The 135274-nt window shown below is 42.8% G+C and overlaps 2 protein-coding genes across 3 annotated transcripts; both read left to right on the forward strand.

Annotated features, from left to right (window-relative positions):
- Window positions 1-4650: 4650 nt before the first annotated feature.
- Window positions 4651-6775, forward strand: LOC120028970 (somatostatin-1A-like). The gene is made up of 2 exons (XM_038974255.1): window positions 4651-4875; window positions 6259-6775. The coding sequence occupies exons 1-2, from the start codon at window positions 4738-4740 to the stop codon at window positions 6463-6465; spliced, it is 345 nt and encodes a 114-aa protein (XP_038830183.1). The 5' UTR covers window positions 4651-4737; the 3' UTR covers window positions 6466-6775.
- Window positions 6776-56618: 49843 nt separating this feature from the next.
- masp1 (mannan-binding lectin serine peptidase 1) lies at window positions 56619-115971 on the forward strand. Of its 2 annotated transcripts, XM_038974253.1 has the most exons (12): window positions 56619-56753; window positions 57132-57360; window positions 65332-65509; window positions 65873-66004; window positions 81933-82129; window positions 90129-90276; window positions 90711-90794; window positions 91094-91215; window positions 103542-103620; window positions 106323-106460; window positions 114649-114723; window positions 114963-115971. In XM_038974253.1, exons 1-12 carry the CDS (start codon window positions 56728-56730, stop codon window positions 115844-115846), a joined length of 2292 nt encoding a protein of 763 aa, XP_038830181.1. In that variant the 5' UTR covers window positions 56619-56727; the 3' UTR covers window positions 115847-115971. The 2 variants fall into 2 exon arrangements, with proteins under 2 accessions (XP_038830181.1, XP_038830182.1); XM_038974254.1 differs by lacking the exons at window positions 106323-106460; window positions 114649-114723; window positions 114963-115971 and adding an exon at window positions 103872-104152.
- Window positions 115972-135274: the final 19303 nt, after the last annotated feature.

Consider the following 135274-nt stretch of genomic DNA (forward strand, 5'->3'; position numbering starts at 1 on the left):
TAACCCTTTTACAGGCAGCTAGTTTCAATGTATGGAATCACTTGGGAGTTTCTGGATTTTGAGTGAACATCTCCTTTATTCACACATTTTCAGTACTAATTGTCCATAAAATGGGCAATTACAAGACTTGGAAAAATTCTATCAGTTGTTTAATAATTTTAGGAACTCTTAAAAAAAAAAAATGCTCTACCTGTCACGACTTCTGCCGAAGTCGGTCCCTCTCCTTGTTTGGGCGACGTTCGGCGGTCGGCGTCGCCGGCCTTCTAGCCATCGCCGATCCACCTTTCATTTTCCATTTGTTTTGTCTTGTCTTCCCACACACCTGGTTCCAATTCCATAATTCCATGTTGTGTATTCAACCCTCTGTTTCCCCCATGTCCTTGTCCGGAATTGTTTATTGTAAGTGTTTGTGCACGTTATGTCTGGCGTGCGAAGGGTTTTTGTCCCATTGTATATATTTATTGTTTTTGTTCACAGTGATTTTGTTATTAAACTGTGCCGTTGTAACACAGTCTTTGCTCTCCTGCGCCTGACTTCTCTGCCGCCAGTATGCACTCATTACACTACCAGGCAGTTGAGGTTCCCATTAAAGGAATGCAATTTAGCTAGTGAGTATTGACAATGGAGAAATATTGCTATGGAATTTCTTTGTCTGTGCAAATTGAAAAATATTTTCATTTTCGTATCAGTATTTATTGTCTGCCTGTTATCTTCAATATCTGTACTATATAATACAATTATTCAGTACATGTCATTTTACAGGTATTACGAGCATATAAACAGTAAAAACATTAATTTACATATATTTGAATATTCCTATTTTGACACACAAATGTAACATATTTTATTAATATTTGATATCAGTCCTCATTTAACTAGGTCCTCCATTACAAGTAACTGAGGCAGACATGATGATAATTAATGTATCATTTAATTGATGATTTAAAAAGTCTATGCAAGTTCCAATGCAAAATTAGTTTAGCCTAATTGGGCAACTCGACCGGCTGTTTGAGATGCTTGTGATGCGTTATCTATCACACTTTGAGTCATGCAAATACAATATTTAAATGTATGGCCTATATTAAGGTGAAAAACACACTTTTCAGAATGTTTTTTCTTCTAATATGTAATTGCATTTGTATTTATTATGGAGCCATGACAGCAGCTGCTATTCCTGGTGTCCAGCAAAATTAAGTCAGTTAATACAATTTTAAAAACATTACAATACATTCACAGATTTCACAACACACTGTGTGCCCTCAGCCCCCTACTCCACCACTACCACATATCTACAGTACTAAATCCATGTGTATGTGTGTGTATAGTGCATATGTTATCGTGTGTGTGTGTGTGTGTGTTTGTATGCATGTGTCTGTGCCTATGTTTGTGTTGCTTCACAGTCCCTGCTGTTCCATAAGGTGTTTTTTTACTGCTTGCATCAGTTTCTTGATGTGGAATAGAGTTCCATGTAAACATTGCTCTATGTAGTACTGTGCACCTCCCATAGTTTGTTCTGTACTGGGGACTTGTTGCATGGCTTGTGGGGAATGCACGGGTGTCCGAGCTGTGTGCCAGTAGTTCAAACAGACAGCTCGATGCATTCAACATGTCAATACCTCTCATAAATACAAGTAGTGATGAAGTCAATCTCTCCTCCACTTTGAGCCAGGAGAGATTGACATGCATATTATTAATGTTAGCTCTCTGTGTAGATCCAAGGGCCAGCCGTGCTGCTCTGTTCTGAGCCAATTGCAATTTTAATTCCTTTTTTGTGGCACCTGACCACACGACTGAACAGTAGTCAAGGTGTGACAAAACTAGGGCCTGTAGGACCTGCCTTGTTGATAATGTTGTTGAGAAGGTAGAGCAGTGCTTTATTATGGACATACTTCTCCCCATCTGTTCTATCAATATGTTTTGATCATGACAGTTTACAATCCAGGATTACGCCAAGCAGTTAAGTCATCTCAACTCGCTCAATTTCCACATTACTTATTACAAGATATAGTTGAGGTTTAGGTTTTAGTGAATGATTTGTCCCAAATACAACGCTTTTAGTTTTAGAAATATTTAGAGCTAAATTATTCCTTTCCACCCACTCTGAAACTAACTGCAGCTCTTTGTTAAGTGTTGCAGTCATTTCTGTCGCTGTAGTAGCTGATGTGTATAGTGTTGAGTCATCCGCATACATACACACTCTGTCTTTGCTCAAAATCAGTGGAATTAGTAAAGATTGAAAAAGGCAAGGGGCCTAAACAGCTACCTTGGGGAATTCCTGATTCTACCTTGAGTATGTTTGAGAGGCTTCCATTAAAGAACACCCTCTGTGTTCTGTTAGACAAGTAACTCTTTATCCACATTATAGCAGGGGGTGTAAAGCCATAACACATACGTTTTTCCAGCAGCAGACAATGATCGACTGCATCACTACTGCACTGAAGTCTATCAAGACAGCCCCCTCAATCATTGTTTCATCGATTTCTCTCAGCCAATCATCAGTAATTTGTGTCGGTGCTGTGCTTGTTGAGTGTCCTTCCCTATAAGCGTTGTGAAAGTCTTTTGTTAATTTGTTTACTGTGAAGTAGCATTGTATCTGGTCAAAAAAAAATGTTCAGCTATTTGTGCCAGTAAAGGAGACTTTACTCTTCTTGGGTAGCGGAACTACTTTAGCTACCCTTCAGTCCTGAGGGCACACACTTTTTAGTAGGCTTACATTGAAGATGTGGCAATATCGTCTGCTATTACCCTCAGTAATTTTTCATCCAGATTGTCAGACCCCGGTGGCTTGTCATTGTTGATAGACAACAACAAAAAATGTCACCTCTTCCACACTGACTTTACGGAATTCAAAAGTATAATTCTTGTCTTTCATAATTTGGTCCGATATACTTGGATGTGTAGTGTCAGTGTTTGTTGCTGGCATGTCATGCCTAAGATTGCTAATCTTGCCAATGAAAAAATCCTTAAAGTGGTCGGCAATATCAGTGGCTTTTGTGATGTATGAGCCATCTGATTCAATGAATGATGGAGCTGAGTTTGCCTTTTTCCCAAAATGTTAATTTGAGGTGCTCCAAAGCTTTTTACTATCATTCTTTATATCATTTATATTTGTTTCATAGTATAGTTGTGCAGGTATATGAGGTAATTGAGGTAGCTATGTACTGTGCATATAGGTAGTGGTAAAGTGATTAGTAGCAGCGTATGTGGTGAGTGTGAAATTGTGGTGTGTATGTGTGTGTGTGTGGTGTCAATATGTGTGTGTGTGTGTGTGTGTGTGTGTGTGTGTGTGTTGGGGTATCAGTGTAAGTATGTGTGAATGTGTGGGTAGAATCCAGTATTTGTGCATAAAGTCAATAGACTTAGTGTAAAAAAAGGGTAAATGTGGGTAGTCTGGGTATCCATTTGATTATCTATTTAGCAGTCTGTCTTCTTTAGAAGTCTTTTTACAATGGCTTAGAAGGTAAATGCTAAAAATAGAGCCCATTGCGTACCTATGACGCTTTACCCACGCAGGCAAGACATCGGGAAGCTCATGCGGCTGGCAAACAAATACTACACCAGGATTAGTGTTATATACAATGTCCATGAAATGTCAAACAGTGGAGACAGTATGTGACTATAAAAAGGTATATTTCGTTGGAGAGCAAGTGTGCTACAGTTTTAAATGCAGGAAGTGAGTGGGATAGCAGGTTATTCTGGGGATTCCACAGGTCTTCAGAAGAACTCGTCCACGAAACACACTCCACATCCATTGCACGTCAACATGAGTCTTTTCTTGTAAGTGTGTGCCCCAAAAAATTTATGAAATAAAGAATAATTAAATCCATATTTCAAATAAAAGTGCCCCTTTTATATAATATATGAAACTGCAGCCTTAAGTGAAATCCATTTGCTGCTTCACTAGTTTTATTCCAAATGTAGGCATATTTGTCTCATATGGAGATATACGTACTGATATTTTGCATGATAATAATTTAATTGTTGTAAATGCAAAAGGGTCATCACGACCATTGCAGGCATGCATAATGATGTGAATTAGTGAGTGAAAATAACTATATGAGAAGTGTTTTGAATTATGTTTAAGTGTCCTCTAAATTGGATACATATATGACCTATATGAAAAAACAATATGTTGAATATTTTCAACAACGGGTGTATTTATGAAGAACAATTACAGTTGAGGCATGAGTGACGTTCAGACACGTTGTTTTATAGTCTTTAAAGACGAGGCCAAGTTTGACACATTGTAGCCTATTCATGATTTATGTGTTGTTGATTTTCCATTTTCCAGAGCCTTGAGTTCATCTCATTTGCTGAACCCCCCCCCCCCCCCCCCTCTAAACGAAGTTGTTGAACTTTTATAAAACTGAACATTTTCTGAAATTCAATAAGATCCACATGAACCGATAGTCTCTACAAATGAAACCATTTTTCACTAATCTAACAATATTCAACAAATGAAAGGATCATGAATTCCCTTATCTCAAAGGATGCGCAACGACTCTCTAATCGGTGGAAACATTGTCACTTGGAATCATCACTCATACCCAAACGTTACCCACCAGAAGGAAACCCCCCTTACCACCTGACGTCAGATGAACTGTTTAAAAGACAGGTTCGGAGGGGGGACTAGAACAACAGGAGCAGCAGAACTCGAAGAGAAGCCAATCTCAACGATTTTCTGCCCAATTGAACCACCTTTATCCATCCTCCGCCTCCCCCGAGACCCAGAAGAAGATGCTCTCGACGCGTGTCCAGTGCGCCCTAGCGCTACTCTCCCTAGCCCTGGCCATCAGCAGCGTCTCTGCCGCTCCGTCCGATGCCAAACTCCGCCAGCTGCTCCAACGGTCACTCATGGCACCTGCAGGCAAACAGGTAAATACCTTCAATCAGACTTTCATTATTAGAATTTGTTCTTAAACAACATATATCTCTGGCTGCAGTGGCCATATTATATGTTTTTTTTTTTTGAGTTTGATGGCACAGCTGTAAACAAAAATTTAAGTAGATTTACCTCTAGAGTCTAGAGATTTAAGTTTAAGCACATGCGTTGCCATACAGTTAACTCTGGTTTTACTGGCAGGCAGAGGGAAATTAATCGATCAAATTAGCATGATGCAGGGAAGCAACCAAGAAATGAAGTATTTGTATTTATTAGGGATCCCCATTTAAATGCTGGCACTCTTCCTGGGGTCCAGCAAAATTAAGGGATTTATAAACAATAAAAAATAAATATTACATTACTTTTCACAACATATTAAGTGTGTGCACTCGGGCCACTACTCTACTACCACATATCTACAACACAAATCCATGTGTATGTGTGTGTATAGTGCGTAGGTTATCATATGTGTGTGTATGGATGTCTATGACTGCGTATGTGTCTCTTCACAGTTTACGCTGTTCCATGAGGTGCATTTTTATCCGTTTTTTCAATCTGATCTTTCTGCTTGCGTGAGCTACTTGATGTGGAATAGAGTTCTGTGTAGCCATGGCTCTATGTAGTACTGTGTGCCTCCAATAGTCTTTTCTAGATTTGGGGACTATGAAGACACCTCTGGTGGCATGTCATGTGGGGTTTGCATTGGTGTCTGACATGTGTGCAAGTTGTTTAAACAGACAGCTCGGTGCATTCAATATGTCAATACTTTCCACAAAGTAGTGATGAAGGCGATCTCTCCTCTACTTAGAGCCAGGACAGGTTGACATGCATATTATTAAGTGCGGAGGAATTTGGAAATACTGGTATCAGAGCTGCTAACGAAATATAAATGTATATTGTTATATATTTTAAATCAACCTTTAAAATGAAAAACGTAAAATGAGAACGAAAGAGGTCTCTGGAATTTGGGGTATGCTGTAGTTAGCTGTCAATTACGCAGCATAGTCAGAACATACGGTAGAATGGGTAAAAAATGTACCTAATGTTTATTAATGAAACGTGTTCTTCCCCAAAAAATGTGGGAAAATGGGAAAGTCGTTTTTACATCTCAGTTTAAGTGATCGATTCATGCGTAACAGCATTGGAAAGGTCATTTTAATAGATTTGAAGACAGCTTAAATGTATTGAAATAATGCAGATCGAATAGCCTACATCTACTTATTCTAGGTTTGTGAGGGAACAGAAAACATCCACTTTTTTTTTTAAAGCATGTTGATTTGTTTCTATTTCAGTGGATCTTGTTGCTAAAATGTGACATTTTCTGTCTCCACAAAACAGAAGAAATAACAATTTAATCTCATTTGATCTCTTTTCAGGAGCTTGCCAGGAATACACTCGTAGAGCTACTCTCAGAGCTCGCACACGTAGAGAACGAGGCGATTGAATTGGACGACATGTCTCGTGGCGTGGAGCAGGAGGATGTGGATCTCGAGCTGGAGCGTGCACCCGGCCCAGTACTGGCTCCACGTGAACGCAAGGCTGGATGCAAGAACTTCTTCTGGAAAACCTTTACATCGTGTTAATGAATCTACACCCGGGCCCTTTACTGTGTGTACTACATCTCATCTCTTTTGTTTCAATCACTCGTTGCTGAATCCAATGCACCATGGCCTAACCCACCTCTCCAAAAAATTTAAATAAACTCTGTTAAAACTTTAACAACAATCATTCTGATGTTTTTATCGCTCATTTAGATTTTTTTTCTGAAAAAACACATGAAAGAATCTTCTACAAATGTATGCAATTCTGCTTTTGACCGTGCTTTATGTATTTTGGCAGATAAACTATTTTGAATTGTTTGTTTGAATAAAATCTGTGTTTCAGAACCAATGAGTCGATTCATATATTGTTATTTTGCTCCTCCTTTAAAATTGGGTTGTTTTATTCAGGAATAGCCTATTCCTATGAGATGTTAGCACACTTCTCTCCAAGATAAGCATGCTTGTTTCCTCCATTTGGAATGATGTTACAGGGTATAGTTTTGGTTACAGGGTATCATTTTATTTTAGGAGGTAATCTGTTGTTGGATAAACTGACTTTGTTGTGTTGTGGTGTGCCATAAGAAGTTTACATTTATGAAGGGTAGGCATAGTGTAAACATTGACCTGACGAACCACCAGCAACAACACCTTCCTAATATTGAGTTGCACCCTTGCACTTTTGCCCTCAGAACAGCCTCAATTAGTTGGGGCATAGACTCTACAAAGTGTCAAAAGCTTCCCACAGGGATGCTGGCCCATGTTGACTCCAATGCTTTCCACAGTTGTGTCAAGTTGGCTGGATGTCCTTTGGGTGGTGGACCATTCTTGATACACACGGGACACTTTTGAGTGTGAAAAACCCAGCAGCGTTGCAGTTCTTGACACACTCAAACCGATGCGCCTAGTACCTAATAACATCAAATCAAATCAAATTGTATTTGTCACATGTGCCGAATACAACAGGTGTAGACCTTACAGTGAAATGCTTACTTACAAGCCCTTAACCAACAATGCAGTTTTAAGAAAAATACATAAAAATATTTTTAAATAAAGTAACAAATAATTAAAGAGCAGCAGTAAAATAACAATAGCGAGGCTATATACAGGGGGTACCGGTACAGAGTCAATGTGCAGGGGTACTGGTTAGTCAAGGTAATTGAGGTAATCTGTACATGTAGGTAGAGCTTTTAAAGTGACTTTGCATCGATAATAACAGAGAGTAGCAGCAGCGTAAAAGATGGGGGGGGGGGGGGGCAATGCAAATAGTCTGGGTAGCCATTTGATTAGATGTTCAGGAGTCTTATGGCTTGGAGGTAGAAGCTGTTTAGAAGCCTCATGGACCTAGACTTGGACCTAAAATTGTTCTACTTTTTTTTCAACAACAATGATAGGTAGTAAATGTTTACAAACAGCACAGAAGAGAGAGGGTCAAATCATAGCATGTTAACTAAAGAAGTTTCCAAAAAAATGCATTCCACAGTTCAGTATGGTCCATGTGACACACAAGTTAAACTTACCATGTTTCCAAATAGAAACAGTTGGTGCATATATTGTGACGACATTTTGTGACGTTTTTGTTAGTTTTGGTCTTGTTAGTTTTGGCAGGTTCTTCTCCGGATTTTGTGGACACACAAGTTCTGCTAGGAGCAGTAAGAACCTGGCGTGTGTGTGTGTGTGTGTGTGTGTGTGTGTGTGTGTGTGTGTGTGTGTGTGTGTGTGTGTGTGTGTGTGTGTGTGTGTGTGCGCGTGTGTGTGTGCGTGTTAAACGCCACCTCGGAAGTGTGTGTGCGTCTGCGTGTGTGTGAAAAACAAGTTACTAAAATGTAAAATGTGTGTGCACACATTTCTACATGCACATGTGTGCCCGTGTGTATGTCCCCTGCATGTGTGTACTCCACACTCCACACTGACTCTTCAGAATGTGCGGGAGGAGGAGAATCACCCGGATGCTTGGTGAGATTAGGAAACGATACCAAATGAGAAGTGCACTTAATAACCCCTGACTCATTAATGGGCTTTGGTGAAGAAATCTCTCAAACAATTAGTATTAAAGAGCAAGACACTGACAGTCTGGAACTGGAGGAAGGGGCTGCATGTGCACTGCAAAAATTGAAATCTAAGTAAGATTAAATATCTTAAATCAAGGCAATATATCCTGTCTGGGAACGGGGTTCCGCTACCCCTCGCCAACAGCCAATGAAAATGCAGGGTGCCAAATTCAAACAACAGACATCTCATAATTCAAATTTCTCAAACATACAAGTATTAGACACCATTTTAAAGATAACTTCTCGTTAATCCAACCAGTGTCCGATTTCAAAAAGGCTTTTCGGCGAAAGCACAACATAACATTATGTTAGGTCAGCACCTAGTCACAGAAAGCATACAGCCATTTTCCAACCAAAGAGAGGAGGCACAAAAAGCAGAAATAGAGATAAAATGAATCACTAACCTTTGATATTCTTCATCAGATGACACTCCCGGGACAACATGTTACACAATGTATGTTTTGTTCGATCAAGTTCATATTTATATCCAAAAACCTCAGTTTACATTTGGCTTTGCTTCCAAAACATCCTGTGAATTTGCACAGAGCCACATCAATTTCCAGAAATACTCAATAAACTTAGATAAAAGATACAAGTATTATGCACAGAATTAGAGATATACTTCTCCTTAATGCAACCGCTTTGTCTGTAACGATTCTCGTCCTCTTCATCTGAGGAGTATGAAGGATCGGACCAATATGCAGCGTGGTAAGTGTTCGTCATAATTTAATAGAAAAACTGAACACTACACAAAATAACAAACGATGAGAAAACGAAACAGATCTACGAGGTGAACAGACACTACACAGAAAATAAACACCCACAACCAAAATGGGGAAAACAGGCTACCTAAATATGATTCTCTATCAGAGACAACGATCGACAGCTGCCTCTGATTGAGAACCATACCAGGCCAGACATAGAAATACAACAACATAGAAAACAGAACATATACTACCCACCTCAACTCACACCCTGACCAACCTAACACAAAGACATAAAAAGAAACTAAGGTCAGAACGTGACATTGTCAGATTTCAAAAAAGCTATACGGAAAAAAGCAAACCATGCAATAATCTGAGTACGGCGCTCAGAGACCAAAACAAGCCAAACAAATACCCGCCATGTTGCGGAGTCAACAGAAGTCAGAAATAGCATTATAAATATTCACTTACCTTTGATGATCTTCATCAGAATGCACTCCCAGGAATCACAGTTCAACAATAAATGTTTGTTTAGTTCGATAAAGTCCATAATTTATGTCCAAATACCTCCTTGTTGTTCGCGCCTTGAGTTCACAAATCCAAATTCATGACGCGCGATCACTAGGTCCAGACGAAAAGTCAAAAAGTTCCGTTACAGTCTGTAGAAACATGTCAAACGATGTATAGAATCAATCTTTAGGATGTTTTTAACATAAATCTTCAATAATGTTCCAACCGGAGAATTCCTTTGTCTTTAGAATTGCAATGGAACGCAGGTCGCTCTCACGTGAGCCCACGTGATCAGCTCATGCCACTCTGGCAGACCTGTTACTCAATCAGCTCTCATTCACCCCCACTTCACAGTAGAAGCCTCAAACAGGGTTCTAAAGACTGTTGACATCTAGTGGAAGCCTTAGGAAGTGCAATATGACCCCATAGACACTGTGTATTCGATAGGCAATGAGTTGAAAAACTACAAACCGCAGATTTCCCACTTCCTGGTTGGATTTTTCTCCCAGTTTTCGCCTGCCATATGAGTTCTCTTATACTCACAGACATCATTCAAACAGTTTTAGAAACTTCAGAGTGTTTCCTATCCAAAACTACTAATAATATGCATATATTAGCATCTGGGCCTGAGTAGCAGGAACTTTACTCTGGGCACGCTTTTCATCTGAACATATTAAGAACAGATAATGACCAAATGGAATTCACTGTTTTATTGTCAATCTTACACACAGCACAGCAATCATGTAGACAAAATACAGTACAGAACAAAGACAGTACACTTTTCATATCTCGGGAACACACTATGAGTCATTTGAACTGTTGTACAATTCTATTACATCCCCAAGATGGTATTTGTCTTGTACATATGTTTGGCTCTTGTTGCTAATTGTGTAATAAGAGGTCAAATCAACCAGCTTTTCAGCACCCACTAACTCAGTCGCCTGTGCAAGGTGTGGGACCTCAACTTGATGAGCCATGACGTTTCTATCAAAGCTAGTTTGAAATGGTTGATATTCCAAACAATAAAGCCTAGAATCAACAACAAATATGTTTTTGACCAGTCCAAATTCTGGCATATTACCATTCAGTACTTTGGCAAAGATCATGGACTTCTGAGTTATGTATTTATTAGAATGTATTACAAGCCATTTGGTTTATTTCATTGAAACCTAGGAAGTCCCTCAATGTTCCACGTAAATATTGTAGATCTTTAACCTCTGATACAGGTCCCATCTCACTTTAATTTGAAAAAAATGGGTGCATTGAACTGTCAACATTTTGGCAACTTTCATATATTTGGTTCTGATTGATCAAAGACTTGCAAATATTTGTAAAATATTCAAACTCTCCAAAACAAATGGCAATATCCTTAGCAGGACAAGCATTTGCCCAGATGTCTATTTTAGTTTACCATCACTTGAAGTTAATGTACTAACAGAAATTGGTTATGGCCGATCTCTAACATCTAGAGGGAATAAGGGAAACCAAGAATAGCAGAATTGACTGAGTCCAGATCAATCTGTCCTGACACAACAAGATGATTCAAAACACATTTGATTTCCTATGGGGCTATGCCCTCCAGAATTACATGGATAATGTCTTGCGGAGTTTGTTGTATGATATCAAACGCTGGGAATTCCACGAGCTTGCTCCTTCTATTGATCCCATATGTTGTTCTCGGGCTGTTGCAAAGCAAGTCCGTCTGTGCCTTTTCTATTTCATCACACTGTCTGACATGCTTCTCCAATGTCCTTTTAGTATATGCATCCTCATTGAAGTGTGACTGCATGTCCTTAAAAGAGCACTCAGTGTCTGCACATACTGTAGGCAAAGCCCACACCCTCTCTGAACCCTGCTTGTTCATGTTGTGCCAGGGTGTCTCCACAGAGAGAGACCATGGCACCATATATCATTTTCTCTCCGTTAATAGTTAGCATTTTAACCCCACTGTACAATGCATCCATGTCTTCCTTGATTCTATTCAATATTACATCTACACCAGATTGACGGAGGTCTGCTGATCTAGCCATGGCAAGTATCCTGATAGCAGCCAGTTTAGACCTGTATTTTGGATTTATATTTCCTAGGGTGTAGTACACCATTAACAACTTGTTTTTTGATGCAAAGGATCCTAGTGGATTACAGATCTCCATTTCATCCGTGTACAGAACAATCTGCAATGCCTTTGGTGACTCTGAAAATAAGGGATGTGATTTTAGAAGAGCACCATCAACAATGTCATGAAAAAAACTTCCCCTGCACATCTGGGGTCCCTTTTCAACCATATACAAAATCCTTGGGTGTGATAAGAACTGTTCTAGACTTTTGACTAATGGTACATAATAAAATAATTTGTCTTTGATGAAAATGTCTTTTGATCCTCCACATTTCATCCTTCCTATGGTTCGAGCAACTGGAATTTCCTCTACGTCCAAACAGCTAAACTGCTTCTTAATAACACTGTCCTGTCTAAATGTTGTTGCAAGCAAAAGGGTCAATGAAATTGTCAAATATATCCATCGCATCTTTTTCAAGATGACCTGGTGTGCTTCCTGAATGCTTCTTTAGCACTGCCTCCATCTGCTTCCTGAAGTTGTCCAATAGTGATGATTGATACTGCTGTACCCCAGCGACAATGTCCATTTACGCCTTTCTGAAAATGAGAGAGAGAGAGAAAGACAGAGAGAGGTGGGGATGTCATCAATCATGGAGGTTGGAACACACTATCATGTATACCTATGATATTCAGATTTACTTATGACATATTCATTAACATAAGGACATAAGGGATCAACAATAGTAAGGTGGACAACCTAGCACTGAGAATGAACTCAACCATCACTGAATCACTGCAAAATGCTCTGCATAATGTAACAAACCAAATGCTGTGTCCTGCTCAGAAAAAGCATCTTACCTGAAAGAGACGATGCTTGACTCTGGCATTTATCACAAAAGCAGTGGCATGTGTTGTCAGATCCTAAAAATGTTTTGACTTTGAATGTAGTATCCTGAGGCTGGACATTACTAGTTCATGACAAGTATAATGTTTGTGACAAGAGAAGTGGTTGCAAAGACTGACTATGAATGCTATTAGTAAATCTAAGTACTGAGATAAATATGGTCAATTTCAGTAGATTGCCACCAACCGAGTAACTTACTTGTTGCACTGTGACAGCTCCATGTTGGTCAATGCCCCGTTGCCCTTCATCTGAGTCAGGTGTATGGAGTTGCTGATCAGTGATGCTGGAGTTAGCTAGAAGCTGATCGGGTTGAATGTTGTCCTGTGTACCACACATCAAAGAAACAGATTATTATTTGAAATTGTATTTAGTTTCACCAATAGAGCTATTTAAGTGTTTTGTTCCTATTTATCATTGATTATTTTCACATTAACCCAGCTTTAGCCACAAGAGTCATTATAGCTAAAATGATCGAATAGCCTATGGACAGTATGACTTTGGTCTGTGTATCGTCCGTTCATGAAATTATTTTTTTAAATCAAGAGATCAAAAGAAAAATGCTAGCTAGCTACTTACTTGTTCCGGTGGTACTTGGCTTTCCTCCGATGGCTGTTCATCTGGTCGGGTGAAATCAAGTAGGTGTTGAAGGTGGTTTCTCTTTACATGATGATAGAAGGAATAGTACACTCTATATTCCTCAGTGCATCCGTCAATACCACAGAGCAACCAGAAATCAGGGCTGCGACTGTGCAATCTATTGATATGGCTCAATAACAGATTCAATTAAAAAGTCATACAAACGCAGCAGATAACGCACCGCCAAAGCGTACCTAAAAGCAAACGCATGAAAAACGTTCCCACTGCTTTCGATGAAAAGGGCGGAAAGAACTGAAAATGTATTTATAATACGACCAAAGTAATTTGATTGGAGTAGAGTACAATAGCACTGGAGCTTTGAACTATACATGTATCACTCCGCTTTACAGGTGTTCTAATAACCGTTAATTACATTAATGATCGTTATCTATCTTAAATTGTAACAAACTTTGCACCACAAAGATGAACATATATCCACAAAAAACATTTGAGTTATTAAATTATGAGTGGTCGTCAGGAGAGGACGGTAACGTGTAGACCTACACAAAGTAGCAGTAGCAAGCTAGTGTGTAGGAAAATGTATATTTGGTGCTTGGCAACAGTCCAGTCCCAGACCAGTTAGGGAACTATGTGTCCCAGTTCAGTTGTGGAACTATGTGTGTTGGCGGAGCAAAATAAATTATTAAATAAATAAACAAATCATAATCTGTTGTCGCTTATTACTGTTAACTAATAAATTGCGCTTGTAGAACTGTTGTATAAAAGCAGCATCACACTCGAGGTCGTGCTGTTATACTGAATATTATTATTGCAACGGCTGTCCTCCTCATTTGAGGAGGAGAAGTTTGAAGGATTGGAGGACCAATGCGCAGCGTGGTAAGTGTCCATAACGTTTATTTTAAAACATAAACTGAACACTATGAAATACAAAACAATAAATGTGATCATGAACGAAACCGAAACAGTACCGTGTGGCAACAAACACTCACACGGAAACAAACACCCACAACCCCAACAGAAAACAGGCTACCTAAATATGGCTCCCAATCAGAGACAATGACAAACACCTGCCTCTGATTGAGAACCATATCAGGCCAAACGAAAAACCCACATAGAAACAGAAAACATAGAACCCACCCAACTCACGCCCTGACCAACACTAAAACAAAGAAAATACAAAAGAACTAGGGTCAGAACGTGACAGTACCCCCCCCCCCCCCCCCCCAAGGTGCGGACTCCGGCCGCAAAACCTGAACCTATAGGGGAGGGTCTGGGTGGGCATCTGTCCGCGGTGGCGGCTCTGGCACTGGACGTGGACCCCACTCCACCATAGTTTTAGTCCGCTTCTGTGACCTCCTAGGAACGGCGACCCTCGCCGCCAACCTAGGACTGGCAACCCTACTAAAGGGCCCCACTGAACTGATGGGCGCCTCTGGACTGAGGGGCAGCTGCGGACTGAGGGGAAGCTCAGGACTGAGGGGAAGCTCAGGACTGAAAGGCATCTCCGGACTGAAAGGAATCTCCGGACTGAAAGGCAGCTCCGGACTGAAAGGCAGCTCCGGACTGAGGGGCAGCTCCGGACTGAGAGGAAGCTCAGGACTGAGGGGCAGCTCAGGACTGAGGGGTAGCTCAGGACTGAGGGGCAGCTCAGGACTGAGGGGCAGCTCAGGACTGAAAGGCAGCTCAGGACTGAGGGGTAGCTCAGGACTGAGGGGTAGCTCAGGACTGAAAAGCAGCTCCTGACTGGCGGGCAGCTCTGGCAGCTCCTGACTGGAGGGCGGCTCTGGCAGCTCCTGACTGACGGACGGCTATAGCGGCTCAGGACAGACGGGCGGCTCTGACGGCTCAGGACAGACGGGCGGCTCAGATGGCGCTGGACAGACGGGTGGCTCAGGCGGCGCTGGACAGACGGGCAGCTCAGGCGGCGCTGGACAGATGGGCAGCTCAGGCGGCGCTGGACAGACGGGCAGCTCAGGCGGCGCTGGACAGACGGGCAGCTCTGGCCTGCTGAGGCGCACAGTAGGCCTGGTGCGTGGTGCCGGAACTGGTGGTACCGGACTGGGAACACGCACCTCAGGGCGAGTGCGGGGAGCAGGAACAGGGCATACTGGAGCCTGGAGGCGCACAGTAGGCCTGGTGCGTGGTGCCGGAACTGGTGGTACCGGACTGAGAACACGCACCTTTGGCGAGTGCGGGGAGCAGGAACAGGAGGCCTGGTACGTGGTGCCGGCACCGGAGGGCTGGTGCGAGGGGCTGCCACAGGAGAGCTGGTATGTGGGGCTGCAACAGGAGAGCTGGTCCGCTGAGCTGGCACAGGACGTGCAGGGCTAGGGAGGCGCACAGGAGGCTGGTGCGTGGGGCTGGCACAGTCTTCACCAGACGGCTAGCACGCACCTCAGGACGAGTATGGAGAGCTGACTCAGGTGACATCAAATCCCCGACACGCTCCGTCGGGCAGATGTCGTGCCTCATGCACCAACACAGCACCCTCCCTCATAACTCTCTCCTCCAATCTCCCCATTAACTCCTTCACTGTCTCTGCTTCGCTCACCTCCAATACCGCACTGACAGGCTCTGGTTCCATCCTTGGCTCCTTACAGTAAGCAGGGGGAGTTGGCTCAGGTCTGACTCCTGACTCTGCCACACTCCCCGTGTGCCCCCCCAAGAAATTTTTGGGGCTGCCTCTCGGGCTTCCAGCCGCGCTGCCGCGCTAGCTCCTCATAATGCCGCCTCTCGCTGCCTCCAGCTCTGCCTTGGGGCGGCGATATTCACCCGGCTGTTCCCATGCCGTCTAATATTTCCTCCCAAGTCCATCTCTCCATGTATCGCTGCCTCTAATGCTGCTGCTGCCTGTTACCACGCTGCTTGGTCCTTTGGTGGTGGGTGTTTCTGTAACGGCTGTCCTCCTCCTCATCTGAGGAGGAGAAGTTTGAAGGATCGGAAGTTTGAAGGATCGGAAGGACCAATGCGCAGCGTGGTAAGTGTCCATAACGTTTATTTTAAAACATAAACTGAACACTATGAAATATACCAGCCATACTGCTATATATCAGCATATATGCTGATTTTCATATGTTAAATAAAGAATATGGGCTACTGAGCCTGCAATAAAGGGAGCTGCACACTTAAGCAGACCAGGCTCCAAATGATCAGCCCCTGTGGATTCTTTTTGTCTCTGTTAGCGAAGCATACAGGACCTCTTTATCGGTGAATTTCCTAAAAGAAAACTCATGACCAGCATTTTCAGAATCATTCAATAGATTTTCACCATCAACATACAAACTACTCTTTTCAAGAGCTGGATTTGAAATACATTCAGATATATAGCCCGCAGAGATAAAATGGTGATTAAATGCATTAATGATATATATTTGGTCAGAAATAGGGCCTGAATCTAAATGAATGTAGGCTAAGTAGTTTTTGTTCTCAAAATTACCACGAGTAGGCCACATGGTTGAAAACAGAAGTCTTTTATTTTAACGTTTTTTTAAAGTGGATTTCTGTTTTCTCATTGAAAAGTGTGTCTTGTTCACTTGGCAATCGTCCGAGCTTTTAAACTAAGTACTGAACCATCGTTTGATTTCTGAATGTGTCGGCACCAGGGACTAGGGATCTGGCTGCATTATTGATGTCATGTTAATCAGGCTTTTTGATATTAACATATGGATTGTTTTAGTTTTGTAGGCTATTTATTTAGTTATTTAATTTATGGATCAAGCCTTAGCAGTCATTTTGAAGTCCTTCCCAATGATCAGTGCTTTACTTTATTATGTTGCTGTACAGTGGTTCTGAATTTGCTGTGTACCCGACTGTCCATGTTTTTTTGTTCAATAGCCTTTTGAATTGAACATTTGAAAAGTTTTAGTGTGTGTACTAGGCTATTTGATATAATTTATATATGTTACAGATAGCAAATTTTCTGCTTCTGTCTTCATTACTTGTTAAATAGGATATATGGGCTATATGGGCTGCGGTATATCAAATCAAGTTTTATTGGTCACATACACATATTTAGCAGATGTTATTGCGGGTGTAGCGAAATACTTGTGTTCCTAGCTCCAACAGTGCAGTAGTAACAATTCACATCAATACACACAAATCTCAAAGTAAACGAAGGGGAATTAATAAATAGATAAATAATAGGATGATGTCACGATCGTCTATGGGTGAGAGAGAGGACCAAGGCGCAGCGTGTGCAAAATACATTCTCTTTTATTTAGAGAAAGGAAAAACACGAAACGAACACTGAATACAAACTAAACAAAACAACAAACGACCGTGAAGCTAAATGACGTAAGTGCAACGACAAGCAACAAACGTTCAACATAGACAATCACCCACAAAACCCCAATGCCTATGACTGCCTTAAATATGGCTCTCAATCAGAGACAATGAACCACAGCTGCCTCTAATTGAGAACCAATCTAGGCAGCCATAGACATACAAACACCTAGACAAGACACTGACCCCTTTACCATACAAAACCCCTAGACAATACAAAAACACATACATTCCCCATGTCACACCCTGACCTAACTAAAAAACATAAAGAAAACAAAGAATACTAAGGCCAGGGCGTGACAGATGAGCAATGTCGGAGTGGCATTGATTAGAATATAGTATATACATATGAAATGGGTTAAACACTATGTAAACATTATTGAAATGATCAGTGCGCCATTATTAAAGTGACCAGTTGTTCAATGTCTATGTATATATGGCAGCAGCCTCTGAGGTGCAGAGTTGAGATACCTGGTGGTAGCCGGCTAGTGACAGTGACTAAGTTCAGGGCAGGGTACTGAGTGGAGGCCGGCTAGTGATGGCTATATAACAGTCTGATTGCCTTGAGATAAAAGTTGTTTTTCAGTCTCTCGTTCCCAGCATTGATTCACCTGTGCTGACCTCGCCTTCTGGATGATAGCGGGATGAACTGACCGTGGCTCGGCTGGTCCTTGATGATCTTTTTGGCCTTCCTGTGACATCGGGTGCTGTAGGTGTCCTGGAGGTCAGGCAGTGTGCCCCCAGTGATGCGTTGGGCAGACCGCTCCACCCTCTGGAAAGCGCTGTGGTTGCGGGCAGTGTAGTTGCCGTACCAAGCAGTGATACAGCCCGACAGGATGCTCTCAATGGTGCATCTGTAAAAGTTTGTGAGGGTCTTAGGGGCCAGGCCGAAGTTCTTCAGCCTCTTGAGGTTGAAGAGGAGTTGTTGTGCCTTCTTCACAACACTCTCTGTGTGGGTTGATCATTTCAGATTGTCAGTGATGTGTATGCCGAGGAACATGAAGCTTTTCACCTTCTCCACTGTGGTCCGGATGATGTGGAATGGGGCGTGCTCCCTCTGCTGTCTCCAGAAGTCCACGATCAGATCCTTCAGTTTGTTGACATTGAGGGAAAGGTTATTTTCCTGGCACCACTCCACCAGGGCCCTCACCTCCTCCCTGTAGGCTGTCTCTTCATTGTTGGTAATCAGGCCATCTGCAAACTTGATGATTGAGTTGGAGGCGTGCTTTGCCACGCAGTCATGAGTAAACAGGGAGTACAGGAGGGAGTACAGGAGGGGGCTCAGCATGCATCCTTGTGGGGCATCTGTGTTGAGTATCAGGATAGTGGAGGTGTTGTTTCCTACCTTCACCACATAGGGGCGGCCCATCTGGAAGTCCAGGACCCAGTTGCACAGGGTGGGGTTCTGAACCAGGGCCCCGAGCTTAATGATGAGATTGGAGGGTAATTTGGTGTTGAAGGCTAATCTGTAGTCAATGAACAGCATTCTTACCTAGGTATTCCTCTTGTCCAGATGGGATAGGGCTGTGTGCAGTGCGATGGCGATTGCATAGTCTGTGGATCTTTTGGGGCGGTATGCAAATTGAAGTGGGTCTAGGGTGTCAGGTAAGGTGGAGGTGATATGATCCTTAACTAGCCTCCAAAAGCACTTCATGATGACAGAAGGGCGACAGTCATTTAGTTCAGTTACCTTTGCTTTTCTTGGGTACAGGGACAATGGTGGACATCTTGAAGCAAGTGTGGACAGCAGACCGGGATAGAGAGATATTGAATATGTCCGTAAACACTCCCGCCAGCTAGTCTCCGCATGCTCCGAGGACGTGACTAGGGATGCCGTCTGGTCCAGCTGCCTTGCAAGGGTTAAGGCGCTTAAATGTCTTACTCACGTCGGCCATGGAGAACGAGAGCCCACAGTCCTCGGGAACGGGCAGTTTCGGTGGCACTGTGTCACCGTCAAAGAAGGCAAAGAATGTGTTTAGCTTGTCCGGGAGCAAGACCTCGGTGTCCGCTACATGGCTGGTTTCCCTTTGTAATCCATGATTGTCTGCAGTCCCTGCCACATACATCTCATGTCTGAGCCATTGAACTGCGACTACGCTTTGTCTCTGTAATGACGTTTTGCCTTTTTGATTGCCTTATTCTTAGTCAGCTTTCCGTGGTTAAATGCGGTGGGTCACGCTTTACGTTTTGTGCGAATGCTGGTGGCGATATACCCGGATTTTGGTTTGGGTAGGTTTTAATAATCACAGTGGGAACAACATCCTCTATACACTTCCTGATGAACTCAGTCACCGTGGCAGTGTATTCGTCAATGTTATTCTTAGAGCAACCCGGAACATATCCCAGTCCGCGTGATCAAAACAATCTTGAAGAATGGATTCCGATTGGTCAGACCAGCATTGAATAGACCTTAGCACGGGTACTTCCTGTTTGAGTTTCTGCCTATAGGAGGGGGGGGGGGGGGGGGCAGAATGGAGTCGTGATCTGATTTGCCAAAAGGCCTTGTAGCCATATCAGAAGAGGGTAACAGTGGTCGAGAGTTTTTGAAGCGCGAGTACTACAGGTAAAGTTTTACTCAAATTTGCTTTGTTTTCAAATCCCCAGCTACAATAAATGCGGCATGAGGATATGTGGTTTCCAGTTTGCACAAAGTACAGTGTAGTTTCTTGAGGGCTGTCGTGGTTTTTCGCTTGAGGGGGAATATACACAGCTTTGACTATTAACAAAAATAATTATCTTGGGAGGTAATACGGTCTGCATTTGATTGTGAGGTATACTAGGTCGGGTGAACAAAAGGACTGTACGTTTCTGTATGTTTCTGTGGTTAATCATAAAACATACACCACCGCCTTTCTTCTTCACAGACAGTTCTTCATTCCTGTCTGCACGATGTACTGAGAACCCAGCTGGTTGTATGGACGGGGACAGTATATCCGGAGAGAGCCATGATTCCGTGAGCTCGCCCTGAGCTTGTCTACTTTATTATCCAGAGACTGAACATTAGCGAGTAATATACTCAGAAGCGGTGGACGTTGTGCATGTCTCCTGAGTCAGACTAGAAGTCCACTCCGAATGCCATTCCCCACCGGCGGCGTCTTGGAGCAGCCTCTGGAATAAGTTCAGTGGGGGGTACGAACAAAGGATCCAATTCAGGAAAATTGTATTCCTGGTCATATTGCTGATGAGTTACCGTCGCTCTGATATCCAAAAGTTATTTACGGCTGTATGTATTAACAGAACGTAATAAATAACACAAAAAAATACTGCAAAGTTGCTTAGGAGCTAGAAGCAGAGCTGCCATGTCTTCTGCATCACTGGCAGCATCAGGGATACATCTCTAGTAGGTTGAACAGTGAAAGATAACTAACTCATTTTCACACTTGTTTGTAATTAGTACAGCCAGACACAGAACACCACACGGGCATGATGACAAACATTAGTGAAAAATGTAGTTTTCCAAAGAACCTTGCCTAGAGAAGTTCTGAGATTACTGTGTGTTGGCTTTTCCTAGCCACCGTGCTTCTACACCTGCATTGCTTGCTGTTTGAGGTTTTAGGCTGGGTTTCGGTACAGCACTTTGAGATATCAGCTGATGTAAGAAGGGCTACATAAATAAATTTGATTTGTTGGTCATTTAAAGTAAACATCGCCATCATCCAAGTTGGTTGGCATGCCCCATCTACCTAGCTTGAAGGTACAGTGCATTCGGAAAGTATTCAAACCCCTTGACTTTTTCCACATTTTGTTACATTACAGTCTTAATTCAAATGGATTAAATACATTTTTCCCCTCATCAAACAGGTTTTTAGAAATATTTGCAAATGTATTAAAAATAAAAATCATAAACATAACATTTATATACGTATTCAGACCCTTTACTCAGTACTTTGTTGAAGCACCTTTAGCAGAAATTACAGCCTCGAGACTTCTTGAGTACGACGCTACAAGCTTGGTACACCTGTATTTGGGGAGTTTCTCCCATTCTTCTCTTCACATCCTCTCAAGCTCTGTCAGGTTGGATGAGGAGCATTGCTGCACAGCTATTTTCAGGTCTCTCTAGAGTTGTTAGATCGGATTCAAGTCCGGGCTCTGGCTGGGCCCCTCAAGAACATTCAGACACTTGTCCCGAAGCCACTCCTGCATTGTCTTGGATGTGTGCTTAGGGTCATTGTCCTGTTGGAATGTGAACCTTCGCCACAGTCTGAGGTCCTGAGGGCTCTGTAGCAGGTTTTAATCAAGGATCTCTCTGTACTTTGCTCTGTTCGTCTTTCCCTCGATCCTGAAAAACATCCCCATAGCATGATGCTGCCACCACCATGCTTCACCGTAGTGATGGTGCTAGGTTTCCTCCAGATGTGACGCTTGTCATTCAGGCCAAAGAGTTCAACCTTGGATTGATCAGACCAGAGAATATTGTTTCTTTAGTCTTTAGTTGCCTTTTGGCAAACTCCAAGTGGGCTGTCATGTGCCTTTTACTGAGGGGCTTCTGTCTGGCACCTCTACCATACAGGCCTGATTGGTAGAGTGCTGCAGAGATGGTCGTCCTTCTATAAGATTCTCCCATCTCCATGGAGGAACTCTAGAGCTCTGTCAGAGTGACTATCGGGTTCTTGGTCACCTACCAGGAGGCCAGCTCTAGGAAAAGTCTCGGTGATTCCAAACTTCTTCCATTTAAGAATGATGGAGGCCACTGTGTTCTTGAGGACATTCAATACTGCAAAAATTGGTACCCTTCCCCAGATCTGTGCCTCAACACAATCCTGTCTCGGAGCTCTACTGTAAGAACCGACGCTGGAGATGAGAAGGAGGTACAGGGAGTCAAACATTTAATTAGGAACAGAAATGGAACAGCGTCAGCACACGGGTAACACAATGACATACTACAATTAATGTGGAAGTGGGGAACAGAGCTGCGGGACAGACAGATGTATGGAAGAAAATAACACAGGTGATTGAGTCTAGGTGAGTCCAAATGATCGCTGATGCGTGTGAGGAGGGAAGCAGGTGTGCATAATGATGTTGGCAGGAGTGCGTAATGCCGGGGAGCCTGGCGCCTTCTAATGCCAGGGAGGGGGAGCGGGAGCAGGCATGACAGTACCTCCCCCTCTAGGGGTGCCACCCGACGTCCCACCTGGGCGAGCCTAACGGGCCGGCCGAGGCCTGGGCACTGGACCAACCGGTTGGTGCATAAAAGCCTGACGAACCGACAGAGGGGTGGGAGCCTGGTGAACCGACTGAGGCGTGGGAGCCTAACGACCCGGTGGAGGCGTGACAGCCTGCTGATCTCGCCGGAACATAGGAGCCTGATAAGCTGGCTGAAGTGTAGACGCCTGATAAGCCGGCTGAGGCGTGAAACACTGGCAATCCGGCTAAGTCCTGACGTAGGATGGGCGCCTGCAGAGCCAACCGGGGCAAGGAAACCTCTCGAGCCAGCTATGGCGTGGAAGCCCGACGTCACCACCAACCAAAACACCAGCACTCCCCGATGCTTCATTAGATGGCTTCCGCATTTTGACCGATGCTGGAGATGAGAAGCAGGTACGGGGAATCAAACATTTAATGAGGAACAGACATGGAACAAGACAGGAACAGCGTCAGCAAACGGGTAACACAATTACATACAACAATTCATGCGGAAGCAGGGAACAGACCTGTGGGACAGACAGATATAGGGAAGGAAATAACACAGGTGATTGAGTCCAGGTGAGTCCAAATGATTGCTGATGTGCGAGACGAGGGAAGCAGGTGTGCGTAATGATGGTAGCAGGAGTGCGTAATGCTGGGGAGCCTGGCGCCTTCGAGTGTCACGGAGGGGGAGCGGGAGCAGGCGTGACATCTACGGACAATTCCTTAGACCTCATGGCTTGGTTTTTGCTCTGACATGCACTGTCAGCTGTGGGATCTTATATAGACAGGTGTGTGCCTTTTCAAATCATGTCCAATCAATTGAATTTACCACAGGTGTACTCCAATCAAGTTGTACAAACATCTCAAGGATGATCAATTGAAGCAGGATGCACCTGAGCTCAATTTTAAGTTTCATAGCAAAGGGTCTGAAAAAAACCAATTACAAATTCGCACACTCTATACTACTATATACAATCTCTATATGCACTATATTACTCCCAATAATTTACTACTGAACCAAGGCTTCAGCACCCAGTGCCATCTTCATGGTCACATCAGTGAGCATCATAGTCTCTGAGAGTATCTCTCAGATCAGGCATGTATGAGCACTATGAGAAACATAATCTGCTACGTCAACAGCCTGTAATTAATTTCACTACTGAAAACAGGATATAAGACAGACTGTTTCTTTAAAGGGAAGTTACTACAATCAGCATTTTCATCCACACCCGATGTTGATGCATAAAATTGAGCACAGAGCCATGCAATCTCCATAAACAAACATTAGCAGAAGAATGGCTTACCAAAGAGCTCAGTGACTTTCAACGTGGCACCGTCATAGGATGCCATCTTTCTAACAAGTCAGTTTGTCAAATGTCTGCCCTGCTAGTGCTTTTATTGTGAAGTGGGAACTTCTAGGAGCAACAACAGCTCAGCCGCAAAGTGATAGGCATCACAAGATTGCAGAATGGGACCGCCGAGTTCTGAAGCACGTAGCACGTAAAAATCGTCTGTCCTCGGTTGCAACACTCACTATCGAGTTCCAAACCGCCTCTGGAAGCAACTTCAGCACAATAACTGCTTGTCGGGAGCTTCATGAAATGGGTTTCCATGGCCGAGCAGCCGCACACAAGCTCACCATGTGCAATGCCAAGCGATGTCTGAGTTGGTGTAAAGCTCGCCACCATTGGACTCTGGAGCAGTGGAAACACGTTCCCTGGAGTGATAAATCATCACATGAATCTGGGTTTTGCGGAAGCCAGGAGAACGCTACCTGTCCAAATGCATAGTGCCAACTGTAAAGTTTGGTGGAGGAGGAATAATGGTCTGGATCTGTTTTTCATGGATCAGGCTAGGCCCCTTAGTTCAATCTTAAGGCTACAGCATACAATAATATTCTAGACGATTCTGCGTTTCCAACTTTGTGGCAACAGTTTGGGAAAGGCCCTTTCCTGTTTCAGCATGACAATGCCCTCCCACACAAAGCGAGGTCCATACAGAAATGGTTTGTCGAGATCGGTGTGGAAGAACTTGAATGGCCAGCACAGACCTCAACCCCATCAAACACCTTTGGGATGAATTGGAATGCCGACTGCGAGCCAGCCCTAATTGCCCTCCATCAGTGTCCGACTTCAATAATGCTCGTGGCTGAATTGAAGCAAGTCCCCGCAGCAATGTTCCAACATCTAGTGGAAAGCCTTCCCAGTAGAGTGGAGACTGTTATTGCAGCGAAGGGGGGTCCAAATCCATATTAATGCCCATTATTTTGGAATGAGATGTTCAACGAGCAGGTGTCCATTTACTTTTGGTCATGTAGTGTAGCTGGATCTACAAAACAGATAGTCTGGGGCGTGGATTTGTCTCCACAGAGCACTATTTTTACGAGAAAACATCTGACAAAGTTTGAATTTGAAGTGCAATATGCCAGACTGGCTGGATCTGAATCCCCGAGCTGAGATCTTTCTCTCAGATGGGGAAGCAGCTAGGAGATTAATTCTGTCCTACATCCGTCTCAGCAGTCCAGTTAGAGGAGGACAAACAATTTATCACTCTCCTGACATTAAAGACGGGAGAACGGGGGGAAGGACAGCGTTGGAGATGTCGCCGCTTGCTGTGAGCAGTCCTTCGGAGTGTTTTATCGGAACATTAGAAGTTAATGGCTTGACATCGCAGGGAATAAGAAATAACCACCTCCAGATTGGGTCTATAGCCTCCTCTGTCAAGTACAACCATTGAATAACGAGACCAGAAATAAAGGGCGTTCTCAAAATGGTCATGTGATGGCCGACTCTACAGTACATAATCTAATGATATTCATAACATAGGGCAAAATAAGGAGGATGATTTTTGGATTTATATGTATTTAAAAAAAAGAGGTAGTTAATTAAATACAGTTGGTTTTGCCAGAGATTATATTTACAAATACATTTAATTATTTAAGTTTTTCTGTTTTCATCCATTCAATTTTAAATGAAAGACTTGGATAGTTTCATCCATTTAACCCTCCAATTCAGAATGACAAGCTCCAGACGGGATCCAAGAAGTATTTATTTTCTTTCAACTGCCTTACAGTAGAACCTCAAAGACACGAACCTCAGAGTTAAGGACTTACCGGTCAACTGAATAGACATTATCAAACAGGGACATGTATTCAATAAAATAAAAGAACAGGTTACATGTGCTAAAACTGGAGAAGACAATACTCTCCTATAGATGGAAGGGCTGTGTCTGTGTGTGGGGACACAATCCTGGGGAAGGGGAAAGTCTAGAGCCCACACAATCATCTAACAGCCAGCTCCCTACAGGGAAAATATAGTACTCTCAATGGGCTAGTGCGGCGTTCCTCCAGAGAAACTCTACTGATAGAATGAAAGTAGAACAACTACCGTTAGGAAATCAGGACATACCGCAGATTTATATTTTGATGAAGAAAGAAAAGTTTCGAGAAAAAAAATAGAATTGAACACTTTTCTAGTGTTGTTACCTTCATGCCTCTGATTTGAAGTCATCGCTCTCAAACACACACACACACACACACACACACACACACACACACACACACACACACACACTGACCAACATGAATATGCATGTCCAGGCCTGTCATGGTAGCTGGTAATGAGGTTATTACTGCAGAGGGCTCGGAGCTCAATCAGAGGCCTGCATGTCTCAGTGATGTTTAGAAATGGCTAGCAGAGACGTCAGTCTCCGTTTATATCCATCATTATCTCGCCCCGGGCTGCAGCGGGCCGGGGCCACAGATGATGAACCCCCTCCGGTGAACTGCAGGGGGCGCAGCATCGGGCAGCCGGCCTCTCAGGGCCCGCGGCCACGATTCCCGTTCAGCTGATTAGGCCTGCCAGGAAACCAAGGGAGACTGTACTGTTGTACTGCCCACACGTACACACACAAACGTAATGCTTGTACACATGGATGACACACACGCACATATACACATATAGACATTGACGACACACACATACAGTGCATTCAGAAAGTATTACCCTTGACGCTTTCCACATTTTGTTATGTTGCAGCCTTATTCTAAAATGTCCCCTACCTAAGAATAGTAAAGCCCCCTTAACAGGATCAAATAGCCGACCAATCAGCTTGTTACAAACCCTTAGTAAACTTTTGGAGAAAATGGTGATTGACCAGATACAATTCTATTTTACAGTTAACAAACTGACAACAGACTTTCAACACGCTTATAGGGAAGGGCATTCTACAAAAACAGCATTTACACATATGACCGATGATTGGCTGAGAGAAATTTATTATAAAAAGATTGTGGTTTTGCTAGACTTCAGTGCGGCTTTTGACATTATTGATCATAGTCTGTTGCTGGGAAAATGTATGTGTTTTGGCTTTACACCCCCTGCTATATTGTGGATGAAGAGTTACCTGTCTTACAGAACACAGTTATTATTAATTATTTAGCATCTCCATCAAAATCACGGTAGAATCAGGAATTCCCCAGGGCAGCTGTCTAGGCCCATTACTTTTTTCAATCTTTACTAACAACATTGAGTAAAGCCAGTGTGTCTACTTATGTCGATGACTCAACACTATGCACATCAGCTACCACAGCGACTGAAATGACAGCAACACTTAACAAAGAGCTGTGTGGCTCAGTTGGTAGAGCATGGCGCTTGCAACGCCAGGGTTGTGGGTTCAATTCCCACGGGGGGACCAGGGTTCAATTCCCACGGGGGGACCAGGATGAATATGTATGAACTTTCCAATTTGTAAGTCACTCTGGATAAGAGCGTCTGCTAAATGACTTAAATGTAAATGTAAATGTTTCAGAATGGATGGCAAGGAATAAGTTAGTCTTAAATATTTCAAAAATTAAAAGTATTGTATTTGGGACAAATTATTCACTAAACCCTAAACCTCAATTAAACATTGTTATGAATAATGTAGAAATTGAGCAAGCTGAGGAGACTAAACTGCTTGGAGAAACCCTGGATTGTAAACTGTCATGGTCAAAACATATTGATTCAACAGTAGCTAGGATGGGGAAAATTCTGTTTATAATAAGGCACTGCTCTGCATTCTCAATAGCACTATCAACAAGGCAGGTCCTACAGATCCAAGTTTTGTCACACCTGTACTACTGTTCAGTCATGTGGTCAGGTCAGGTACCACAAAGAGGGACTTAGGAAAAATGCAATTGGCTCAGAACAAGGCCTCACGGCTGGCCCTTTTATTTTCTTAAAGAGCTAACATTAATAATATGCATGTCAATCTCTCCTGGCTCAAAGTGGCGGAGAGATTGACTTCATCACTACTTGTATTTGTGAGAGGTATTGACATGTTTAAACTACTAGCGCACAGCTCAGACACCCATGAATACCCCCACAAGACATGCCACCCGAGGTCTCTTCACAGTCCCCAAGTCCAGAACAGACTATGGGAGGTGCACAGTACTACATGGAGCCATGACTAAATGGAACTCTATTCCACATCAAGTAACTCATGCCAGCAGTAAAATTTGATTAAAAAAACAGATAAAAATGGAACAGAAGAGACTGTGAAGCAACACAAACATAGACACATGCATACAAACACACAATAGCAAACGCACTATAAAGACATGGATTTTGTGGCATAGATACAGTTGAAGTCGGAAGTTTACATACACCTTAGCCAAATACATTTAAACTCAGTTTTTCACAATTCCTGACATGTAATCCGAGCAAAAATGCCCTGTCTTAGGCCAGTTAGAATCACCACTTTATTTTAAGAATGTGAAATGTCAGAATAATAGTAGAGAGAATTATTTATTTTAGCTTTTATTTCTTTCATCACATTCCCAGTGGGTCAGAAGTTTACGTTCACTCAATTAGTATTTGGTAGCATTGTCTTTAAATTGTTTAACTTGGGTCAAACGTTTTGGGTAGCCTTCCACAAGCCTCCCACAATAAGTTGGGTGAATTTTGGCCCATTCCTCCTGACAGAGCTGGGGTAACTGAGTAATTTTTGTAGGCCTCCTTGCTCGCACACGCCTTTTCAGTTCTGCCCACACATTCCTTAGGGTTGAGGTCAGGGCTTTGTGATGGCCACTCCAATACCTTGACTTTGTTGTCCTTAAGCCATTTCCATTTGGAAGACCCATTTGCAACCAAGCTTTAACTTTCTGACTGATGTCTTGAGATGTTGCTTCAATATATCCACATAATTTTCCTGCCTCATGATGCCGTCTATTTTGTGAAGTGCACTAGTCCCTCCTGCAGCAAAGCACCCCCACAACATGATGCTGCCACCCCTGTGCTTCACGGTTGGGATGGGGTTCTTTGGCTTGCAAGCCTCCCCCTTTTTCCTCCTAACAAAACGATGGTCATTATGGCCAAACAAATCTATTTTTGTTTCATCAGACCAGAGGACATTTCTCCAAAAAGTAAGATCTTTGTCCCCATGTGCAATTGCAAACCGTAGTCTGGCTTTTTTTTATGGCGGTTTTGGAGCAGTGGCTTCCTCCTTGCTGAGTGGCCTTTCAGGTTATGTCGATATAGGACTCGTTTTACTGTGGATATAGATACTTTTGTACCTGTTTCCTCCAGCATCTTCACAAGGTCCTTTGCTGTTGTTCTGGGATTCATTTGCACTTTTCGCACCAAAGTACGTTCATCTCTAGGAGACAGAACGCGTCTCCTTCCTGAGCGGTATGACGGCTGCATGGTCCCATGGTGTTTATACTTGCGTACTATTGTTTGTACAGATGAACGTGGTACCTTCAGGCGTTTGGAAATTGTGCCCAAGAATGATCCAGACTTGAGGAGGTCTACAATGTTTTTCTGAGATCTTGGCTGATTTCTTTTGAATTTACCATGATGTCAAGCAAAGAGGCACTGAGTTTGAAGGTAGGCTCTGAAATACATCCAGAGGTACTCCTCCAATTGACTCAAATTATGTCAATTAGCCTTTCAGAAGCTTCTAAAGCCGTGACATAATTTTCTGGAATTTTCCAAGCTGTTTAAAGGCACAGTCAACTTAGTGTATGTAAACTTCTGACCAACTGGAATTGTGATACATTGAATTATAAGTGAAATAATCTGTCTGTCACAATTGTTGGAAACATTACTTAAGTAGATGTCCTAATCGACTTGCCGAAACAATAGTTTGTTAACAAGAAATTTGTGGAGTGGTTGAAAAACTAGTTTTAATGACTCCAACCTAAGTGTATGTAATCTTCTGACTTCAACTGTAAGTAAACTAACTTATGTAGCTCTAACTCCCCTGTATGTCTGTCAATCCTACAGCTACATTATACAGTATCATGTGCCTATGAACCAGAATTATACTGTTAGCACTGAGGCGGTGTGCCCTAGTAGGAAGTCACGTTCTGACCTTAGTTCCTTTTTTATGTCTTTATTTTAGTTGGTCAGGGCGTGAGTTGGGGCAATCTATGTTGTTTTTCTATGTTTTGTTCTGTTGTTATATTTCTATGTGTTTGGCCTAGTATGGTTCTCAATCAGAGGCAGGTGTCAGTCATTGTCTCTGATTGGGAGCCATATTTAGGTACCCTGTTTTCTATTGTGTTTTGTGGGTGGTTGTTTCCTGTGTTAGTGTTTGCACCATACGGGACTGTTTCGGTTGTTTGTTCGTGTTTTGTTATTCTTGTTCTGTGTTCATTTTGATTTATTAAAAATCTATTATGGACACTTACCACGCTGCACATTGGTCCGATCCTTGCTACTCCTCCTCAGACGAAGAGGAAATCCGTTACAGAACCACCAAACAAAAAAGGACCAAGCAGCATGGTAACCAGGAGCAGAGGGTTCTGGACTCCTGGACTTGGGAGGAAATTTTGGACGGCAAAGGACCCTGGGCACAGCCGGGGGAGTTTCGCCGTCCGAAAGAGGAATTGGAGGCAGCTAGAGTGGAGTGGCGCCACTACGAGGAATTGGCTCGAGGTAACGGGCACGAGGGGCAGCCCCAGAATGTTTTTGGGGGGGGCACACGGGTATATTGGCGGACTCAGGTAGGAGACCTGAGCCAACTCCCCGTGCTTACCATGGCGAGAGAGTGACTGGGCAGGCACCGTGTTATGCGGGGGAGTGCACGATGTCCCCAGTGCGCACGCATAGCCCGGTGCGTTACATCGCAGCTCCTCGAATCGGCCGGGCTAGAGTGGGCATCGAGACAGGAGGGATGATGCTGGCTCAGCGCATCTGGTCTCCAGTGCGTCTCCTCGACCCGGGGTATATTGCACCAGCCCTACGCACGGTGTCTCCAGTTCGCCAGCACAGCCCAGGGCGGCCTGTTCCAACTCCCCGTACTTGCCGGGCTACAGGGGGGATCCAGCCAGGACGAGTGGTGCAGGCTCTGCGCTCGAGACCGCCAGTGCGCCTCCACGGTCCAATGCATCCGGTTCCTCGGCCAAGGACAAGGCCTCCTGCATGTCTCCCCAGCCTGGTGAGTTCTGTGTCTGTGCTAAGCACTAACCCTCCTGCATGTCTCCCCAGCCTGGTGAGTCCTGTGCCTTCTCCCAGAGCCAGGCCTCCTGTGTGTCTCTCCACTCCTGTGGTGATCCATGGCACGAAGCCTCCAGTGATGATCCATGGTAAGAAGCCTCCAGTAGAGACATGCAGGAGGCCTTGTCCTTGGCCGAGGCACCGGATGCACTGGACCGTGGAGGCGCACTGGCGGTCTCGAGCGCAGAGCTAGCACAACTCGTCCTGGCTGGATCCCCCCTGTAGCCCGGCAAGTGCGGGGAGTTGGAACAGGCCGCACTTGGCTGTGCTGGCGAACCGGGGACACCGTGCGTAGGGCTGGGGCAGTATACCCCGGACCGAGGAGACGCACTGGAGACCAGATGCGCTGAGCTGGCATCATCCCTCCTGGCTCGATGCCTGCCCAGTCACTCTATCGCCACGGTAAGCACGGGGAGTTGGCTCAGGTCTCCTACCTGAGTCCGCCAATATACCCGTGTGCCCCTCAAAAAAATAATCTGGGGCTGCCTCTCGTGCACTTTTCCTCGAGCCAACTCCTCATAGCGTCGCCGCTCCGCTTTAGCTGCCTCCAGCTCCTCTTTCGGATGGCGATACTTTCCCGGCTGTGCCCAGGGTCCTTTGCCGTCCAAGATTTCCTCCCATGTCCAGGAGTCCATTCCACCACGCTGCTTGGTCCTTTGGTGGTGGGTAGTTCTGTAACGTTCATCTAATGGAGGAGACCAAAACGCAGCGTGGTAAGTGTTCATAATAATAATTTAATTCAAAACTGAACACTAAACAAAATAACAACGAGTGAACGAAAACGAAACAGTTCTGTTAGGTAATACACACAAAACAGAAAACAACTACCCACAAACACAGGTGGGAACAGGCTACCTAAGTATGGTTCTCAATCAGATACAACCATAGACAGCTGCCTCTGATTGGGAACCATACCAGGCCAAACACATAGAAATACAAAACAAGGACAACATAGAACACCAGACATAGAATGCCCACCCAAACTCACGCCCTGACCAACCAAAATAGAGACATGAAAAGGATCTCTAAGGTCAGGGCGTGACACAGATCACCATGACATTTGTAGTTCTTTATGATAGCCACATTAGCAGCTTATTAAAATTTCATTTTTTGCAGGTAAATACAGGCGAATATATTGATAAAAGTCACCACACCAGGGTAAGCCACACGAAAACAGCCCTTATTTTAAGTGTTTATAAAATCCCCTATGGGAAAAATGAAAGGTGGAAAAATGATTGGAACCATTTCCCAGTTTGACTGCTAGGTTTTATGGGTATTATGACTACAAACAATATGTGTGCACTCATATATGAATGCAACTAGGCAACATGTCATTCCATTTAAGTTTGCCGTGGAAGAAATAGAACGAAAGCATTGATTTTGAGATAATGTGGGGATGGTGCAGAGTTCACATCACCACACTTGGGCTCCATCTTATTTAAGAAGTTGCCCATGTGTGGTGATGTGATCACGTAAAGAAGAAGTAGAGGGGATGCAAGAAATTGAGGAGAAATTAATTGGAATCCACACACGCTCAAAATCCTCAGCCTGTCTAACCCCCTGAACTGAAATACATCCATTAACCACTATATACATTTCATTTACATAAACCATTATCCTAGATTACAAAGGCATTATGCAGCATTCAAAGAAATCAAAGATAATGTGGAGAAGTGAAAGGCTCATTTCTGCGCAGTGTGTGTTTAAGTGATAAGAATGACTATTATGGGGCTGTTGCTTGGGCTGTAATGAAGTCTCTGTTTGTTAACCTATCGTCTCTCAGAATTCCTAATGAGAACTCATTAAGATCTCATGGTCGACCTGAACTAGAACCACTTTCTCTCTCGCTCTCTCTCTTTCTCTTTCAGATTCACATTAGCTTTATTAGCATCAACGGCAAGGCCACTGTTGCTAAAGCAAAGTTAGGCAGATCATGATCTGAACAACAACAATAACAATAATAGTAATAATAATAATTATAGTGATTAAAGAAAGACAAATTGTAATAATGTTGTGACAATCTAAAGAGCATTTTGCTTTGATAAGTTAACAAAATAAAGATACAATGAGATCATGTAATCACTACGCTGCTGAGAATAATACATTTTCAAGTATGTGTTACATTTTCACAGCTCTTAACACAAACATCCAATCAGATCATCAGAATGACTCATGTTTCAAAACTCTAAGCCCATTTTCAGTACAACAAACAAAGTCACAATGTCACAGATCTCAAAATTTCAACAGGGAGTCCCATTGAGACCAAGGACTTAACTCAGCAAAAAAAGAAATGTCCCTTTCTCAGGAGCCTGTCTTTCAAAGATAATTCATAAAAATCCAAATAACTTCACAGATCTTCATTGTTAAGGGTTTAAACACTGTTTCCCATGCTTGTTCAATGAACCATATTTTATTTTACTAGGCAAGCCAGCTAAAACTTCTTACGGCTGAAATCCCGTTAACGGGATCGATTTGACAACAGCCAGTGAAAGTGCACGGCGCCAAATTCAAACAACAGAAATCTCATAAATAAAATTCCTCAAACATACAAGTATTATACACCATTTTAAAGATAAACTTGTTGTTAATCCCACCACATTGTCTGATTTCAAAAATGCTTTACGACGAAAGCATACCATGCGATTATGTTAGGTCAGCGCCAAGTCACGGAAAAACACAGCCGTTTTTCCAGCCAAAGAGAGGAGTCACAAAAATCTGAAATAGAGATAGAATTAATCACTAACCTTTGATGATCTTCATCAGATGACACTCATAGGACTTCATGTTACACAATACATGTATGTTTTGTTCGATAAAGTTCATATTTATATTCAAAAATCTCAGTTTACATTGGCGCGTTATGTTCAGTAATGTTTTGCTTCCAAAACATCCAGTGATTTTGCAGAAAGCCACATCCAATTACAGAAATACTCATCATAAATGTTGATGAAAATATACAGTGGGGCAAAAAAGTATTTAGTCAGCCACCAATTGTGCAAGTTCTCCCACTTAAAAAGATGAGAGAGGCCTGTAATTTCCATCATAGGTACACTTCAACTATGACAGACAAAATGAGAAAAAAAATCCAGAAAATCACATTGTAGGATTTTTAATGAATTTATTTGCAAATTATGGTGGAAAATAAGTATTTGGTCACCTACAAACAAGCAAGATTTCTGGCTCTCACAGACCTGTAACTTCTTCTTTAAGAGGCTCCTCTGTCCTCCACTCGTTACCTGTATTAATGGCACCTGTTTGAACTTGTTATCAGTATAAAGACACCTGTCCACAACCTCAAACAGTCACACTCCAAACTCCACTATGGCCAAGACCAAAGAGCTGTCAAAGGACACCAGAAACAAAATTGTAGACCTGCACCAGGCTGGGAAGACTGAATCTGCAATAGGTAAGCAGCTTGGTTTGAAGAAATCAACTGTGGGAGCAATTATTAGGAAATGGAAGACATACAAGACCACTGATAATCTCCTTCGATCTGGGGCTCCACGCAAGATCTCACCCCGTGGGGTCAAAATGATCACAAGAACGGTGAGCAAAAATCCCAGAACCACACGGGGGGACCTAGTGAATGACCTGCAGAGAGCTAGGACCAAAGTAACAAAGCCTACCATCAGTAACACACTACGCCGCCAGGGACTCAAATCCTGCAGTGCCAGACATGTCCCCCTGCTTAAGCCAGTACATGTCCAGGCCCGTCTGAAGTTTGCTAGAGAGCATTTGGATGATCCAGAAGAAGATTGGGAGAATGTCATATGGTCAGATGAAACCAAAATAGAACTTTTTGGTAAAAACTCAACTCGTCGTGTTTGGAGGACAAAGAATGCTGAGTTGCATCCAAAGAACACCATACCTACTGTGAAGCATGGGGGTGGAAACATCATGCTTTGGGGCTGTTTTTCTACAAAGGGACCAGGACGACTGATCCGTGTAAAGGACAGAATGAATGGGGCCATGTATCGTGAGATTTTGAGTGAAAACCTCCTTCCATCAGCAAGGGGATTGAAGATGAAACGTGGCTGGGTCTTTCAGCATGACAATGATCCCAAACACACCACCCGGGCAACGAAGGAGTGGCTTCGTAAGAAGCATTTCAAGGTCCTGGAGTGGCCTAGCCAGTCTCCAGATCTCAACCCCATAGAAAATCTTTGGAGGGAGTTGAAAGTCCGTGTTGCCCAGCAACAGCCCCAAAACATCACTGCTCTGCATGGAGGAATGGGCCAAAATACCAGCAACAGTGTGTGAAAACCTTGTGAAGACTTACAGAAAACGTTTGACCTCTGTCATTGCCAACAAAGGGTATATAACAAAGTATTGAGAGAAACTTTTGTTATTGACCAAATACTTATTTTCCACCATAATTTGCAAATTAATTAATTAAAAATCCTACAATATGAATCTCTGGATTTTTTTTCTCATTTTGTCTGTCATAGTTGAAGTGTACCTATGATGAAAATTACAGGCCTCTCTCATCTTTTTAAGTGGGAGAACTTGCACAATTGGTGGCTGACTAAATACTTTTTTGCCCCACTGGAAGTGTTATGCATGGAATTAAAGATATACTTCTCCTTAATGCAACCGCTTTGTCAGATTTCAAAAAAAGCTTTACGGAAAAAGCACACCATGCAATAATCTGAGTACAGTGCTCAGGCACCAAAACAAGCCATACAGATACCCGCCATGTTGTGGAGTCAACAGAAGTCAGAAATAGCATTATAAATATTCACTTACCTTTGATGATCTTCATCGGAATGCACTCCCAGGAATCCCAGTTCCACAATAAATGTTTGTTTTGTTCGATAAAGTCCATCATTTATGTCCAAATACCTCCTTTTTGTTTGTGCGTTTAGTTCACAAATCCAAGTTCAAGAGGCGCAGGCACTTAGTCCAAACAAAAAGTCAAAAAGTTCCATTACAGTTCGTAGAAACATGTCAAACGATGTATAGAATCAATCTTTAGGATGTTTTAATCATAAATCTTCAATAATATTCCAACCGGACAAATCCTTTGTCTTAACTTCTTATGGCTGCAAGGCAAAGTGTTGAGTAGCCAGTGAAATCGTGCCCATTTCAAACGGCCTCCTACTCAAATCTTGCTCGTACAATATGAATATTATTATTCTTTTTGGATAGAAAACACTTTCTAGTTTCTAAAAGAGTTGGAATTATTTCTCTGAGTGAAACAGAAGTCCTTCTGCAGCACTTTTCCTGACCAGGAAGTGAAATGTCAGAAATCGATGCTCTTTTCAACTTGATGCCTATACATGGTCTTAACACTTAGGAGTCTGCTGACACTCTATACGCCTTCCTATTGGTGTAAAGAGGATGTCAGAGAAGAAATTTTTGTGCTCCTCTTGGTCTGTGGTGGAAAAAAACCTATTTCTTTGACGTGACGGTCCACTTCCGGTACTCTGAAGGAAGTGGGATTCACTTCTGTTTTGCCTTGGTAACGAACGGCTAACGTCTCCGGCTCGAATTTTTTTTGATACATGTGACCATATCATCGTAATGTATGTTTTTTCAATATAGTTTAATCAGATTATTGAAACTTTATTCGGGAGTTTTGCCGTGTTCCGTCCTCTGACTGTGTTTACGTTGGAGAAATTTATGCCACTCGGCTAGTGCCAATGCTAATTGAAGAGGGAAATTTGCCATTCTGAATCGAAACAACGACTCATCTGGACAGAGGACACGTTCTTCAACATTCTGATGAAAGATCAGCAAAAGTAAGACCCATTTTATGATGTTATTTCATATATCTGTCGTGCATGTGAACTGGCCGTGGGCGCCCAATTATTTCTGTCTATTGTAGCTACGCTAATATAGCGATACATTTTGTTTTCGCTGTAAAACATTTAATAAATCGGAAATATTGTTTGGAATCACAAGATGCCTGTCTTTCAATTGCTGCAGACTATGTATTTTTCAGAAATGTTTTATGATGAGTAATTAGCTATTTGACGTTGGTGTCTGTAAATATTATGGCTGCTTTCGGTGCAATTTCGGATTGTAGCTGAAATGTAAACTATGGTTTATACATGAAATATGCAAATTTTTCGAACAAAACATATGCTATACAATAAATATGTTATCAGACTGTCATCTGATGAATTTCTCGATTACCACAACTGGGAGCAAGGTCATCATCAACATCGATGGACAGTCATAACAAATGTGTATGTGTGTGTGTGTGTTTTTCAGAGCATTAACAGAGTGAGAGAGTCGCCACCCTACTTTCAGGTGATGAGATGAATTGAAGGACCTCAATTTACATTATTTTACCATTCACCTCCCACAGCACATCCTCATTTATTATACTACACCGCCCGATGATGTCACTCATTCCCAACCCTTGATGAGAGAGGAGCCAATCGATACTCTGGCCTTATCCCTCCCCGTCTGAAGATGCTTCTCCGATTGTAACGACAGCGAAACCCTGGCGGTTAGGATATTTTAAAAAAAACTATTGAATCTTTAATTTAACTAGGCAAGTCAGTTAAGAACAAATTCTTATGTACAATGATGGCCTACACCGGCCAATTGTGCGCCACCCTATGGGACTCCCAATCACGGCCACTTGTGTTACAGCCTGGAATCGAAACAGGGTGTCTGTACACCTCCACCACAGAGATGTAGTGCCTTAGACCACTGCGCCACTCGGGAGCTCCAAATGATTGCCCGGCACTGGGCGTGAACTCATGATCCGTAGTCTCGAAGCGTGCTGCTCAGACCACTTCGCTACTTTAGTTCACAATGCTCTAAGGATGAAGTGAATGAAGAGAGTGTGATAGGCATCGCATTGGACGCCACGTCCCCCCCGAAGGATTTATTTGAAGATGCTCATGTGAGATTACCTGGCCCTTCTTTTCTCCCACCTCTGTTCTCGCTCAATCAACACTCGGAAGGTGCTAAAGGACATCAGGTCACACACACCGGCAGCTTTGGACTTTTGGTCTCCTGTTAAAATCCCAAAGAGATGTGAAGAGGCCGCAAGTGCAAGGGTTTAACTGCCTTGGGGGACATGGGCAGAAAGGAGGATGAGGAGCGAAGATGTAAGAGAGCTTGGGATAGAGGGAGTCCCTAATGTCCTGTAATATCTTGTGGTATACCCTGATGGAGAGAGCAGGCAGAAGAAGAAAGAATACAGGATGAATAAATTAAGGGAGAGATTGATAAATGACTTTCTGGTTTATTGTTGTCCGTATGAATGAGGCCATTACCAACACAAAGGACACAAAGTCTCTTAATTCTGTCATTCAGGAAAACAAAGCGGCAGAGGGAATATGGTCTGTGTAGATAGCGGACCCCCTTAACCCCCGGACTACGCAGTAACAACCCCCCCATCCCCGGCCTGACAATCACTCTACAATAACCCGCCAACAACTCCCCTGAGCCTTCAGCCTGCACGCACGCACGCACACACACACACACACACACACACACACACACACACACACACACACACACACACACACACACACACACACACACACACACACACACACACACACACACACACACACACACACACACACACACACACACACACACACACACACACACACACACACAGAGTCCCATACACAGGCCATACATCCACGATACAGCACAACAGTGAACGCCACAGCATAAATGCACAGCATTAACTTTCCTCTCAAACTGTGAGCCTCCAAAAACCTATGCCACTCAATGTGCACTGAGACAACACTGATCATTTCAACAAGGATTACATGTTAAAGGGCAGATCTGCAGTAGCTACATTCATTATCGATATGTACCCATTGGTTCAACTGTCATTCATAGGCTCAAAACATGATTCCTACTATACTTTTGATATCATGGACGGTCAGTCCCTGCATCCATAGCTTTGTCATTGAATTTGAGAGTGGTTACATTTCTCCAGGCCTATCCCTCAGCTTTTTAGCGAAACAGTGGCAGGCAAACGCTTTGTTATTGTTTCAACTGCTGATTGTCACTTTATGGGCAAGATGCTATGAGAATGCATAGAATGGGCCCATTATACAACCAGACACAGTGCTAAAAACTGACTAACCACATTGACCGTACACTTAACAGACAAGACTGAAGCACCTTCCTGTCAGAGTAAATACACAAACCCAAAACAAAAGCAGCTTATTTGATGTGTCTGCCAGAAGTTGATGTCACCGTAACATTTCAATATCAGACTGACAGATACTGTAGAGTCATGCAAAGTACTTGCATGAGTTGTAACAGACGGACAAAACTGATCGATGTTCATTTTGTGTATGATTTCATCAGAAGTTAATATCTGACTAATGCCGGATTCATTGTTTTGTTAATTTACTTAACAAATTCTCTCTCTCTCGCTCTCTCCCTTTCTCCCTCATTAGTGTTGAGGTTTGTTGTTGAGAAGCCGACCAAAGTAAATGGTCCATTGTGTTGCGAGGGGCGGCAGTGGTTCATATTAAGCATGTATTGATTAGTGGGGTAAGCTAATGAGAATGAGCCTACTCTTAATGTGCAAAAGAGAAATAGCTCTCCCATTGTTTTATAACAAAGTCATGCAAGATGGAACACAGTCCTTACTCACGGCGATGGCGTTGACAAGTGCGGGATTGGGAGGCACCCAGGTAGACCAGGGTGAGCAGAGAGAGACAGAGAGAGAGAATATCTTTTTTTTGTCCTTTTAGTACTTCAATCAAAGCATTTTAATTCCACCCTGGTCATAGGCCGAAGCCTCCCAGGATTCCTCAGAATTGACCACATAACAGCTGCTTTTATGTAAAGAAACTGCCTGTGGGGGACATGCTCCTTTACCGCTTGAGGGCCCCCTACAATTGGGATACAATTCAAGGTGAATGGTTGGGAATTAGGTTGTGCAGCCTAGCAGTGACGATAGGAACCTCAAGGCACAGAACGCTGCACAGAGGATGAACAGCACCCCCTAGTGATTCAAACACGGATGTACTCTGTCTACCAAGGTGCATGTTCTTTCTCTTTACTACAACAATCATGGGCCTTTTCCAAATGGAATGTACACAATCATTCATAGGGTAATATTTAATTCATAGGATCAACTTTTTAATCGCTAGTCCCAAGAGATCTATGCTGTTGACGCACACACACACACACACACACACACACACACACACACACACACACACACACACACACACACACACACACACACACACACACACTCACACTGAGCTCACACCTAACAGGAAGCTGTATCGTCAGACAGTCCTATTTAGTCATATTCCCAGAAATTCAAGAAAATGCTCTTTGAAAAAAAGTGTGTATATCCGCACGCACAAGAAAGCACATGCACACACACACACGGTATTATATTTTTAAATATATTATTTCTTACATTGTTAGCCCAGAAAATGTTGTGTTATTACGTACAGCCGGGAAGAACTAATAGATATCAGAGCAGCTGTAAAGCACCAGCACTACCAGCATTACGACCAGGAATACAACTTTCCAGAAGCGGATCCTTTGTTCACACCACCCAGGGCATTTGAACTGATTCCAGAGGCCGACCCAAAACAACGCCGGCGGAAATAAGGGAATCGGAGCAATCTTCTAGTCCGACTTAGGAGGCAAGCACACATGGAAGCACCGCTTCCAAGTATATTACTTGCCAATGTTCAGTTCCGGGATAACAAAGTTGACGAGATCAGGGCAAGGGTTTCTTTCCAGAGAGACATCGGGGATTGTAACATATTCTGTTTCACAAAAACATGGCTCTCTCGGGATATACTGTCGGAGTCGGTCCAGCTATCTGGATTCTCAGTTCATCACGCCGACAGGAATAAACATCTCTCTGGGAAGAAGAAGGGCGGGGGTGTATGTTTCATGATTAACAAATCATGGTGTAATTGTGATAACATACAGGAACTCAAGTCCTTCTGTTCACCCAACCTAGAATACCTCATTATCATATGCCGACTATATTATCTCCCAATATAATTCTCTTTGATTATAGTCACAGCCGTGTATATCCCCCCTCAAGCCAATACCACGACGGCCCTCAAGGAACTTCACTGAAATGTATGCAAACTGGAAACCATATATCCTGAGCCTGCATTTATTGTAGCTGGGGAATTTAACAAAGCAAATTTGAAGAAAAGGATGCCTAAATTCTAACAGTATATCGACTGTAGTACTCGCGCAGCTAAAACACTAGACCGCTGTTACTCCAACTTCCGGGATGCATACAAGGCCCTCCCCCTCCCTCATTTCGGCAAATCTGACCACGACTCAATTTTGCTCCTCCCTTCCTATAGGCAGATAGTCAAACAGGAAATACCCGTGGTAAGGACTATTCAACGCTGGTCTGACCAATCGGAATCCACGCTTAAAGATTATTTTGATCATGCGGACTGGGATATATTCCAGGTAGCTTCTGGGAATAACAATGACGAATATACTGAAACGGTAACTGCCTTTATCAGGAAGTGTATAGGAGATGTTATACGAGCTGTGACAATTTAAATTTACGCTAACCAGAAACCGTGGACAGATGGCAGCATTCGCACAAAACTGAAAGCGCGAACCACAGCATTTAAACATGGCAAGGTGGCTGGGAAAATGGCAGAATACAAACAAAGTAGTCATTCCCTCCGCAAGGCAATTAAACAGGCAAAATCTCAGTATAGAGACAAAGTGGTCGCAATTCAATGTCTCAGACACGAGACGTATGTGGCAGGGTCTACAGACATTCCACGGACTACAAAAGGAAAAATAGCCACGTCGCCGACACCGACGACACCGCTTCCAGACAAGCTAAACAACTTGTTTGCCCGCTTTGAGGATAACACAGTGCCAACGACGCGGCCCGCTACCAAGGACTGTGGGCTCTCCTTCTCCGTGGCCGACATGAGTAAGACATTTAACCATGTTAACCCTCGCAAGGCTGCCGGCCCAGACGCCATCCCTAGCCGTGTCCTCAGAGCATGCGCAGACCAGCTGGCAGGTGTGTATCCCAGTCTGCAGTCCCCACATGCTTCAATATGGCCACCATTGTTCCTGTACCCAAGAATGCAAAGGTAACTGAACTAAATGACTATTGCCCCATTGCACTCACCTCTGTCATCATGAAGACTAGTCAAGGATCATATCACCTCCATCTTACCTGTCACCATAGACCTAATTCAATTTGCTAACCGCCCCAATAGGTCCACAGACGATGCAATCGCCATCACACTGCACACTGCCCTATCCCATCTGGACAAGAGGAAAACCTGTTCATAGACTATAGCTCAGCATTCAACACCATAGTAACCTCAAAGCTCATCATTAAGCTTGAGGCCCTGGGTCTGAACCCCGCACTGTGCAATTGGGTCCTGGACTTCCTGACAGGCCGCCCCCAGGTGGTGAAGGTGGGAAAAAACACCTCCACTTTGCTGATCCTCAACACTGGGGCGTGGACTTCAGGAAACAGCAGAGGGAGCATCCCCCCATCCACGGGACAGTAGTGGAAAATGTAGAAAGTTAAGTTCCTCGGCGTACACATCACTGACAAATAGTGTGGTGAAGGCGCAACAGCGCCTCTTCAACCTCAGGAGGCTGAAGAAATGTGGCTTGTCACCTAAAACCCACAAACTTTTACAGATGCACAATTGAGAGCATCCTGTCGGGCTATATCACCGCATAGTACGGCAACTGCTCCGCCCATAACCGTAAGGCTCTCCAGAGGTTAGTGAGGTCTGCACAACGCATCACCGGGGGCAAACTACCTGTCCGCCAGGACACCTACACCACCCGATGTCACAGGAAGGCCAAAAAGATCAAGGACAACAACCACCCGAGCCACTGCCTGTTCACCCCGCTATCATCCAGAAGGCGATGTCAGTACAGGTGCATCAAAGCAGGGACCGAGAGACTGAAAAACAGCTTCTATCTCAATGCCATCACTGTTAAACAGCCATCACTAACATTGAGTGGCTGCTGCCAACATACTGACTCAACTCCAGCCACTTTAATAATGGAAAAATGTATATAATAAATGTATCACTAGCCACTTTAAACAATACCACTTCATATAATGTTTACATACCCTACATTACTCATCTCATATGTATATACTGTACTCTATACCATCTACTGCATCTTGCCATCTTGATGTAATACATGTATCACTAGCCACTTTAAACAATGCCACTTTCATATGTTTGCATACCCTACATTACTCATCTCATATGTATATACTGTACTCTATACCATCTACTGCATCTTGCCTATGCCGTTCTATACCATCACTCATTCATATATATTTTTTATGTACATATTCCTATTCATTCCTTTACTCTTGTGTGTATTAGGTAGTTGTTGTGAAATTGTTAGGTTAGATTACTCGTTGGATATTACTGCATTGTCGGAACTAGAAGCACAAGCATTTCGCTACACTCACATTAAAATCTGCTAACAATGTGTTTGTGACAAATAACATTTGATTTGATTTGATGCAGCCACCACTATGTTTGAACATTTGGAGAGTACTGTAGTACTCAATTGTGTTGTATTGGATTTGCCCCAAACTTAGCACTTTGTATTTAGAAGAAAATGTTAATTGCTTTGCCACATTTTTTGCAGTATTACTTTAGTGCCTTGTTGTAAAAAGGATGCATGTTCTGAAATATTTTTATTCTGTACAGGCTTCCTACTTTTCACTCTGTCAATTAGATTTAGTTGATCCATCCTCAGTTTTCTCTTATCAAAGCCATTACACTTCATAACTGTTTTAAAGTCACCATTGGCCTCATGGTGAAATCCCTGAGCGATTTCCATCCTCTCTGGCAACTGAGTTAGGAAGGACGCTTGTATCTTTGTATTGATACAACATCCAAAGTGTAATTAATAACTTAATGTTCAAATCAACAAAAACATGTTTTTATTGGTCACACACATATGTAGTAGATGTTATAGCGATGAACCAGGAACAGATATAGCCCTTAGTTCACTCCAGACCTGACTGCCCTTAACCAGCCCCCGCAATATGCAACTTTTCAGGGAAGTTAGGAACCAATATATACAGGCAGTTAGGAAAGCAACAGCTAGCTTTTTCAAACAGAAATTTGCATCCTGTAGCACAAACTCCTAAAAGTTCTGGGACACTGTAAAGTCCATGGAGAATAAGAGCACCTCCTCCCAGCTGCCCACTGCACTGAGGCTAGGAAACACTGTCAACACCGATAAATCTGCGATAATTGACCATTTCAATAAGCATTTTTCTACGTCTGGCCATGCTTTCCACCTGGCTATCCCTACCCCGGGCAACAGCCCTGCACCCCCCACAGAAACTTGCCCAAGCCTCCCCCATTTCTCCTTCACCCAAATCCAGATAGCTGATGTTCTGAAAGAGCTGCAAAATCTGGACCCCTACAAATCAGCCAGGCTAGACAATCTGGACCCTCTCTTTCTAAAATGATCTCCCGAAATTGTTGCAACCCCTATTACTAGCCTGTTCAACCTCTCTTTCGTATCGTCTAAGATCCCCAAAGATTGGAAAGCTGCCACGGTCATCCCCCTCTTCAAAGGGGGAGACACTCTAGACCCAAACTGCTACAGACCTATATCTATCCTACCCTGTCTTCCTAAGGTCTTCGAATGCTAAGTTAACAAACAGATCATCGACCATTTCAAATCCCACCGTACCTTCTCCGCTATGCGATCTGGTTTCCGAGCTGGTCACGGGTGCACCTCTGCCACGCTCAAGGTCCTAAATGATATCATAACCGCCATCGATAAAAGACAATAGTGTGCAGCTGTATTCATTGACCTGGCCAAGCCTCTCGACTCTGTCAATCACCGTATTCTTATCGGCAGACTCAACAGCCTTGGTTTCTTAAATGACCTGTCTCGCCTGGTTCACCTACTTCTCAAACAGAGTTCAGTGTGTCAAATCGGAGGGCCTGTTGTCCGGACTTCTGGCAGTCTCTATGGGGGTGCCACAGGGTTCAATCCTCCTTTTCTCTGTATACATCAATGATGTCGCTCTTGCTGCTGGTGATTCTCTGATACACCTCAACGTAGACGACACCATTCTGTATACTTCTGGCCATTCTTTGGACACTTCTTCTTAATAGGGGGGCGCTGTTTTCACTTTGGAAAAAATCGTGCCCAAATTAAACGGCCTCGTACTCTGTTCTAGATCATACAATATGCATATTATTATGACTATTGGATAGAAAACACTCTGGAGTTTCTAAAACTGTTTGAATTATATCTGTGAGTAAAACAGAACTCATTTGGCAGCAAACTTCCATACAGGAAGTGAAAATTCTGAAAATGAGGCTCTGTGTCAGGGCCTGCCTATTCAACTGGCTTTTATTTATGGATCTGTATGCACTTCATACGCCTTCCACTAGATGTCAACAGGCAGTAGAAGGTTGAATGGGGTGTCTAGCTTGATGTGAGGTCGAATAAGAGCTTTTGGAGTGACAGGTCCGCTCTTTTGTCAGTTTTCAACTGCGCGCCGGGGAACCTCACATTGTCTTCTGAAAAGCGTTCGGTATACACGACGAATTGCTCCGGCTCTGATTTTATTGGATACATATGAGAAGAACATCATAAAGTAGGATTTTCAACCGAGTTTGACCAGTTTATTCTACGTTTATTGGGAATTTTGGAATTTTTCGTTCCAGGCGCCAAGAGTTGATGGGCATGTTCGCGCCACAATGCTAGCCAAAGTTGCTAATTCGACAGAAGAAATGGACATTCTAAAACAAAACAACGATTTATTCTGGAACTAGGACTCCTTGCACAACATTCTGATGGAAGATCAACAAAGGTAAGAGAATATTTATGATGTTATTTCGTATTTTTGTGGTAAATGTTGGCTCCAACAAGGCGGAGAATATGTGAGCGCTGTCTCACAATACTGCATGCTGTATGTTGTACTAAAGTTATTTTTAAAAATCTAACACAGCGGTTGCATTAAGAACCAGTGTATCTTTCATTTGCTGTACAACATGTATTTTTTAGTAAAGTTTATGATGAGTTCTTTGGTTAGATTAGGTGACTGTCCAAAATATCTCCGGACATTTTGGCGTATTGTGGCTACGTATTCACAATGTAAAACCAGGATTTGTACCTCTAAATATGCACATTTTCGAACAAAACATAAATGTATTGTATAACATGATGTTATAAGACTGTCATCTGATGAAGTTGTCCAAAGGTTAGTGATTAATTTTATCTCTATTTCTGGGTTTTGTGAAAGCTATTTTGGCGGTGAATAAATGGCGTTGTGTGTTTGGCTATTGTGGTGAGCTAATAGAAATATATATTGTGTTTTCGCTGTAAAACACTTAAAAAATCGGAAATATTGGCTGGATTCACAAGATGTTTATCTTTCATTTGCTGTACACCATGTATTTTTCATAAATGTTTTATGATGAGTATTTATGTATTTCACGTTGCTCTCTGTAATTATTCTGGCTGCTTTGGTGCTATTTGTGATGGTGGCTGCAATGTAAAACTACGATTTATACCTCAGAAATGCACATTTTCGAACAAAACATAAATGTATTGTATAACATGATGTTATAAGACTGTCATCTGATGAAGTTGTTCAAGGTTAGTGATTAATTTTATCTCTATTTGTGGGTTTTGTGAAAGCTACCTATGCGGTGGAAACATGGTGAAAACATGGCGTTGTGTGTTTGGCTATTGTGGTGAGCTAATATAAATACATATTGTGTTTTCGCTGTAAAACATTTTAAAAATCGGAAATGATGGCTGGATTCACAAGATGTTTATCTTTCATTTGCTGTATTGGACTTGTGATTTCATGAAATTATATTATATGATATCCCTGTCCTGTTAGGCTAGGCTATGCTAGTCAGCTTTTTTGATGAGGAGGATCCCGGATCCGGGAGGGAGACTCGTTAGAGGTAACTAACCTCCGGATGAGCTTCAATGCCATACAACTCTCCTTCCATGGCCTCCAACTGCTCTTAAATGCAAGCAAAACTAAATGCATGCTCTTCAACCGATCGCTGCCCACACCTACCCAGCCGTCCAGCATCACTACTCTGGACGGTTCTGACTTAGAATATGTGGACAACTACAAATACCTAGGTGTCTGGTTAGACTGTAAATTCTCCTTCCAGACTCACATTAAGCATCTCCAATCCAAAATTAAATCTAGAATCGGCTTCCTATTTCGCAACAAAGCCTCCTTCACTCATGCTGCCAAACATACCTTAGTAAAACTGACTATCCTACCGATCCTTGACTTCGGCGATGTCATTTACAAAATAGCCTCCAAAACTCTACTCAGCAAATTGGATGCCGTCCATCACAGTGCCATCCGTTTTGTCACCAAAGCCCCATATACTACCCACCACTGCGACGTGTATGCTCTTGTTGGCTGGCCCTCGCTTCATATTCGTCGCCAAACCCACTGGCTCCAGGTTATCTATAAGTCGTTGCTAGGTAAAGCCCCATCTTATCTCAGCTCACTGGTCACCATAGTTGCACCCACCCGCAGCACGCGCTCCAGCAGGTATATTTCACTGGTCACCCCCAAAGCCAATTCCTCCTTCGTCCGCCTTTCCTTCCAGTTCTCTGCTGCCACTGACTGGAACGAACTGCAAAAATCACTGAAGCTAGAGTCATATCTCCCTCACTAGCTTTAAGCACCAGCTGTCAGAGCAGCTAACAGATCACTGCAGCTTTATCTTGGCCGGGTCGCAGTTGTAAATGAGAACTTGTTCTCAACTAGCCTACCTGGTTAAATAACGGTGAAATAAAAAAATATTTTATAAATGTATTTAGAATCTAAGGCACACTTAACCAGCATGGCTACCACAGCATTCTGCAGCGATACGCCATTCCATCTGGTTTGTACTTAGTGGGACTATCATTTGTTTTTCAACAGGACAATGACCCAACACACCTTCAGGCTGTCTAAGGGCTATTTGACCAAGAAGGAGAGTGATGGAGTGCTGCATCAGATGACCTTGCCTCCACAATCACCCGACCTCAACCCAATTGAGATGGTTTGGAAGGAGGTGAGTGAAGGAAAAGCAGCCACCAAGTGCTCAGCATATGTGGGAACTCCTTCAAGACTGCTTGAAAAGCAGTCCAGGTGAAGCTGGTTGAGAGAATGCCAAGAGTGTGCACAGCTGTCATCAAGGCAAAGGGAAGCTACTTTGAATATTCTGAAATATATTTAGTTTTGTTTAACACTTTTTTGTATACTACATGATTCCATATGTGTTATTTCATGGTTTTGATGTCTTCACTATTATTCTACAACGTAGAAAATGAGTCGGTGTGTCCAAACTTTTAACTGCTACTGTAGTTCTGTATTATGCTTGTGTATGAATGTGGCTTACTTCCTAGAAGACATAGTCCATGTTACAGGCTTTGGTTTTTTCCATTTTTATTTTATAGTTGCACGTTAGCACAAGGGGTGCACTAATTGGTGTCACCTCATTAGTCAGTACTTGTGCTAGCTTGTCATCTCGTTAGTGGGAAATTGTTTCACCTGTGCTGGCCCAGGTGATATTTGAGAGTGGCTGGCCCAGTACTCCAGTTGTTTTGGGAGATGTGGCGGGTTAGCACCTTTGGTTGGTGCTCCATATTTGATTTCTAGACCAACAGTCCTTTATCTTATTTTCCCTGTTTTTATTTTGCTCCACCTGTTGGTTTACTTCTTGTCTTTAAGTGTGGTGTGTGGTTTACTTTTGTTTGCCTGTCCTTGGGCAAGTTTACTGGGCGACCATGGTGGGTGTCTTTTAGGTCCCAGTTGTTGTTGCTAGTAAATTTTCAGTGGGTGTCTTTCAGAACCCATCTTAAAACCACATGTTTCATTTTAGTTGTGGCTAGTGACTCTGGTTGTGGCCAGTGACTCGCACAAACTCTTCTGTTTGAGCGACATTATTTTGTCTTGCTGGCAAAGTAGTAAAATGGGGGCTCATCCGAGATATTGTTTCCCATGAGAATGGTATTTGTTCTGATCACCTACTCTGAAGCTCTGCTGTGCCCAGTTATTTGAGTGTTCCAAATACACTTTTGTGGTTGAGTTTCTGTCACTGACTTCCACCTTGAGGGGTTAAAAGTCATTTTGAAAGTTGCATAAACACACAGGCTTGTAAAAAAGCCATGGACTTTAATATGGAAGCATTTGTGGAAAACCCTACATGGGAAATGTTAGATAAATGTATGAAGGTGAATCTGCCCATCGTTGCAAAACATTATGACATTAAAGTTGCAAATGCTGACTCAAACTGCTTTGGTGGAGGAGGAAATGCTTCCGGAGAGGGAGGATGATTGAAAGTGGGCTACAGGTAGTGGGGTGAGTCCCATAGACATGCAAAATTGGAACAACAGAGATTAGTTGGAGCTATCCCTACGCAAAAGCAATAATGCGAACTCACCACCTACTGCAAGGTTTCAGTCCTTTTCTACAGTGCACAAACATAAAGATGGCAGAAGTCATATTTTTTTGTATCCGCTAGTTTGTCATTACTGCCATGAGAAAGGACACGTTATCTATGTCCTACATTGAAACAGAATATTTAGATAAAGAGATTTTTCTTGTGGGAGCACTCTAGCACATTAAGTCTCTGGTTGGGACTATGTGTATGTATAAAGGTTAAATAAAATATACACCACCGTTCAAAAGTTTGGGGTCACTTAGAAATGTCCTTGTTTTTGAAATCAAATAAAATTTTCAGCAACCATCACTCCTGTGTTCCAAGACAGAGTTGCCTTGGAAAAGAAAAAGCCATGCTTCAGACTGGCCAATAAAAGATTAAGATTGGCAAAAGAATAGACACTGGACAGAGGAACTCTGCCTAGAAGGCCAGCATATCGGAGTAGCCTCTTCGTTGAGACTGGTGTTTTGCGGGTACTAAACTCAGCAAAAAAAGAAATGTCCTCTCACTGTCAACTGTGTTAATTTTCAGCAAACTTAACATGTGTAAATACTTGTATGAACAGCAAGTACTACAGCAGTTGGGTGTAACCCACTGCCCCTCTAGTGCCTACCACCCAGAGTCTCAAGGTGCTCTTAAGAGATCATAAGACCTGAAGTCTGTTGAGAGCTTACTGCTTTGAGTTTGAGAAAGACTGGGATGAAGGGGTCCCTCTTGTGCTGTTTGTAGCGCAGGGGGAGGTTCAGGAATCTCGGTTTCAGTCCGAATGAGCTTGTGTTTGGACATCATGTCAGAGGTCCTTTGCGCTTGCTGAGAGAGAGGTTGTTGCAGGGCGACACCTTAACTTCTTGTGAATAGAGGGCGCTGTTTTCACTTTGGGAAAAAATCATGCCCAATTTAAACGGCCTCGTACTCCATTATAGATCGTACAAATGCATATTATTATTACTATTGGATAGAAAACACTCAAGTTTCTAAAACTGTTTGAATTATATCTGTGAGTAAAACAGAACTCATTTGGCAGCAAACTTCCAGACAGGAAGTGAAAAATCTGAAAACGATGCTCTGTTCCAGGGCCTGCTTATTCAATTGGCTTATATTTATGGATTTGCATGCACTGCATACGCCTTCCACTAGATGTCAACAGGCAGTGGAAGGTGGAATGGGGTGTCTAGCTTGATCTGAGGTCGAACAAGAGCTCTTGGAGTGGGAGGTCTGGAAATTCCTTTGTCTTCTCTGGCGCGCGAAGTACATCGACATTGGCTTCTGAAAAGCGTTCGGTATACACGGTGGATATCTCCGGCTCTGATTTTATTTGATAGATGTGATAACATCATAAAGTAGTTTTTTTCAACCGAGTTGTATCAGTTTATTCAACGTTTATTTCGACTTTTGGAATTTTCCTTTCTTTGCGTCAGGAGAAGATGGGCATGTTCGCGCCACATGGCTAGCTAAGGTTGCTAATTCGACAGGAGAAAAGGACATTCTAAAACCAAACAACGATTTATTCTGGACCTAGGACTCCTTGTACAAGATTCTGATGGAAGCTCAGCAAAAGTAAGAACAATTTGTGATGTTATTTTGTATTTCTGTGGAAAATGTTGAGTCCTATTTTCCGCCCTTTTTGCGGGCGCTGTCTCGCTATAACGTAAGCTGTTTGTTATGGTAAAGTTATTTTTAAAAATCTAACATGGCGGTTGCATTAAGAACTAGTGTATCTTTCATTTGCTGTCCAACATGTATTTTTTAGTAAAGTTTATGATTAGTTCTTTGGTCAGATTAGGTGAGTGTCCAAAATATCTCCGGACAATTTGGTGAATCGATGCTACATATTCACAATGTATAACCACGGTTTGCAGCTCAAAATATGCACATTTTCGAACAAAACATAAGTGTATTGTATAACCTGATGTTATAAGACTGTCATCTGATGAAGTTGGTCAAGGTTAGTGATTAATTTTATATCTTTTGCTGGTTTTTGCGATCGCTACCTTTTGCTGCTGATAAATGCATTTGTGTGTTTGGCTATTGTGGTAAGCTAATATAATGCTATCTTGTGTTTTCGCTGTAAAACACTTAAAAAATCTGAAATATTGGCTGGATTCACAAGATGTTTATCTTTCATTTGCTGTACACCATGTATTTTTCATAAATGTTTTATGATGAGTATTTGTCATTTCACGTTGCTCTCTGTAATTATTCTGGCTGCTTTGGTGATATTTTTGATGGTAGCTGCAATGTAAAACTATGATTTATACCTCAAATATGCACATTTTCGAACAAAACATACATTTTTTGTATAACATGTTATAAGACTGTCATCTGATAAAGTTGTTTCTTGGTTAGTGACTAGTTATATCTCTATTTGGTCGGTTTTGTGAAAGCTACCTATGCGGTAGAGAAATTGTGAAAATATGCAGTTGAGTCTTTTGCTATTGTGGTTAGCTAATAGAAATACATATTGTGTTTTCGCTGTAAAACATTTTAAAAATCGGGAAATGATGGCTGGATTCACAAGATGTTTATCTTTCATTTGCTGTATTGGACTTGTGATTTCATGAAAATTATATTATATGATATCCCTGTCGCGTTAGGCTAGGCTATGCTAGTCAGCTTTTTTGATACCTTTGCAAATAATTCTAAAAGCCTGTTTTTGCTTTGCCATTGTGGGTTAATGTGTGAAATGAAATGACATTTACATGGGGGTGCAGCAAAGCACCCCCATAACATGATGCTGCCACGCCCGTGCTTCACGGTTGGGATGGTGTTCTTCGGCTTGCAAGCATCTCCCTTTATTAGTCCTGTTGAAAAACAAATGATAGTGGGACTAAGCGCAAACCAGATGGGATGGTGTTTCACTGCAGAATGCTGTGATAGCCATGCTGGTTAAGTGTGCCTTGAATTCTAAATAAATCACTGACAGTGTCACCAGCAAAGCACCATCACACCTCCTCCATGCTTCACGATGGGAATCACCTAAAGGACTCTGACTATGAGAAACAGAGTAAAGGGTATGAATACTTATGTAAATGTCCCCCTTTTTTCCTCCAAAAATAACAGTGGTCATTATGGCCAAACAGACCGGAGGACATTTCTCCAAAAAGTATGATCTTTGTCCCCATGTGCAGTTGCAAACCGAAGTCTGGCTTTTTTATGGCAGTTTTGGAGCAGTGGCTTCTTCCTTGCTGAGCAGCCTTTCAGGTTATGTCGATATAGGACTCGTTTTACTGTGGATATAGATACTCTTGTACCTGTTTCCTCCAGAATCTCCACAAGGTCCTTTGCTGTTGTTCTGGGATTAATTTGCAATTTTCGCACCAAAGTACGTTCATCTCTAGGAGACAGAACGCGTCTCCTTCCTGAGCGGTATGACGGCTGCGTGGTCCCATGGTGTTTATACTTGCGTACTATTGTTTGTACAGATGAACGTGGCACCTTCAGGCGTTTGGAAATTGCTCCCAAGGATGAACCAAACTTGTGGAGGTCAACAATTTTCTTTCTGAGGTCTTGGCTGATTTCTTTTGATTTTCCCATGATGTCAAGCAAAGAGGCACAGAGTTTGAAGGTAGGCCTTGAAATACATCCACAGGTACACCTCCAATTGACTCAAATGATGCCAATTAGCCTATCAGAAGCTTCTAAAGCCATGTTTAAAGGTACAGTCAACTTAGTGTATGTAAACTTCTGACCCACTGGAATTGTGATACAGTGAATTAGAAGTGGAATAATCTCTGTAACAATTGTTGGAATGATGACTTGTGTCATGCACAAAGTAGATGCCGATTTGCCAAAACTATAGTTTGTTAACAAGAAATGTGTGGAGTGGTTGAAAAACGAGTTCTAATGACGCCAACCTAAGTGTATGTAAACTGCTGACTTCAACAGTATGTATTCGGGCTTCTCTCCATCTTCAACCTCCGGACAGTAGGCATAATTAAATCAAAACATTTGTCACGATCGTCGTAAGAAGCGGACCAAAGCGCAGCGTGGTTTGAATACATTCTTCTCTCTTTAATGAAGAACACTTAAACAAACTTACAAAAAACAAAATGAATAAGACGAACGTGACCGCTATATAAACAATGTGCTAACATGCAACATAACATAGACAATAACCCACAACCCACAATACAAAACAGGCTACCTAAATATGGTTCCCAATCAGAGACAACGCAAAACACCTGTCTCTGATTGAGAACCATATCAGGCCAAACACATAGAAATATACAAACCAGACATACAACATAGAATGCCCACACAGATCACACCCTGACCAACCAAAACATACAGAGCAAACTATGGTCAGGGCGTGACAACATTACATGCTAGCCAGCTAACATTAGCTAGCTGGATAGCCAAAAACCAACCGCCAACTTCAGTCTTAAACGTACTGGATTAGAAACTATTCAGCGGATAGTTCATTAATGAAATAAAGTTTGTAGGGAAAAATGCTATAAAAACAATTATGACAAATATTTACAAAATGTACAGGAAAGCTCTCTGCCTAGGTGACCTCACGGCGCCATGACAACGACGGAACCACTTGTTCACTTCCATTCATTGATTTGAAAGGAAATTACTGGTGCAGTACGAGCCCACTAAGCCCACTCTCTAGCCCCTGCCTCCACCAATCCAATGCTTTTAGATTTTTGGGAAGTATGGGAGAACCGGGACGAAGGTAACACTTTTAGTTTTTTTATTACTCAGAAATCGATAGAGCTTGAGACAACATTCTATGACAAACAACTGATGTCTTCTACCATTAGCAACTGTCATTTAATTTATAGGGTAAATGAGTTGAAATGAAATAGACCGAGAAAAGAACTACTGCAATTATACTTTTGTTCCTGCCGGTAGCACAGATGGACACACAGCCTTGGGATGGAAGTAACAGCTGGCAAGAAGTGCACAATATCTGTCTTATCTCCATATTTCTGGTTTTAGTACATTTGTTGAAAGTAACAAGTATTATCAGCCATAATTTCATGTTTTTGTCGATTTTGAGTAATGAATGCTATAGGGTCGAAATCTATGAAAATGAACCATGCATCAACATCGCAATGTTGCACAACCCCAATATGTTCCCTTACAATATTAATTGTACTAAAATGATCACAAAATAGCTATATTAACCATACATTTCTCATCTCACTTTAATGGGAATGTAGTAGGATATGTTTTCACCATTTTCAATTACTATTCATGTTTAGCCCTACCAATCAGGTGCCCTCCAGCTGTCCTTGTCATGCACACTTCTCATGTGTTGATAGAATAAAGGTTTTTATTCTCTTCACAAATAGCAAACTCATCATGCTTATCACATTTCCATAGCATGACACAAGGTAATTGACCCCCAGAATCATAGATGTATATTTTTAAGTCAGTCAATCTGGAACATTTCAAGAACTTTGAAAGTTCCTTCAAGTGCAGTCGCAAAAACAATCAAGTGCTATGATGAAACTGGCTCTCGTGAGGACTGCCACAGGAAAGGAAGACCCAGAGTTACCTCTGCTGCAGAGGATATGTTCATTAGCGTTACCAGCCTCAGATTGCTGCCCAAATAAATGCTTCACAGAGTTCAAGTAACAGACACATGTCAACATCAACTGTTCAGAGGAGACTGCGTGAATCAGGCCTTCATGGTCGAATTGCTGCAAAGAAACCACTACTATAGGACACCAAAAAAAAATTAAATGACTTGCTTGGTTCAAGAAAAACAAGCAACGGACATTAGACTGGTGGAAATCTGTCCTTTGGTCTGATGAGTCCTAATTTGAGATTTTTGGTTCCAACTGCTGTGTCTTTGTGAGACGCAGAGTAGATGAACGGATCTCCGCTTTTGTGTTGTTCCCACCATGAAGCATGGAGGAGTTGGTGTGATGGTGTGGGGGTGCTTGGCTGGTGACACTAAGTGATTTATTTCGAATTCAAGGCACACTTAACCAGCATGGCTACCACAGAATTCTGGCGTGATAGGCCATCCCATCTGGTTTGCGCTTAGTGGGACTATCATTTTTTTCCCCAACAGGACAGTGACCGAGCATTTGACTAAGAAGGAGAGTGATGGAGTGCTGCGTCGGATGACCTGGCATCCACAATCACCCAATCTCAAGCAGGCTGAGATGCTTTGGGTTGAGTTGGACCGCAGAGTTAAGGAAAAGAAGCCAACAAGGGCTCAGCATATGTGGGAACTCCTTCAAGACTGTTTGAGAGAATGCCAATAGTCTGCAAAGCTGTCAAGGCAAAAGGTTGCCACTTTGAAGAATCTAAAATATATTTTGATTTGTTTAACACTTTTTTGGTTACTTCATGATTCCATATGTGTTATTTCATAGTTCTGATGCCTTCACTATTATTCTACAATGTAGAAAACAGTAAAAATAAAGAACCTTTGAATGAGTAGGTGTCAAACTTTTGACTGGTACTGTATATACTTTATTACTTCACAAAAGTAGTGCACTGGGCCTTTACTAGTCCTGTATTAGCAGACAGATGTAGCCAGTAGGTATTTTTTATTTTTTTTATCCCCAGTTCAGAAAGTCTCTCCCTATTTCAGTCAGTTTTCCTCTGTTTGACGTCTATTGAATATGAATACGAAATAGATGTTTGCCTCACAAGTATGTTTGTGTGAGAGAGAAAAAGCGGGGTAGAGTGATAGGGTAAAGATGAAGGGAGGTGTCATCAAAAACACTCAAGAGGATACAATGCCTAGTCAACTGAGTCCTTGACAACTTTTGCAACGGAATCTACAGTTGAGCCTGAGACCTGCAGACTTGTGTTAGCTCCCCAAGGTAATGTCTAGGCTTTAGGTCAGCGGGCTAAAACAATGGCGCCTAAATCCCTGGATTAATCCAGTCATCACAAAGACATACTATCCAAACAAAACCAGTGCAAATACTAGACATCAAAGATAAAGCAAAACAAAAACAACGCATTTCCTTCCTCCCTGGAATCTTGTAAATGCAATCGTATTTGAAGGAAGATTTATAGGCTTATTTAAAGCATTTGACTACTGCCGCCTCTGCTAGAGGTGGAATATTGGTTACACAACTGCGGTGTTGTCCCAATTTCCAGCTGTTTCCATTCTGAATGTTGCGCATGCGGTTGGTAGAAGTGACGTGCACACTGGTTGGGAAAGTGTGTTCGTGTTTGTGCAGGGATGTCGTGTTCAAAGAAGCTCAGCTGTTTCGCGCAGTAAGCGGGACATGGCTGCAACTTCGGCAATGATGGGGTAGGTGTAGGCTAGTATATACTTTTCAAATTGTTCTCTAAAGTAACCCACAGTAGCAATAACCTAAAATGTTTATGGGATTGTTATAGTTTGTTTTAAATGAATAACTGTTTATTCTGTCGCTGCATGGGGGGTGAATAAAAAAAATTGCTGTATCGAACAAGCTTTGTGATTTAGCCTACTTTAGTCTTAAACTAGGATACACATTTTGTTGGGGGAAACGATCAGAAATAACCTTAAGAAAAATATACCCAAAAACGAAAGTTTTTCCATCTATGTCATAGTCAGTTGAGTTGCGATTTACTTTACTTTGTGACAATTCGTTTTTATTATAACATGTCGATAAAGATAGATTTATCATAATATCTCTCTCTCCAGAGTAATACCGTTCCTGTTAGACCTACTGTCCATGGTCCCCGCTGGAGCTCAGGTAATTTCTCTGAGTGACATGTATGGCACGATCAACTCTCCGAACTTTCCAGAACCCTACCCTAAAGAGTCCGAGGTGCGCTGGAACATAAGCGTTCCCGACGGGTTCCAAATCAGACTTTACTTTCTGCACTTCGACCTAGAACCCTCCTACCTCTGTGAGTACGACTATGTCAAGGTAAGTGAATAGTGACTGCGCGTGTGTGTGTGTGAGTAAACGGAGTAAATGCCTCAAAGGGACACATGTCATATGTTCCACCTGGATTTAGTTCAGTCAATTCAATTATGAATTTTTATTAATTTTCAACTCTCATGACAAACATTTTTATTCTTTGAAGAGCTTTTTTTTGTAATAGAAGATTTTCCTGCCTGGCACAATAGACGCTGGCATATTGCTGAACTATTTGGCATTAGTTTGTCTGTGAGAAGGTGTATGGGTTTAGCCAGCCAAAGATGTCAGTGTGCCAGCATGGGCCAGTGTAATAAGCTATGCCAGTGAAGAGAAGGATAATGTGGCACTGGCACAGGAGCCTGGTCGGAGCTGGTGCCAGTTCGGGTTGGTTTGCCAGGCTTTGGTGCCAGTTCGGGTTGGTTTGCCAGGATTTGGTGCCTGACCCATCTCTTGTTTTCTAGGAACCAGAGTTATGGCAGAATGGTTGGAATTCTGAACAGGGTTTAGCATGGCAACAGCATAAGCAGCATGGAACTGTAGTGTGGAGTGCTCTTACTGCAGCAAAGCATTCGGAGGAAATGCTCCTGTCCCATTTGTCTCTCTGCTGTGTCTGACACAGTATCTTCGGCCATGGTCCGATTCTACCCTTTTCCCAAAATCTGCTCATGAACACTCCCCGAAGTGTGCTCTTGTATACTTTATGATCTGTCGTAAAACTGTGCGCATTAACTCCACCTGGAAAATGCACTCCATTTGCCTTTTGTAGTCACTATAGCACCTTTTATTTCCTGTGTAATTTGGCAATATTGGAATTAGGCCACGGCAGTTTGTAAAAGAAAGAGCAATGGCATATTTGATCACATTTCTGTAGGTGTGGGCAGAATGTTTCGATATTTTGCAGTGACCTTTTCAAACTAAACATAGCAGGTGCCTGTCGAATCAAATTTTATGTCACATATGCCGAATTCATTGGGTGTAGACCTTACAGTTAAATGCTTACTTACAGCCCTTAACCAACAATTCAGTTTAAGAAAAGTAAGTGTTAAGTAAAAAAAGAACAAAATAATTAAAGAGCAGCAGTAAAATAACAGTAGCGAGGCTATATGCCAGTTGGTACCGGTACAGAGTTAATGTGCGGGGGCACAGGTTAGTCGAGGTAATTGAGGTAATATGTACATGTGGGTAGAAGTAAAATGACTATGCATAGATAATAAACAGAGTAGCAGCAGTGTAAAAGAAGGGGTTTGGGGGTACAATGCAAATAGTCTGAGTAGCCATTTGATTAGTTGTTCAGGAGTCTTATGGCTTAGGGGTATAAGCTTTTAAGAAGCCATGACTATGACTAGTGTGGCTGGAGCTTTTGACAATTTTTTAGGACCTTCTTCTGACACCGCCTGGTATTAAGGTCCTGGATGGCAGGAAGCTTGGCCCCAGTGATGTACTGGGCCATATGCACTACCCTCTGTAGTGCCTTGCTGTCGGACGCTAAGCAGTTACCATACCAGGCAGTTATGTAACCAGTCAGGATGCTCTCGATGGTGCAGCTGTATAACTTTTTGAGGATCTGAGGACCCATGGCAAATCTCTTCATTTTCCTGAGACTGAATAGGCTTTGTCGTGCCCTCTTCACGACTGTCTTGGTATGTTTGAACCATGATGGTTTGTTGATGTGGACACCAAGGAACTTGAATCTCAACGTGCTCCACTACAGCCCTGTCGATGAGAATGGGGGCGTGCTCGGTCCTCCTTTTTCCTGTAGTCCACAATCTCCTTTGTCTTGATCATGTTAAGGGAGAGGTTGTTATCCTGGCTCCACACGGCCAGTTCTCTGACCTCCTCCCTATAGGCTGTCTCTGTAACGGCTTTCCTCCTCCTCTTCATCCGAAGAGGAGGAGCAGGGATTGAACCAAAATGCAGCGTTGGAATATGACATACTGATTTATTGAACAAGACGAAAAAACACGAAAACACTTTAACAAACTACAAAACAACAAACGACGTAGACGCACCTGAACATAAGAACTTACATATAACCAAGAACGCATGAAACAGGAACAGACTACATAAACCGAACAAACGAACAAACAAACCGAAAACAGTCCCGTGTGGCGCAACGTACACAGACACAGGAGACAACCACCCACAAACAAACAGTGTGAAAACACCTACCTTAATATGGCTCTCAATCAGAGGAAATGAAAACCACCTGCCTCTAATTGAGAGCCATATCAGGTCACCCTTAACAAACATAGAAACACACAACATAGACTACCCACCCAAACTCACGCCCTGACCGTCAAACACATACAAAATAACAGAAAACCGGTCAGGAACGTGACAGTCTCATCGTTAATGATGGTGTTGGAGTCGTGCCTGGCCATGCAGTCATTGGTGAACAGGGAGTACAGGAGAGGACTGAGCACGCACCCCTGAGGGGGGCCCCCGTGTTGAGGATCAGCATGGCAGATGTGTTGTTACCTACCCTGTCCACACATTCTTCAAGATTGATTGTATATTGGAAACAATTTAAAAGTAGGCTACAGCCCACATGTATATGCAAACAATGAATTGTTGTTTTAATATTTTGTTTATCTATAGATTTTTGTGTTTCTATGTCCTGTCTTGGTATAGGCCCTGAGATTAAATGGGTTTATTATGTTGCGCTCCTATTGCACAGCAATACTGTAGCCTACATGTACTGTCAAATATTTTACATACTGTAAGCTACCAATCTATCTACTGTGTTGGCAGAATGTTTAAAAAAGTATTCAGTAATTTATGAACGGTGACAGTTCCTGAAAGAGAAACCAATGGCACATTCTGTCAGCACAACGTTTGACTGAAACCATGTTTTACATAGAGTTTTCCCCCAACCGCAATATGCTGGACTGACCACGAGTTCTGAAACATTGTCTAGGCTACTAAAAACAAATTGAAATTACAGTAGGCTACATAGAGTAGTAACATATATACATCTAAGTAAAATCATTCTCTTTCTTGATGCACTGCCTATGGGATCATTCACACCCCTTGACTTTTTCACATTTTGTTCTGTTACAGCCTGAATTTAAATGTAGAATTTTTTTGTCACTGGCCTACAGACAATAACCCATAATGTCAAAGTGGAATTGTTTAAAATGAGTGTTAAACCTCTTCGTTATGGCAATACTAAATGGGTTCAGGAGTAAAAATGGGCTTAACATGTCACATGATAAGTTGCATAGACTCACACTGTGTGCAATAATAGTGTTTAACATGATTTATGAATGACTACCTCATCTCTGTACCCTACAAATAGAATCATATGTAAGGTCCCTCGGTCAAGTAGTGAATTTCAAACACAGATTCAACCACAAAGACCGTGGAGTTTTTACAATCCCTTGCAAAGAAGGGCACCTATTAGTAGATGGGTGAAAAATACAAAAAGCAGACATTGAATATCTCTTTGAGCATGGTGAAGTTATTAATTACATATTGGATTGGTGTATCAATACACCAAGTCACTACAAATCTACAGACGTCCTTTCTAACTCTGTTGCCGGAGAGGAAGGAAACTGCTTAGGGATTTCACCATGAGGCCAATGGTGACTTTAAAACAGTTTAGAGTTTAATGGCTGTGATAGAAAACTGAGGATGGATCAACATTGAACAAAAATATAAATGCAAATTAACAATTTCAAAGATTTTACTAAGTTACAGTTCATATAAGGAAATCAGTCAATTGAAATAAATAAATTAGGCCCTAATCTATAGATTTCACATGACTGGGAATACAGATATTCCACTGTTGGTTAGATACCTTAAAAAATAGGTAGGGGCATGGATCAGAACATTTGTCAGTATCTGGTGTGACCACCATTTACCTCATGCAGCGGTACACGTCTCCTTCGCATAGAGTTGATCAAGATGTTGATTGTGACCTGTGGAATGTTGTCCCACTCCTCATCAATGGCTGTGTGAAGTTGCTAGATATTGGCGGGAAATGGAACACCCTTTCGTACACATCGATCCAGAGCATCCCAAACGTGCTCAATGGGTGACATGTCTGGTGAGTATGCAGGTCATGGAAGAACTGGGACATTTTCAGCTTCCAGGAATTGTGTACAGATCCTTGCGACACGAGCCTGTGCATTATCATACTGAAATATGAGGTGATGGCGGCAGATGAATGACACAATGGGCCTCAGCATCTCGTCACGGTATCTCTGTGCGTTCAAATTGCCATAGATCAATTGTGTTCGTTGTCCTTAGCTTATGCCTGCCCATACCATAACCACACCGCCACTATGGGGCACTCTGTTCACAATGTTGACATCAGCAAACCGCTCGCCGATACGACGCTATACACACTGTCTGCCATCTGCCGGGTACAGTTGAAACCGGGATACATCAGTGAAGAGCACACTTCTCCAACGTGCCAGTCATCATCGAAGATGAGCATTTTCCCACTGAAGTCAGTTAGGATGCCAAACTACAGTCAGGTCAAGACCCTGGTGAGGACGACGAGCACGCAGATGAGCTTCCCTGAGATGGTTTCTGACAGTTTGCATAAATTCTTTGGTTGTGAAAACCCACAATTTCATCAATTTCAAGAATCTGGATGTAGAGGTGTGTTTACACGTGGTCTGGGGTTGCGAGGTCGGTTGGACAAACTGTCAATTTCTCTAAAACGACGTTGGATGCGGCTTATGGTAGAGAAATTATCATTTAATTATCTGGAAACAGCTCTGGTGGACATTCGTGTAGTCAGAATACCAATTGCATGCTCCCTCGTCTTGAAACATCTATGACATTGTGTTGTGTGACAATTGCACATTTTAGTGGCCTTTTATTGTCCCCAGTAAAAGGTGCACCTGTGTAATGATCAGTCTGTTTAACCAGCTTCTTGATATGCCACACCTGCCAGGTGGATGGATTATCTTGGAAAAAGAGAAATGCACATTAACAGGGATGTAAACTTTTTTTCACAACATTTTAGAGAAATAAGCTTTTTGTGAGTATGGAACATTTCTGGGAAATTTTATTTCAGTTCATTAAACATGTTGCGCTTATATTTTTGTTGAGTGTTGTTACACCACCATACTAACCTAATTGACAGAGTGAAAAGGAAGCCAGTACAGAACAAAAAATATTCCAACAAGGCACTCAAGTAATACTGCAAAAAATGTGGCACAGCAATTAACGTTTTGTCCTGAAATAGAAAGTTATGTTTGGTGCAAATCCAATACAACACATTACTGAGTACCACTTTCCATATTTTCAAGCATAGTGGTGGCTGAATCATGTTATGGGTATGATTGCAATCGTTAAGGACTGTGGAGTTTTTCAGTATTAAAAAAATTTATGGAATGGAGCACTTAAATAGGAAAACCTATTTAAGTCTGTTTTCCACCAGACACTAGGAGATTAATTCACCTTCAGCAGGACAATAACCTAAATCACAATGCCAAATCTACAGTGGAGTTGCTTACCAAGAAGAATGTTCCCGAGTGGCCAAGTTACAGTTTTTACTTAAATCTGCTTGAAAATCCTGTGGCAATACTTTAAAATGGTTGTCTAGCAATGACCAACAATCAATTTGACAGAGATTGAATAATGCTGTAAAGAATGATGGGCAAATATTGTACAATCCAGGTGTGCAAAGCTCTTAGAGACTTACCCAGAAAGACTCACTGCTGTAATCGTTGCCAAAGGTGATTCGAACGTGTGAATACTTAAATTAGATTTCTGTATTTCATTTTCAATACATTTGCAAACATTTCTAAAAACATGATTTCACTTTGTCATTATGGGGTATTGTGTGTAAATAGGTGAGATTTGTTTTTATATTTAATCCATTTTGAGTTCAGGCTGTAACACATCACAATGTGGAATAAGTCAAGGGGTATCAATACTTTCTGAAGGCACTGTATTTATATAACCCCAATGAAATGAGAGATGCGTATGGTAATTTGTTGTATGGTTACCTCAGAAATAAGAACCCATCACTGCCAGAAAAGGTGAGGAATTTATTCCGCAATGGTTATAAAAAATAAAATGTATTGGAAATAAATTACTTGATTTTTGTTCCTCTCAGTAACGACAAATGGCTACATCTTGTGTTTTTATGAAGTGTGTCATATCCCCCATTTGCACAAAATACTTACCTGTTTGCAATACAGTACTTCAACCACTAGAAGATGTGCATACACATGGTCTAACGTTTTCTTGGAGGAAAGGACATTTTCAAGAAGCACCAATCAAATGCGTTTCAATGCATGAGGAAGTGAAGGGTAGAGAATTGGAACACAACCAGAGTGTCATTACATCCCCTATTAGAACCAAAAAATAGCTGAGAGAGAGTGGCAAATTGTATGGATAATTCTTCTGCAGAACCAATCTCCCGCTGGGGGTAATCAAGTTACACTAATGTTGAGGGGCTGTGTGTGTGTGAGAAAGACTGAGAGGGTGTATGTATGACAGACAGGCAGGTCAGCATGCTGGTGTCCTGCCCATGGTGTTATTAGCATTCATTCCACTGCGACTCTGAAGCATTCACTTCCCACCAAGCTCATATTCAAATAACTCTACAGGGCACCACCGCAATGCACCCAGCGCCACACCAGCAGCCAGACGCAAAAGGACAACAGAGGGACCAGATGACTGCTTTCCCACAATGCAATGCATTCTTGTCTGTGTTTTACAAGGGGGTGGTTTTGTGTCAGGGTGGGGGGTGATTGTGTGTGTGCGCTTGTTTCTATGTTTGTTGTGCGGCTTGATCATTACCGTCGCTGCCACGCCACACATTATTTATCTCTGAAATCACGTGTTCCAATGCCCCCCCCAAAAATGTAACCTTTTTTATGCATTGCCACTCGATGCTGATCTTGGGTCAGTTTGGCATTTTCCCCACTAATGGCTAAGGTTAGAATTGGATCTGTATCTAGTGGAAACTTTACCCCAGAGCGCGTCCAAACTCTAATAACGGCATAAGTTGCCTCCCAATTCCCACGGCCAAAATCACAGCTCATCAATGAGGCTCTTTTGGTTCCATTGTGAGGCGTCTGCCTGAATTCCACCACCTTGTCCAGACCCCCACCCCCTGGGGTGCAGCATGCATAGTGATCCTTGTGCATACACACACACACACACACACACACTCAGACGCTCACACACACAACACTACTCATCTACCCACAGTTCTCAGTCCTGCGACCGGTGACCGACACAGATAACATTGTATTGTCCTCTCCTTGAATGAAGATGTACTGTATATGTCTGATGCTGATCTGTGAGTGTGTGCGCCTGTGTGAATGTATGCTTGCACATTTACATCGGAGTGAATAAGCACACAATGGAAGTGTTTTATAATATCTGTGGTATAACTGTGATTGTTGCTTTGCTTGTAGTTGTAGAAATGTTCTAGTGTTGGGTGGTATTGTTGCTGTGGCCAGTGTGGCTATGCTTGCACAAAATTGTCTCAATCTCCCACATGCTGCTCTGCTGTAGCTGGGGTTAACCGACCGTTCACTGACACACTCAGTGTAAACATGCTATCAGAAACCCAGATAAGACTGGTGTTCTAAAAAGTGTTTGTGCGTACATCTGTTTCACCACACACACACACACACACACACACACACACACGCGCACACACACACACACACACACACACACACACACACACACACAGAGAGAGAGAGATGGTGAGAAACAGGGGGGAGATATTTGGAATGGATTAATTAGTGGACAAAAAGGCCACTTATCGGTAATCATTAGAAAACTTCAACAAAAATATTAATTAAAACATTCCAATATTCATCTGAAATGCGATTTATGAAAAACTTTACATGAGAAAATCAAGTCAATAGCTGATAAAGGTGGCAATTCATGTCAATGCCATGTACTGTAGGCCTACTTATTCTTGTGTGTGTGTCTGCAGTCGTGCAGCTGTATGTGACTTTGTGCTCACACGTCCATTCTACTCTTCCTCTGCAGGTGGAGGCTAATGGAGAGGAGCTGGCAGTGTTCTGTGGGCGCGAGGACAGTGACACAGAGCAGGTCCCAGGAGAGCAGGTCATCAGCTCCCCTAGGAGCTCCTTCAGTGTCTCCTTCCGGTCCGACTTCTCCAATGAGGAACGCTTCTTGGGCTTCGAGTCACACTACAGCGCTGTCGGTGTGTACTATCACTTCTATTCGTTGTTAGCTAATAGTCGCTAAAGTTAGCTGAAGTTTGTAGTGGCTGTTTAAAGGAAACCGGACCATGGATGATGTCTGTTATGGCCCATAGGCTACTTTTAGGGTGACGGAAACATCTAACATTGTTAATCAGTGTTCTTCAATACTGGGCCAGGCTAGACCCAAAGGTTGTTTAGGCTTTTGTTCTATCCCAGCACCAATAGGATATAATAGTTAATAAAAGTTCATTTGTATTCTATTTTAACACAGCTATTCAGCTAATCAAGGGTTAGGTGATTAGTTGAATCAGGTATGTTAGTGCAGTGTTGAGCAAAAAGTCTCTCTTTCTCTCTCTCTCTAGACGTGGATGAGTGTAGGGACAGGAACGATGAAGACCTGGCCTGTGACCATTTCTGCCACAACTACATCGGTGGCTACTACTGCTCCTGTCGCTATGGCTACCTGCTGCACTCTGACAACAGGACTTGTCGAGGTATTGTTTACCTTCTCCCCAAACTCATAGCCACAGGTTCTAGGCTTTTCGTCTTTGCAAAGTACAGTTGTGGACTCTAAAGAGTACATTTTTTTATGACACGCGCTCACTAGGAGACGATAGAGCGCTGTGTTACACACACACGACCTAGCTGTATTTGTGAATAACTGTAAATTATGATGCATTATATGTTGAAGATTCCCCATTCCAAGCCCTTTTTTGAGTGCATTCCAACCTCCTTCCCTACATGCCAACTGTTTTTGATGTTGAAGTTTGTATTGTGTGTCGACAATACATTTCGGGAGGGGGAAACAAAGTGTTTAGCAGCTAATGCTCTGCGAAATATGAATGTATTTACGAAGGCAGTACGATTCCAGTGCATTGGACTATCGGATCTTTCCCCCCAATGTGTTAACAGCAAAAACCACGTGGAATCTAATCTTTGTGTAACATTTATTGTACATTCATAAACTCTGCAAAGAAAGAAACAGCCCTTTTTCAGGACCCTGTCTTTCAAAGATAATTCGTAAAAATCCAAATAACTTCACAGATCTTCATTGTAAAGGGTTTAAACACTGTTTCCCATGCTTGTTCAATGAACCATAAACATTTAATGAACATGCACCTGTGGAACGGTCGTTAAGACACTAACAGCTTACAGATGGTAGGCAATTAAGGTCACATATGAAAACTTAGGACACTAAAGAGACCTTTCTACTGACTCTGAAAAACACCAAAAGAAAGATGCCCAGGGTCCCTGCTCATCTGCGTGAACATGCCTTAGGCATGCTGCAAGGAGGCATGAGGACTGCAGATGTGGCCAGGGCAATACATTGCAATGTCCGTACTGTGAGACGCCTAAGACAGCGCTATAGGACGGACAGCTGATCGTCCTCGCAGTGGTAGATCATGTGTAACAACACCTGCACAGGATCGGTACATCCGAACATCACACAGGTACAGGATGGCAACAACAACTGCCCGAGTTACACCAGGAACGCACAATCCCTCCATCAGTGCTCAGACTGTCCGCAATAGGCTGAGAGAGGCTGGACTGAGGGCTTGTAAGCATGTTGTAAGGCAGGTCCTCACCAGACATCAGCGGCAACAACGTCGCCTATGGGCACAAACCCACCGTCGCTGGACGGGTCACGGTTTTGTCTTACCAGGAGTGATGGTCGGATTTGCGTTTATCGTCGAAGGAATGAGCGTTACACCGAGGCCTGTACTCTGGAGCGGGATCGATTTGGAGGTGGAGGGCCTGTCATGGTCTGGGGTGGTGTGTCACAGCACCATCGGACTGAGCTTGTTGTCATTTCAGGCAATCTCAACGCTGTGCATTACAGGGAAGACATCCTCCTCCCTCATGTGGTACCCTTCCTGCAGGCTCATCCTGACATGACCCTCCAGCATTACCATGCCATCAGCCATACTGCTCGTTCTGTGCCTGATTTCCTGCATAACAGGAATGTCAGTGTTCTGCCATGGCCAGCGAAGAGCCTGGATTTCAATCCCATGGAGCACGTCTGGGACCTGTTGGATCGGAGGGTGAGGGCTAGGGCCATTCCCCCAGAAATGTCCGGGAACTTGCAGGTGCCTTGGAGGAAGAGTGGGGTAACATCTCACAGCAAGAACTGGCACATCTGGTGCAATCCATGAGGAGGAGATGCACTGCAGTACTTAATGCAGCTGGTGGCCACACCAGATACTGACTGTTACTTTTGATTTTGACCCACCCTTTGTTCAGGGAAATATTATTCAATTTATGTTAGTCACATGTCTGTGGAACTTGTTCAGTTTATGTCTGAGTTGTTGAATCTTGTTATGTTCATACAAATATTTACAAATCAAATCAAAGTTTATTTGTCACGTGCGCCGAATACAACAAGTGTAGGTAGACCTTAGAGTGAAATGCTTACTTACAGGCTCTAACCAATAGTGCAAAAAAGGTGAACAATAGGTAAGTAAAGAAATAAAACAACAGTACAAAGACAGGCTATATACAGTAACGAGGCTATAAAAGTAGCGAGGCTACATACAAACACCGGTTAGTCAGGCAGATTAAGGTAGTATGTACATGTAGATATGGTTAAAGTGACTATGCATATATGATGAACAGAGAGTAGCAGTAGCGTAAAAGAGGGGTTGGCGGGTGGTGGGTGGCGGGACACAATGCAGATAGCCCGGGTTAGCCAATGTGCGGGAGCACTGGTTGGTCGGCCCAATTGAGGTAGTATGTACATGAATGTATCGTTAGTGACTATGCATATATGATAAACAGAGAGTAGCAGCAGCGTAAAAAGAGGGTTTGGGGGGGTTTGGGGGGCGCACAATGCAAATAGTTCGGGTAGCCATTTGATTACCTGTTCAGGAGTCTTATGGCTTGGGGGTTAGAACTGTTGAGAAGCCTTTTTGTCCTCGACTTGTCACTCCGGTACCGCCAGTAGTAGTAGCGAGAACAGTCTATGACTGGGGTGGCTGGGGTCTTTGACAATTTTTAGGGCCTTCCTCTGACACCGCCTGGTGTAGAGGTCCTGGATGGCAGGCAGCTTAGCCCCAGTGATGTACTGGGCCATACACACTACCCTCTGTAGTGCCTTGCGGTCAGAGACCGAGCAATTGCCGTACCAGGCAGTGATGCAACCAGTCAGGATGCTCTCGATGTTGCAGCTGTAGAACCTTTTGAGGATCTCAGGACCCACACCAAATCTTTTTATTTTCCTGAGGGGAAATAGGCTTTGTCGTGCTCTCTTCACAACTGTCTTGGTGTGTTTGGACCATTCTAGTTTGTTGTTGATGTGGACACAGAGGAACCTGAAGATCTTAACCTGCTCCACTACAGCCCCGTCGATGAGAATGGGGGCGTGCTCGGTCCTCCTTTTCCTGTAGTCCACAATCATCTCCTTAGTCTTGGGTACGTTGAGGGATAGGTTGTTATTCTGGCACCAAACGGCCAGGTCTCTGACCTCCTTCCTATAGGCTGTCTCGTCGTTGTCGGTGATCAGGCCTACCACTGTTGTGTCGTCTGCAAACTTAATGATGGTGTTGGAGTCGTGCCTGGCCATGCAGTCGTGGGTGAACAGGGAGTACAGGAGGGGACTGAGCACGCACCCATGTGGAGCTGCAGTGTTGAGGATCAGTGTGGCAGATGTGTTGCTACCTACCCTCACCTCCTGGGGGAGGCCCGTCAGGAAGTCCAGGATCCAGTTGCAGAGGGAGGTGTTTAGTCCCAGGATCCTTAGCTTAGTGATGAACTTTGAGGGTACTATGGTGTTGAACGCTGAGCTGTAGTCAATGAATAGCATTCTCACATAAGTGTTCCTTTTGTCCAGGTGGGAAAGGGCAGTGTGGAGTGCAATAGAGATTGCATCATCTGTGGATCTGTTGGGGCGGTATGCAAATTGGAGTGGGTCTAGGGTTTCTTGGATAATGGTGTTGATGTGAGCCATTATCAACCTTTCAAAGCACTTCATGGCTACGGATGTGAGTGCTATGGGTCTGTAGTCATTTAGGCAGGTTGCCTTTGTGTTCTTGGGCACAGGGACAATGGTGGTCTGCTTGAAACATGTTGTTATTATAGACTCAATCAGGGACATAGTAGAAAGAGGAGGAAGGGAAGCGCTACTAAGGTACACAATAGTACATTTTGGTAGATAGAAGGTGCTCTTTGGTAAAAGGGGTAAATTGGTCATCAAAAAGAAAGGAGGACCAAGGCACTCTTCATATAATTAATTAAAATGCCTTTATTAGTATGGCATGTTCAATAGAAACAAAGTTTTAAAAACCGACGCGTTTCGGCTGCATGGCCTTCGTCAGGGAGTACATGTTGAAAATGTCAGTGAAAACACCTGCCAGTTGGTCAGCACATGCCCGGAGCACACGTCCTGGTAATCCAAATCAAAAATCAAATCAAATTTTATTTGTCACATACACATGGTTAGCAGATGTTAATGCGAGTGTAGCGAAATGCTTGTGCTTCTAGTTCCGACAATGCAGTAATAACCAACAAGTAATCTAACCTAACAATTCCACAACTACTACCTTATACACACAAGTGTAAAGGGATAAAGAATATGTACATAAAGATATATGAATGAGTGATGGTACAGAACGGCATAGGCAAGATGCAGTAGATGGTATAGAGTACAGTATATACATATGAGATGAGTAATGTAGGGTATGTAAACATAAAGTGGCATAGTTTAAAGTGGCTAGTGATACATGTATTACATAAAGATGGCAAGATGCAGTAGATGATATAGAGTACAGTATATACATATACATATGAGATGAGTAATGTAGGGTATGTAAACATTATATTAAGTGGCATTGTTTAAAGTGGCTAGTGGTACATTTTTACATAATTTCCATCAATTCCCATTATTAAAGTGGCTGGAGTTGAGTCAGTATGTTGGCAGCGGCCACTAAATGTTAGTGGTGGCTGTTTAACAGTCTGATGGCCTTGAGATAGAAGCTGTTTTTCAGTCTCTCGGTCCCTGCTTTGATGCACCTGTACTGACCTCGCCTTCTGGATGATAGCGGGGTGAACAGGCAGTGGCTCGGGTGGTTGTTGTCCTTGATGATCTTTATGGCCTTCCTGTGACATCGGGTGGTGTAGGTGTCCTGGAGGGCAGGTAGTTTGCCCCCGGTGATGCGTTGTGCAGACCTCACTACCCTCTGGAGAGCCTTACGGTTGTGGGCGGAGCAGTTGCCGTACCAGGCGGTGATACAGCCCGACAGGATGCTCTCGATTGTGCATCTGTAGAAGTTTGTGAGTGCTTTTGGTGACAAGCCGAATTTCTTCAGCCTCCTGAGGTTGAAGAGGCGCTGCTGCGCCTTCTTCACAACGCTGTCTGTGTGGGTGGACCAATTCAGTTTGTCCGTGATGTGTACACCGAGGAACTTAAAACTTTCCACCTTCTCCACTACTGTCCCGTCGATGTGGATAGGGGGGTGCTCCCTGTGCTGTTTCCTGAAGTCCACAATCATCTCCTTTGTTTTGTTGACGCTGAGTGTGAGGTTATTGTCCTGACACCACACTCCGAGGGCCCTCACCTCCTCCCTGTAGGCCGTCTCGTCGTTGTTGGTAATCAAGCCTACCACTGTAGTGTCGTCCGCAAACTTGATGATTGAGTTAGAGGCGTGCATGGCCACGCAGTCGTGGGTGAACAGGGAGTACAGGAGAGGGCTCAGAACGCACCCTTGTGGGGCCCCGGTGTTGAGGATCAGCGGGGTGGAGATGTTGTTACCTACCCTCACCACCTGGGGGCGGCCCGTCAGGAAGTCCAGGACCCAGTTGCACAGGGCGGGGTCGAGACCCAGGGTCTCGAGCTTGATGACGAGTTTGGAGGGTACTATGGTGTTAAATGCTTAGCTGTAGTCGATGAACAGCATTCTCACATAGGTATTCCTCTTGTCCAGATGGGTTATTGGTTGCGATTGCGTCGTCTGTGGACCTATTGGGTCGGTAAGCAAATTGGAGTGGGTCTAGGGTGTCAGGTAGGGTGGAGGTGATATGGTCCTTGACTAGTCTCTCAAAGCACTTCATGATGACGGAAGTGAGTGCTACGGGGCGGTAGTCGTTTAGCTCAGTTACCTTAGCTTTCTTGGGAACAGGAACAATGGTGGCCCTCTTGAAGCATGTGGGAACAGCAGACTGGGATAAGGATTGATTGAATATGTCCTTAAACACACCAGCCAGCTGGTCTGCGCATGCTCTGAGGACGCGGCTGGGAATGCCGTCTGGGCCTGCAGCCTTGCGAGGGTTAACACGTTTAAATGTTTTACTCACCTTGGCTGCAGTGAAGGAGAGCCCGCAGGTTTTGGTAGCGGGCCGTGTCAGTGGCACTGTATTGTCCTCAAAGCGAGCAAAAAAGTTATTTAGCCTGTCTGGGAGCAAGACATCCTGGTCCGCGACGGGGCTGGTTTTCTTTTTGTAATCCGTGATTGACTGTAGACCCTGCCACATACCTCTTGTGTCTGAGCTGTTGAATTGCGACTCTACTTTGTCTCTATACTGGGACTTAGCTTGTTTGATTGCCTTGCGGAGAGAATAGCTACACTGTTTGTATTCGGTCATGTTTCCGGTCACCTTGCCCTGGTTAAAAGCAGTGGTTCGCGCTTTCAGTTTCACGCGAATGCTGCCATCAATCCACGGTTTCTGGTTTGGGAATGTTTTAATCGTTGCTGTGGGTACGACATCGTCAATGCACTTTCTAATGAACTCGCTCACCGAATCAGCGTATTCGTCAATATTGTTGTTGGACGCAATGCGGAACATATCCCAATCCACGTGATCGAAGCAGTCTTGAAGCGTGGAATCAGATTGGTCGGACCAGCGTTGAACAGACCTGAGCGAGGGAGCTTGTTGTTTTAGTTTCTGTTTGTAGGCTGGAAGCAACAAAATGGAGTCGTGGTCAGCTTTTCCGAAAGGAGGGCGGGGGAGGGCCTTATATGCGTCGCGGAAGTTAGTATAACAATGATCCAAGGTTTTACCAGCCCTGGTAGCACAATCGATATGCTGATAGAATTTAGGGAGTTTTGTTTTCAGATTAGCCTTGTTAAAATCCCCAGCTACGATGAATGCAGCCTCAGGGTGTGTGGTTTCCAGTTTACAAAGAGTCAGATAAAGTTCGTTCAGGGCCATCGATGTGTCTGCTGGGGGGAGAATATATACGGCTGTGATTATAATCGAAGAGAATTCCCTTGGTAGATAATGCGGTCGACATTTGATTGTGAGGAATTCTAGATCAGGTGAACAGAATGACTTGAGTTCCTGTATGTTGTTATGATCACACCACGTCTCGTTAATCATAAGGCATACACCCCCGCCCCTCTTCTTACCAGAAAGATGTTTGTTTCTGTCGGCGCGATGCGTGAAGAAACCAGCTGGCTGCACCGACTCCGTTAGCGTCTCTTTCCGTGAAGCAGAGAACGTTACAATCTCTGATGTCTCTCTGAAATGTTACCCTTGCTCGGATTTCATCAACCTTATTGTCAAGAGACTGGACATTGGCGAGTAGTATGCTAGGGAGTGGAGCGCGATGTGCCCGTCTCCGAAGCCTGACCAGGAGACCGCCTCATTTGCCCCTTTTACGGCGTCGCTTAGGGTCGCCGGCTGGGATCAGATCCATTGTATTGGGTGGAAGGCAAAACACTGGATCCGCTTCGGGAAAGTCATATTCCTGGTTGTAACGATGGTGAGTTGACGTTGCTCTTATATTCAGTAGTTCCTCCCGACTGTATGTAATGAAACCTAAGATTACCTGGGGTACCAATGTAAGGGATAACACATAAAAAAACAAAATACTGCATATTTTCCTAGGAACGAGAAGCGAGGCGGCCATCTCGGTCGGCGCCGTGAGAGAGAGGATCCGTCTGGCCCCGCAGCCTTGTGTATGTTGACCTGTTTAAAGGTCTTCCTCACATTGGCTACGGAGAGCGTGATCACACAGTCGTCCGGAACAGCTGATGCTCTCATGCATGCCTCAGTGTTACTTGCCTCGAAGCGAGCATAGAAGTGATTTAGCTCATCTGGTATGCTTGTGTCACTGGGCAGCTTGCAGCTGTGCATCCCTTTGTAGTCTGTAATAGTTTGCAAGCCCTGCCACACAAGACGCCCGTCGGAGCCGGTGTAGTATGATTCAATCTTAGCCCTGTATTGACACTTTGCCTGTTTGATGGTTCGTCGCAGGGCATAGCAGGATTTCTTGTAAGCTTCCGGGTTAGAGTCCTGCACCTTGAAAGAGGCAGCTCTACCCTTTAGCTCAGTGCGAATGTTGCCTGTAATCCATGGCTTCTGGTTGGAGTATGTACATACAGTCACTGTGGGGATGACGTCCTCGATGCACTTATTGATAAAGCCAGTGACTGATGTGGTGTACTCCTCAATGCCATCGGAAGAATCCCGGAACATGTTCCAGTCTGTGATAGCAAAACAGTCCTGTAATTTAGCATCTGCTTCATCTGACCACTTTTTTATAGACCGAGTCACTGGTGCTTCCTGCTTTAATTTTGGCTTGTAAGCAGTAATCAGGAGGATAGAGTTGTGGTCGAATTTACCAAATGGAGGGCGAGGGAGAGCTTTGTACGCGTCCCTGTGTGTGGAGTACAGGTGATCTAGAAATGTTTTCCCTCTGGTTGCACATTTAACATGTTGATAGAGATTTGGTAGAACTGATTTAAGTTTCCCTGCATTAAAGTCTCTGACCACTAGGAGCGCCGCCTCTGGGTGAGTGGTTTCCTGTTTGCTTATTTCCTTATACAGCTGACTGAGTGCGGTCTTAGTGCCAGCATCTGTCTGTGGTGGTAAATAAACAGCCACGAAAAGTATAGCTGAAAACTCTCTAGGCAAGTAGTGTGGCCTGCAATTTATCACGATATACTCTACTTCAGGATGATTTCGTGCACCAGCTGTTCTTTACAAATATGCACAGACACAACCCACCCCCGTCTTACCGGAGTGTGCTGTTCTATCTTGCTGTTGCAGCGTATATCCCGCTAGCTGAATATCCATGTCGTCATTCAGCCACGATTCCATGAAACATAGGATATTAGTTTTTGATGTCCCGTTTGTAGGATATTCGCGATCGTACCTTGTCTAATTTATTGTCCAATGATGACACGTTTGCGAGTAGTATTGACGGTAACGGCAGCTTTCCCAATCGCCTTCGCCGGGTCCTGACCAGGCATCCGGCTCTTTGTCCCCTGTACCTGCGTCGCTTCCTCTTGCAAATAACGGGGATGTCGGTCCTGTGGGGTGTTTGGAGAATGTCTTGTGCGTCGTCTTTGTTGTAAAAAAAAATCTTTGTCTAATCCGAGGTGAGTGATCGATGTCCTGATATCCAGAAGCTCTTTTTTGCCGTAAGATACGGTTGCAGAAACATTATGTACAAAATAAGTTACAAATAACACGAAAAAAAACACATAGCACAATTGGTTGTGCGCCCGTAAAACTGCTGCCATTTCTTCCGCCACCATTTTATCATATGTTAAGTTTGCTGAAAATAAACGCAGTTGACAGTGAGAGGACGTTTCTTTTTTGCTGAGTTTACATGATTCCATTTGTGTTATTTCCAAGTGTTGTCTTCACTATTCTACAATGTAGAAAATAAAGGAAAAACCCTGGAATGAGTAGGTGTGTCCAAACTTTTGACTGGTACTGTAATATATCGTTTGGGTATATTGTGTTTGTTGTATTATTAAAAACAGTTGTGGGAAGCACAAAGGGTTAAGTGCCTTGCTCAAGGTCGCAGAGATTTTTTTCACCTAGTCAGCTTGGGGATACGAACCAGCAACCTTTCAATTAATGCCCCAACGCTCTTAACCGCTAGGCTACTGGCTACCTGCCACCTAGTAAGGATAACTTGGCTATATACACGGGGTACCAGTATTGAGTCGATGTGCAGGAGTACGAGATAATTGAGGTAGATATGTACATATACTGTAGGTAGGAATAAAGTGACTAAGCAACAGGATAGACAAACAGTAACAGCAGCGCATTTGATGAGTCAAAAGACTCATCAAATGCAGATATTCCGGGTAGCTATTGGTTAACTATTTAGGAGTCTTTTGGTTTGGGGTAGAAGCTGTTCAGGGTCCTGTTGGTTCCAGACTTGGTGCATCTGTACCGCTTGCCGTGCGGTGCCAGAAAGAACAGTATGACTTGGGTGGCTGGAGTCTTGGACACCGCCTGGTCTGGCTGGGACCACGACCCCAGTGGTGTAATGGGCCGTACGCACTAGCCTCTGTAGCACCTTGCTGTCGGATGCCAAGCATTTACAATACCAAGTGGTGATGCAGCCAATCAAGATGGTCTCAATGGTGCAGCTGTAGAAGTTTTTGATATGGATGTGGGCGTGCTCGGCCCTCCTTTTCCTGTAGTCCACGATCAGCTCCTTTGTCTTACTAGCATGTTGTGAGCCATGACCAGCCTTTCAAAGCATTTCATGGCTACAGATTTGAGTGCTGCAGGGCGATAGTCATTTAGACAGGTTACCTTGGTGTTCTTGGGCACAGGGACTATGGTGGTCTGCTTGAAACATTTAGGTATCACAGACTGGGTCAGGTAGAGGTTGAAAATGTCAGTGAAGACACTTGCCAGCTGGCCCTGCGGCCTTGTGAATGTTAACCTGTTTAATGGTCTTACATCGGCTACGGAGAGTGATCACACAATCGTCCGGAACAGCTGTTGCTCTAATGCATACTTCAGTGTTGCTAGCCTCAAAGCAAGCATACACGGTATTTAGTTTTAGATAGGTTTGCGTCACTGGCCAACTCACTGCTGGGTTTCCCTTTGTAATCCGTGATAGTTTGCAAGCCCTGCCACAACTGACGAGTGTCAGATCCGGTGTAGTAAGATTCAATCTTGGTCCTTTATTGACGCTTTGCCTGTCTGATGGTTCGTCATAGGGCATAGTGGGATTTCTTATAAGCGTCCGGATTAGTTCCAGTTCCTTGAAAGCGGTAGCTCTAGCCTTTAGGTGCATCGATGGCATCGTCTCACAGTGACTGTACGTATATACCCCAACCAGAAGCTATAGATTATAGGCAACATCCGCACTGAGCTAAAGGGTAGAGCTGCCACTTTCAAGGAGCGGGACTCTAACCCGGAAGCTTACAAGAAATCCCGCTATGCCCTCCGACGAACTAAGATTGAATCGTACTAGACCTGCTCCGACGCTCGTCGGATGTGGCAGGGCTTGCAAACTATTACAGACAACAAAGGGAAGCAAAGCCGCTAGCTGTCCAGTGACACGAGCATTCCAGACAAGCTAAATGTCTTCAATGCTCACTTCAAGGCAAGCAACAATGAAAAATGCATGAGAGCATCAGCTGTTCCGAACGACTGTGATCACGCTCTCCATAGCCGATGTGAGTAAGTATCACGTTTTAGGGAAGACCCAGATGCAGACAGTGTCGAAGTAACAACATTTTATAACTAGAACAGGGGGCACGCAAAATGACAGGTCAAGGGCAGGCAGAGGTCAGTAATCATGGGTGGTGGGGCAAGGTACAGGACTGCAGGCAGGCTCAGGGTCAGGGCAGGCAGAATGGTCAAAACCGGGAAAACTAGAAAACAGGAACTATAAAAAAGACAGGAGCAAGGAGAAAAACACTGGTAGGCTTGACGAACAAAACGAATTGGCAACAGACAGAGAACATAGGTATAAATACACAGGAGATAATGAGGGGAGATGGGAGACACCTGGTGGGGGTGGAGACAAGCACAAAGACAGGTGTAACAGATCAGGGTGTAACAGTAAGAGCTTTTAAACAGGTCAACATTCACAAGGCCGCAGGGCCAGACGGATTACCAGGACTTGTACTCCGAGCATGCGCTGACCAACTGGCAAGTGTTTTCACTGACATTTTCAACCTGTCCCTGACTGAGTCTGTAATACCAACATGTTTCAAGCAGACAACCATAGTCCCTGTGCACAAGAACATTGAGGTAACCTGCCTAAATTACTGCCGACCCGTAGCACTCACGTCTGCAGCCATGAAGTGCTTTGAAAGGCTGGTCATGGCTCACATCAACACCATTATCTCAAAAAACCTAGACCAACTCCAATTTGCATACTGCCCCAACAGATCCACAGATGATGCAATCTCTATTGCACTCCACACTGCCCTTTTCCCACCTGGACAAAAAGAATGCCTATGTGAGAATGATATTCATTTACTACAGCTCAGTGTTCAACACCATAGTGCCCTCAAAACTCAACACTAAGCTAAGGTACTGGGACGAAACACCTCCCTCTGCAACTGGATCCTGGACTTCCTGACAGGCCGCCCCCAGGTGGTAAGGGTAGGTAACAACACATCTGCCACGCTGATCCTCAACACGGAGGCCCTTCAAGGGTGCGTGCTCAGTCCCCTCCTGTACTCCCTGTACTTGCTGCATGGCCATGCAAGACTCCAACACCATCAAGTTTGCAGATGGCACAACAATGGTACGCCTGATCACCGACAACGATGAGACGGTATATAGGAAGGAGGTCAGAGACCTGGCTGTGTGGTGCCAGGATAACAACCTCTCCCTCAGCATGATCAAGACAATGGAGATGATTGTGGACTACAGGAAAAGAAGGACTGAGCATGCCCCCATTCTCATCAACAGAGCTGTAGTGGAGCAGGTTAAGAGCTTCAAGTTCCTTGGTGTCCACATCACCAACAAACTAACATGGTCCAAGCCTATTCCCACTCGGGAGACTGAAAAGATTTGTCATGGGTCCTCAGATCCTCAAAAAGTTATACAGCTGCACCATCGAGAGCATCCTGACTGGTTGCATCACTGCCTGGTATGGCAACTGCTCGGCTCTGAACGCAAGGCACTACAGAGGGCCGTGCGTACGGCCCAGTACATCACTGGGGCCAAGCTTCCTGCCAACCAGGACCTCTATACCAGGTGGTGTAAGAATAAGGCCCTAAAAATTGTCAGACTCTAACCACCATGATCATAGACTGTTGTCTCTGCTACCGCATGGCAAGCGGTACCGGAGCGCCAAGTTTAGTTCCAAAATGCTTCTTAAAAGCTTCTACCCCCAAGCCATAAGACTCCTGAATAGCTAATCAAATGGCTACCCAGACTATTGGCATCCACCCACCCCCTCGTTTACGCTGCTACTCTCTGTTTATTATCTATGCATAGTCACTTTAATTCTACCTACATGTACATATTACCTCGACTAACCAATTTGTTTTTATTTTTTACTTAACCAACAATGCAGTTAATAAAAATGTGTTAAGGGCTTGTAAGTAAGCATGTAAGGTCTACACCTGTTGTATTCGGCGCATTGATTTGATTAGGTCAGTGCGGATGTTGCCTGTAATCCAGGGCTTCTGGTTGGGATATGTACGTACTGTCACTGTGGGGACAATGTCGTTGATGCACTTATTAATGAAACCCGTGACTGATGTGGTAAACTCCTCAATGACTTGTATTAGGGTTAGGAACTCGAATTCCTACTTTAAGTAAGTTAGGGTCGCATTCCCTTTTTAGATTTTAAGGATTCGGAATTGTATGTAAAGCAGGCAATTGCCACACAATTGATTGGGCCTAATTCTGGCATTATAGGCCACTACACTAAGGCCTCTATGCTTAGCACTCAGCATTAAGGACATGGATTCGGGGTAAAGCCCTGCGTTAAACTAGCATTTTGTCCAGGCCGGGGGTGTACTTGTACATCAAGCTGCCTCACACTACAGAAACAGGAGATATATTCCTGCCCTATGGGCTGTTTTGGCTTGGACAAGGCTACTTCCACTAGGCTATTTGTTTATGACAGGTTGCCTATTTTGAATGCACTGGGTGAGGTAAGAGCTGATAGAGGTGCAGGTGTCCCAGACAAGGATAGAGAGAGAGACTTGAGGTTGCGTTTTAAGAGTTTTAGCTCCCATTTATTTTCTCCCATTAAAAATCATCCATTTAATTCCATTGACTTATGTGCTAAAAAAATAAACATTAAAACATTCGCTTCAGCACATTTTACAACATAAATCCTTCTCGTACACATAATGACACAATCTCAGAAAGCTGGTAGCCAAATGTCTCTATTGCCTCCTCACCATGATGTAGGATGGCTGACCGCTTAAAATCACTCGTGGTGAGCAGATTGGGCAGTCAAGGTAGAGAACCCCCATTTTGGGTTTGTCGGTGCTGACCATAAGGAGCCGGGTATGGCGCAGGGGAAAGTGGGGTTTGGGTGTGAAACCCATTAGTCTGTGGACGAGGAGGTGGTTTCAGGGCGGGTGTAGGAAGAGGCCGATAAGGTGATGGTGAAGGAGATCGTGACTGATACTGTGATCCGTCTGGATCTTGAACCTCCGTCTCTGACTCATCTTGAAATCCTCCTGATCCGGACCTGGATCTTGAACCTGTGACTCCCCCTCTATCTCCTCACTGGCAGAGGAGAATGACATGACAGGTTGTGATGCTCTGCCTGCTCCTGTAAGCCCCTCATCCCGCTGTTGAAGAGGGCCATGAGCTCTATGGTGGGGGTCAGGCACAACCCTTTGTGGTTGTTGCGCTGGATCAGGTTCACGGCTTTCCTGTTGCTTCCTTTCTATGAAGGCTGCTATCATCCGAGCATCCTCCAGATCCCTTTCAGCTTGCAGTAGACGTCGCTGTCTTTCTAGACGTTTGGCTATGGTTTCACGTGCTTCAAAGTCTTGTCATGTTTGAGTGTCCAAATGCCTACACTCTTCATCAGCTTGAGTGTCCTCTATGATATGACGTTTGACCTCCTAGTTCAAGGAGCGTCATACACTTCCTGAGAGCAGCAGCTTGAGTTACTCACGGCCTCTGATGGGACTCCACCCCATCCACTCCCACAGCTCTGAGATGACTGGTATGAAGAGCGGCCCTCCATACTCATTGAATGAGATGATTTAGTGGATCTTAGAGATTTAACAGAACATTTCTCTGATCCCCCATTGTGCCTCTTCCATGAGGTGTTTTCCAGAGACTGGTGAAATAGCAGGCCTTCATGTGTTGGGGCCTACATCGGCTCTAAGGAAGAGCGCTTGGATGGAGAGTGTTGAGCCAGATAGCTGCTGTGGTCGTTTGGATAATCTCTTCTGAGGTCGGGTTATGTGGGGGTAAACCTCATTGTCTCTCAAATGAGTCGAGGGCTGTTTCCCCATCCAGCTCTTTCCACCCAAAACCGGCTCCTCTTTAGGCATAGCTCTTGCTGGATGTGTGCATGATGCACTTGACTGTGAGACCGTGAAGGTTCCACTTGCTTGCAGCTCACATGTGCCTGGCCTAGCTATGGGAGAGTAAGGTTGAGGTTTGCCATTGAGGTCCCCATCCATAGGAACACCTGTATCCCACTCCATATCCTGCCAAAGGACCACTTGTTATGGCAGCTTGCCTATTTTGAATGCACTGGGTGAGGTAGGAGCTGATTCAGGTGCAGGTGTCCCAGTTACAGGACAAGGATAGGGGGAGAGAATTTAGGTTGTGTTTTAGAGAGTTTCAACTCCCATTTATTTAATCCCTTTAAATCATCCACAGGGTATTGGACACACAGATAACATAAATAAAATTGATAATGCTGGGGAGGTTCTTTACAACTGCCTGGATTGTTTGTCATTGAACTGAAAGGCAAAGGAACTCAGGTATTTAACAAGGGAAATTGGTTGAAGGTGTGCTCAGAGCATAGAGATGTATTGAGATGTCTAGTGCCCAAAAGCCTGTAAAACATGGGAAGCGCTATTTGAGGACTGATACGTAGTGATTTCTTCACATCTCTATGGCTTAGAGGCACCTGCATTCAAAGGGACAGTTAACAAAAAGTGTGAGAGAAATTAGAGCCTTTTCCACACTATTAGTACTAGATTCCTCGTTCTGTGCCACAAGACCAAGTGAACTGGTTGTATTGTGGACCGACACTGACCACATGTCATCACCCTTCTATTAAGCAACCTTCGACGCAGCCAAATTCTGTGTGTGTGTGTGCGCGCCCGCTCACATGCATTTGTGCATGGATGCGTGAGTGGATTGTGTGCTAGCTAGAAAGGTCTGTTTTGTATCCATTCACTCCCCTCTTTCTATCTCACTGATAGCTGTCACTGATTGATGACAAGTATTTACATTGAAGCAGCTGAAGATATGTGAAAAATGTCTGTTTACTTCAGAGAGTTACAGTATGTGTTGCAGATGCTATAATCTTCTCTTACTCCTCCAGTTGGTTCACTGTGCACGTTCAAAACTGTCACTGGAAATAAGACGTGTGTGTTCTATGCACTGTGTCTATAAATGGGTTATTACGGTGTGTTGTGTGTATGGTGGATTTTCATGAAACTTGTGGAGTATTTATCAAACATGATCATAAATCCTATTTTATTAGTGTGTGCATAGAATGTATTGATTGATTAATTGTGTGTGTGTGTGTGTGTGTGTGTGTGTGTGTGTGTGTTCCAGTGGAGTGCAGTGATAATGTGTTTACGGAGCGGTCGGGGGTGCTTTCCAGTTCCGACTTCCCCAACCCCTACCCCAAAAGCTCTGACTGCCTGTACCACATCAAGCTGGAAGATGGATTCCTGCTCAGCCTGGAGTTCGACGACACCTTTGACATCGAGGACCACCCTGATGTCACCTGTCCCTACGACTATGTCAAGGTTTTTCAATTTATTTTGATTTGTATTCAACCTTTATTTAAAGGGAGTCATATTGAGAGACATGTCTTTTTTCCAAATGAGCCCTGTAATACAAGAATACACATATTAAATATGAAATGTATCAATAAATAATAATAGTAATAACAATCAGACAGTTTCCCAATTTCCCACCCCAACAAGACAATAAAAGTTTTAAACACTCCTCTGTGAACAGGTCACTCACCAATGCCCTTAAGTGACCGGAAGGCACTAGGAAATCTAATCTGTGTCCTGAAATTCGTTCCATGTATGTGGTGGGTAAAAACTAAAGGGCATTTTACCTAGATCAGTAGCAACAAAAGGAATATCAAGAATTAGCCATTCCTGGGAGCGAGTGAGGTATTTTGTTCTTCTGTATGTTAGAAGCCGTGTAAATGAACAGAAGGAAACGGATGTCTCCAAGTGGCCACACACCTCTCCAAAGTGTGCACAGTTCCTCAGTAATTTCAATACACTTTTATGACTCAAGGAAAGCGCTTTCAACTATTAGGTGCTTTTTTTTTAGCTCTGTTGCTGTGCCGTTAAGGAACTGAAGCGAGCACACTTGTAGTGTGTTGTTTGGAACACGACCCTCCATCCCCACTGTTTTATTTTACACAATCCAAAAAACGTTCCATTATAAATCACAAACTGGCTCAGGTGGGCGTCATATGAAATCTAACTTTATTGGCAACATGATTAGCTAAGTCAGGGATGGGCAACTGGTTGCCTGTGGGCTGCCCCCAATGTGTAGGCCCGTGGATCAATTTCCCAAAATAAAAAACGATTAATATTGAAATAATGGAACTAAGTCGGGCTCTCAACCTTCTGTTGAGAGTTAGAATAGTAGTTTAAAAAAAAGAATGTGGTTGTGCATCAGATAGTCACTCAATTAGCCCATGTCAGGAAACATTTCTTAGACTACTAAGTTAGTCAACTGGCCAGCTATCTAAACTTGTATTAATCATGGTCAAATTACCCACCGGTGGGCCCCCATTGATTTTGTTTGTCACTCTCACTCAGATATCTTATTAAAAACTGCTAATATTTATCTCCACCCTATGGCAAAACGTGTAGAATTGCAGCAAGCTTGCTTTAAAACTGCAACATGTTCTCTACGCCTCATGGAAAAATGTGTAGAACTGTAGGAAATTAACTCTAAAACTTAATTAAAACTTTTTTTTTTATTGCATAGGGCCCCCAAAAGGCTAGGGCTCTGACTGGGTATGGATGTGGGTACACAGACCAGTGAGCCACTGCAGCCCCTCATAATAAGTTCTGAGTTTTGTTGGACCCACCCCCATCCAAATTGCCCATCCCTGCTCTAAAACGTATTTTGTTTATCTTTGTGGTCAAGAGGGGGGCCCTAGAAGGTTTTGCTGGCAAGGTGATTTTGCTTAGGGCCCCCAAAAGGCTAGGGCCGGCTCTGACTGCATGTGTGGGTATGGATGTGGGTACGCAGACCCGCAAGCCATTGAGGCACATAATAATTTTTTGTGGTCCCCACCCCCAATCAAAGTTGCCCATTCCTGAGCTAAATATAAAATACAATCTTACTTTCACAAGGCACTTCAGAGAGATACACTTTTGGTAGTGCTTTTGGTGTGCCAAGAATGGAGTCTTCCACTGTTAATTTACTTCACCATAGTGGCGAACATTCTGTTCAGAACAACCCGGGGTATGATGCAATGTCATCCATGTAACTGTGAAATAGTGATCATCAATGTCGATAGGCCTACTGTAAATTACATGCGTTTTGTTATATGGAAAAGTAAAGAGCGCTTTGGACTCCTTGACGTCTCATCTATCAGAACACGCTTGCCCCTCACAGGTTAGCGTTTTTCGTCATAAATCTTGTTCTGGAGGCAGCTCTGCCTCCAAAGGGAGAATTATGTGATTGGTTGACTTAATGGTGAGGGCTGAGCTTACATTTCAAACATGCTGCATGCTCTGAGAGGACATTTGACCAGTCTGCTATTACGGTGAGTGAGCATTTATTGCATGTGATTAGTGATTTATTGCATGATTATGGTTTAATAGATAATTGTATTTCTCATTTGAAAGTTGTTTCTTTTCTAATCTCACAAATAAAGTGAACATTTTATATCTTGTTCACTAACTGACCTACCTAGCTGGTGGTGGTAAGATTTGTTAGCTAGCAAACTGGCTAGGTGCTATTAGCAAAAGGTATTGTTGCTGTATTCTGATTATAGCAACCATTTTGCTAACATAGCCACATCATTAGCTAGCAATCTAGCAGGCTAATTGGGGAAACCACATTTAACAAAATTCTGTTTCGCAAGAAAAGGGTAACTACGTTTTTTTTATCAGACTATTAATTGCATTGTATAGATAGCATGAGCTAATAGCCCATGATGCCTTTCTGTCATAGTATCTTCCCTGGAAGCAGCACAGTTCATACCTTCTCTGTACATCTGCCCTTGGAGTAGCAAGAACATTGCTTACTCACCTCAGCCAACAGTATCACTCATTCTGCCATAACTTTCTCCAGTGCAGAAAAACAATTGCATTACTCCTCTCCAAATTAATCTTCCTCTGAGGCAACAAAACAAAAAGTATTGTCTATTCTATAACATCGCCTTCCTCAGAGGCAGCAGTGTTTTCAACGTAGCAATTCTACTCTAGTAACCTCAGCTGAGGTAGCAATAACTGTACTAGATTTCTTACATATTATTATATTACGAAACTGGAAAAAAACAACTTGTGTAAAAAGTAAACATCCGCACCTCAATGGTGTCAACTGTGCTTATGTCTGCGTAATGAAAAAGTAGGGGAAAAATAAAAACTTCGGACTATTTCTGGTCTAGCGATCTATGACAAACGAGCTCGCTGCCCAGACTTACATAATTACAAAGAGGAGATTCTCCTGATTTAAAATAGTGCCCGTGTAACAGTTTTGCTTCCGTCCCTCTACTCGCCCCTACCTGGGCTCGAACCAGGGACCCTCTACACACAGATAAAAGCCACCCTCAAAGTATCGTTACCCATCGCTCCACAAAAGCCACGGCCCTTGCAGAGCAAGGGGAACAACTACTTCCAGGTCTCAGAGCGAGTGACGTCACCGATTGAAACGCTATTAGCGCGCACCCCGCTAACAGGCTAGCCATTTCACACTGGTTACACCCGACTTGAAAAAAAATTTAATATATTCTTTGCGAGATATTTGGCGAAATAGACAGACATGCTGGGAAATATGGTTATATTATGAAACTGGGCTCCACGGCGGATGTAGAAAGTAAACATCTGCACCTCGATGGTGGTAACTGTGCTTATGTCTGCTTAATGAAAAAGTAGGGAAAAAATTGAAACTGACTTATATATATCTGACTATTTATGGTCTAGCGATCGATGAGCGAGTGACGTCCCCGATTGAAATGCTATAATATTAATAAAATTAATTAAGCCAAATTTCTTAATCAATCCCATATACTATGTTATTACAAAAAAGGTTTTAAATTCTCTGGTCATGCCAATACGGAATACTATCAAATGCTTCTCAGATGCCCTCTGGTGGTCAAACTAGCAATAACTTGCAGTAACAGAAGAAATGGCTGAGAATTAAATGATGTGCCACAGAATGCTGCAGCAGCACGCAGGGTGTGCCGCAGTATGACGCAACTTTTAAAGAAGGAACCACTGTAGGCGTACAGAGGCCCATTATCAGCAACAATCGCTCCTGTGTTCCAATGGCACGTTGTGTTAGCTAATCCAAGTTTATCACTTTAAAAGGCGAATTGATCATTATAAAACCCTTTTGCAATTATGTTAGCACAGCTGAAAAACTGTTGTTCTGATTAAAGAAGTAATAAAACTGTCCGCCTTTAGACTAGTTGAGTATCTGGAGCATCAGCATTTGTGGGTTTGATTACAGGCTCAAAATGGCCAGAAACAAAGGACTTTCTTCTGAAACTCTTCGTCTATTCTTGTTCTGAGAAAGGAAGGCTATTCCATGTAAGAAATCGCCAAGAAACTGAAGATCTGGTACACCGCTGTGTGCCACTCCCTTCACTGAACAGAGAAAACTGTCCCTAACCAGAATAGAAAGAGTGGGAGGCCCCCGTGCACAACTGAGCAAGAGGACAAGTACATTAGAGTGTCTTGTTTGAGAAACAGACGCCTCACAAGTCCTCAACTGGCAGCTTCATTAAATAGTACCCGCAAAACACCAGTCTCAACGTCAACAGTGATGAGGTGACTCCGGGATGCTGGCAAAGCAAAAGCCCTATCTCAAGTCACTCTGCATATTTTGAAAAGGACTTGTAAGTAAGCATTTCTCTGTTAGTCTATACCTGTTGTTTACGAATCATGTTTCAAGTACATTTTAATTTGTTTCTAACATAACAGTCTGATATGACAGACTTCAATTGAAAATATAAATCGAATTATTTCATGAGTTGGATGATCAATTATGCAAATACTATGCAAAGTTTGCAGAAACACCGATTTTGGTGTACTCGTTTCTACTGAAACTAGGGTTAGTTTAGTAAGCAGCTGATTTGTCATGCGTTTCATCCTAGTGCTTGAGAAGTGAACAGGATGGAGCTGTGTTGACTAATCATAAATGTCCTTTTAACAAAACAATCCTGTTAATGTGAGATGATTCAGTAAGTGGGGGGGTCTGACTTATTTGGTTAAAAAGTTTCTGTGGGAAGTAAGCAAGGAGAGCAAATTTTTCCGTTTTGGAGATTTCAAATAGAAAAGCTTCCATTCCCACTGAAAGGTGACTTCCGACCTATGTGGCTCAGAACACTTTTAAGTAATCTGACCTGATTACACTATCAACAAAGCAGGTCCTACAGGCCCTAGTTTTGCCGCACCTGGACTACTATTCAGTCGTGTGGTCAGGTGCCACAAAGGGGGACTTAGGAAAATTAAGAAGTCTTGACATACTGAATGCACCAAGCTGTCTGTTTAAACTACTAACGTATAGCTCGGACACCCATGCATACACCACAAGACATGCCACCAGAGGTCTCTTCACAATCCCCAAGTCCAAAACAGACTATGGGAGGTGCATAGTTCTACATCGAGCCATGACTACATGGAACTCTATTCCACATCAGGTAACCGGTGCAAGCAGTAGAATCAGATTTAAAAAACAGATAAAATTACACCTTATGGTACAGCGGGTTCTGTGAGGAGACACACACACAGGTACAGACACGTATACGCACACAAATGCTAGCACACGCAGTGGTGTAAAGTACTTAAGCAGTACTTTAAAGTATTTTTACTTAAGTTGTTTTTTGGGGGTAATCTGCACTTTACTATTTATATTTTTTGAGAACTTTTACTTTTACTTCACCACATTCCTAAGGAAAATAATGTACTTTTTACTCCATATATTTTCTCTGACACCCAAAAGTACTTGTGCTTCGCACGACAGGAAATTGGTTAAATTCATGCACTTATCAAGAGAATATCCCTGGTCATCCCTATTGCCTCTGATCTGGCAGACTCACTAAACACACATGCTTCGTTTGTAAATTATGTCTGAGTGTTGGAGTATGCACCTGACTAAAAAAACAAGAAAATATTGCAGTCTGGTTTGCTTTTTAGGTCATTTGAAATTATTTATACTTTTACTTTTGATACTTAAGTATATTTAAAACCAAATACTTGTAGACTTTTACTTAAGTAGTATTTTACTGGGTGACTTTCACTTTTACCCTGAGTCATTTTCTATTAAGGTATGTTTACTTTTACTCAATTATGACAATTGGGTACTTTATCCACCACTGCACACAAGTGCATTGCAATATTGTTGTATGGTGGTATTATACATTTTGTATTGTAGATATGTAGTGGTATAATAATGTTATATAATGTACTATTTTATGTTTTGTTTTGTGTGATGTAAATGCCTTCATGTGTTTGGACCCCAGGAAGGCAGCAGCTAATGGGGATCCCTAATACATACAAATACAAACACAAATTACTGTTACTACTTTTGTGTATTTGGATTACGTAATCTAAATAAAATGTAATCCAAGTTACATGTCATCTGTTACTACCCAACCCTTTGCCAAGATATGTTGATTCTCTAACCTTAACCTTAGATGCAAATCCAAGTTACTAAATATGGTCAAAATCTGCAGTAGGATCACAGCGGTGCCACAATTAGCCCTCGCTGAGCTATACAAGTAGCACGTCAGCCACAAGGCTTCCTCTCTTTTGGCTTATCAATCGTACCCTCAGTACTGTGAATTTGAACTGTTAGCTTCGTCCTTCGGGAGCCGGTACAGCGTACCCATGCTTAAGACTGCTAAAGCTCAAGCATCTTTGATCCCCAAGGCAATAGCTGCAGTGAATTCTAAAGTGTGATTAACCTTGCTTGATTGACTTTTGGCCTTTGTACATTTGCACTACTTGCATTTTGCACTTATCGTCAGTGGTGGAAAAAGTACCCAATTGTCATACTTGAGTAAAAGTAAAGATACCTTAATAGATAATGACTCGAGTGAAAGTCACCCAGTAAAGTACAACTTGACTAAAATTCTAAAAGTTTAGTTTTAAATATACTTAAGTATGAAAAGTAAAAGTATAAATCATTTCAAATTCCTTATATTAAGCAAATCTTTTTAATTTATGGATAGCCAGGTGCACACTCCAACACTCAGACACAGTTTACAAGCAAAGAATCTGTGTTTTGTGAGTCTGTTAGTTCGCCAGATCAGTGGCAATAGGGATTACCAGGGATGTTCTCTTGATTAGTGCGTGAATTGCACAATTTTCCTGTCCTGCTAAGCATTAAAAATGTAAAAAGTACTTTTGGGTGTCAGGAAAAATGTATGGAGTAAAAAGTACATCATTTTCTTTAGGAAACGAGTGAAGTAAAAATAAAAATGGTCAAAATCTAAATAGTAAAGTACCGATACCCCAAAAAATGACTTAAGTACTTTACACTACTGCTTATCGTACTTGCACCTTTCCAATGTTGTAGCATTATATGGTTTTATATTGTGTTATTTATACCTGCCTTTTTATATTTAACTCAAATTGCACTTCTGGGACAATGAAGATATACTGAACTGAACTGGTCATACCAAACATTCAAACTAAGATTTAGGTACATCATTTATCTGTAAACAACAGCCATTCACTACCACAGTTTGTTATCATTTAATTACTATGTGAAGGCAATTAACATACATTTGTTGACCCACTGATCTGTATACAGTATATGTGAGCCAATTTAGCCAAACCATTCAGAAAATGTAGGAGATAAAATCCCGGCCAATTTTACAGCATCAGTGGGCAGCACAGACAGACAGACAGACAGACAGGCAGGCAGGCAGGCAGGCAGGCAGGCAGGCAGGCAGGCTCTGCTCCTAAAAGCTGTTATACCATTCGCCAAGAATAACCAACCAGGCTGGGCCAGACCATGGCCAGTCAGACAGGGTCACATTGGGCTTTCCCACAATCACCCTCAGCCACAGCTTTGGAAAATCTGGAAAAATCTGGAAGATTTTACAACCAAGCCAGTCAATGTCGCCTCGCATCATGCACACAATTAATCAACTTAAACTGAAGGAGATTTGGGAGGGAGTGACCGCAAGACAACGCTGATTGAATTACTGTATGAGTGTTTCTTTGGAAGGGTTTGTGTAGGATATTTGGTCATGGAGTTGTGTAATAATGAGGATAATGAGATGAGGAGGAGGATCGATGACCATGACAGTAATGATTGTAGTCATGATGATGATTGTAGTGATGACGACTATGATGATGGTCATGATAAAAGTGAGACACCTTGATGAGACCACGCTTCCTGCCTTGCATCCGGACTTTCTCTCCCCGCTTGACCACCTCCCTCAGATGACCACTCAAGGCATGAACCTTCTAATAACTGTCCATCTCATGATGTCGTTTTTTGTGTGCTTTGAAGCGCTTTGAGATTCTTTGAAAAGCACTGTATAAATGATGATGATGATGAAGTGGTGGTGTGTTTGACCTGCAGATCCAGGCTGGAGAGAAGGAGTATGGTCCATTCTGTGGTGGCCGGTCACCAGGCAGGATCCAGACAGGGAGCAACAAGGTCCAGGTGTTCTTCCACAGTGATAACTCTGGAGAGAACATCGGCTGGAGGCTCTCCTACACCTCTTCAGGTCAGCCTCACTGTAAATATTCATATGTCCTTGTGTCCACTTTTCCAAAAATGCAACTTTTTTAACTCTGTTGAATGTCTTCATTTGTGTGAAGGAAGAAGGGGAAACATTAGTTGCGTACCAAATTGCACCCTAATCACTATTTAGTGCTCTATTTTTGACCAGTGCCCATGACTTCTCCCAACCAACCAGCAGCCCATACTTGTTATTTATGTAAATCTAAAAGGGTTGGGATAGGCATTACGTACACTCGAAGGGTTTTTCGGCTTGTCCCCATAGGGCAAGGCTGCCCAATTCCGATTCTGGAGGGCCGAAACCCTTCTGGTTTTCATCCTCTCCTTCTAATCAGGGACTGATTCAGACCTGGGACACCAGGTGAGTGCAATTACCTACCAGGTAGAAACAAAAACCAGAAGTATTTTTCTGCTCTCCAGGACCGGAATTGGGCAGCCCTGCCATAAGGGGAACCTTTTATCGTTCTAGCCTAGATGGAGCCCTCTGTGTTTTCTCAAATTCAGGTAACTTTCACAAAATTCCATGGTTTTCCAGAGCATTCCTAGAGTACTAGATAGGATAAGCAGAAAATTCGTCCAACCAGGATTTCTGAGAAAAAAATACCACTTCACTGATGGTTTTGGTCTAGCCACCCCAACAAAACATGTGAAAGTGAACACGCACGCAATACAAGTAGAATACAACAACGGAAATTATAAAACTCAATATCTTAAATAATCAATGAATTAATGAAGTCCGTTGTAAGCAAAAAAAAAATTGTTTCCTGGTCTGATTATCTAGCCTGTATCCTGTTTGTTTTCAGGAAAGAGTCAGTGTCCCGTCCCTGTGAAGCCCCTCTATGGCCAGCTGGATCCGGTCCAGATCCAGTACTCCTTCAAAGACCACGTCCTGGTATCCTGTGACCCAGGATACAGACTGATAAGGGTGAGACTGACAGACAGGTTGGGACCATACACTCTTGTTAAAGTCTTGTTCTCCACTGTAACAATACTCTTTATTTATATGAAGGGATGACCATCTGGCAACCACCCAGTCACCATGGTGAGAAAAACTATACTCTTAAAGATAGCAATCTGCATGTTTGACAGTACCAGTCAAAAGTTGGGTCACACCTACTCATTCAAGGGTTTTTCTTTATTTGTACTATTTTCTGCATTATAGAATAATAGTGAATACATCAAAACTATGAAATAACACATATGGAATCATGTAGTAACCAAAAAAGTGTAAAAGATTTTTGGTTAGATTCTTCAAAGTAGCCACCCTTTGCCTTGATGATAGCTTTGCACACTCTTGGCATTCTCTCAACCAGCTTCACCTGGAATGCTTTTCCAACAGTCTTGAAGCAGTTCCCACATATGCTGAGCACTTGTTGGCTGCTTTTCCTTCACTCTGTGGTCCAACTCATCCCAAACCATTACAGGACAATAAAATAGCATGAGCAACAGTATCAACAACTTTTGACAGGTCCAAAAACAAAGCAACACATTTGATTTTAGCGTCTAAAGCATTGACAAGATCACTAACAACTAAAGTTGTTGCTGTCATACTGCTATGCTAAAGCCTAAAACCTGATTGGTATTCATTCAAAATACATTTCTCAGATAAGAAAGAGCAATGTTGTACATTTACCAAGGATTCAAGAATCTTAGCTAGAAAAATCAAATCAAATTTTATTGGTCACATACACATGGCTAGCAGATGTTAATGTTTTATGGCTGCCCCCTACCGGTTTGATATGACTACAGCGAGTGAAAGTGCAGGGCGCCAAATTCAAAAAGCAGAAATCTCATAATTAAAATTCCTCAAACATAGATTTGTCTTATATCATTTTAAAGGTAATCTTGTTGTTAATCCCACCAAAGTGTCCGATTTCAAATATGTTTTTCAGGGAAAGCACTACAAACGATTGTTAGGTCACCACAAAACCACAATAAGCACAGCCATTTTCCCAGCGAAATATAGCTTTCACAAAAACCAGAAATAGAGAAAATTAATCACTAACCTTTGATTATTTTCATCAGATGACACTCATAGGACTTAATGTTACACAACACATGCATGTTTTGTTTGATTAAGTTCATATTTATATCAAAAACCTGAGTTTACATTGACGCGTTAGATTCACTAGTTGCAAAAACATCAAGTGACTGTGCATAGCCACATCGTTTCAACAAAGATACTCATCATAAATATAGATGATAATTCAAGTTATACACATGGAACTATAGATATACCTCTCCTTAATGCAACCGCTATGTCAGATTTCAAAAAAACTTTACGGATAAATAAACCATGCAATAATCTGAGACGGAGCTCAGAACAATAGCCAAATTAGCCGCCATGTTGGACTCAACAGAAACCAGAAAATACATGATAAATGTTTCCTTACCTTTGATGAGTTCATCAGAATGCAGTCCTAGGAATCCCAGGTCCACAATAAATGCTTGATTTGTTCGTTAATGTCCGTTATTTATGTCAAATTAGCTACTTTGGACATGTTTACCAAACGCCAAACCCAAAGCGCGTCCACTACCGTCCACTATAACGTGACGAAATGTCCAAACGTTCCGTTACAGTCAGTAGAAACATGTCAAACGATGTACTGAATCAATCTTTAGAATGTTGTTAACATACATCTTGAATAACGTTTCCAACCGGAGAATTTCATCGACTTCAGTTGACCGATGGAACGGAGCTGACTCTCACGTGAACGCGCGTGTTCAATGCGTGATCACCTCCTGCCAGAGCTCACTAATTCTTGTCTCCTTCGGCCCCCCTTTACATTAGATTCATCAGACAAAGTTCTATTGAGGAAGTGAAAACTCATCAATATCTCTCTGTGATTTCATTGAGAGCTTGGTTGAAAATTGGCACCCCCAGAAAAAATACAAACAGGAAGTGGAACTTCTCAGGTTTTTGCCTGCCATGTGAGTTCTGTTATACTCACAGAGATAATTCAAACAGTTTTAGAAACTTCAGAGTGTTTTCTATCCAATATGAATAATAATATGCATATATTAGCAACTGGGAATGAGGAGCAGGCCGTTTAATATGGGCACCTCTGTGCACCTTTCATCCAAGCTACTCAATACTGCCCCTTCAGCCATAAGAAGTTAATGCAAGTGTAGCGAAATGCTTGTGCTTCTAGTTCCGACAGTGCAGTAATATCTAACAAGTAATTTAACAATTCAACAACAACTACCTAATACACACAAATCTAAAGGGATGGAATGAGATATATGGATGAGCGATGACCGAGTGGCATAGGAAAGATGCAATAGATGGTATAAAATACAGTATACAGTCTTGGCCAAAAGTTTTGAGAAGGACACAAATATTAATTTTCACAAAGTCTGCTGCCTCAGTTTCTATGATGGCAATTTGCATATACTCCAGAATGTTTGAAGAGTGATAAGATGAATTGCAATTCATTCAAGTCCCTCTTTGCCGTGCAAATGAACTGAATCCCCCAAAAACATTTCCACTGCATTTCAGCCCTGCCACAAAAGGACCAGCTGACATCATGTCAGTGATTCTCTCGTTAACACAGGTGTGAGTGTTGACGAGGACAGGGCTGGAGATCACTCTGTCATGCTGATTGAGTTTGAATAACAGATTGGAAGCTTCAAAAGGAGGGTGGAGCGTGGAATCATTGTTCTTCCTCTGTCAACCATGGTTACCTGCAAGGAAACACGTGCCGTCATCATTGCTTTGCACAAAAAGGGCTAACATTTACATTTAAGTCATTTAGCAGACGCTCTTATCCAGAGCGACTTACAAATTGGAAAGTTCATACATATTCATCTTGGTCCCCCCGTGGGAAATGAACCCACAACCCTGGCGTTGCAAGCGCCATGCTCTACCAACTGAGCCACACGGGACCGTGGCTTCACAGGCAAGGATGTTGCTGCCAGTAAGAGTGCACTTAAATCAAGAACTATCAGATCATCAAGAACTTTAACCTCTTGAAGTTAGGGGGCAGAATTTTTATGTTTGGAAAAATAACGTTCCCAAGGTAAACGGACATTTTCTCAGGCCCAGATGCTAGAATATGCATATAATTGACAGATTGGGATAGAAAACACTGTAAAGTTTCCAAAACTGTCAAAATATTGTCTGAGTATAACAACTGATTTTGCAGGCGAAAACCTGAGGAACTCCAACCCGAAAGTGCCTTTTATTTGGAAAGATCCCTGTTCCATTGCCTGCCCCTCCTCCATTTAAAGGGGTATCAACCAGATTCCTTTTCCAATGGCTTCCTCAGGCTGTGACCAGGCTTTAGACATAGTTTCAAGCTTTTATTTTGAAAAATTAGCGAGATTTATCAAAACGCGTCAGGTGTCCTTTGATTAGTTCATGCGCCCGAGAGTTGTAGCTCAACATTTTCTTTCTCTGTAGTATTGAATAGTTTACCGTCCGGTTGAAATATTATCGATTATGTATGTTAAAAACAACCTGAGGATTGATTATAAAAAACGTTTGACATGTTTCTACGAACATTACGGATACTTTTTGGAATTTTTGTCTGCCCTTCAGGACCGGAACGAGCCTGTGGTTTTCTGAACATAATGCGCAAACCAAATGGCGGTTTTTGGTTATAAAACTCATCTTTATCGAACAAAAAGAACATTTATTGTGTAACTGGGAGTCTCGTGAGTGCAAACATCGGAAGATCATCAAAGGTAAGCGATTAATTTTATTGCTTTTCTGACTTTCGTGACCAAGCTAATTTGCGGCTAGCTGTTCTTACTGTTTTGTCTAGTGATTGATAAACTCACAAACGCTTGGATTGCTTTCGCTGTAAAGCATATTTTCAAAATCTGACACGATAGGTGGATTAACAACAAGCTACGCTGTGTTTTGGTATATTTCACTTGTGATTTCATGATTATAAATATTTTTTGTATTTCTTTTGAATTCAGCGGTTGTTTACGAAAATAATCCCGCTAAAGGGATCCGTGCGTCAAGAAGTTAACTATCTAACGTTAGCTGGCTGGCTCGTTAGCTAACGTTACATGACTTGTGTACATCACCTGTTGAATATGGCTGGTGTCAGTAAACGTCTGCAAAAAAGCATAATGAAATTGTTGCCAGCAGAGCTGGTTAGGCTGTTTTCATGTTGTCCAGAGGTAAACAAATCATCGGCCAGAGCATCAAGTGTGCGCTCCGAGAGCGCTCCGAGATGGGTGGGGCTAAAGCTTAAGAGGGTGTGAACAATGCTGAATGGGTGTAGACAAAGAAGATCTCTTCACTCGATAGCAAAACATTCAAAGGCGATTTTTTTCAAAAGTGAGTTTACAAGGTGATCAACTTTCAAAGCAGAATTACTTTCCCATTGTTCCTCAAATGCAGTGTATGTTTTACCATTTTGTAGCTCTGAGTCTCTACTTTTATCCAATGTCAAAAACACCACTTCACATTTTGCTACATGAGACCGAATCCAGGTTGTGAGTCACAAATCAGAAAGGCTGAATCTGATTACTATGTAACTGCTCTTTCGGATTGTAATGAGAACCCGGCTAAATTCTGGAAACTGTTAAATCCCTGAAGGGATTGACTTCCTCCTCTCTGCCACCAGAAATTAATTAAGACAATGGTCTCTTTACGGAAAAAAATGCCATCATTGATGCATTTAATCACCATTTTATTTCAGCGGGCTATCTCTTTGAAAGACCTTCTGAGCCTATTCACAATGATATTGGGCTGGATGCTGATAGGGGAAACCTGCTGAATGGTCAGAGAAATCACAGGCAAAGCTTTTCTTTAAGACTATTGTTGTGGAAATTCTACATAGGGACATTCGAAGTCAATCTTAAATGAATCATTCTTAAATATCAGCATGGTATTTCTCAAAACAAGGTTCTGGGCATACTGCCAAATTGCAGATACTGATAGTGAGGATTCGTCCAATCGGTCATTTGCATGAACACAGAAATTGGTTATTAGAAAAGCATATGAATATAACACAGATATGGGTTATTAGAAAGAAAAAAAACATAACAATTACCATCACACTATTGACAGAAAAAGAAGCACTGGATCCTTTGCTAGCAATAGACAGCAAAAAATCCACAGGGGGTAACCAATTGGATCCCGGTCTGCTTAAGTGTGTAGTGCCCATCAATGTTGGCTCAATAACCCATATTTTGTATTTAACAATGTTATAAAGAAATATTTCAAAAGTATGGAAATAAGCACTGTGCTGTCACTCCATAAGGGCAGGGATAGTATTGATCGTAATAATTATCGCCCCATTTCTAGGCTTCCTTCTCTTGCTAAGATTTTTGAATCCTAGGTAAATGTACAACTTTGCTCCTTAATTATCTGAGAAATGTATTTAGAATGTAAACCAATCCGGGTTTAGGCCTTAGCATAGCACTATTACAGCAACCACTTTAGGTCTTAATGATTTTCTCAATGCTTTAGACGCTAAAATGAAATGCGCTGCTTTGTTTGTGAACCTGTCAAAAGCTTTTGATACTGTTGATCATGCTATTTAATAGAAGAAGTTGTCCTCGATAGGCCTGAGTGCTGACGCCAGTTTGTAGTTTCACAATTATCTTAGTGTGACGTCTGCTCCCGCTCCCCCTCTCCCACGCTCGAGGCCACCAGTTCACTCATTACGCACACTTGCCACCATCGTTACGCTCATTCCCTAGTCAGCATTGATGCTGTTTCTCCTGTCCAGACGCTCTTCTTGTTTTGTTTAATGCCTATTTATTATTAAATCCACACCCTGTACTTGCTTCTCGTCTCCCAGCATCTGTCGTTACAGAACCGTTACAGTTAGTTACAGAACTAAGGCCATCGTGATTGATGGGGTTAGGTCTGAATTTCTTGAAGTACATAAAGGTGTACCACAGTGGTCGATTTTGGGACCTATTCTCTTCACTATTTATATAAACACCATTGGTCAATCTGAAAAAAATCGTAAACTTCATCTAAACTCAGCAAAAAAAGAAACGTCCTCACTGTCAACTGCGTTTATTTTCAGAAAACTTAACGTGTAAATACTTGTATGAACATAACAAGACTCAACAACTAAGACATAAACTGAAGAAGTTCCACAGACATGTGACTAACAGAAATGGAATAATGTGTCCCTGAACAAAGAGGGATCAAAATCAAAAGTAAGTCAATATCTAGTGTAGTAAGTACTGCAGTGCATCTCCTCCTTGTGGACTGCACCAGATTTGGCAGTTATTGCTATGAGATGTTACCCCACTCTTCCACCAAGGCACCTGCAAGTTCCCAGACATTTCTGGGGGGGGGGATGTCCCTAACCCTCACCCTCTGATCCAACAGGTCCCAGACGTGCTCAATGGGATTGAGATCTGGGCTCTTCACTGGCCATGGCAGAACACTGACATTCCTGTCTTGAAGGAAATCACGCACAGAACGAGCAGGTGGCATTGTCATGCTGGAGGGTCATGTCAGGATGAGCCTGCAGGAAGGGTATCACATGAGGGAGGAGGATGTCTTCCCTGTAACGCACAGCGTTGAGATTGCCTGAAATGACAACAAGCTCAGTCCGATAATGCTGTGACACACCACCCCAGACCATGACGGACCCTCCACCTCCAAATCGATCCCACTCCAGAGTGCAGGCCTCGGTGTAATGCTCATTCCTTCGACAATAAACGCTAATCCGACCATCACCCCTGGTGAGACAAAAACCGCGACTCGTCAGTGAAGAGCACTTTTTGCCAGTCCTGTCTGGTCCAGCGATGGTGGGTTTGTGCCCATAGGCGACGTTGTTGCCGGTGATGTCTGGTGAGGACCTGCCTTACAACAGGCCAACAAGCCCTCTCAGCCTATTGCGGACAGTCTGGGTACTGATGGAGGGATTGTGTGTTCCTGGTGTAACTCGGGCAGTTGTTGTTGACGTCCTGTACCTGTCCCTCAGGTGTGATGTTCGGATGTACCGATCCTGTGCAGGTGTTGTTACATGTGGTCTGCCACTGCGAGGATGATCAGCTGTCCATACTGTCTCCCTGTAGCACTGTCTTCGTGTTAGGAGAATTATGTTCCAGGTTCATAACCCAATTTAATTATATTACTCAGTCTGCAAACTAGAATTTGTAAGATCCTGGTCGAATGAAACAGACGGAGGGCCAGCTAAAATAGTTAAAAAGGTTTATTCATGGGAACGTTCGAAAGTACAAAACAATACATTTTATACTGACTTCTCATGCCCACACATTCACACACCCAACCATACGCACACACATATACACACACAACCATAATACGCACACCCATACACACAAACAGACGCACACAATGTCCTGCTACGCACACACTGTCTCACTACCCAGCCGACAGAGATTAGTGACCTTGTCCTTGACACGTACTCCCTGTTCTTTCCCAAATCTTTAGTCAGATCGGCACCAAGCTCAGACAGTCTGTGTTTAAAATACCAGAAAGACATATTGTCTTTACCCTAATTCTGACTAGACTACACATTTATTGATTATGATTTTATACATTCTAATCATTCAATTAACAGATCATTTTCACCTAACACTTAGGCGTCTCACAGTTACGACATTGCAATTTATTGCCCTGGCCACATCTGCAGTCCTCGTGCCTCCTTGCAGCATGCCGAAGGCATGTTCACGCAGATGAGCAGGGAAGCTGGGCATCTTTCTTTTGGTGTTTTTCAGAGTCAGTAGAAAGGCCTCTTTAATGTCCTAAGTTCTCAGCTGTTAGTGCTGTTAGTGTCTTAATGACCGTTCCACAGGTGCATGTTCATTAATTGTTTATGGTTCATTGAACAAGCATGGGAAACGGTGTTTAACCCTTTACAATGAAGATCTGTGAAGTTACTTGGATTTTTACAAATTATCTTTGAAAGACAGGGTCCTGAAAATTGGATGTTTCTTTTTTTGCTGAGTTTAAATGCGTATGATACTATTATACATGCTATTACCCCGACTGTTGATCTGGCTTTGTCAAAATTACAGTTAGATTTTATAGCTATACAGGAATCCCTTGCAGATTTTAAACTTTGTCTTTATACTGGCAAAACTAAATACATGTTTTTAATCTCTCGTAATAATGTTTCAGATGAACTACATGTTCACTCATTAGATGGTTCTCCAATCGAAACGTGTTCCCGCATTTAAATACTTTGTCATTTTGGATTGATATGGATTTGACGTTTAAAAATAGTAGTATCATCCACATATTGATTAAGTTTACAATTTTTTACAGAACACCTAGGTAACCTGCCTAAATGACTACCGACCCGTAGCACTCACGTCTGTAGCCATGAATTGCTTTGAAAGGCTGGTCATGGCTCACATCAACACCATTATCCCAGAAACCCTAGACCCACTCCAATTTCCAACCACACCAACAGATCCACAGATGATGCAATCGAGAGCATCACCACCTGGTATGGCAACTGCTCGGCCTCCGACCGCAAGGCACTACAGAGGGCAGTGCGTACGGCCCAGTACATCACTGGGGCCAAGCTTCCTGCCGTCCAGAAACTCTATACCAGGCGGTGTCAGAGGAAGGCCCAACAATTTGCCAAAGACTCCAGCCGCCCTAGTCATAGACTGTTCTCTCTGCTACTGCATGGCAAGCGGTAACGAGAGCACAAGTCTAGGTCCAAAAGGTTTCTTAACAGCTTCTACTCCCAAGCCATAAGACTACTGAACAACTAATCAAATGGCTACCTGGACTCTTTGCATTGTACCCACCCCACCCCCATTTTTAAGCTGCTGCTACTCTCCGTTTATTATCCTTGCATAGTTGAGAAAGAGAGAGAGACCTGTTCAAATAATCATTACATGAATTGCATCTGAAGTGAAAGAATATATGAATTCTACTTTATAATTTCACTTTCTGTGAAACTATGAATAATGTTCTGTAAATGAGTTCATGCCAACAAATCCAATACATGTCTGTCACGAATCCCGCCGAGGATGGTGCCTCTTCCTGTTCGGGCGGCGCTCGGCGGTCGTCGTCACCGGCCTACTAGCTGCCATCGATTCCTTTCTTTGTTGTTTCTGTTAGTTTGGGCTGATTGGGTGCACCTGTTTTGAGTTTAGTTTGGAGGGTAGGCTATTTAAGGGTAGGTAGGCTGTTGTGCGGGCTTGTTTTCTGTTATGTTGGTGTTGGATTGTGAAGTGGATTTTGTTATTTTCTCGGAACAGTTTAGTCCGGTGTTTTGGACTCGTCTTTTCATGCGCCCGTGTGTGTGTTTTAGGGCATGATCATTTTCCCTGTGTATTGGAAAATAAATCCACGTTCTTTAAACCTGCTCTCTGCGCTTGACTCCATCCACCCAGTACTCCTAGTAGCTCTGACAATGTCATTAAAAACTGTTCAGTAAGGACAACTTTTATCAGACCAGGGGTGAAAACCTGATTGGCTGAACACGGTACACAACACACTGGCCTTCTTGCCTTTAAATCAGGTTAAGGAGGAAACTGTAGCCTTTGCAGTCTGAATGGAGAATGTTTTATGTACAAACCGGTCCATGGATATAAGTGTATTTATTTATTTTTTATTTCCCCTTTATTTATCTACAACTGCAACCTGGCAAGATAAAGTAAAGCAGTGTGACAAAAACAACAACACAGAGTTACACATGGGATAAACAAACGTACAGTCAATAACACAATAGAAAAAAGGAGGTAAGGCAATAAATAGGCCATAGTAGTGAAGTAATTACAATTTAGCAATTAACTGTAACGGCTGTCATCTTCCTCCTCGTCCGAGGAGGAGAAGTTTGAAGGATCAGAGGACCAATGCGCAGCGTGGTAATTGTTCATCTTATTTAATGGAAGTGAACAACTCAAAATACAAAAACAACAAAGTAAAAACCGAAACAGTTCTATCTGGTGCAGACACACAAAGACAGAAAACAACCACCCAAAACCCAACAGAAAACACACAAAAAAAAAACACAAAAACACAAAACCCAACAGAAAACAGGCTACCTAAATATGGTTCCCAATCAGGGACAACGATTGACAGCTGCCTCTGATTGAGAACCATATCAGGCCAAACACAGAAAACCAACACAGAAATAGAAAACATAGATTACCCACCCAACTCACGCCCTTGACCACACTAAAACAAAGAAAATACAAAAGAACTATGGTCAGAACGTGAAGTAGAAAAAGTAGAAATACTGGTGTGCAAAAGAGCAGAAAAACAAATATGGGATGAGGTAGGTAGTTGGATGGATGGGCTATTTACAGATGGGCTGTGTACAGCTGCAGCGATTGGTAAGCTGCTCTAACAGCTGATGCTTTAAAGTTAGTGAGGGAGATATACGTCTCCAAATTCAGCAATTTTTGCAATTCGTTCCAGTCATTGGCAGCAGAGGCGGCGAAAGGAGGTGTTGGCTTTGGGGATGACCAGTGAAATATACCTGCTGGAGCGCGTGCTACCGGTGGGTGTTGCTATGGTGACCAGTGAGCTGAGAAGGCAGAGTTTTACCTAGCAAAGACTTATAGATGACCTGGAGCCAGTGGGTTTGGCGACGAATATGTAGCGAGGACCAGCCAACGAGAGCATACAGGTCAAGGATCGGTAGGATAGTCAGTTTTACGAGGTTATGTTTGACAGCATGAGTGAAGGAGGCTTTGTTGCGAAATGGGAAGCCGATTCTAGATTTAATTTTGGATTGGAGATGCTTAATGAGTCTGGAAGGAGAGTTTACAGTCTAGCCAGACACCTAGGTATTTATAGTTGTCCACATATTCTAAGTCAGAACCGTCCATAGTAGTGATTCTAGCCGGGTGGGCGGGTGCGGGCAGCGATCAGTTGAAGAGCATGCATTTAGTTTTAGTAGCGTTTAAGAGCAGTTAGAGGCCATGGAAGGAGTGTTGTATGACATTGAAGCCCGTTTGGAGGTTTGTTAACAGTGTCCAAAGAAGGGCCAGATGTACACAGAATGGTGTCGTCTGCGTAGAGGTGGATCAAAGAATCACCTGCAGCAAGAGCGACATCATTGATATATACAGAGAAAAGAGTCGGCCCGAGTATTGAACCCTGTGGCACCCCCATAGAGACTGCCAGAGGTCCTGACAACAGGCCCTCCGATTTGACACACTGAACTCTATCTGAGAAGTAGTTGGTGAACCAGGCGAGGCAGTCATTAGAGAAACCAAGGCTGTTGAGTCTGCCGATAAGAATACGGTGATTGACAGAGTCGAAAGCCTTGCCCAGGTCGATGAAGACGGCTGCACAGTACTGTCTTTTATCGATGGCGGTTATGATATTGTTTAGGACCTTGAGCGGTTGCACACATTCCCTTTGGAGGTTTAGATGAAATGACTTAATATCGCTATCTGCCAGCCTTTGGGCTGTCTCCGGACATCAACCCCATTGACAACCTGGGGTTTGAATTAAAGAGCACAGTTCATAAGCGTATGCCGAAGAATATCAAGGATCTGGAAGTATTCTGTATGGAGGAATTGTCTAAGATCCCTCCCAATGTGTTCTCCAATCTCATAAAACATTTTAGAAAAAGGCTCAGTGCCGTTGTCCTCACACGGGGAAGGTGGCGGAGTATTGAAAATATGGGTGCCTTTCTTTTTTATGTATTTTTTATTACTTGTCTCCTTCTCTGAGCATTTGTATTAGTATAAAATAATACAAATTCCCACATTTCTTTGAGCATTTAATATAGCTCAGTATTTGTATTATTTATTTTGACAGTCTTTTTTGCTCATCTTTATCAAGGGTGATAATTATTTTGGACCCAACTGTATATGTATGCCACTTAGCAGACACTTTTACCAAACCGAATCATGCTTGCATACATTTTTGTATGGGTGGCTCCAGTAGGAATCGATCCCATGACCAGAGGCGTGCATAGGGGCCCCCTCAGATTTGACTTATGTAATACTACTAGCCACTTAACAATTTTAGCAAGTCGGCTTTAGCTAGCCCAGATAGGTTCCCAGCTCATAACTAGCTACAAGAAGCCATTCAGGCTATCAATCAAGTTAGAGTAGCAAGCTTGTCTAACTATCTTAGCTGGCATGCCTGCTGACAAGGTTGGTAGACTTTAGAAAGCAAGCAATAACTTATGTACTGAATAAGACTCATATATATATATATATATACACACACACACACACGTCTTTTTCTATATATATAAAACTTTTTTTTACATAGAATTATGCATAGTGATGCAGGAAAAATCTGTTTTAGCTGTTTGAAAAATGCTATATTTTGTTGATCAATTGTATGTTTCCTCTCTTCTCTCTCTCTGAAAGGATGGAGAGGAACTGGAGCACTTTCAGATCGAGTGTCAGAAAGATGGCTCATGGAACAGTTTTGTCCCACTTTGTGAAAGTAAGAAGTGATCATGTGTGTGTGCGCCTGCATGTGTTTGTATGTTGTATGGCATTGCATTTGGTTCAGTGCGAGTGTCATATTAGTGTCATGTTTAATGAGGCCTCTATATCACATAGGAACTACCTGGTCCGTTCATTGTATTCTGCCTCTGTATATATTTGCATTGTACAGTACTCTGTCTCCTCTTTCCCTCCCTCCATATTCTCTCTCTCCCTCTTTCCCTACTCCTCTCATCCACCGCCATCCAGAAATTGAATCTCGGAGGAGCCGTTGATCTCTGCCCAGCATTCTAAGAAATCAGATACTGTACTAAAGCCAAGCAGTGACATCTAACCAGTACCCCTATACAGACTTGGTGTCTTTAAGTTCAGTGCTTCTCTAGATTACAAGGTTATGGCAATTGGCAAGGAGAGAAGAGCAATCGTAGGAAGTCATAAGGAATCTTTTCCCCTTGTCTCCCTCATCACACTGTACTGTTGACTCTGGAGTGTGACATCACACACTGCAATAAACTCTGGAATCTTTCTTATTCAGTGTGTTTGTGTTTATTTCACTGTAATACTTTATTTGTATTTATTTAGTTAACTAGGCAAGTCAGTTAAGAACAAATTCTTATTTACAATGACAGCCTACCCCGGCCAACACTGGGCCAATTGTGCGCCACCCTATGGGACTCTCAATCACAGCCAGATGTGATACAGCCTGGATTTGAACCAGGGACTGCGGTGATGCCTCTTGCACTGAGATGCAGTGCCTTAGACTGGTGCGCCACTCGGGAGCCCAATACAAATTCAATTGAATAACCACAGCCTAGAACATAGAATCTCAGAGCAGAAGGAGAAGCATGCCATATTTAGCACTATGGAGAATCCACAACCTCTATGGTGGACTGAATTCTTTAGCGTCATGAGCACATGACGAGATGTACAGTGCCACTAAAATATGCTTTCTCCCGTTGGCTCATCTCTCTTCTATCAGTCATTTTATTGGTGATCATCAGACTCCCATCCATTCAGTAGTCTGTAATAGTCCGGGTTTTCCCCAAAGAATATAAGAAAGGCGCTGCGTCACATTGTGGACTGGCTGCACCACTATGTAAAAATTGAAAGAAGGAAATGGCAGTTACAGGGTGTTCAAAAATCTCGGCGCTTTTCATTTATCTGCATTTCCAGCCATTATAGTTAGCCTCACAAAGTGTTTTACCATTTTCTTTTCATGATAACCAAGTAGAAAACCATTTTTTTTTTACATAAACAGTTACATTCATGAGTTTTATTGACTAAAATAGGTCAGTCAAAGCAAAAACCTAATAAAAATCAATTTACAGTACCAGTCAAAGGTTTGGACACATCTAATCATTCAAGTGTTTTTCTTTATTTTTACTATTTTCTACATTGTAGAATAATAGTGAAGACATCAACACTATGAAATTACACATATGGAATCATGTCGTAACCAAAAAGTGTTAAACAAATCAAAATATAGTTTATATTTGAGAATCTTCAAAGTAGCCACCCTTTCCCCTGACGACAGCTTTGCACACTGTTGGCATTATCTCAACCAGCTTCATGAGGTAGTCACCTGGAATGCATTTCAATTAACAGGTGTTTCTTGTTAAAAGTTACATGTGCATGTTCGTGAGAGTCTCTGCTTTTCATTAATAGTTTGTAGCACAAACCATTTCAGACTCTACAGATGTTTTTTTAACTCAAACAGGATTGGTGGGTCCCCCGCGGGACTGTTGGGCTAACGTAGGCTAATGCGATTAGCATGAGGTTGTAAGTAATAAAAACATTTCCCAGGACATAGACATATCTGATATTGGCAGAAAGCTTAAATTATTGTTAATCTAACTGACTGTCCAATAAACAGTAGCTATTACAGTGAAAGGATACCATGCTATTGTTTGAGGAGAATGCACAGTTATGAACATGAAAAGTTATTCATTAACAAATTAGGCACATTTGGGCAGTTTTGATACAAACGGTTGTGCAATGGTTCATTGGATCAGTCTAAAACGTTGCACATACACTGCTGCCATCTAGTGGCCAAAATCTAAATTGCGCCTGGTTTGGAATAATACATTATGGCCTTCCTCTTGCATTTCAAAGATGATGGTACAAAAAAACAAATGTTTTTTTCTTTGTATTATCTTTTACCAGATCTAATGTGTTATTCTCCTACATTAATTTCACATTTCCACAAACTTCAAAGTGTTTCATTCAAATGGTATCAAGAATATGCATATCCTTGCTTCAGGTCCTGAGCTACAGGCAGTTAAATTTGGGTATGTCATTTTCGGGATCCATCCTTGTCTCACAAACACCACTCTAGCTCAGCCCCCGTTAATCACACAGACTAATGGTTGGTACCAACAGATGCAGAAGACAAAATCCAACGGTATACACCTGAAGTCTTTAGCTCAAACACACTTAGATTTGGGGTTAAAAGTCCAAATCTCGCCGGCGTCGCGGTGGGACTGACTGTGTTAAAAAAAATCCTGTGGAGAACCCTGAAGTCATTAAAAAATCATTCATATTATCAAGTACATGGAGAATAAATGATATCCGCCGATCTAATGACATGTTTGTGCTGCTCATGTCCCATGTTTCCTCTTTAACTCTTGTCCAGTTGTCGATCCATTTCTTCAAACCATACAGTATTTGCTAATACTCTTTTTCCTCTCCTTCCTCTCTCAGTGGTGGATTGTGGGACTCCTGGGGAGGTTGCCATGGGTGACGTCATCTTCGAGAGCTCTGGCAACAGCACCCTGTTCGGTTCTAAAATCCAGTACACCTGCAGGGAGTCCATGTACCAGATTCACCCCAAGATCAACAGTATGTTCCCATCTTAGGGCCCAAAGTTTTCTTGACCATGCAACCTGACCAGGAAAAACTCTGGTCCCTATAAGAGCCAGGGCACGGTTTCCAAAAAAGCATCTTAAGGCTAAGTTCATCGATATAACCTTCATAAGGTAGTCTTTACATTTCCGAGCGGCTTCCCAAAATCGTCTTTATTAACGTTGCACTTGAAAACGCTCGCACTATAACACCTGCCTCAGAGCACTCTTAGAACAGCAAAGTGCGTCGTTCGATTTCCGCTAAACATAGAATGAAGATGTTTCTGTCTCTCTGTGACCGCTGAAAATGTAATTGTTAAATATAAATAGCCTAAAAAGTTTGCAATGTTATATACAAGGGAAGCAAGGATTCAATTTTATTTTTATGAAAACCGAGATGCACCAAATTGTAAAATGCACCAAATTATATGATAGCTAGATTGGGCTACATATTGACATTACTTTCATATGTATGTACAATCGATAGATCTACCTAGTACTAAACCATTGGATTAGGCTACACCTGAACAGCTTCAATATTCGTATATTAGGCCTATAGGCTACTATTAAATGAAAGCTAATGCATTTCACTGTAGCCTAACCAATAATCTGAAGGTCAACATAGAGGGTTGCCAGTTGATGTATGACACATCCTGATGGCCATGTTGGAAGCCCACCACATCAATTATTTCGACAACTACAGCCGAGTGGCAACCCCATGCTGCATGATAACAGTGCCTAAAATAAGTTGATTCATCATCACGGTCAACTTCTGTGCAGTATTTGGCTGCTCTAACAAAGCAGGAAAGACAACAGGATTTTTTTTTTTTTACAGATGACCTGCAATCATGAAACACCAACGAGACAAGACTCAAGAACTTTCAGAAAAGCAAAGAAACCTTTTTACCCGTGAAGACCTGAACCCACTGGTAAGTCCGATCATTTTTTCTTCGTTTTTTCTTTTAGTTTAGCTGTTATACTAAACAGGTGTTAAGAACAAGACTAAGTTAGCCAACATTAGCCAGCTATATAGCTTTTAGTCTAGCTATTAACATGTCTCTTACATAGGCGGAGAGTGAGTTTCAAGTATTTCAGGAAGCAATTTTTTTTACCATAAAAATGCAGCTTTATAAGGAAGGATTGTATGCATCTATCATTGCATTTGCAGACTAATGTAAGCCTACTATTCCTAATGTGATGAGTAGATTGGATAGTCATAATTTAGGCTATTAATGAGTGTGTAGTGGAATAGGCCTACAGGTTTCTTTCCTTTGCACGGGAAAAATGTGGCCTTTGATAAACATTTAAAGAAATTCTACTACACTTTATATGACTGGAGACATTAGCAGAATCTTTTTTAAGATTACGGTAGCCTAGGCCTACTCTGTTGACAGAACAATAAAACAACTTTTTCTTAGATGCAACCATGCAATCTAGGTTTATGAGAAGGGGTAATGGTTAGAAGGGATCCAGCTTTTGTCAAATTAATGTTAAAAGTATATATTTTTTTGCATTTTAGCTGAACCTTTTCCTAACCTTAACCTAATTATCTTAACCTGCTGTGTAATTTCTACTAACCTGCTACAAAAAGTCAAATTTTATGTTAATTTGACAAAAGCTGGATCCTTCTAGCCATGACCATGAAAAGGGGAGAAACAAATTCTACAATATGACGTCCAAATAGCCTAGAAGAGGATATTATTGTCTAAAAAGACTCCAGTGGTACTGACCCAATGATAATTTGTTGAGAACTTTGTTCATAAGAGGGGAAATGTATGGACATTACAGTCATAGGAAAAAGGCCTCAATGGCGTAGGACAACCTGCTGTGTTGACGATTGGTTGTTCCAGCAATAGATTTAATCTTTATACAACACCAAAACACCTGAATGAATTAAACACAACCAAACAATCAAGAGCCCTGATGATATAGATGACCTAATGAATTTACAGTATATTCTAACATCAGGTGTGCTTTTCATTTGTTTATGTACTGTAGGTTCACCGGCTGACCTCTATCAAGACACCCATCGACTTGATTCCCACTGTGAAGATGAGCAATGCTGCAGCAGTTTACTACTTTGTCCTTTTCCAGATATGAAAGGAGACATCACTGAATTATACAAGATGGTTGTAATATGCTGTGCTTTGGTCAATCTAAATGATTCTGTTGTGCCATTTGAGTACAAAGCGCCTTCACCTTGTCCTCATGCCCCCTTATACTGTATGACTATATAACATGTGATTTGGAACATGTTAAATAGTATTGTTTATGAGTTTGTGAACATACTGTATTTCAATAATAGGCTATATTGTTGTATGGGTGAAATGAAAAGTATTTTGTGTGTCATCTCTGCGTTTTCCTTGCCCCATTGAATAAAATGTTTTTCTTATAGCCTAACTATTCTTTCTTTACAATTTAAACACCTTAGGCAAACCATATTCATTATCACAGTGGCAACTCCAAGAGCCACTGAGACCTTCTGGGAGAAAAGTATCTGTCATTGAACTTGGTGGTAGTAGTAGTTGTGAGTTTGTTTTAAACTAAGGAGCCTAACATCTGCTCCCAGACATTTCACTACCTAGGTTACAAGGGGTTAGATTTACAATAAACAATTTCATGTCAGCACAATACATGTACAAAAACTAGTATAATGATTAGCCTCATATACATTGTCTACTGGTATCGTTTTTAAATTGAGAACATACTATGTAAACAATGTGTGAGTTAAGCTATTCTTTGCTTCAGATTTGCTTTTATCATAGGTACACTTCAACTGTGAGAGACGGAATCTAAAACAAAAATCCCGAAAATCACATTGTATGATTTTTAAGTAATTAATTTGCATTTTATTGCATTAGTGTTAGTGCACCAGTAATGCTGCCTCGGTAGCAGCTAATGGGGATCCTTAATAAATACAAATACAAATTGTGGAATATCTGTAGGCCTAATTGAAACTCAATTCCTGCCTGCCATTAGGCTACATTGATTTGTTGCGCAATTACGAAAATCATTATCATCATATGCTATTTTTAGGTCAGGTTGATATTTTCTAAATGGCAATTGAGGGAACGAGCAGCTTTGACTTTATTTATTCTTGCTCACAGTTTACACAAACTGAAGAAATGTAGAATTACATAATCGAACGTTGCATACAAAAATCATGAGAAAACACTTACAGGCTGACCACACCGCTCGCGTTGCAAAATACATTTTGAAATCTATGTTATTCAATCATTGCACCCACACTGCTCGCAGGCGCCAACAAGTGTATGCGTTGCCAAGGGCTAAAATAGAAATCAGTTATATTTCTGAATCAGATCGCGCTGCAAGTCCTGCCTCTCCCATCTCACCATTGGTTTATAGAAGCAGGTACCCACGTGCCATCTCATTGGTTATACCCACGTAGGTGACTGAAAGACGAACGAGGTCAATGCACCTAATTTATGAAAGTTGCCAATCGCAATATAAAGTCAAAAGAAGAAAAAGCCTGGAAGGAAGAGAGAGAACTAGAAATAAAGCATAACTAGAAAAAAAATCCCTGGATGGTTTGTCCTCGGGTTTCGCCTGCCAAATAAGTTCTGTTATACTCAAAGACATAATTTTAACAGTTTTAGAAACTTTAGAGTGTTTTCTATCTAAATCTTTCAATTATATGCATATCTTCTGGGCCTGAGAAACATGCAGTTTACTTTGGGCACGCTTTTCATCCGGACGTGAAAATACTGCCCCCTATCCCAATGAAGTTAAAGAAGTCTCGAGGTATTGCTCGCCTGAGGTAGAGTACCTTATGATAAGTTGTCGACCACACTATCAACCAAGAGTTCTCATCTGTATTATTCGTTGCCGTCTATTTACCACCACAAAGCGAAGCTGGCGCTAAGACTGCTCTCAACCAACTCTATAAGGCCATAAGCAAAGAAGAAAATGCTCACCCAGAAGCAGCTCTTCTAGTGGCCGGGGACTTGAATGCAGGCAAACTTTAATCAGTTCTACCAAATTTTTACCAGCATGTCACATATGCAACCAGGGGAAAACAAATCCTAGACCACCTTTACTCCACACACAGAGATGCATACAAAGCTCTCCCCCGCCCTCCATTTGGCAAACCTGACCACAATTCTATCCTCCTGATTCCTGCTTAGAAGCAAAAACTAAAGCAGGAAGTACCAGTACTCAATACGGAAGTGGTCAGATGACGCGGATGCTACACTACAGGACTGTTTTGCTAGCACAGACTGGAATATGTTCCGGGATTCATCGAATGGCATTTAGGAATACACCAACTCAGTCATTGGCTTCATCAATAAGTGCATGGATGACGTCATCCCCACCGTGACTGTATGTACATATCCCAACCAGAATCCATGGATTACAGGCAACATCCGCATCAAGCTAAAGGCTAGAGCTGCCGCTTTCAAGGAGCGGGAGACTAATCCGGGTGCTTATAGGAAATCTCACTATGCCCTCAGACGAACAATCAAACAAGCAAAGCGTCAATACAGGATTAAGATTGAATCCTACTACACTGGCTCTGACGCGCGTCAGATGTGGCAGGGCTTGAAAACTATTACGGACTACAAAGGGAAACCCAGACGCGAGCTACCCAGTGACGCGAGCCTACCAGACGAGATAAATGCCTTTTATGCTCGCTTCGAGGCAAACAACACTGAGGCATGCACGAGAGCACCAGCTGTTCTGGATGACTGTGTGATAACGCTCTCGGAAGCCGATGTGAACAAAACTTTTAAACAGGTCAACATTCACAAAGCCGCTGGGCCAGACAGATTACCAGGATGTGTACTCAAAGCATGCGCGGACCAACTGGCAAGTGTCTTCACTGACATTTTCAACCTCTCCCTGACCGAGTCTGTAATACCTACATGTTTCAAGCAGACCACCATAGTCCCTGTGCCCAAGGAAGTGAAGGTAACCTGCCTAAATGATTATCGGCCCGTGGCACTCACGTCGGAAGCCATGAAGTGCTTTGAAAGGCTGGTCATGGCTCACATCAACAGTATCCTCCCTGACACCCTAGACCCACTCCAATTCACATTCCGCCCCAACAGATCCACAGATGACGCAATCTCAATCGCACTCCACACCGTCCTTTCTCACCTGGACAAAAGGAACACCTATGTGAGAATGCTGTTCATCGACTACAGCTCAGCGTTCAACACCATAGTGCCCACGAAGCTCATCACTAAGCTAAGGACTCTGGGACTAAACACCTCCCTCTGCAACTGGATCCTGGACTTCCTGACGGGCCGCCCCCAGGTGGTAAGAGTAGGCAACAACACGTCTGCCATGCTGATCCTCAACACTGGGGCCCCTCAGGGGTGTGTACTTAGTCCCCTCCTGTATTACCTGTTCACCCAGGGCTGCGTAGCTAAACACGACTCCAACACCATCATTAAGTTTGCTGACGACACAACAAGGGTAGGCCTGATCACCGACAACGATGAGACAGCCTATAGGGAGGAGGTCAGAGAGCTGGCAGTGTTGTGCCAGGACAACAACCTCTCCCTCAATGTGAGCAAGATAAAGGAGCTGAACGTGGACTACAGGTAAAGGCGGGCCAAACAAGCCCCCATTAACATCGACGGGGCTGTAGTGGAGCGGATCGAGAGTTTCAAGTTCCTTGGTGTTCACATCGCCAAAAAACTATCATGGTCCAAACATACCAAGACAGTCGTCAAGAGGGCACAAAAAACCTTTTCCCCCTCAGGAGACTGAAAAGATTTGGCATGGGCCCCAGATCCTCAAAAGGTTCCACAGCTGCACAATCGATAGCATCCTGACCGTTTGCATCACCGCCTGGTATGGCAGCTGCTCAGCATCTGACCGTAAGGTGCTACAGACGGTAGAGCGAACGGCCCAGTACATCACTGGGGCCAAGCTTCCTGCCATCCAGGACCTATATAATATGCGTTGTCAGAGGAAAGCCCATACAATTGTCAGAGGCTCCAGTCACCCAAGTTATAGACTGTTTTCTCTTCTACCGCACGGCAAGCGGTACCAGACCGCCAAGTCTAGGACCAGAACGCTCCTCAACAGCTTCTACCCCCAAGCCATTAGACTGCTGAACAATTCATAAATATCGACACCGGACAATTTCCATTGACCCAGCCCCTCTTGTACACTGCTGCTACTCGCTGTTTGTTTGTTACCTGTGCATAGTCACTTTGCCCCCACCTACATGTACAGATTACCTCAACTAGCCTGTACCCCTGCACACTGACTCGGTATCGGTGCCCCCTGTATATAACCTCGTTATTGTTATTCTTATTGTGTTACTTTTTATTATTACTTTATATTTTAGCCTACTTGGTAAATACTTTCTTCTTCTTAAACTGCACTGTTGGTTAAGGACTTGTAAGTAAGCATTTCACAGTGAAGTCTACACTTGATGTATTCGGCGCATAAAGTTTGATTTGATTTACAGAATATTTATTATTTTGTTGGAAAAATGCTATTGTGTAAAACATGTTTTAAAAAATTATGACTTTTAAGATTTACAGTGACTTCTTTAGCCTATTTCTGGAATAATTTTCAGTACAGGACAGCTCCCACAATGGCAGAGTCAAGTGTGACTTTGTAACTCGTGCACTGCGTGGTGTTTTGGGAAATGGGTGTTTTACAATGCATCATTAAAACACTCGTAAGCCTCAATGCCATCACTATTGGGAAAACGGGCCCGGAGTTTTTCCAAAATCAAGTCAATTAGTCAGAAAACATTCTGGGTTCTTTCATTTGTTATGATGATTTGAGCCAATGCTGATATTTCTATTTGTATATATGCATATACAGTTGAAGTCGGAAGTTTACATATACTTAGGTTGGAGTCACTAAAACTCGTTTTTCAACCGCTCAACAAATTTCTTGTTAACAAACTATAGTTTTGGCAAGTCAGTTAGGACATCTACTTTGCGCTTGACACAAATAATTTTTCCAGTAGGTCAGAAGTTTACATACACTAAGTTGACTGTGCCTTTAAACAGCTTGGAAAATTCCAGAAAATTATGTAATGGCTTTAGAAGCTACTGATAGCCTAATTGACATAAATTTAGCAAATTGGAGGTGTACCTGTGGATGTATTTCAAGGCCTACCTTAAAATCAAAAGAAATCAGCCAAGACCTCAGAAAGGAAGGAGGAGATGCGTTCTGTCTCCTAGAGATGAATGTACTTTGGTGTGAAAAGTGCAAATCAATCCCAGAACAACAGCAAAGGACCTTGTGAAGATGCTGGAGGAAACAGGTACAAAGTATGTATATAAAGCTATTCCTATATCGACATAACCTGAAAGGCCGCTCAGCAAGGAAGAAGCCACTGCTCCAAAGCCGCCATAAAAAAAGCCAGACTACGGTTTGCAACTGCACATGGGGACAAAGATCGTATTTTTTTGAGAAATGTCCTCTGGTCTGATGAAACAAAAATAGAACTGTTTGGCCATAAAAAGGGGGAGGCTTGTAAGCCGAAGAACACCATCCCAACCGTGAAGTACGGGGGTGGCAGAATCATGTTGTGTGGGTGCTTTGCTGCAGGAGGGACTGGTGCACTTCACAAAATAGATGGGGAAATGATGTGGATATATTGAAGCAACATCTGAGGACATCAGTCTGGAAGTTAAAGCTTGGTCGCAAATGAGTCTTCCAAATGGACAATGACCCCAATCATACTTCCAAAGTTGTGGCAAAATGACTTAGGGTATTGGAGTGGCCATCACAAAGCCCTGACCTCAATCCTATAGAAAATGTGTGGTCTTAACTGAAAAAGTGTGTGCGACCAAGGAGTTCTACAAACCTGACTCAGTTACACCAGCTCTTTCAGGAGGAATTCACCCAACTTATTGTGGGAAGCTTGTGGAAGGCTTCCCGAAACATTTGACCCAAGATAAATAATTTAAAGGCAATGCTACCAAATACTATTTGAGTGTATGTAAACTTCTGACCCACTGGGAATGTGGGTCGGAAGAAATAAAAGCTGAAATAAATCATTCTCTCTGCTATTATTATGACATTTCACATTCTTAAAATAAAGTGGTGATCCTAACTGACCTAAGACAGGGAATTTTTACTAGGATTAAATGTCAGGAATTGTGAAAAACGGAGTTGAAATGTATTTGGCTAAGGTGTATGTAAACTTCCGACTTCAACTGTATGTAATTTATTGACTGTCTGTGCAGGTATGTACACCTGTGGGGAGAAGGGAGAGTGGACCAACTCAGAACATGGGACTAAAATTCCTACCTGTTTGCCAGGTAAGCTTCACTACTGCAGGCCTAACTGTTGAATTTGTACAGTAAGAGTGTATGGATCTGTAGAGATCCGAGTCCCGGTCTCCTGTTCAGGAAACCATCATCTTAACTATTTCAAAATTCTCTCTTGGACCGAGCGTGCCACTGGTTTTAAGATGCAAACAGGGCTACCTCATCACGAGAGCATGAGTCCAACTCACACACTGTGTGTGTTTGTCTGTGTCTGTGTCTGTGTGTTTCAGTATGTGGGGAGCCGTCCCAGCCCTTCCCAGCACAGATTAAGCGTATTGTTGGGGGACGTAGCACTGTGCCAGGTCTCTTCCCCTGGCAGGTCCTCCTCACCGTGGAAGACATGTCCCGTGTCCCGGAGGACCGCTGGTTCGGGAGCGGTGCCCTGCTATCCGAGTCTTGGGTCCTCACCGCCGCTCACGTTCTGCGCTCCCAACGCCGCGGCGCCACCGTAGTGCCTGTGGCGCCCGAACACATCCGAGTCTACCTGGGCCTGCACGACGTCCGTGCCAAGCAAAACGCCACCAACCGCTCTGTGGAACAAGTCATCCTCCACCCTCACTTTGACCCTCGCAACTACAACAACGACATCGCCTTGGTCAAGCTGAGTCAGGCGGTGCCCGTGGGGGAGCTAGTGCGGCCCGTCTGCCTGCCCCCTCCCCAGGGCAAAGACAGGCCCCAGAGCCCCCAGCTCAACACCCTGGGCCTGGTGGCCGGCTGGGGCATCTCCAACCCCAATGCCTCTGTGGCCGCCGACACCACCGCCCTCTCCTCTGACCTGGGCATGGTGTCGGACGTGCTGCAGTATGTCAAGCTGCCTGTGGTGGCGCAGGAGGAGTGTAAGGCCAGCTATGCATCACGCTCCATCAACTACAACATCACTGACAACATGTTCTGTGCCGGCTTCTACGAGGGTGGCCACGACACGTGCCTGGGGGACAGCGGGGGGGCGTTTGTGATGGAGGAGCCCGGAAGCGGGCGCTGGGTGGCCCAAGGCCTGGTGTCATGGGGGGGCCCGGAGGAGTGTGGGAGCCAGAGGGTTTATGGGGTTTACACCCGGGTGGCCAACTACGCCGATTGGTTGCAGAGCCAACTGGGAACGGGGCCGTGGTGGTGAGAGGGAATAGGGGGGGTCAGTTACGTCCCGATGACAAGCAATTTCCATGTCAAACTCGACTTGAAATCCTTGTGCATTCTTATATGATGAACTCCAATGTATCATTCCCCTCTGTTCAACCTATCCCCTATCCACGTCTCATGTCCTCAGTCTCCTGTTCACCCTCGTCCCCTTTCCCCATTCATAACTTCTCTCTTCAGGGTTTGGGATCAAGTCCATTTAAATTCAGCTTTATTTAGGAGATGAGTTGACATTCCAATTTAAGGATCGAAAAGTGCCATTTCTTTTAAACATTTTCAATTGACACCACCCAACGTAATATTTGTATTTTATATTGTGAATTCGAAAGATTATCTCCAACTCAGGCCCCACATGATACCAGAAAAGCTGATCATGAATTATTGTATTCCAACAATGCACTCCAACCTCATCTTATCACACTCATAAGCCTTTATATTTTATATGATCGTGTCAATTACGTCCCGATGACAAGCAATTTCCATGTCAAACTCGACTTGAAATCCTTGTGCATTCTTATGTGATGAACTCCAATGTATCATTCATGTGCTCTCAGATACAAACTGCACTCCTAAACTCATATAATGCTGTAGCCATTTATATCTGACAAGTTACCCCGTATAAGGTATAAGAGTAGGGACATACTGTACATGTCATCTAATGATGTTTTATAATTTGCACATGGCATTGGCCAGTATTATTTTGTATTTCCTTGACATTATCATGGATGGTAAAATTGATAATGAAATAACCACATTTTTTGAGAAGGCATTGCAATGCTGTTGTGTTACTGAGGTTCTGTTCTTCTTGATCCCTCTCAGACCATAGCTACCGGTATTGGTGTCAGATTACATTTTTCTGCAGTGGAATTGACAATTGAACAATGTCCATGTGCTTTTGACATCGTGGATTAAAATCGAGTCAATTGTGAATTAAAATATAATCAATTCAACTTTACTCTTAGTCTTCTGTAAGTATGTGTGTAAACTCTACTGTCAGCAGTTAGCAATCCCAACACCAATGCAGACCTATACCATGAGAGTAAAACACTTAAAGTCAGTGGTTGTCTTATCAGTTTTTAATGTCAAGGCTATTGCCAGTGGGGAGGACGGGGCGGGTAGCTTACATTACATCAGAACTATAATGAGGAAGTGATTTGTGCCATAGTGTATCTATGGGGGGTGAGGTGGGGGTTGGTAGGGCAAGAGGGGTAGACGTGGGGTGTTGATGTGCTTGCCGTGCATCTTCTACCTGTGGTGGGATCTTCTGCAGATTAAAAAAAAAAATTGACACGGATTACATTGATTGCTATTCAATTTCATGTCTTCTAAACATTGTTGTAGGAATAAGTTATTTCTGGCCTGAGCCACTGTGGAGTTATTTGTAGCTACACTATTTATAAGAATGAACATGTTTTTCCTGACCTTGTGACCTGCTCCTCCTTATAGCCCGTTATTAGGGCCCAAAGTTGTTCCTGGTCAGGTCACATGGCCCTATGTTATAAGTTAACAGCTGCTAGGTAGACGGCCCACTCCGATCCGGTTGATAGGAACGTTCACTCGCCTACGTGGCAGTTCAACAACTTTCCTGAACTTTCCTGTTTCGAGGTGATGAAGGAAATAAACTGTCACCATTTACCTTTCACTTATCTGTATGTGGTGTTCCCCAGATACAGATTATCTAAACCTAGTCCTGGAATAAAAAACTATTTCAATAGGAGAATCTCCATTGATGCGCATGAACCTGCGCAATGTTATTACAATACATTATTTCAATACATTGTAAAAAAATACAGTACTTTCCCACACTCTACCCCAGCCAGTTGCAAATTGGGGGAAGGACACAACAAATACAGTGGGGCAAAAAAGTATTTAGTCAGCCACCAATTGTGCAAGTTCTCCCACTTAAAAAGATGAGAGAGGCCTGTAATTTTCATCATAGGTACACTTCAACTATGACAGACAAAATGAGAAAAAGAAATCCAGAAAATCACATTGTAGGATTTTTAATGAATTTATTTGCAAATTATGGTGGAAAATAAGTATTTGGTCACCTACAAACAAGCAAGATTTCTGGCTCTCACAGACCTGTAACTTCTTATTTAAGAGGCTCCTCTGTCCTCCACTCGTTACCTGTATTAATGGCACCTGTTTGAACTTGTTATCAGTATAAAAGACACCTGTCCACAACCTCAAACAGTCACACTCCAAACTCCACTATGGCCAAGACCAAAGAGCTGTCAAAGGACACCAGAAACAAAATTGTAGACCTGCACCAGGCTGGGAAGACTGAATCTGCAATAGGTAAGCAGCTTGGTTTGAAGAAATCCACTGTGGGAGCAATTATTAGGAAATGGAAGACATACAAGACCACTGATTATCTCCCTCGATCTGGGGCTCCATGCAAGATCTCACCCCGTGGGGTCAAAATGATCACAAGAACGGTGAGCAAAAATCCCAGAACCACACGGGGGGACCTAGTGAATGACCTGCAGAGAGCTGGGACCAAAGTAACAAAGCCTACCATCAGCAAGGGCATTGAAGATGAAACGTGGCTGGGTCTTTCAGCATGACAGTGATCCCAAACACACCGCCCGGGCAACGAAGGTGTGGCTTCGTAAGAAGCATTTCAAGGTCCTGGAGTGGCCTAGCCAGTCTCCAGATCTCAACCCCATAGAAAATCTTTGGAGGGAGTTGAAAGTCCGTGTTGCCCAGCAACAGCCCCAAAACATCACTACTCTAGAGGAGATCTGCATGGAGGAATGGGCCAAAATACCAGCAACAGTGTGTGAAAACCTTGTGAAGACTTACAGAAAACGACCTCTGTCCTCTCTGACCTTTGACCTCTGTCATTGCCAACAAAGGGTATATAACAAAGTATTGAGAAACTTTTGTTATTGACCAAATACTTATTTTCCACTATAATTTGCAAATAAATTCATTAAAAATCCTACAATGTGATTTTCTGGATTTTCTTTTCTCATTTTGTCTGTCATAGTTGAAGTGTACCTATGATGAAAATTACAGGCCTCTCTCATCTTTTTAAGTGGGAGAACTTGCACAATTGGTGGCTGACTAAATACTTTTTTGCCCCATAGCTTTTTGTGGCTCCTTACCACAATCAATCAGTATGGAAAAAATAATCTCTGCTTAGAGGGCCTTAGAAATGTTTTTTGCAGAGAGAGAAGCTAGTGTGGAAGGAGCGTCTTCCACTTTGGAAGATGAAGAATTTCTGAATATGAGGATCATGTCTCTGAGTCTGACAGTGAGTTGGAAGAAGAGGATGAGATTGACACAGCCAGCCCCAGGACCCAGAACTGTTCATCCCAGACACCATCCAGAAAATCATTCTGGACTGCATTAATTTGGAGGGAAGGCATGTTTTTGGAGAGAGATGGAAGGAGATGGACCAAACTCATTTACATGCATACTTTGGGTTTCTTATCCTTGCTGGTGTTTTCAGATCCAATGGGGAATCCATAAAATCCCTGTGAGATGCAGGAACTGGCAAAGAACTTTTCCGTGCAACAATGTCTCTGGAAAACTTCAACATTTTTTCCAGGATTATTTGCTTCGATAATCGAGACACCAGTTTAGGAGCAATTGGGAGCAATTTCCAAACGCCTGAAGGTACCACATTCATCTGTACAAACAATAGTACGCAAGTATAAACACCATGGGACCAGGCAGGCATCATACCGCTCAGGAAGGAGACGCGTTCCGTCTCCTAGAAATGAACTTACTTTGGTGCAAAAAGTGCAAATCAATCCCAGAACAACAGCAAAGGACCTTGTGAAGATGCTGGAGGAAACAGGTAAAAAAGTATCTATATCCACAGTAAAACGAGTCCTATATCGACATAACCTGAAAGGCCGCTCAGCAAGGAAGAAGCCACGGCTCCAAAACTGCCATAAAAAAATCCAGATTACGGTTTGCAACTGCACATGGGGACAAAGATCGTATTTTTTGGAGAAATGTCCTCTTGTCTGTTGAAACAAAATTAGAACTGTTTGGCCATAATGACCATCGTTATGTTTGGAGGGAAAAGGGGGAGGCTTGCAAGCCGAAGAACACCATCCCAACCGTGAAGCACGGGGGTGGCAGCATTATGTTGTGGGGGTGATTTGCTGCATAAGGGACTGGTGCACTTCACAAAATAGATGGCATCATGAGGCAGGAAAATTATGTGGATATATTGAAGCAACATCTCAAGACATCAGTCAGGAAGTTAAAGCTTGGTTGCAAATGAGTCTTCCAAATGGACAATGACCCCAAGCTTACTTCCAAAGTTGTGTCAAAATGGCTTAACTTCTTGGCGCACAGATCCCTTTAGCGGGATCATTTTCGTAAACAACCACTGAATTGCAGAGCGCCAGATTCAAAAATAATACTAAAAATATTTATAATCATGCAATCACAAGTGAAATATACCAAACCACAGCTTAGCTTGTTGTTAATCCACCTATCGTGTCAGATTTTGAAAATATGCTTTACAGCGAAAGCAATCCAAGCATTTGTGAGTGTATCAATCAATGCTAGAACAGTTAGCCTTAAATTAGCTTGGTCACGAAAGTCAGAAAAGCAATAAAATGAATCGCTTACCTTTGATAATCTTCGGATGTTTGTACTCACGAGACTCCCAGTTACACAATAAATGTTCTTTTTGTTCGATAAATATTAGTTTTATAACAAAAAAACGCCATTTGGGTTGCGCGTTATGTTCAGAAAACCACAGCCTCGTTCAGTTCCTGAAAGGCAGACAAATTCCCAAAAGTATCCGTAATGTTCGTAGAAACATGTCAAATGTTTTTTATAATCAATCCTCAGGTTGTTTTTAACATACATAATCGATAATATTTCAACCGGACGGTAATCTATTCAATAAAAGAGAGAAAGAAAATGTTGAGCTACCCCTCTCGCGCGCAGGAACTAATCAAAGGACACCTGACTCGTTTTGAAAAATCTCGGTCATTTTTCAAAATAAAATCCTGAAACTATGTCTAAAGCCTGGTCACAGCCTGAGGAAGCCATTGGAAAAGGAATCTGGTTGATACCCCTTTAAATGGAGGAGGGGCAGGCAGCGGAACAGCGATATTTTTTTTTTTTAAAAGCACTTCCGGGTTGGATTTCCTCAGGTTTTCGCCTGCAGAATCAGTTTGTTATACTCACAGACAATATTTTGACAGTTTTGGATATTTTGGAGTGTCTTCTATCCCAATCTGTAAATTATATGCATATTCTACGATCTGGGCCTGAGAAATAGTCCGTTTACCTTGGGAACGTTATTTAAAAATAACAAATCTGGCCCCTAGCGTCAAGAAGTTAAGGACAACAAAGTCAAGGTGTTGGAATGGCCATCACAAAGCCCTGACCTCAATGTTTCCCACAATAAGTTGGGTGAATTGTGGCCCATTCCTCCTGACAGAGCTGGTGTAACTGAGTCAGGTTTGTAGGCCTACTTGCTCGCACATGCTTTTTCACTTCTGCCCGCAAACTTTTTGTGGAAGGCTACCTGAAACATTTGACCCAAGTTAAACAATTTAAAGGCACTGCTACCAAATACTAATTGAGTGTATGTGAACTTCTGACCCACTGGGAATGTGATGAAAGAAATAAAAGCTGAAATAAATCATTCTCTCTACTATTATTCTGACATTTCACTTTCTTAAAATAAAGTGGTGATCCTAACTGACCTAAGACAGGGAATTTTTACTAGGATTAAATGTCAGGAATTGTGAAAAACTGAGTTTAAATGTATTCGGCTAAGGTGTACGTAAACTTCCGACTTCGACTGTATATCACAGAAACGTCCACCAAAAGGAAATATAAGAATCAAGATCAAACCTCAAAAGACCACTAGCCCATATGAATATATGTGGCCTTAGAAATAAGGTTCATGAAATGTAATAACTTGCTGACATCAGATTGCATTCATCTATTAGCCATTTCTGACACTCACTTAGATAATTCATGTGATGATACAGCAGTAGCAATACAAGGATATAACATCTATAGAAGAGACAGAACTGCTTATGGGGGAGGTGTTGCTGTATATATTCAGAGCCATATCCCTGTAATGCTTAGAGAAGATCTTATGTCAAGTTGTCACGCCCTGACCTTGGAGATCTTTTTTATGTCTCTATTCTGGTTGGTCAGGGCGTGAGTTTGGGTGGGCATTCTATGTCTGGTGTTCTATGTTTTGTATTTCTATGTGTTTGGCCTGGTCTCTGATTGAGAACCATACTTGGGTAGCCTGTTCCCACCTGTGTTTGTGGGTAGTTGTTTTCTGTTTTGTGTGTCTTCACCTTACAGAACTGTTTTGTTTCGTTCACTCTCTTTGTTTTTTTTTTGTTATTGCAGTATTCTGTTTATTTATTAAAATTAACATGGACACTCACCACGCTGCGTTTTGGTCCGATCCTTCCTATTCCTCATCCGACGAAGACGACGATCGTTACACAAGTGTTGTGGTTGCAGGTTCACTTGGCACATCTAAAGCCTTTTCTTTTGGGGTGTTGCTATAGGCCACCAAGTGCTAACAGTCAGTATCTAAATAATATGTGTGAAATGTTTGATAGTATATGTGATGTAAACAGAGAGGTCTACTTTCTTGGGGACCTGAATATTGACTGGTTTTCATCAAGCTGTCCGCTCAAGAAGAAGCTTCTTAATGTAACCAGTGCCTGTAATCTGGTTCAGGTTATTAATCAACCTACCAGGGTGTTTCTAAACACTACAGGAACAAGATCATCGACATTTTTACTAATACTGTAGAACCTTGTTCTAAATATGTATCTGTACCCATTGGATGCAGTGATCACAATATAGTGGCTATATCCAGGAAAGCCAAAGTTCCAACAGCTGGGCCTAAAATAATGTTTAAGAGATCATACAAAAGATTTTGCTGTGACTCTTATGTGGATGATGTTAAAAATATTTGTTGGTCTGATATGATTAATGAGGAGCATCCAAACGCTGCACTTGATTAATTTATGAAATTGCTTCTTCCAATTATTGATAAACATGCACCTGTTAAGAAATAGACTGTTAGAACTGTTCAGGCTCCATGGATTGATGAGGACTAAAAAAAATGGTATGATTGAATTTGGGGCAAAAGGAGTGGCTAATAAGTCTGGCTGCACATCTGACTGGCTTACTTATTGCAAATTGAGAAATGATGTGACTAAACTCAACAAAACGAAGAAGAAACTGTATTATGAAGCCAAGATCAATGATATAAAGAATGATGGAAAAACAACTTGAGTACTTTAAATTAAATTATGGGCAGAAAGACAAATTCAAGTCTGTCTTTCATCGAATCAGATGGCTTATTCATCACAAAACCATTTGATGTTGCCAATTATTTTACTGAATTGGCAAAGTGGGCAAACTTAGGCAGGACATGCCAACAACGAACAGTCAGCAATTGTATTCGTGCATTTAAAAAAAAAAATGAAATAAAAGCATTGCAGTCTGAATTTTGTAAAGTTTTCTATTTATTTATTTAACCAGGAAAGTCAGTTAAGAACAAATTCTTATTTACAATGATGGCCTATCAAAAGGCAAAAAGCCTCCTGCAGGGACAGGGGCCTGGGATTAAAAATAAAAAATAAATACAATATAAATATAGGACAAAACACACATCACAACAAGCGAGACAACTCTACATAAAAAGAGACATAAGACAATATAACAAGCAGCAACACATGACAACACAACATGGTAGCAGCACAAAACATGGTACAAACATTATTGGGCACAGACAACAGCACAAAGGGCAAGAAGATAGAGACAACAATACATCACACAAAGCAGCCACAACTGTCAGTAAGAGTGTCTGTGATTGAGTCTTTGAATGAAGAGATTGAGATAAAACTGTCCAGTTTGAGTGTTTGTTGCAGCTCGTTCCAGTCGCTATCTGCAGCGAACTTAAAAGAGGAGCGACCCAGGGATGTGTGTACTTTGGGTACCTTTAACAGAATGTGACTGGCAGAATGGGTGTTGTATGTGGAGGATGAGGGCTGCAGTAGGTATCTCAGATAGGGGGGAGTGAGGCCTAAGATGGTTTTATAAATAAGCATCAACCAGTGGGTCTTGCGACAGGTATACAAAGATGACCAGTTTACAGAGGAGTATAGAGTGCAGTGATGTGTCCTATAAGGAGCATTGGTGGCAAATCTGATGGCCGAATGGTAAAGAACATCTAGCCGCTCGAGAGCACCCTTACCTGCCGATCTATGAATTATGTCTCCGTAAACTAGCATGGGTAGGATGGTCATCTGAATCAGGGTTAGTTTGGCAGCTGGGGAGAAAGAGGAGCAATTACGATAGAGGAAACCAAGTCTAGATTTAACTTTAGCCTGCAGACGAGTGTCAGAGCCGGTGTAATACGATTCGATCATAGTCCTGTATTGATGCTTTGCCTGTTTGATGTTCCTTCGGAGGGCATCGGAGGGTTCGTCGGGTTCGTCGGGTTAGAGTCCCGCTCCTTGAAAGCGGCAACTCTAACCTTTAGCTCAGTGTGGCTGTTGCTTGTAATCCATGGCTTCTGGTTGGGGTATGTACGTACGGTCACTGCGGGGACGACGTCATCAATGCACTTATTGATGAAGCCAATGACTGATGTGGTGTACTCCTCAATGCCATCGGAGGAATCCAGGAGCATATTTTAGTCTGTGCTAGCAAAACAGTCCTGAAGCTTAGCAGCTGCTTCATCTGACCTCTTTTTTATAGACCGAGTCACTGGTGCTTCCTGCTTTAAATTTTTGCTTGTAAGCAGGAATCAGGAGGATAGAATTATGGTCAAATTTGCCAAATGGAGGGCAAGTGAGAGCTTTATATGCATCTCTGTGTGTGGAGTAAAGGTGATCCAGAGTTTTTTTTAAGTTTCGGATTTAAGTTTCCCTGCATTAAAGTCCCCGACCACTAGGAGCACCGCCTCTGGGTGGGCGTTTTCATTTTGCTTATGGCGGAATACAGCTCATTGAGTGCGGTCTTAGTCCCAGCATCAGTCTGTGGTGGTATGTAGACAGCTACGAAAAATATAGATGAAACAATCTACTTAGAGTTGTGGTATACAGCTTATCATGAGATACTCTACCTCAGGCAAGCAAAACCTTGAGACTTCCTTAGGTATTGTGCACCAGCTGTTATTTACAAAATAAATATTCCGCCACCCCTTGTCTAACCAGACGCAGCTGTTCTATCCTGCCGATACAGCATATAACCAGCCAGCTGTATGTTGATAATGTCGTCGTTCAGCCACGACTCTGAAGCATAAGCATAACAGTTTTGAATGTTTTAATCTTCCGTGTAGGTCATCGATTTTATTTTTCAAAGATTGCACGTTTTCTAGCAGAACGGAAGGCAGTGGGGGTTTATTCGATCGCCTATGAATTCTCAGAATGCAGCCCGCCCTCCGGCCTCTTTTTCTCTGCCTTTTCTTCACGCAAATGACGGGAATCTGGGCCTGTCCCCGGGATAGCAGTATGTCATTCACGTCGGGCTCGTCGGACTCGTTAAAGGGGGAAAAGTTTGTGGTGAGTAATCACAGTTCTGATGTCCAGAAGTTAATTTCGGTCATAAGAGAATGTAAAAGCAACATTATGTACAAAATAAGTTAAAAAATAAGTTACAAACAACGCAAAGAAACAAACAAAAAAACGCAATTGGTTAGGAACACGTAAAACGTGAGCCTTCTTCTCCGGCGCCATCTTTGCTCAGTGATTTGTTTGTGTTAATGTACAGTCATGGCCAAAAGTTTTGAGAATGACACAAATATTAATTTCCACAAAGTTTGCTGCTTCAGTGTCTTTAGATATTTTTGTCAGATGTTACTATGGAATACTGAAGTATAATTACAAGCATTCCATAAGTATCAAAGGCTTTAATTGACAACTACATGAAGTTGATGCAAAGAGTCAATATTTCCAGTGTTGACCCTTCTTTTTCAAGACCTCTGCAATCCGCCCTGGCATGCTGTCAATTAACTTCTGGACCACATCCTGACTGATGGCAGCCCATTCTTGCATAATCAATGCCTGGAGTTTGTCAGAATTTGTGGGGTTTTGTTTGTACACCCACCTCTTGAGGATTGACCACAAGTTCTCAATGCGATTAAGGTCTGGGGAGTTTCCTGGCCATGGACCCAAAATATCGATGTTTTGTTCCCCGACCCACTTAGTTATCACTTTTGCCTTATGGCAAGGTGCTCTGTCATGCTGGAAAAGGCATTGTTCGTCACCAAACTGTTCCTGGATGGTTGGGAGAAGTTGCTCTCGTAGGATGTGTTGGTACCATTCTTTATTCATGGCTGTGTTTAGGCAGAATTGTGAGTGAGCCCACTCCCTTGGCTGAGAAGCAACCCACACATGAATGGTCTCAGGATGCTTTACTGTTGACATGACACAGGACTGATGGTATCGCTCACCTTGTCTTCTCCGGACAAGCTTTTTTCCGGATGCCCCAAACAATCGGAAAGGGGATTCATCAGAGAAAATGACTTTACCCCAGTCCTCAGCAGTCCAATCCCTGTACCTTTTGCAGAATATCAGTCTGTCCCTGATGTTTTTCCTGGAGAGAAGTGGCTTTTTTTGCTGCCCTTCTTGACACCAGGCCATCCTCCAAAAGTCTTTGCCTCACTGTGCATGCAGATGCACTCACACCTTTGCTGCCATTCCTGAGCAAGCTCTGTACTGGTGGTGCCCCAATCCCGCAGCTAAATCAACTTTAGGAGACAGTCCTGGCGCTTGCTGGACTTTCTTGTGCGCTCTGAAGCCTTCTTCACAACAATTGAACCACTCTCCTTGAAGTTCTTGATGATCCGATCAAATGGTTGATTTAGGTGCAATCTTACTGGCAGCAATATCCTTGCCTGTGAAGCCCTTTTTGTGCAAAGCAATGATGACGGCACATGTTTCCTTGCCGGTAACCATAGTTGACAGAGGAAGAACAATGATTCCAAGCACCCCCCTCCTTTTGAAGCTTCCAGTCTGTTATTCGAACTCAATCAGCATGACAGAGTGATCTCCAGCCTTGTCCTCGCCAACACTCACACCTGTGTTAACGAGAGAATCACTGACATGATGTCAGCTGGTCCTTTTGTGACAGGGCTGAAATGCAGTGGAAATGTTTTTGGGGGATTCAGTTCATTTGCATGGCAAAGAGGGACTTTGCAATTAATTGCAATTCATCTGACCACTCTTCATAACATTCTGGAGTATATGCAAATTTGCCATCATAGAAACTGAGGCAGCAGACTTTGTGAAAATGTATATTTGTGTCATTCTCCAAACTTTTGGCCACGACTGTATACTTCTAAACCAATTTACTCCCACTCAATCTGAGTAGTGATTATGTAAATGTCTGCCTTGCTCATGCTCTAATTGGATCTAAGGTCGATCAAATCAATTTCCAGGTTTCTTGAAAAATGATTATATTTCTCAACGAGACTTACCTGTTTAAATAATATGTGTAGTGACTAAAGAGGTACTGTCTCCTGCACTATTCAGGTGCAAGCTTAAACTATTCCCTTCAATGTGTGTGTAATTTTCCTCAATGGAAGGAAATTAGCACCTTCACTGAAAGCAGCCATTGAGAAAACAGACTCTCCCACCCAGCACGATATTCTGTCTCCCTCCCTTTGTCTACTCTTTTTCTGCCCTTCAGCATTGTGAATGTGTTTCATTGCACTGTACAGTATGTCGTCATTGCACTTGCCTCAATCTGTGATCCATATGGAAAAAGGGTACAGCTTTTGATAATAGAACCCTCATTCAATACAACACATTAATTTCATAAGGAAATACACTATAATGACATTGCGACAAGGTTATGGTTCCTGTATAATTCATTCTATTGAGTTCTATTGAATTGCATATTCATTGAGACGGGAAATTGTTGTATGGCCCATCCGAACACAGTCTTAAAAAACTTGCATTGATAAAGTTGTATGGATTTCTGAACCAAATTTGAGTACCATTTGTCATGGGCTCAAAGGACCACCAAAGAAGCAAAATGGACACTAGATAGAGTATATTATGATAATCTAGAAACACTCAGCACAGTGCAGTTTGCTTGGACAGGTAGTTAGTATCTGTCAGTCAGTTCCAACAATCTCTAATCTTTTATGGTCCTCATTGTCCCAGAAGCCTGGTTGCCTGGTTGCTAATCACCCACCCACCCACCCACCCCCTTCCCCCAACACCCAACAAAGTCACACACAGATAAACAGATGGGAGACAAACCAACCCAGGCCAGTGAATGGTGAACGAGTGACGTCTTCGATAGGTCAGTGAAGAACCAAATGACATACAGAACAGACAATCAATCACAAACACTGGACTTTTATATTTAATGTCAAATGTTTTTCATTACATACCCATAAAATTGACTTTCCACATTTCTCCACTTAAGAAACAAAGTTGTCTCCTCTGCTATTCCAATCCGATGTGTCTTTGGCATTTCGCAAGTTGTAAGTCAAGTTTATTGCAGTTGCCCCTGTCTTCAGACAGTGTTCTACAATGCACAGCCACGCCTGATATTGTTGCTTTTATTGTTATCTACTGTAGGTCGCACGCACAGTTGTCAGAGTTCTGTGGTTGGCTAGGGGAAGGATGTGGTTGTTCTGCTGGAGTTTCAGTACTCTTAGGGTCGAGTCCTACTTGGGTCGTTGTGCTGCTTGGATGTAGTTCTGGTTCGGTCTCTGTACTGATTTGATGAAGTCCTGGTTGGGCTTTTGTGCTGCTTGAATGAAGTCCTAGTTGGGTCTCTGTGCTGCTTGGATGAAGTCTTGGTTGGGTCTCAGGTCTGTCACTGTTTGCTATGGGTTGATGTGGATGCTGGGTCTTCACAGCCGCCCTACCCAAGATGCCACGAGGCTCTCTCACACACACTCTACAGTTCTTACCGTGGCCCGCCTTTCACATCTCTCTGCTGCGCGCCTCCTGTATCCTCTGTATCCTCCACTTGCGCCCCCTGCCTCTGCCACCGCTGCTTGCTGCACTCTTGCCACCCCTCTGTCTCTGTGGCCCGGCGGCACCCTGCGGCTGACGCTGCTGGCCCAAAGAAGTGGCCAGGTCGGAGTGGGACGAGGTGCTGTCGATGAGCCTCCTCCCTAGAGCCAGCGGTCTCACAGGCAGGGCCAGGCGCAGGCGCTTCCAGAAGCGAGAGGTGGACGGCTCCGACTGGCGTCCCCTCCAGGTGATAGTGGCGGTACTGCGGCGTAGCTGCTTGGCCTCAGTGCAAGAGGCCGGTAGTCTCGGGAGGGGGCTGTAAAGGACTGTGATGATGTGGGCGTGGCTGGTGAGCTGGATGTAGAGGCCCAAGCGACACTCCAGCAGGCTGACACTCTTCTCTGTCAGGTAGGCAGGGCTCAGGACCACCAGGAGCCGGCGGCTTGACTGCATACACCTGAGGACAGCCTCCGACACATCTAGGAGAGAGAGACTCACCTTAGGAACCTACCAGGACGGCACAATGACACTATGGGCAACATTCAATAAAACCGCATTGTGATATTTAAATAAGCATGCCCCATTCAAAAAAGTTGAACCAGGAACAGATATAGCCCTTGGATCACTACAGACCTGACTGCACTTGACGAGCACAAAAACATCCTGTGGCGTACTGCATTAGCATCGAATAACCTCCGCGATATGCACCTTTTCATGGAAGTTAGGAACCAATATACACAGGCAGTTAGGAAAGCAAAGGCTAGCTTTTTCAAACAGAAATTTGCATCCTGTAGCACAAACTCCTAAAAGTTCTGGGACACTGTAAAGTCCATGGAGAATAAGAGCACCTCCTCCCAGCTGCCCACTGCACTGAGGCTAGGAAACACTGTCACCACCGATAAATGTGACAATTATCCGTGATAATTGAGAATTTCAATAAGCATTTTTCTACTGCTGGCCATGCTTTCCACCTGGCTACCCGTACCCCGGTCAACAGCACTGCGCCGCCCACAGCAACTTGCCCAAGCCTCCCCATTTCTCCTTCACCCAAATCCAGATAGCTGATGTTCTGAAAGTGCTGCAAAATCTGGACCCCTACAAATCAGCCGAGCTAGACAATCTGGACCATCTGTTTCTAAAAGTATCCCCTGAAATTGTTGCAACCCCTATTACTAGCCTGTTCAACCTCCCTTTCGTATCGTCTGAGATCCCCAAAGATTGGAAAGCTGCCGCGGTTATTCCCCTCTTCAAAGGGGGAGACACTCTAGACCCAAACTGCTACAGACCTATATCTATCCTACCCTGCCTTTCTAAGGTCTTCGAAAGTCAAGTTAACTTCTCTAGGATAGGGGGCAGCATTTTCACGTTTGGATGAAAAGCATACCCAAATTCAACTGCCAGCTACTCATCCCCAGAAGATAAGATATGCATATTGTTAGTAGATTTGGATAGAAAACACTCTGAAGTTTCTAAAACTGTTTGAATCATGTCTGTGAGTATAACAGAACTTATTTAGCAGGCAAAACCCCGAGGACAAACCATTCAGATATTTGTTGTTGTTGAGGTCACTCTCTTTTCAATGAGTTTTCATTGGGAATACAGATTTCTAATTTACCTTCTTGCAGTTCCTACCGCTTCCACTGGATGTCAACAGTCTGTAGAAATTGGTTGAGGGTTTTTCCTTTGTGTAATGAAGAAGTACGGCTATTTTGAATCAGGGTCACTTGTTGTGTCCTGTTTGTTAGAGGCGCGTGACCAGAAGGCTAGCTACAGTTTGTTTTAATCCTGTATTGAACACAGATCATCCCGTCCCCAATTTTATCGATTATTTACCTTAAAAAATACCTAAAGTTGTATTACAAAAGTAGTTTGAAATGTTTTGGCAAAGTTACAGGTAACTTTTGAGATATTTTGTAGTCACGTTTTGGACATTTTGGATATATATCGACGGAATTAATCGAACAAAAGGACCATTTGTGATGTTTATGGGACATATTGGAGTACCAACAACAGAAGCTCGTCAAAGGTAAGGCATGAATTATATTTTTATTTCTGTGTTTTGTATCGCGCCTGCAGGGTTGAAATATGCTTCTCTCTCTGTTTACTATGGTGCTATCCTCAGATAATAGCATTGTTTGCTTTCGCCGAAAAGCCTATTTGAATTCTGACACGTTGGCTGGATTCACAACCAGTGTAGCTTTAATTTGGTATCTTTCATGTGTGATTTAATGAAAGTTTGATTTTTATAGTAATTTATTTGAATATGGCGCTCTGCATTTTCTCTGGCTTTTGGCCAAGTGAGACAGTAGCGTCCCGCCTAAACTCAGATTTTTGGATATAAATATGAACTTTACCGAACAAAACATACATGTATTGTGTAACATGAAGTCCTATGAGTGTCATCTGATGAAGATCATCAAAGGTTAGTGATTCATTTTATCTCTATTTCTGCTTTTTGTTACTCCTCTCTTTGGCTGGAAAAATGGCTGTGTTTTTCTGTGGCTATGTACTGACCTAACATAATCGTTTGGTGTGCTTTCGCCGTAAATCCTTTTTGAAATCAGACATGTTAGCTGGATTCACAACAAGTGTAGCTTTAATTTGGTGTCTTTCATGTGTGATTTCATGAAAGTTAGATTTTTATAGTAATTTATTTGAATTTGGCGCTCTGCATTTTTACTGGCTTTTGGCCAAGTGGGACGTTAGCGTCCCACATATCCCAGAGAAGTTAACAAACAGATCACCGACCATTTCGAATCCCACCGTACCTTCTCCGCAATGCAATCTGGTTTCCGAGCTGGTCATGGGTGCACCTCAGCCACGCTCAAGGTCCTATCATAACCGCCATCGATAAGAGACATTACTGTGCAGCTGTATTCATCGACCTGGCCAGGGCTTTCGACTCTGTCAATCACCACATTCTTATCGGCAGACTCAACAGCGTTGGTTTCTCTAATGACTGCCTCGCCTGGTTCAACAACTACTTCTCAGATAGAGTTCAGAGTGTCAAATTGGAGGGCCTGTTGTCCGGACCTCTGGCAGTCTCTATGGGGGTGCCACAGGGTTCAATCCTCGGGCCGACTCTTTTCTCTGTATAGATCAATGTTGTCGCTCTTGCTGCTGGTGATTCTCTGATCCACCTCTACGCAGACGACACCATTCTGTATACTTCTGGCCCTTCTTTGGACACTGTGTTAGCGTCTCACCTACCCTAGAGAAGTTAACGTCCCACCAGGCCAACATCCGGTGAAACTGCAGAGAGCTAACATTTTAAATACACCATTCTTTGTATTAAACATTCTTGTAAATACATGTATCTTTCATCATTTAAAAGATGAACGTCTTATTAATCCAGCCGCTGTGTCAGATTTCAAAAAGGTCTACTGCAAAAGCAAACATGAGATTTTCTGAGGACGGCGCCCCACACACACAAGTATTACTAGCATTTTCCAACCAAGCATTAGCGTCACGAAAGTCAGAAATAACAATAAAATAAATCGCTTACCATTGAAGATCTTCCTCTGGTGGCAATGCCAAGTGTCCTAACTACACAGTGAATGTTAGTTTTGTTTGATAAAATCCATTTTTATATCCTAACACGAAACATTTGTAAACCGGTTGCGTCGTGATTTCCGTCTCATTCAACTTTGGACGAAGCGTTCGTGGTAATTACACACACTAAACAAACGTTTATCCAGTCATGGTTGGTTTCATTGCAATCCTCTGGTTGTTACAACCATACATGATGGCTCTTTTCCCGGGACGTATTGACCGAAACAAACCAATTGGAAGACACCAATCAATGACCTCATTGCGCACCAATGGTAGGACCGGTCTATCGTTGATTGACTGTATTTTGGCCCAATGACCACTGATCATCTTGAAATCTAGCTTGGAAGTTAGCCAATGAGCTTAGGTAAACAGCAATATGTAATGGTTATACGTTTGAAGACCAGCCTTTGTCGTAAACTCTGGCGTAAAAGAGGTTCATTCGCCATTGCAAATCCTACTTGACGGAGCCACGAGTGTAACGCATAGCAGTACATATTCAATAGCATTTTCAACAAGTTTATATATTTAAATTATGGCGAATAAATCAGGAAAAGCTAAAACAAAGTCTAGGTATACAGATTTAACCCAAATTATAGAGGAAATTGATAGAGACAGCCCCCATCTCAAAGCTAGCCTTCAGGGAGCTGCTCATCCAGGAGCTTGCTAGCTACAGCAAGTCCACTGCAGTACCTTCTGCTCCAACCAGGGGTGTTCACCTGCCCAGATTCATCTCTGCAGGCATGAATGTGCCTCAGGGCAAAAAGGGCACAGTAGGGAGACGTCGTTGTGCGCTTTGTCACAGGAAATGCCCCATCACCTGCACCACCTGTTCAGTAAGCCTCTGCTTTACAGCAGAAAGAGACTGCTATGGGCCATGTCACTAGCAGCACAATATTGTGTAGAGGACTAAAGGTCTTCACAATATTGTAAATAGAAAATGTGTAAATAGTTACCCTTGTTATTTGTTTGTTTATTATTATTTATTTAAATTATTTTTTTCATATATATATATATTTATTTTTTGGGGGTGTGTTAGAATAGCATTTATGTATTTTGTATATAGTTCTTTCCTTCAAAATGTATCACTGTACCAATTCGGCCACTTGGGTACATTTGTGTGGGACACCTGGGTGACTTCATGCTCAATGTCATGTAGCTCGCTCATTTTTGAAGTTATCTGTCTAAAACTTTGCTCAGCTATTGTTGCCATCTTATGTTCTTCATTCAAATCATCCACAGCATCCTATCTGTATGTTTGGCTGTTCTTGGTCATTTGAAAGATGATGCAGCAACAATAAAAGATATATTGTGTTATATTCTCTTATATTCAATTCACATTTCCACAAAATTCAGACTGTTTCCTTTCAAATGATACCAAGAATATGCATATCCTTGCTTCTGAGCCTGAGCTACAGGCAGTTAGATTAGGGTATGTCTTTAGGTGGAAATTGAGAAGAAGGGGGGATACCCCAAAGAAGTTAACTAACCTCCAGATGGGCTTCAATGCCATACAACTCTCCTTCCGTGGCCTCCAACTGCTCTTAAATGCAAGCAAAACTAAATGCATGCGCTTCAAACGATCGCTACCCACACCTGCCACACCTGCCATCCAGCATCACTACTCTGGACGGTTCTGACTTAGAATATGTGGACAACTATAAATACCTAGGTTTCTGGTTAGACTGTAAACTAGAATTGGCTTCCTATTTCGCAACAAAGTATCCTTCACTCATGCTGCCAAACAAACCCTCGTAAAACTGGCTATCCTACCGATCCTTGACTTCGGTGTCATTTACAATATAGCCTCCAACAATCTACTCAGCAAATTGGATGCTGTCTATCGCAGTGCCATCCGTTTTGTCACCAAAACCCCATATACTACCCACGACTGCGACTTGTACGCTCTCGTTGGCTGGCCCTCGCTTCATATTCGTCGCCAAACCCACTGGCTCCAGGTCATCTATAAGTCTTTGCTAGGTAAAGCCCTGCCTTATCTCAGCTAACTGGTCACCATAGCAGCACCCACACGTAGCACGCGCTCCAGCAGGTATATTTCACTGGTCACCCCCAAAGCCAATTCCTCCTTCGGCCGCCTTTCCTTCCAGTTCTCTGCTGCCAATGACTGGAATAAACTGCAAAAATCACTGAAGCTGGAGACTCATATGTCCCTCATTAGCTTTAAGCACCAGCTGTCAGAGCAGCTCACAGATCACTGCACCTGTACATAGCTCATCTGTAAATAGCCCATCCAACTACCTCATCCCCATACTGTTATTTATTTTGCTCCTTTTGCACCCCAGTATCTCTACTTGCACACTCATCTTCTGCACATCTATCACTCTAGTGTTTAATTGCTATACTGTAATTATTTCGCCACTATGACCTATTTATTGCCTTACCTCCCTTATCCTCCCTTGACTGTGTTTGTTGTTTGTTTACTCCATGTGTAACTCTGTTTTTGTTTGTGTCACACTGCTTTGCTTTATCTTGGCCAGTTCGCAGTTGTAAATGAGAAAAATGTTTTAAAAAATATTAATAAATTGCGATGACACAACAGTGGTAGGCCTGATCACCGACAACGACGAGACAGCCTATAGGCAGGAGGTCAGAGACCTGGCCGTGTGGTGCCAGGACAACAACCTCTCCCTCAATGTGATCAAGAAAAAGGAGATGATTGTAGACTACAGGAAAAGGAGGACCGAACATGCCCCCCATTCTCATCAACGGGGCTGTAGTGGAGCAGGTTGAGAGCTTCAAGTTCCTTGGTGTCCACATCACCAACAAACTAACATGGTCCAAGCACACCAAGACAGTCGTGAAGAGGGCATAACAAAAACCTATTCCCCCTCAGGAGACTGAAAAGATTTGGCATGGGTCCTCAGAGCCTCAAAAGGTTCTACAGCTGC

Source organism: Salvelinus namaycush, chromosome 34 (assembly GCF_016432855.1).
Source record: "Salvelinus namaycush isolate Seneca chromosome 34, SaNama_1.0, whole genome shotgun sequence".
NCBI lineage: Eukaryota > Metazoa > Chordata > Actinopteri > Salmoniformes > Salmonidae > Salvelinus > Salvelinus namaycush.

Bases quoted from the DNA above. Each gene is read 5' to 3' on its own strand.
- LOC120028970 (XM_038974255.1), top strand. From the start codon at position 4,738: ATGCTCTCGACGCGTGTCCAGTGCGCCCTAGCGCTACTCTCCCTAGCC. The intron at 4,876-6,258 runs GTAAATACCTTC...ATCTCTTTTCAG, and splicing joins TGGCACCTGCAGGCAAACAG to GAGCTTGCCAGGAATACACT.
- masp1 (XM_038974253.1), top strand. From the start codon at position 56,728: ATGGCTGCAACTTCGGCAATGATGGG. The intron at 65,510-65,872 runs GTGTGTACTATC...CTCTCTCTCTAG, and splicing joins GTCACACTACAGCGCTGTCG to ACGTGGATGAGTGTAGGGAC. The intron at 90,795-91,093 runs GTAACTTTCACA...GTTTGTTTTCAG, and splicing joins CTGTGTTTTCTCAAATTCAG to GAAAGAGTCAGTGTCCCGTC.